This window comes from Castor canadensis, chromosome 16, assembly GCF_047511655.1.
Source record: "Castor canadensis chromosome 16, mCasCan1.hap1v2, whole genome shotgun sequence".
Taxonomy (NCBI): Eukaryota; Metazoa; Chordata; class Mammalia; order Rodentia; family Castoridae; genus Castor; species Castor canadensis.
Window position 1 is genome coordinate 11,058,200 of NC_133401.1, and position 144,179 is coordinate 11,202,378.

A 144,179-nucleotide genomic window follows, 5' to 3' on the forward strand; every position below is an offset into this window, starting at 1 on the left:
ACTCATTAGATGAGGTGTCTTTGGCTTATTCCAGTTACCATGACTTGTCTGAGATCCACCAGTCTCCCAACAGTCCAGCCTCCCCACCTGAGGAGCACATGGTGTGCTCTATTCTGGATATGTCTGGTGAGTACTCCCATTGCAAAGAGAGTAAGACCCCCAATGGTCTCCCAGGTAGCCTCCCTTTTCTTTCAGTCAGCTGTCTGTGTGGTAGAAAGCTCTCTCTGCTGCAGGTCCTGTAACTACATCTTGGTTTGAGTCAAACTCTAGAACCATTTTTAAGCACAGACAAGGAAGCTTCCACTTTTCCTAGTATCAGGGCACACCTGTCTCACGTGGTGAACATTGGCAAATGCAGACTTGGAACCAGGAATCAATGCAGGCCAGGGTGAAGAGAATGAGTGACTATCACAGTCTGTTTTTTAATGGGACATTTCATCACATTGTTAAATGTCATTTCTGAACAGTGTTCCTTGAGCATTTGTCATTGTCCAACGAGGATGGTAGTCTAACCTACACATTTGGAGATATTACCATGATTGCTCACCCGGTCCCTCTCCTCCTGGCTTCTCCTAAGTAAGCATTCCTCTGAGTGCCTGGTCAACTGCAACTCTCCGTGACTATGTGTGGGATTTTTACCTGAATGCAAGGCCTCACCTTGGCACCCCCACCCTCCATGAATAGCAAGGATCCTATGCCCTAGATAGCTCCAAATAGTCTTTCCCTTGTGGGAGTTTATATTTCACATAAATCTAATCTGCCTGGAAGGAAGCTAGAGAAGTGCCCCAGGATCTCTGGGAAGAAAATTCATGCTTAACTGTTTTCCAGTGTTCAGGTAGTGGACACATGTCAATCTACTCAGTGGTTCAGGAAAACAGACCCAGCAACAACTCACACACATTCCAAGACCCTCTGCATTTGCCTTGTAAGAATTCCCCAGTTCACCACAGAATATTTATATCTCTGTGTTTGCAATGGGCAAAGCAGTAACAATGTAAAATGATTCACCTAATATGATTGTATCTGCAGAAAACAAAAATGATTGCAAGTTTGGAGAAGGACAAGAGGCCAAGACCCCTAGGTAAGTGATATCAAGGATGGTTAATGGTAACTAAAGTCATATGGACATCTCACCTGCAGATCCCAGTGGAAAACAGATCTGCAATTAGTCAACCACAAAGCATGTACTTTAATACATTGTTTGTCATCCTTAATTTTCCTGGATTGAAAGCCACTTCCAATTCATTTTATAAATTAAAATTGAGTTCAGTTGAGCTATAAATGTTCCTGAATTTCAATAGTCATACATATAAGATCAGTTCCCCACTGAATGATCAGAATAAGTGAAGCATGGACCTGCTGTCTGCATTTTGGGCCTTAGCTCTGTGGCAGGTTTTTCATAGCAAGGAATGGAACTTGAATAGAAAAAAGTTCACCAAGACATTAGATCTAGATGTACAGTGGCTCAGGAATTCTCTTGCTTTTGCACATGACTACTAAAAAATATGCACAGGTCACAAAATGTGCCACCATTATTTCAGAAGGTCTTCTCTGGATGTATTCAGAGAACTGTTTCTCAAATACCTTTTCACTTATCATTACCCCATTTCTGCTCTGATGTTTCCTTTCTACCTGTCTTGGGAAATTCTGTACAGTAGTTCATGATCAGGCATGAGAGCTGACCCAATTATGCCAGCAATTACCGGAAGGGAGAGAGGCCTCCTTCTCTCTCAGCCAACATCTCAAGGACCTACTCATCCAGGAAGACCCTGATAGCCACCTGGGCCAGGGCCACCAAGAGCAGGGGCACAAGATGGCAGAGCACCTTGTCTGCAAACTCAGCACAGGTGAGGTGGCCATATATCCTGATTATACCAAGGTCTCCAGTTCACAGAATAGTCCACATCTCCACTAGTAATCTTTTTATGTAGCTTTTCCTTTAAAATCAGTCTTGGGGTTGTGTGCATATCAGGACTGTCTGAGTCAGATGGGAGAGAAAAAAGGCACTGGGGTGGTATTGTGTTATAGGACAGGAGGCATTATGTTGGAATGAAGGAAGCTCTGGAGGAAGAGTGAGTTTCTCAGAGGTACGTGATTGATTTTTCTTCCTAATGTTCTGCTTCTTCCTCTGTAAAGGAATGACAAGTGTTTGGCAAGGTAGCTGTAAATATGGGAGTATTTACTAAAGCATTTCAAACAGGCTAAAGTCCTTGTTTAGGAGATTGGGCAAGGAATGTGGTGATGTGAATGTTGTTCTGCAGTGAAATAGTTTCCACACAGAGAACTTTCCTGAATAACACAGCAGATGTTGACCTGGTAGTCCCCTGTGGTGTTGAAATATGTGAGAGGCTTAGGGTGGCTTGCTTGTGACTTTGTAGAGAAAGGAGTTGACTGTGTAAGAGCTGTGAAAAGACATAGAGTCTGTGCCAAGCACCAGCTTTTGTGGCAGGAGGTTGGATACAGATGGAAAAGTCTAGAGAGAAGATGGACAAGGATCTGGTGACCTAGGGGCAAAGGCATTTTAAACTTTTCCCCAGTTTTAGGCAGACATGCCATGATGGGGATTCACCAGGTCACAGATGCTTTTTCAGAAAAATCATAAAAGTAAGCTAGACAATTTCTTTAAAGGCAAAATATGGGACCACGCAGTGCAATTCTCTCAGTGTATCTTAAAATCATATGTAAATATTTATGACACCATGGCCAGATAGACCAGGGAGACACCAAACTACTTCATGTCTGACTTGGCATTTCTGAATTTGCAGAAAATCATGAAAAGGAGGGGGAAGAAGAAGAAAAAGAACCACTGTCAAAAATGCATGATCAGAACAGTTACAATATGGAGAATGTCCTTAAAGGAACAAAGAGTAATGTGACCTCATCCACCATGCCAGGATAATTGCTGATTTTACCAAGTTCATTCATCTTCTTCTGGTAGTTGAAGAATTGTTTGGATCACTGTCAGGGGATTTCTGGTCCTCTGTGTGTGTGTATGTGTGTGTAGGCATGATATTGATCAATCTATATATAAAACACTTTCATACATATATGCACACATACATATATACATACATACATTTAAAATGTATAGATATATAAATTATTATGTACATATATATACATATGCATGTTTATATACATACAGAAAAAATGTTCAAAGAAACCTATAAAGTATAAGAACTCATGAACTTTTAAAGTTCCAAGTAGCTATACCTGATAGTGTATATTACATTCAAAAACAGTTGCAAAAAATGTACTATAATTCTATTTTGAAGGATTTAAAGGGATATTCTCATAGAAATATTTGTTAGAATCCTAGTAGTCTGTTATCACTGGGTTCTAACTATTAATTTTCTCTTCTATTCCTATCTTAGGGAATTCAATTTCCTCATTGAAGTTCATGCACAAGAGTTGACCCAGTTAAGGCAGAAGTTGCAGAAAGGTAGAGAGGCCCCCTTCTTCCTCAGTCAACATCTCAATGACCTTTTCACTCAGGATGTATTTGACAGTCACCAGGGGCAGAGCCACCAAGAGCTGCTAGCTGAGAGGCGCAGGCTGGCAGAGTACCTTGCCCATAGGCTTGACCCAGGTGAGGAGGCCTCAGGCCCACTTTCAACTGAGCTGCTTCTCAGTGCCCAGCTCACATGACACTCTGCTAGACAAGTGCTCTTTGTTCTGGTTCTCATGCTCTCTACACTTCATTTGGCCTCGCACTGCCTCAGTGGGAGGGAAAAGAACTGCACTGGGTAGAGGCCAGGGAATTCCAACTCTGCCCACCTTCCTGATTGAACATGGCACTTGGACAGCAGGCTGCATCTATCAGCATCCCCACAGGAAGGAGGGTGTGACAGGCAGAAGCTTGTTAGATTGAAAAGAGCCTAAGTTAAGAATAGAGGCTCCCCAGGTATATTCACACTGACTTTTATTATGAACAAGAGGACAAATATATTTGGTTGGAGGTGCCATATTCACTGTCCTTCTTCACATATGGGAAGTGGCCTTTGGGGCATGAAGCACATCCATCCAGTGCTGAAGGACAGGAGGCAGATTCTTAGAGTGCAGAAAGCCTGGACTAAGAATGAAAGTTTTAAATCATTCTGAGCACTCATGAGTAAGACAGCTGGCAAGTGGCTGATTTATCCTTTCAGGATTTCAGCTTCCTCATCTGTAAAATGGATCAAATTTTGTTTTGCTTCCTAGCTATAAATATTGAATCAGGGATGTCCATGAATGCACTTTAAGAGAGAACAAAATCCCTCAATACCCCTAACACCTGGCAATCAACTTGGTAGAAGGAAGAAAGATAGAGCAAGAAAAATCCAGAAGAAATTGGACAAGTATCCAGTGAATGTGAGACCAAAAGACAGTTTAACTTTGATCAATTAAACTATATGATACCATAATAATGATCCACCAAGTCAAAGCATTCTACATGAAGGGCCAGTATACCATCAGAGACCATTTCTTTCTTTCTTTTTCTTTTGGTTATATGGGTGATTTTTTTCTTACTGTATATTACGTGTGCAAAATAATGAGATTTGTTATTATTTTTTTCACACTTGTCTATGAGGTACTTTCATTGTATTTACCTACCCCCCCATTATCACAGTCAACATATGAGATCATTGAGTGCATCCAAGTGCATCCTGAATTCATACATACATACATGATTTATAGCTGCATATTCAGATAGGCCACTCTTTTGAAATGGGTCAAGTGGAGCTATTTAATGACTGCTGGGATATTACTGACTTTGTTTGCAGAAAACCATAATGATCAGGATGATGATGAAGAAGAGTCACTGGATTCCAGGTAATGAGGAAAAATCAAAGACTAGAAAGCAAGGTTAACATATGGGAGAAGGGCTCTAAAAGTACAGACCATGAGGTAAAAATCAATACAGTTTTCCTCATTGAGGGTAAAAAAAAGACTGCTGAGTTCCATGATGTCACTCACTCAACCAATGATGACATAACCCATTTAGCAAGGTTAACTACTTGTAGAGTGAGTGACAAAGGGAAGTGAGGCAGTCTTGAAACTTCTTTCCCTTAAAGAAATCACTTACTGCCTTTCTAAGGCTAAAATTAGGATGAGATGCATATCTTTTTTCAGCACTGTTGGCCTGAATTGTTGGACAGATGTGCCATGAAAAGTAGATAGGTCAAAAAAAAATATCTCTCCTATAACTCTATTGATAGAAAAGGTGCTTAAAGGCACAAGTTCATTGGGAGTCTACATTGATGAAGCCAGTATTCATTACACAGCTTTATGTAAAATTCAGTGTCATTTTTAGAAAGGAGGGCAACCACCTCTATGGTTCTCTTTGATGCCCTCTCTGGTAACTGCACCTTACAGGTGGAGCTCAGTCTTCTTCCCCATCATCTTGTTAGGTGACCAGTGCACTGATCTAGGCCACACTCCATCTCTGTCTCTCTACCTCACTCTCACACCAATGACAATCAAGATGTGCTCAAGTCAGAGGAAAATGATTTAATTTGTCCTTTTTGAAAGGAGAGCTCCATGCTGTTGGACCCCACCTTAAAGCTTCTGAATAGGGCCAGATAGGATGGTGTGGTTTCTTCTTACCCACTTTGACTTCATTTTTTGTTCTCATGAAGTCTCAACAGTCAGCTGGATGTGGAGAAAGCAAATGAACTCTTCGCAGATTCATCAAGTGGACAGTATTTCCCTCCCCCTGCTCATCCTGATGCATCAGACTCACAAGAACTTCTCAGAGGCCCTGCCATCCCCTTGGATGGGCCTCAAGTCAGCCCTGCTCTGGACAGAGCCAGTGAGTACTCTTGTCACAATGCAATAACCCCCCAGTCCTGGGCTCCATTCCTGTCTGGGCAGAAGTGTGTCCCATTTTCTTTCAGCTCAGATTGAGAGGTCAGGTGGCTCTAGAGATTTGTTGTTCCTGGTTCCTGATTCCTGGGACTGGTTCCTGATACTCTGTTAGCCTGGGCCTCTCTGCAGATCATAGATCTGCAGACAGCCTGAGAAGAGCAGGGGTCATGAGCACTGTACAGCCACTGTAGCTTGTGAGTAGCAGGAATCTCTGGAATCTCTGTCTTCAGGGACCATCTCATCCCTCCCGCCATGTTCTGCTAATTGTGTTTCCTGATCACCTCTCTGAACATTCACAGGTTTACCCAATTATTTTGGAAGTCTGTTATAGTTCTTGGGTCCCAAATCACATTCTCTGCCTCCTCTTAGGGGACATTCTTAAAAATGAAGAAATCTAATTTTCAACCTTGCCTATGTGGCTCTGGCATTATAGTATCAGTTTTGTGACTGTTCTCAGAGGTACACTCTGGGGCCCCAAATAATTTATGAGACAAAAGAAAAGTTGGTGTCTGGTACAGAGAACTCCTAAGCCCCCTTGTGTAGATTCCCCAGCTATGAACAAATCTGTGCACTGGGTCCAGGAGCAGAGTCAGCTCATTCTTCAAGTTCTTTCTCTCCATGTGGAGCTACAGCTTCATCAGAACCCCCATGGAAAATCAATCCAGGGTGAAAGGTTCTTGATTCTCAACACCCCTACACCCAGAGTTTTTATGTTCATGCAGGGTCCCAGAGAGGTTAAAAGCAAGCAGTGGAGAATGTAATACAATCCTCTAATGTCATTTAAACTATCCATGGTGAGTACCTGGATGGGGAGACTTGACTCTGTAGCCACTCACAAAAGGGGCAAGGAGAGAGAGTCAACATTGAGTAGAGACACTTTGTGAGTCAAAGCTGCCTAAAATTCCCTCTGGCTGCTGCTGTAAAACATTAAATGGAATGTCCATGTAGGAGGACATGGTTTTGTTTGTCTCTAAACAAAACACTGAAGGGAGCAGGAGCTAGAGTTGAGGATCACATCTGCTGTCAAGTCCCAGGCTGGCCAGTTGCTGAGTTGACCTTGGCCAGGTTATTTGTTTTCTTAGTTATTTCCATCTCAATTTTCTTACATGAGGGACCTGAAAAATAATGTCTATGTCCAATGTTTGTGGCATCAGTAATAAAGATGATCTCCACAGTCCCTACTCAATTGCAGCTGAGCATGGCTTTGCATATGTAATACTGAACTCTTAGATCTTTCCATTGATTTACACAAGATGATTTCACAGAAAATTTTCCATTGAGGTAGAGCAATTTGTCAGCCCTGTGCCCACAACTGCATCTCATGGCATACCCAGCTTATTTTTCTTAGGTTGCCCTCTTTTGACTCCTTCATATGCAGAGGGCACAAGTCACTCTCCTTTTTCTTTCTTCTTTCAAACCATAAAGGAGCTTGATCTCAGTGCCTCCTGAGAGCTAGGCAAGTGCTCTACCACTTTGAGTTATGACCCCCAGCCCTTTTGGTTTTGTTTGTTTGTTTGTTTATTTATTTATTTATTTATTGGATAGGTCTCATGATTTTCCCTGGACCAGGCTTGGACCACAATTCCCATACCTACAACTCCCTCATTGCTTTAATGACAGGCACACTCCAATAAGCCCAGACTATTGTTGACATCAGGTCTCATTAACATTTTCCTTGAGCTGACCGTAGACCATGATCCTCCCAATCACTGCCTCCCAGGTAGCTTGGATTACAGGCATGGGCCACCAGGGCTGCAAACTCTAGATCTTCTTAAGACTGAAATTTCAACCCTTAAAGTCCACTTCATCTTGATCATGTTCTTCTTTACATTGTGTCATTCTCAATATTAACTTCTGGAGCCGCTGATGCTTCCAGGTGCTAATGTCATGAGGTGAAGGATATGTAGAACAAGGAGCCACAGTCTTCCACTTAGAGAGTTAGCATGAGATGTCACTGGCCTGTATGTTAACTTATAGTACTTAACCATCTCCTTGTCCATCTAGCTTCCCTTTCCTTCTCATTGCCTTCCCAGAACCCCAGCCAAGACTCACCACCCACCTGGGTTCAGTCACCCAGTCTCCTGCTTACTTTCCACAGATGCCAGAGCATTAAGCCAGCTCAGAAGAGGTTTGAGGAACAGCAGAATGTAAATCCTTTGTTTATTCCTCCTTGCTGTGATTTCTTCCTTGTCTAACAAGTCATCTGCTTTCACAGCATCTTTCTCTCCGTTTTCTTCTCATATTTCTAAATTGTTTCTAGTTTCAACTGACTGGAATAGTAATTTTAATATTATATGTAAGACATCTTTATTCCTAAGTATGTGCTCAATCTGATAAACATGCATGTATATTATGTACTCACCACATATGCATATTGAAACATGTACCTGGAACCTATACATTTTGTGTATGTGTCATATGATTTATATAAAGTGAGTATGCAAGTTTTGTAAATTTCCCAGGACTAGTCCACACAGTTCTTTCTTCAATTTTGAATTCATTTGATTTTTATACTCTCTTCTGTCCCAAAAGCACAGCCTATAGGCACTATAATTTCCATGTTTTGGCCTTAAATTTTTGAGCAATGTTTTACCAATTATGTTTTTCTTGCATATTTTCACATTGGAAGTATCTTTTTCTCCTGGAAATCTTATTAGGTAAGAATCAACAAAAATGACAATATCAGAGGGTCTATAAACTTCACTTCCTCCTTTAACATTCATGGCTGAGCCTACATTCTTTGCTGATGACCACTTTCTATACCAATAAATTAGTGATAACAATGGATCATTTGGCTGTGGTTTTATTTTAGAGGTGAATGTGAATGCTTCCTTTGAAATGAAGAACTCTACCAAGCAGGGTGGTGATGCTCCCAAAGGATCAGTTGACAACACAGATGGGTTTCAATATGGTCTCACTGATGCCACAAATGTCCTGAAAGAGAAGATTATCAAAAGAAAAGTACTGTTCAACCAGTATAGAATAGCATGCAAATTCCCCTACCCAGCATACATAGGTAATCACTCCCATGGCTCTGGATGCAGTTACTCCTTATCACTCTCTATGTAGGGTTGGAGTTCATTCTTGTTACTATGTTTCCACTTCAAGGTTTGTTCTATCCAACAGATGATGTAACCTCTCTTCTTACCTCAAATTTCCATGAGCTGTTATCCAGCCAGGCCTCCCCAACTTCATCTGCTGTTTGCACTCTGAATTCTTTTTCTCCTGACTGCTGCTGTCCTGATATTGTAAATGCCACAGAGAAGCCTGAACAGTTGTCATCCTATTGTATGAAGAGCATCTTTTAGGCTGTTAAGTACATGCAATTTCCGAGAAACCCCACACTGTCTTGACTTTTTGCCTTCTCTTTCCAGCTTTCTCAGCTCCACTGCCTCTTTACACTGGAAGCACATCCAGTTTAAATCACTTGTGCAGTTCTCCTGTACCATGGCAGCACACTGAGTCTAGTCTTTTGTAAACAGAGATGTTATCATGGTATGCTGGAGTTGTTTTGTGCAGGCTTCCAAGACTTCATTGTTAAATATTCAAGAATTTTGTGATCTAGATATGAAACCATTGATAAATTGAATTTGGCATGTGTGAATTTTTATTCCACAAAAAGAATAGGGAACCACCAAGGCAAACTCTAATTATTGTTAAATTGGACATGCAAATAAAAGGATTCAAATTAAAGTCACGGAGCCCCAATGACAAAAACTGAATTGCAAACTGAGCTTTATGTGGGAGACATGTAGTGGCCTGGCATCAGTGTTGTCTTCAGCACCATGTGTGCAGCCCTTTACTAACATACATGTGTTTTCCAGGACTCATTATTTGTATCTCATGGACTTGACACTACTTGGAGAATATTAAATGGCTCGGGAAAGGGGCATTCATACAAAAGTAGACGCCAAGGGCAGTACTTTAATGCTGCACAGATCATGAGCTGCTTGGGCACTCTGTTCTCTACTTATTATTTCATTTTCTACATTTAACACCATTAAATTTGGGTGTCTGAGAATATGAGAGCCTCATATTTAACTAATATTATGGAAAGTGAGTCCAGGGTCAGTAATAAGACCCAATATGATTGCTGAAAATATAGGAGGAGTTTGCATTAGGCCAGTGCAATTGACAAGAGTGTAATCTACCTAAAACTGTCAAAAGGAAGAGTAAAATCCATAAAGCCAGTTGGATAGGAACCAACCATGAAATGGGGATGTGAAATTAGAGTGATGGAATCCCTGGGTCCACTCCCTACCTCCAGATCATGTTGCCATGAAATGAGCACTTGGACAGGTGAATTTCTTGAACACACACCTGAGAGAGAGTGACCTCAGACCTGAGAGTCTCACTTAAATAGTCTGGGATGTGTTTGGGGCATTGGTGTTTTAAAAAGATCCCAGGTGATTCTGGCACATGGCATAAAATGAGGAGCATTGTTTATGATATTCTCAGGTGGTCAACATGGAATTGTCACAAATGTGTGGCTTGGTCCATAGAAAATCCTAGCATCCACTAGCCATTAATGGAACCTCTATTCCCCTCTCAAAAGACTGTTTGAACATCACAAAAAAACATGCAGATGGATACATGAGACCTGTAGCTTCACACTTGAAAATCATGTGCACCAACTGCTTTGAATACCAGATTAAATAAGAATAACCACACTGAAACTATGCATACAAAACAAACCCCACCTCCTCCAATTACTCATAATGAACTTTAGTATTTTATTTTCCATTAAAAATAAAAACTTCAGTTTACACTCCACCATATTAACTTCCCAGTCCTCTAATGAGAACATAAAACAAAATCTCTTTCCTTTGAAGGAAATAGAAAGTAAAACTAAGGAAACTGTTGTATATTTACACTTCTATGCCAGTCTTGACTGCCATAAAATACTAAAAAGGAATCTTTTCTAAAGGAGCACTTTAGGATAAGAAAAATACAAAGAAGTTAGAATATAGTAAAACACAGTGCAGTCAGTTTTGCTTTAGTGATATATGGGTCTAGCTATTGAGAATATTACTAGAAATGCTTTATGGTGTGACCTGTGTGGAATTGCCTTCAAGAAATTACAGAAAGAGTTGAGCTCTGCTTGAATTCACTGCTCTCTCTTCTGCCTTTCCATTTTGAGTGAACCCTTTCTCCTGTCTTTCCTGAAATGCTTTGGAAAAACACTTTGAAGTTCTGTAGAGTAGGATGCCCATCTAGCCAAGGCCATCCAAAATCCAAGGTGCCTGTTGTGCCCATCACTTGGTGCCTTCCTTGCTCTTCCTCAAAGTTCATGGAAAGGGTCTGCTCCAGGATTGTCAAGAAGTCATGTGGCTTCAGCTACAGATTGGCCCCCATGCATTACTGTCTACTCTTTAGTAAAAGATGGGACTGGACTTGGGTACTGCTTGAGACATGCTGGCTGTCTGACCTAGGGCTCTGACAATTGTCCACCCACTCTTACCTTTATGGATTCATAAGAAGTATGTTTCTCTCTCCCACAGCAGTCTGTTTCTGTGCATCATAAGTGCTCAAAACATACAGCACCTAAAAGTGGAAAAAGCCTGTCTTTTGATCAGGACAAAGAGGAAAGTGGCTGATAATCACTAGTTTCTGGGTAGGACAAGGAAGGGGCCCTGAATCCTACACCACAAACTGGACTGAAAGTTCAGGAGGATCTCCTATACCTCATTGTATACCTTCTCTTTCAGCCAGCCTGAGTCTCAACAATATGGCTGATTCTCATATAGGAACTCAGGTGGCCCCTGCCCTCTGTCACCACTGAGCAATAATACCTCCAATGGCAACTATACACATGCTGTGACCAAGACCCTCACTTGATTCCTTTCTCCCTCTCTCAGATACCAAGTGTTGCTGGAACTAAAAGATGTATTGTTGATTTGAACAAAACTGCATCACAGGAAGTACCATTTCCATTGAAGAACTATAAAAATCAATTGAAGTTAAAGATGAAACAGAATGCTGAAGAGAGACTTCATGGTCATTGGATTTCATAATCATGAAAGGCTCTTGACAATTTTCACTCCAGAAGGCCAGTTTTATTGGGGAAATAAGTAACTCAGTTTCTAATTGTGATTAGTACCTGACATCAAAAACTAGACATAGACACTACTGAAAGACCTTAAAATGCCACTCCTCACAGTTCCCACTCTGCAGAAAATCAAGAGCAGGAATAGCTGGAAGAAGACATCATATCAAACTGGACCCCATTTTGAGATGGAAAGTGCTAGAAAAAGGCAGTATTAACATTGTGGTGATTTTATTGAAGATGTTTAGCCTGAATTTTAGCACAGGAAATTATGAGACATGTGAAGAATACAGATCACTGAACAGGACAACTGACTTGTCTTCTTCACTCAAGGTCAACACAAATAAGATAACAAAAAGGAGAAGAGATATTTTGGTTGAAAAAGATTACAAAGATGAATTTTTTATTCTTCTTTGAATTAAAAACCTCTTTTCACCTTTTTGTTGTCAGAGGCTGTTGTGACCCTGGCCTGTCTGTAGAGGACAGGTCAGTTGTCTGGTGTCAGGGCCCACATTCTTCAGTCTGACAATTTCCTTAGGATTAAATTCAGCCTAAACTTTTAGCTTAGAACAATGTACATCTAATGCCATATGCTTCCTGTCACAGCCCATCTGCAGGCCAACACCTTCCGGTTTTTCCACCACTCTTGTGTCAGTGCTAGGACTGTCACTTGGGGATGAAGGCATCTACTTTTTCTATTCTGGAACTGACACAGTATTTTCTCTTAAACTATTAAACAATATGGGAAGTGATGCTTTGAAAATGTATAAATGTCCTATTCTCCAATGTTCTTTCTTTAAAATATTACTGTCCATTATTCTACCTTGTTCACACCCTGGTTTGTGTTTTACATAAAATTTTAACATTCATGTTTGCACCCTAGGAATGCGATAATTCAGTTCTTCACATATATTTGCTTTTGCTGGCATTTGTAAAAATTCCATTTTTTAATGAATTTTAGTTTTAATCCAAAGTTAATATTAACCAGAATAATTAAATCATTGACGTCAATCACTGTGGACTCATTTTTTTTAAGTTCAATGTTATAATTTTTATTACTATGATGGATTTGTGGGTAAGGATATAAATTAGCACAAATATTTTTATTTTCCTATTTATATTCTAAACTCTCCAATATCATTTAGATTATTTTTACCACACGTAGTAGATGGTATTTACTGTAGTTCTTCCTCCATGGTGTGTGAATGTGTGTTGTTTGGCATTTAGGAAGCATTATACAGTTTGTTTTAGCATTAGCCTAAGAAAATTTTTGATGTCTTCAGCATTCTTTGCTGGACAAACATCTAACATTTTGTGTATAAGTTTTACATGATAGCTTTCTACTTCAACTGGGGAACTGATGACATTATTTGCTTTTTTCATTTCTACCCACAGTGCCTGCCAATTATAGTTATTTCAACCCAAACTATTTCTCTCACCTTGTCAACAGTGTTTTGTTTTTGTTTTTGCTTTTTTTAGATCAAAATTAAAACTACTGCTGCTCACTAAAATGTAGTGTCTGCATCACCACTTGGGTGGAATTCATGCTTGGCAGAGCTCAGGGTGGAGTCAGGAGGCTCTGAGTTTTGCATGCTTAATACTCCTTTTCTACTGTTGTATTTGGGTAGCTTAGAGGACAGATGGTGCTTGAGTATTTAGAAAATATTGCAATGCTTATTGAGGTAAGCTTGTTACATATTCAGGTTCTGGTTTTCAGTTTTGTTCTACAGGGCCTTAAATTTTTACCAGCTGTTTCATTCTTTCTTTTCACCACAAGTCTCCAGTACATGCTTCCTCCGTTAAGGTTTTCCCCTTTCCTCAGCAATTCTGACTTTCCAAGGTTGAATGCTCTTCCTTAAAGAGCCCCTTCCTTCCAATTCCCCAGTGGCAAGTGTTCTAACCAAACACTTTTCTGATGTGTTCTGAGTGTCCACACTCACCCTCTGGGGACAAGTCTTTCTATGATCTGCCATGAGAACTTTCCTGCTGCCCTCTATTTGCATACTCTATGCTGCACCTTTTCTGTTAAGTGGCTCCCAGGCCTTGATAAAATCATTTGAGGTCCATGGTGTTGTCTGGTCCCTGGAAGTTTGGGGACAAAGTTAGAGGGGTATTTTAATCTGTACTAAATCCTACAAATTTAAAATACATGTTGAGAGATTCAGCTGCTATTATCCTATGGGGACCAGTACTCTCCCTGCATGCACTTCTTAAAATGCAGAGTTTCAATGGTACTCAAAAGTAGACAGAATCACATAATACAAACCCCTGTGTTCATTGGCCAGGTTCATCGTTTATCACCTCAGTTGAATTCTTTTAATATAATCTCTATATACTTTCCTTTGTAAAAATTATTTAAAGAAAAGTCCAGACATTGTATTGCATTTTTAATCACATGAGTATATTTTCCTAAATGAGTATGTTTTGGGAAGGATTATCACAATTGTATTACAGCAATTCTTTAAACAATTTTTTGACAGTACTGGGGTTTGAAATAGAGCCCTGCACTTGCTAAGCAGACACTTTAACCCTTGAGCCATGCCCCCAGCACTAAAATTTTTTTTATTTGTAAAAAGTTAGTGATTTCATTGTGAAATTTCCATGCATGTATACCATGTACTTTGATCATATTCACCCCCTTTATTCCCCTTTCACATCCCTTACCCTTTTTCCCCACCCACGTCCACAATAGTCCCTCTTCTATTTTCATGTCCCTTTTCTTCCCTAGACTCCAGAAATGCAAGAAAACATGGAAAAGTCATCTTTGTGTGACAGGTTCAAGTCATTTAACATGATGATCTCCTTTCCATCCACTGTCTTGCAAATGGCATAAAATCATTACTCATTATGGCTGAATAAAACCCCATTGTGAGCCAGGTGCTGGTGGCTCACACCCATAATCCTAGCTACTCAGGAGGCAGAGATCAGGAGGAACGCAGTTCACAGCAGACCCAGAAAATAGTTTGCGAGAACTTATCTCAAAAAAATAAACATTATAAAAAAGAGCTGGAGGAGTGGCTCAAGGCACAGGCCCTCATTTCAGATCCCAGCACAAAAAATAAAAACATTGTATAAATAAACCACATTTTCTTTTCTTCATTTTCTGGTGGTACTGGGGTTTGAACTTATGGCCCCAAGCTTGCTAGGCAGGGGCTTTACACCTTGAACCACATTTCCTGCCCTTTCTGCTTTAGGCTACTTTTCAGATAGGGTCTCTTGATTTTGCCCTGATGGGTCATGAACCACTAGCCTCCTATTTATCCTCCCACATAGCAGGGATTACACCTGGCTTGTTTTGCTGAGATATGGGGTGTCACTAACTTTTTGCCTGGGCTGGCCTCAAACTGGGATCCTCCTTATCTCTGACTCCTGAGTAGTTGGGATTACAGGTGCAAGCCAAATGTATTTTAATGCATTTGTTGATGGATAACTAGACTGATACCTTAACCTGGCTATTGTAAACACTTCAGTGATAAACATGTGAATGCAGGCATCTCTATTGTATTGTATGCTGACTTTGGTACCTTCAGGTATATACTCAGGAGTGGTATGGAAGTTATATATACATATATATATATAATTTTTTTTGGCAGTACTGGGGTTTGAACTGAGGACTTCATGGTTTCTAAGCAAGGAGTCTACTACTTGAGCCACTACACCAGTCCCTATTTTTACTTTTCATGAGGAGACTCTGTCCTGATTTCCATAGAGGCTGCACTAATTTGCATTTGTGCCAGCTCCGTGTAAGGGTCCCTTTTTCCCAACATACTCACGAATATTTGGTGGTTTTTATTTTCTTAGTGGTAGCCACCCTGACTGAAGTGAGATGCAATGTCAATGTAGTTTTCATTTGCGTTTCTCAGATGGCTAAATATTTTGAACATTTTTGTGTATTTTTTGGCCATTTGTATTACTTCATTTGAAAAGTGTATATTCAGTTCACTTGCCATTTATTTATTGGGTTGACATTTGAGTATTTGATTGACTTCTTTGCATATTCTGGGTGTTAATCCCCTGATGGATGAAAAACTGGCAAAGATTTTCTCCATTCTGTAACTTTCTCTTTCACTCCAGTAATTGTTCCCTTTGCTGTGAAGAAGCCTTTTAACTTGATGCAATCTCATTTGTGAAACCTTGCTAACTTTGATTTTCTCTTTTTTTCTTTGTCTTTCTTTCTTTTTCCATAGTACTGGACCTTGCACTTGCTAGACAGGTGCTTTTCCACTTGAGCCACACTGCCAACCTGTCAATAATTGCTATTATTTCTTAAGCTGTTGGAGACCTATTCAGAAAGTCATTGCTTGTACCTACATCCAGAAGTGTTTTCCCTATGTTTTATTGTAGGAAATACAAAGTTTCAGGTTATATATTAAAGTTTTTTATTCATTAACAGGTGGTTTATGTACAGGGTGAAGATGGACATCCACTTTTCGCAATACCACTTATTAAGCAAGCTTTTTTCCACTGTATATTTTTGGCATCTTTGTAGAGCATTAGAATGCTGTAGCTGTGTGGACTTACTTCTGGATCTTCTATTCTATTCCATTGATCTACATGTATGTTTTGTGCCAGTACCATGCAATTTTTTGTTATTATTGGTCTGTAGTAGAGTTTGAAGTCAATATTGTATAGAATAGCAGCAGGTTGTGCCTTTCTCTGAATGACAGCATTTTATAAAATAGCAATTTGTTCCATTTTGAGTGCAAATGTTGAGGCAGAATGATTTTGCAAGCAAATAATCATTAGCTATCCAGCACAAACCATAAACATAAAATATTACTACCTATGGATTTATCATATTAAATCAGGAACATATAGACACATTGGTGTATTAAAACCATATCAGAAAAACCAGGCCCATGAGTTATTGAGTCAACCTACCAACAAATGATGCAATCCCCTCACCTGGATTATATAAAAGAGGGCCACCTAACACTGGGGCACAGCAGCACCCACCAAACTCTCATCTGACCATCCAGTGCCATGCATCCTAGGATCCACTGGATTAATATGCACCAAACTCCTGAGTCTATCCCCTAGTCTTCAGATGAGTCTGAGCTCTCTGCTGAACATGTCCCACTTGAAATGTTATGGTCCCCAGTAAGAAAGGAACCATCTTTGGTCCTTGAACTAGCAATGTGGTTTGATAGCCAGAACAGTTCTGTGACTGGGATCTTTATGTTTATATCTTATGTAACTACCTGCAGCCTGTGCTTCTGTGTTACCTCTCTGTTCTTGCCTTCAGCTAAGGCCCCTTTGAATCCAACAGCCATTTTAACCCTTTTAACCCTTTCTTAGCTATTCACTTTATTGTATAAAGTGTAATATGTGATCTGAGAGTTAATATTAGTAATTAATATTGGAATAAAGGAACCTGTGACTGTCAAAGGCTATGACCACCAAGTGAAATCAGTAGTACTTGGTGAATTAGGCCAATTAAATTGATATAGTGTATGAATTGTTATTCCATAAATTCTGACATTGTGGAAAGATGCAAATGTGTCTGTCTGTGCTTCTGACATAGCTCACTCACTACTCTTCTAAAAGATGGAAAAGGAAAGGAAGAAGAGTTTGCCTGAGAGCCTCCTGAAGGGCAGGCAGCCCTACTGACACTTTGATTTTAGGCTGGTGAGACCCATGTTGTGGTCATAACCCACAGACCTGTAAAATAATGAATTGTGTTCTTTTAAACCATGAAGTTTATGAAAATTTGTTGCAGCAACAAAAGAAAATCCAAGTGCCTAGTTCATTCACTGTAGCAGTAATAAAATCTGAGCAATATGATAAACACTGGGTAAATTCTGAAGCTCCTAAGCTAGCAGGCAAAGAGATATTTTTATGTATTTTACATGTAAGTGATACATTCAGAATCTGTCCTTTCTTCCTTTCTAGCACTTCTATACAGTTCTCCTCACAGAACTCAACACAGATCTTATTTGAATTATAGCAAATTAGAATATGCTGGTTATCACACAGAGTTTTTTGCTTTGTTTTGTTTTAAGAATGAACTGTGTTTCTGTTACCTACAGGGAAAGAATATAATTTATAAAAAAGTTAAATAAAACAGAGAATTGCCTCTCAAAGATATTTTCCTATCCATTTTTATAAGGGACAGAACTGTTTTCAACATTCACAATGGGTCAAATGCAGTTACTTTAAAAACCTTTCTCCAAAAGTAACTTGTGACTATAACATATTGTTGTTGTCACGAACATTGCCAATGAGTAAAATAACCTACTTAGGATCCATATTTGAGTCATCCTTTGGCCACTGGATTATCTTACCAGGGCCAACCCACCCTGGTAGCACAGAGATGAAGGAGTATTTGCTGGCATACTGCAATAACCACAGGGCAAGTGGCTCTCCAGTTTGATTCTTCATCCTTTTTTATGTTTCTTTTTGAGACAGGGTCTCACTGTGTAGCCCAGCTGCCTTGGAACTTGCAATTTTCCCAAGTCATATTCCCAAGTACTGGTGAGGCAGGCTAGAAATAGGAAAAGTTTGGGGATCGTGTAGCTTGCCTGATGATGGGCCAAACCACCCTCACCTAGCTGGGAACTACCCATGCCCCTCCCCATTCAGTTCATTATTGGGTGGGAACATTCTGGGCCTGCCCTCCCAAGGGGTAAAGCAGATTTTAAAAGTAACTGAAAAAGAAAAGCACACTCTCTCTGTCAGTGGATTCTACCTGTGCCAACTGTGCCCTCTGCTTCTTTTTCCCTTTCCTCACCTGGCAGAACAAGTGACTCCTCTTTTCTAAATAAAGTAACCACGTGCTCTTCTTGGATTTTTCCATTTGGAGCACAAAAACCAGGATCTTCTGATCACACACTGAACCAGGGCCATTAACACTAGATTACATGTGTGTGACACCGTGCCTTGGCTTTTTGCTACTTTGCCTTTAAATGATAATATTCTGCTAATTTTTTCCTCCATTCAACTAATTCTGCCAGTGACTTTCTGTTTTAAAAGACAAAGGAACCCATGCAAACACTTATCCATGTGACCATAAAAGCACTAACTGTTTCAGTCATCTCCTATCTTTCCAAGGCAGGAGTCTCTTGAAGGTCCTTTGTTACTGCAGCAGTGTTGGTGGTGGTTGTGCTAGCAATTCAGTTTTTTGTTCTAGCTGTCATGGTTTCATTTTAACTATTTCTAGGAAATAATTTGGAGTGGTAGCTTAATTTTAATTCTAGAAAGGAATTTTCTCAAGGAATAGTTTAAGATTTTTATTTCAATATTTACGGAATGACTTATGCACTTTTTCGATGGAAGGTTCTAAAAAAAATCTTTTGTTTTGCTTCAGTGATATAGAGAATGTGCTTTAAACTGCTGTCTGTCACCTGCCACCTGGGGGACTTATATAAAAAGTGCAGCTTCTTGGACCCCATGCTGAATAACACTCTTGAGTCATAGCCCCAGAGCTAGTTCCTACAATCTTCATGGCCAGTTCCAAGGCATCCCATGTTTAGAAAACACTCCTTCATATTTTAGACATGAGATGTTTACAAAATGACAAAGAGGTGAACACGTAATCTTTCAAATTTAGACTTTAAGGATTAGCCTGTGAGTTTCTTAATGACAGTTCCTTTTTCCTGGTTCTGGGGACTGGTACAGAATGGGAAACAAAGGAGATAAGGAAAAATGATTTCTTTGTATACATTTTGTTTTAATTGCCACCAAACAGACTTTTGTTTCCTCTCACCCACCCTGTCCACAAGCTGGCCTTCAACATAAGGTTACAGCAACATATATAAATCTATATCATACATTTTGTACACAAATTCCCACATCCTATAAGCACTGTGAAGACACAGACCAAGCTGCAGTACAACCCTGGACCTTGCCACGTCACTGGAACATGAGCACAGAACTCCTGTATGCTACACTTTCAGTAAGCGTGGTCTGGCCATCAGTCTCCAGTTTCCCTGAGGGAAGTAAGGATGACAAAATGGCACAGTGTATTTGGGGAGGAGGGTCAGTACAATTTGGACATTGCATAAGAAAAGAAACAGAATCTGCTTGGCTAAGCATAAGAGGGCATCAGCAAGTCACCACATGCATCACATGGGTTGGCTTAGGTCAGGTGGAGATCCAGGAGTGCTGCTCGCTGAGCCCCTGACACTGTCCAGCAGGGAACTGCTGCTCAGTAGTGTGCTTCTACAAGTGCCCAAGGAGCTTCAGCATGGGGACCACATCCCCACTTATAGAAGGCAGAGCCCTATTTCCCCTGAGTTGACCATTTAAGGACAGCTGCTGAGTCAAAAAGTGGGCTTTGGCAGGTGCCAAGCCACAGAGGCTGTTTAAAGCAGTGTCACAAGGTTTTCTGTGCAATCCACATGTGTTTTTCTTAGTCCTAGGCCCAGAGAACTTTGGCTAATGGTATTCCATCACTGGAAGGAAGTCATCCTGCCTTTCTGCCTGACCCACCAAGACACATCTCTAATCCCTTCTTCTGGACCTCCAGCACATTGGAGTGGTGGGCCAGATGCACCTCAGCAGATAGGGAGCTGTGCAAGAGGTGGGCAGGCCCAGTCTTCCTGTTGTTTTAAGGACCTCTGGCTTCATTTCTTGTGTGGATCCTGGAAGGCAAGGGTCACAAGGCTGGAGTTCACAGCAGAGCCCTTAAGGATTTCACCTGCAGGCAAAAAGAAGACAAAGCTATTCAGAGTTGTCAGACCTGTTGCTGCAGCCTGAGGCCAGAGAGAAGCATGCTAGAAGCCAGGAATGTAGGAAAACTGGTTAGGAAAATGAGCTATGGATGTGCTGGGTCTAGAGTAGACAAAGAAGCCCCAACTGAGAGAAAAGCATCCCTGTGCACCAGGACTCCTGCTGCTCAGCTACAGCACACTCCCCATTCAGTGACCAATTCATGCTCCATGTCAGGTAGTCTAAAGCAGAAAAGAGAAGTCCTTTTCCATCTTCCAAGAGAAGTGCTGAGCAGTAAACATGCACATATGGAAACAGCTTGCTCTAGGAAGGAGAGGCCCTTTGTGTGAGTCCCCTGGTTAGGTTCTGGCCCAGTTATGGTAAGGGGTCTCATAGATCTTCTTAGTCTAATTTCACCTTTACATATTTGGGGGCAGCTAGCTCACAGAGACCAAGGACCAGCCAAAGCCACTCAAACTGCCAGCAACAGGCTGCAGTTAGAGCCAAGGTTAAGGGAAGTAGGAGGGAAGCTTGCACACTGGTACATTTGTGGGGACAGGAATAAGGCTGCACAGAGGCAATCTGGTGAGTGTTGTGCTAAAGAGGCTCGGGAAAGAAAGAGGCTCAGGAAAGAAAGGAGTCATCAGAGGAGAAACAAAGGGAATTAGAAAAAATGAGGATGAGGTCAATCACAGCCCAACCCATGTCCCTCAGGGCTCAACTTTCTCTCAGGTTACAATGGAGGGACCTTTCTAGAAAAAGGCTCAACTGCTCTGGCCAAGTTTAAAGTCTAATATTAAAGGTTTAGCCCACAATTTCTGATAGCACAAGGGGGTTTGGGCCAGCACATTAGTCTCTCTATTCCAATGTCCCTGAGCCTCTGTGGTCACTGTTCATCTGCCACACAAGTGAAGTGAAGTGTCTGGAAGACCCCTGTTCCTAAGGTTTCCCAGCACTATGGCACCTGTTCTGGCTGACAGTGAATTGCTGCATGCTCCTCTTCTGCTGGTTGGCAGTCTTCAGGTGCTCAGCTGTGCTCTGAAGGACCCTTTCCTGTTTGGATACTTGGGCTCACAGTTCCTAGAGTTCCCCTTCCATTGACTCTCCCTGGGGAAGAGGGGCAGACTTTCAGACAATGGTCAGAAGGCTGAATACACCATGCTTTGTGGCTCTTTGTAGACAAAACTCCACAATCTTCTCTCCACTCACTCTCTGGACTGTGTCCCCCCCATTAAAGCCTCCCAACCCACCAGCTGAGGATTAGGCCGCTAAGAACCTGAAAGTCTTCAAGCAGACCAGCACAGATTTTACTCCTGGTGTCAAAGAGACCTTGGCTGCAGACCAGTATGAAACTCCCACAGAAAACTAGAGCTTTATGTAGGCCTCTTGTTTCTTGGGTTTGTTGTTGTTATTGTTTGGTTGGTTTTTTGTTTGTTTATATGCTTGTTTTGTCCTCTAGTACTAGGGTTTGAACTCAGGGTCTCTCATACTTGCTAGACAGGTGCCATACCCGTTGAGAAACTCCACCAGCCCTTGATCTTGCATTATTTCTATCATTCTCCCATCACAGGTGAGGTTTGGGGCTTCAGGAATTTTATGTCTGGGGAGCCAAGGCAGGATGAAGGACAGGGTACAAATTGACAAATGTCTGTGCTTACATGAAGATGCTAAAGCACCTCCATGGAATTAGCATATTTGGGTCCCAAAAGATCTCAGCAATGTTCAGCTGAGGATGGAATCCCATCAAGGAAATCCTGAGATATGCTTACCCAAAAGTTTGCCAATCAGAGCCAGCCTGAGATCCAGTGGACACTGAGTGGAGACTGACTTTCCCCAGGTCTGGCCCAGAGATGCAAACTTAAAGATGTATTGGGTGGCTAAAGGAGGCTTGCTGGTTCATGGTGACATGTTGTAATCTTTGGCCTGGCTGGACTTGAAGGGTGGAGAAGAAGTGTCCAGCTCAGTCAGTCTTCAAGATTTTCAGGAACTGGGCATTTATGGGGTTAGCACTGATTTTGCCTCTGCTTCTCGGTTTCCTTTCCTTCTCCTCTTTGATTTCTTATCCTGGAGGCTGGGTGTCAAGGGAGAAGGGATACAATGAAAGCAACCAGCATGGATTAGAAGGTTTCCCTCAAATGCTCCCCTATGGTCCTATCCATCTCAAGTCACCATGTGGCTCCTGACCATTAGGAAAGCTGTAGGTTGAGGAGACAACCATCCTGGGACAACACTGCTGGGCTTGAACCAGTAGAAGACATGCTCTCTTACCGCTTTGCCCAGTAGTGCAGGACCTCGGGAGCTTGGCAAGGCTGCTTGCCAGAACATGGTGAGGAGGGATGCTGACTCCTCTAGGGTGTGGTTCAGGTCAGGGGCACTGCTCTGCAGCTCATGGACACCTGTGCTGCCCAGCACCTGTGGAAGGGGTTAGGTGGTCAAGGATATGACTAGAGATGAGACATCACAGCTTACTCTGAGCACCTTGAGAATACTTCATAAGTGAGGCACAGACCATTGCCCTGCATGAAACCCAGGCTTATTTCTTTGAAGACCAGGATGAAGGGCTTCTCTGTTACCTGAAATACCTCTACCACCTAGATACCCTACAAAGCTTTCAAAACTCATCCCTGTGTTATACTCTCTGTGGACTCTGTACTTTCCTTGCCTGTAATGAAAGCCCAGAGGATGACACAGTGCTTGGGTACCCTTATTGTACTTATTGACTTGGACCTGTGTCTTGCTCTCAGGTGGCTGGCTCCTTAGAGGCAGAACCATAAATCTCCAGTGGCTGAGATACTGCAGCCACTGATGCCTGCACCTGGCAACAGCGAAGAGCTCTGAGAAGTTTGCTGACTGCTTCCCTTGTCCAAGGCTGCCAGGCTTCTTACACTTGCCACACGAGGCCCATACAGTTGCTAAGCCTCAATGTCTGCCAACTGGATTGATTTTAATCTGCCCACAGTTTACTGAGTGCCCACATGGCTATAGCTGATAAAAAGCTACTGATGGGCACTCAGCAAGGTGCCACAGAGATGTTGACACTTAGCAGATATCTGTTGACTATGGTACCAATACCTCCCAGGCCCCCCTATGGTTCCGAGGGAAACTACTTTATCTGCAGCCTTATCTGTAGCAGAGTAGAACATACGGTGGAAATAGGAGAGAGAAGAAGGGGCCTGGATACAGCAAATGGAAGATTCTTCTTCAGCTGTTGAAAGATATAGAACATGAGAATCATATTGGGAGAACGAACTAAAGTCAGAGGAAGGCTGTGAGCATGGTTACCTCTGCGTATTGAGCTTCATGGCCTGGGAGGTTGCATGCTGTTATTATGAGAGACAGAATCTTTTGGACCAGCAGTTTGCGTTTTCCAATCTGCTGTCTTAGAGCACAGTAGTCATCAGCGTGGCCAATGACATGGCGGCCATGCTTGTTTGCAAAGGAGCCATCTGTAGCATCACCCTCCAGCGTGGGAGAGTTCTTTGTCAGCTCTGAAAAGGAAAGCATATCAAAATAGGACCCCTCTATTCATAATGACATCCCCAGTCCACTCAAATACAAAAGGACAGTGGAAGAGGCCAGGAACAAGAAAGACAGCCATCAAGAATGCAGTGTGGGTAAAGTCCAAAGAGATATTATGAGCACTTTATGTTTATAATCTTCCTTATATCACTTCATGATGATAAACTTGCAAAAAGAAGACAAATTCTATCCTTATCAACAAGTGAAATATTCAGGACAAGTGTTATTAATAAATGGTAAGTTTCTGGGTTAAAAAGACAGACAAGAAAATCCACTGGACACAGAGAATACATTAAAAACAGAGAGATGATAGAGCACCAAAACAAAAACAGAGCAGTAAGAAAAGTGTAGAAAGAAGAATGGTAAGAAAAACAGTCAAAGGAAAAATGAGTAGGGCTTTGATGCATACAGACTTAGAAAAATCTCTAAATTCAGATAATGCATTTATAGGGCATCAAAGTTGTTTGTATTCTTAATTTTCTATTCTTGTCTCTGAGTGCTTTGGTTGCCATACTTACCATTTGTCCTGGTGACAATGGCAGAGTCTGAGGCAGGAGCAGGACAAGAGGAGGTGGTGAGGACCAGAGCTGGGGCACTCATACCAACATCCCGAATGGGAAGGGAAACAGCTGGATCCAGGGATAAAGGACAATTACAAATTTCAGATCCCTTGGAGCACACTTCACACCAAGCTCAAGACACATGCATAGCCCAAGATCTAAGGCAGCTGACTCACCTAACATAATTGGCGTCCAGATGCCACAATGAAAATCAAGAGCCAACAAATCACTTAGTTAAAAGGTATTCCTTTAACTGAAGAGTACTCAAAGACAATGCAACTTCTAATTGAAAAAATTATTAGGTATAATTTTATAAATCCAATTTTGAGTGTAAATTTTGTATGTGGTATCTACTACAATGCCTTGTAATGAAATATAAGTGTGCATAAATGTATATAGAATATATGTTAAAATGTTGAGCAAGGGCTGGGGATGTAGGTCAGTGGTAGACTGACTGCTTACATGCTTGAGCTCTGGGTTTCATCCCCACTACCCTGGACACACACAAAAGTCACTGAAGAATGAATGGGTTCATGAGGGATTAAATGCAACATTCCAGTCAGCATTCTGCTGGTTAGTATTAGAAAAAAAATTCAACTGAGAATAGGAAGCAGAAGGCTTAGTGGCTTAAAGGTATCCTATTGGAGATCAGGAAGCAGTCCAACTGTGGAGAAATCAGAAGGTATTACAAAGACAGAAAGGTGCTGCTCAGACAACTGTGGTGCAGAGCTTGCTTTCTAGATCAGGTCTCTGGGTGTGAGAGCTGGAGGAGCAGGGTCTAAGCCATGGGGTGGCATCTTGGTTGGGGTATAGAGAGCCAGTGAGAGGGGAAAGCCTGGTTAGGGGGAAGAGGAGGCAGGACTCAACACCACCGCCCCAGAGAGGCAAGACAGCAATGTATGCTAAGCACTTCCTGTGTTCAAGCACTATGCTTTGCAATCCTAGATATTTCTTATTTAATGGCTACAACAACAAGGTCATGTGATTGTCACTTTCACTTGACAGATAGGTCATCTGATAAATGAGTTTCCAACACAACAAGAGAAAGTAATGATTAAAATAAAGTATTAGATATGACAATTTGAAATCTTAGTTGTTCCTGATTAGAATAAAATTAAGGACACAGCCTTGGAGGTGAGTGGAGAGGGTGAATTTAATGGTGCCTCAAAGGGAAAAACAGAAGAGGAAGATCTGGTTGAATGTATCCAGAGACTAGGAGATAGGGGTCCTATTACCCTTAAGATTAACATAGAGGAAGTGAGGTTGAGACTGGCCATTGAGGAGGGAGAGAGAGATCTGATTGATATGCTTATGTGAAGAGATAGACAAGTAAAGGAAATGCAAATCAAAACTACACTGAGACTGAGATTCCATCTCACCATAGTCAGTATGGCAATCAACAAGAAAAAAAATAACAAACACTGTGGAGGATCATTGGGGAAAGAACATACACCACTGGTAGGACTGTAAAGTAGTGAAACTGCTATGGAAATCAACACAGAGGCTCCTCAAAAAACTAAAAATAGACCCACCTTAGGATCCTGCTATACCATTCTTGGGCACATATCTAAAGGAATGTAAATCAACAAACAAGACGAATACTTGCACACCCATGTTTACCACAGCACTATTCACAATTACCAAGCTGTAGAATCAGCCCATGTGCCCAACAACCAATGAATGAAGGAAATGTGGTATATATATACACAGTAGAATATTATTCAGACATAAAGAAGAATGAAATTATGTCATTTACAGGAAAAGAGATGGAACTAGAGATCATCATGTTAAGCAAGATAAGCCATGCTCAAAAAGCCAAATATCTCATGTCTTCATTCACATGTGGAAACCAGACCTAAAATGATGGCAGTTATGATGATGGTGATGATGATGATATAGGGACATGACTATAAAAGGGGAACTGTCTGGGGGGATCAATGGGAGGGAGTGGGTGAAAGAGATACTGGGGATGAAGAGGATCCAAGTATGTTGTATATACACATATGAAGATAGCATAATGAAACTCACCAAACGTTGTTTAAAAAGGAGGGAGAATGTGGGGTTGTTGGGGATCTAATAGAGTGGTGAACTCATTCAAAGTGCACTTGTAGGCACGTATGGAATTACCACAAGACCCCCTTGTACTAGTAATGTATGTTAATAAAATATTATTGAGAGAGAGAGAGAGAGAGAGAGAGAGAAGAGGATAGGGGAAAAGTGGAGGTCTGTCACCAAAATTAACATGCCTCTGCCCAATACTTTCCCCAAATCCCTGGTTTCCTTAGGGACAGAAGCATTTTGCCACATGCTAAGCTCCCCCCATGTGAGGGAAAGGGAAGCCAGACTAGAAAGTCTGGAAAGGGCAGTGATACTGAGACAGATAATAGACTGCACATTGAAGCATCTATTCCTAACCTATTCCTGGTTCTATGTCTCATCCTGTAACCCTCACTTGTCTGTCTCAGTGCCTCAGTTTTCTTGTGTGAAATGCAGACATAGTGAAACCTTCCCCACTCAATGAAATTATATAAGGAAAACACTTGGTAAATGTTAAAGCACTATACAAATATAAGGGATAGATATTAAAATTCACAGCTATTAATGGTTGAACAATTCTTATTATTCTAGGTACTTGATACTTAATGTTCCAAAAAACCATACAAGGTTTTATATATATATATATATATATATATATATATATATATATATATATATTTATTATTCCCATGTTCAGGTTGAGAAAACTAAGGTTTACAAAGTTTAAGTACTTTGCCCAAAGCAAATAATCTGTAAATGTCAGACTCTGAATCTGGTGACAGATCTGGCCCTGCATCCCACATTCCCACTCAGGAAGCCATATTAAAGCTTCTCCAATTTCACCCTGACCCTATTGAGCATGGGAGAGGCAAGAATGCCTATCCATTGCAGAACCCTGGAGGCTCACACACACACACCTCAGCTGAGGGCTTCCTTAATTCCTTTTCCTTCCTACCTTGGAAGAATGATTGTGTGTTTCCAGGGTCAATGTTAGCTGGGAAGTTCTGGCTGATGGAGGAAGGATTGAGGCCAGCTTTGCTAACACTACCATCTAACTGGTGCTCCAGCTGCAGCCGTAGAGTTGTTCACCTGAATGCTCTGTTCCAGCTGCCCTCTCAGAGCTCAAATCTCTGTCACCAGGTGACTCAAGTCACTGCTCAAAGGGACTTGGTGACAGGCATCCAGGCTGAAAGCTGCAAGAAAAGAGAGGAGGAGTCTGGTAGCACCGATCCAAAAATTTTCAAGCACTTAAGAGGACACTGCTCTGTGACTTTCCTTCCTGCCAGGGATCATACTGTAGTCTTAGGTACCTGGGTAACATATCTGTGATAGAAATGGAAGCTTTCTTGTGTGGCATCGAGGCCCACTGAAGTGGTCCATATTCAGACTGGAATTTCCCTTAGATTCAAACTACCCATCAAATGCACTTAGATGGCATTTGATTGGCAGATAATAACAAGCCTATTATTTCATCCCCATATTGACCTTAGATTTGTAAGTGAAACAGCAGGGCCCTCCAAGGCAGAAGGTGAGCATTGAACTAGAGAAAGGTAAGGTCTGAGGGAGAAGGACATTTGAAGAACTCCAAAATCAGAAATCAGAAAGGAAAGGAGGAATGTGTCAAGACTTTTGGTAACATGTAAGAATGAGGGTCAGACACCTTAGACCAGGTGTCTAATTAAGTGAATTTTTCAACTTCCCCATGTTTTTATCTCCCCTTGCCACACATATTTTTATATACTAGGGTAAGGAGACCTGATAAATTTTATACAAGGATATATACCTAACCTGAAATCTTTAAAGTCCAATGCGTTTTGAAAGGAAAAATTAGTTTTTGTTTTTAGCAGGGCAATAGGGTGCAAATTCCACCTATACCTTACATTACTTGAGCCCTCATGCACCTGGTCCTCAGCCCTTAACTCAGTACATGATATATCTGCCACAAGCTATGTGAGTATTCTCACTAAGATAAATAAAGATATGAATATCCTTTTATCACTTCAGATAGGCTTTGTCACCAAGTGGGCATATGAAAAAAGTTTTAATTGTTGTATTTTGGAATTACAAATAAGGGATTGTGAAGCTCCTAGTGGCAGCAAATTTGAAATGAATCCTAAAAGACCTGTAAACAGGGAGAGCATTGGGGAAGCGGGAGTGATTCGAGGTGATGTGGCTTCAGAGACTAATCCCAAAGTTTCACACTGTTCCCTCTATTTCCTTACCTAAATTAGAATTCTTGCTAACTTTTATTTTTTATTGATTTAAAAAAAAATCTATTCATCATCCATTCTCCTTTACCTTCCTATCTGCACCTAGAAAATCATTATACCCACCTAATAGATTTCCCAGATTCTGATGTCTCTCAACTCTAGTATGTTCCACCAGACTTAACATCTTAAAATTCTGTTTTCAGTCACCTGGTACTTGCCATAGGCTGTGTTTTTACAGTGACTGTACAGAAAGAGGAGGCAAAATAAACCAAGCTGTATATACCTCAGCTCAGGTCTTATGCCTAGTCTTATTATGAATAGGGAGACATGGTTTTTGGAGGTGAAATTCTGGTTTCGTCATATACTTATTTTTCTTGACAATGGATTTTTTTGTCTTTTTGTTTTACTTTGTTCTTTTTGGTGTTGGGATCAAATCCAGGTCCTTGAGCAGGTAGGCAAGCACTCTACCACTGAGCTATATCCTGGCCCTTGAAAGTAGAGTTTAAGCCTGACTTGTAAAGGCTTTCTATGTACTGACAATTGTCCTTCCTACTAACACGACTTCTCACGGCTCCACTGCCAAGCTTCTCCTAGAAGCAGGCTGCTTTCTTCTCTGACCTGATACTCCCCATAGCTTTATATATTAGCCATTCTCACAGCTTGGTGAGACCCTATACTTTAAGTTCCAATTTAGTTTCTGTTTACTAAACACAGTTGGAAACTAGATCTAGTTTTAAGAAAATTCAGGTTTTTCCTCTGCCACTTGGACTTTGTTCAATATTTGGAGGGACAGAAAACACATCAGTTCTTTTTCTTCACCTGATAGTTCTTCAAAGAAGCCAATTCTCATCAACTCATGATTTTTCAAAGCCCAAGATGTTTTAGTTTCTTTAGTCATTAAAATTTCTGGTTAAACACCACTGTGGTCTCTGTCTTCTTGTGTCTCCTAGTATATCAAAGTCCATTTTCAAGATGGTGCCCACAATCTAACTGTATGTCAGACATTGTCTCACCATATGGAACACTACTGTGTTCTCAGGTTGAGATGGCTTTTCAGCAACACTTTGCCTGTAGGCTTCCTTGTATAAAAATGTTTCTACCAAACTCCCCTACCCTCAAACCCAGCCCTTCCCATTCTATATTTAAACCATTGGTATTCTGAATCAAGCTCATGATTTTATTTTTTTTTCTTAGCTAAATTTCATTACCTTGATGTCAGCCCTCTGTTACAACCTGCCGTGACTTATTAATATTATGTTTCAATACACTTCTCCATCTGAAGAATAGGAAAATATACCAAGATTCTCAAATACTAGATTATCATTTCATCAGGTAGCAAAAATCCTCAATAAAAGTACCTAATGTTTAAAACCAGTCTTGAAATCTAATTGCTATCAGTAGTATTTTAAAAGGCATTTTTTCTTTTGTTTGTTATATTTTGAGTCTCTTAAGTTTCCCACTGGGTAAAAGGTTAAGGTGGAAGTAAGCTGCCTGCTCTATGGATTACTTGGCAGTCATCATATATTATTTACAATATTTAGGAGGTTTTCAAATGATGATTGCACTAGGACAATTCTTGGCATTTAAACAAAAACATGGTTTAATCTAGCCATTGATTAATTTGTTTCTGTCCACTGAAGCAGGTAAAGTTCAATTGTTGAGGCCTGTTGTTAAGGCACCCAGGCTGGATCTCACCAATGCCTTTAGCACCTCACCCTTGAAGTTTATGCAGGAGAGGAGAGGGAATACATACCTTTCAGGCCCTGCTTAGGATTTCCATACAGTGCCTCATAGATCTGTAGTTCCGACTGCAGGGACTTGAAGAGCTGTTGTTTCTCTTCACACTGTTGCTGCAGGAGGGCTGGCTTCTGCTGCAGTTTGCCAGGGAGAGGCAGGGCCTACTGAGCTTGCAGGACCACGTGGCCACACCAGGGCAATAAGCTGTGAGCCAACCTTCATCTCACAGAGTCATAGCCTCAGATGCCAAAATGGGGCTCAGGAAGACCATAGCTTTTACTTTGCAGGTGAGAAAGCAAAGTTGGGGACAGGTGCAGTCACTCAGCACCAAGTCTTAGCATTGACTGTGTCAGCTAGGAGCAACACAGACACCTCAGCTTCCTCCTCACCCTGCCCCTAGTGCTCTCTCTAGGGCTTGTGGGAAGGGCAAGCACCACTCAAGCTATGCTGGGGAATCAGCTTCCAGTTTATGGTAGCAAGTAACTGGAAGCATGGGAAGGTTCTCTCTTCACTCTCTGATATGTGGAAGCCCTTCATAAGGGAGTTTCACTTCTCCACTATGGAGTGCAAAAAACATCCCCAGAGAATTTCTTCCTTTCCTCAATGTCACCCATGAAGCATGAACACCAGAGGAGACACTGAGGTTTCCACAAGAGGACACTCCTGTCTGGACAACATCCCTTCTTCTAAATCTGAAAATGGATTCTCTTCCCTCTCACCTGGAGTGATTCTCCTGGAGAGACAGGTGCTCCTCCCTGAAGTGTAAGACCTGCTGCTTCTCCTGAAAGTCTCCCAACAGCTGCTGCTGAGTCAGTTTTTGCTGCTCCAGCTCCTTCTCCAGCTCTTGAAGCCAAGATCAAGAGGAGAGCAGAGCCTCCCTCAGACATTCAGTTTTCTGGGAGTGTCCTTGTGGGCAGACATGGTATTTATGGTGTGAGGCCAAAACTCAGTAAGTAGAGAATCCATCATACCAGTCCTGACAAATGGAACCCAGAAAAGGGACAGGAAGGCTCCAGGTTTCCAGGCAAACAGTTTGGCTCACTGTGCTCACACATGCAGGGGAATGGTACCCCTCAGTCTTTGTAGTGCACCAAGCCTCTGATTTATAATGACTTTCTTCACTCTTATAGATATTCTAAATCTCACCATTTTCTTGCATTCACATACCATCTACAATAATCCTTTTTTTTTTTTGCCAAAGATCAATATCAAAGATTTCTTATGTGTGGTTTTAAGGATATATTGTTCTCATCATTTTGAAAATTGGGACATTTTTATTTCTAGGCTGTCGACATCTCTCTTAGTTACAAATTCTCAAAGAGGATCAACAGGGACATTGAGTATAAGGCTCCAGGTTCAGGCAGTCCTCTCTTGGCAGAATTCACCTGGGCCTGACAAACTGTACTCATTTAATGTCTTCCTAGCTTTTCTCATGTAAGGTCTGTTCAATTCTTTCCAAGCATGCAATGGTGGTTTCATCCCTCTGCCTTCTCTCTTACCTATTAGCTTTTGTTACCTTCCCCAGGCAGGGAATTTTGCTCTCAAATCTTCTTGCATTTAAGTAGCAAATTTAGAAATATCTCTTGATGTCTTTTGTCAACACAAGCATCCCTTCATTTTAGGTTTCATTCTTTCCAATACTATTCTTAGCCTTTAATTGCTATTCAGTAAATATTTGTAAATAAAAATAATTTGTTATGCTCATACATTATTTGATCAAGTCAGTTGAAACTAAAGTCAGCTGCCTCCAAGGCCACATGGGAAGTTATTCTCATCAAATAGGATTGGGAAAGTTCTGGAGGACATTTGACAGCACCTCTGGACATGGAGTCTAAAGAATACTGACAGGAGAGCAGCCCAAGTGAGAGGGTGTGGTGAGGAGGCAGAGGTATAGCAGGGTAGGACTAGGAGGGCCACATGGAGCTGCAGTACAGTATGAAATACTGTACATATGAGAGGGAATATAGGCACATCCTTTCCTTCCCTTCATGAGTGGGAGGAGGTAGAACAGATTCCATCCAGTCTGCCAGCAAGTGAGTTTGGATATATGCAGGTGAGCTTCACAAAAGCAATGCACTTCCTAGAGCCATTCAGCCCCAAATTCTAGAAATCCAAGGGCCACAGTTGGGACCTTTTAGGAAGGAGCTCTTGATAGACCAAGAATAGCTATGAAAATCTTGGGTTGGTGCATCTGGGGAGCTGTTAGATTAACCTTCTCTTTGCTACCCAATTGGTGATTGGTGTGACCAGGGAAGAAGTAAACCTAGAAGTAACCACAGTTTGTCATTTTTGATCACCCACCTCTGAAAATGTGATTCAGCTGAGCCTGAAGTGTCTGGTTTTCTTCCTTGAGGTCTATGTTCTCATTGTAGACCTGAGGCGTGGACTCCAGACCCTGACTGCAGAAGTGAGAGCTGGATCCTGGCCCAGAAAATACACATTTGGGTAACAGATGATTTTGTAAGGTTCCCATTCTTTATTTCCCCCAAATCTTCTGTCCCAATCCTGCAGAAAGTCCGGGACTCAAAGCCTGAGACCAACCAAAGCCCAGTGGGCTGGATGCCATGTTTTACCCATCTCCTCTCAGTGGATTATTTTCACGCAACTTTCTCGAGCCATAGCTGTAATTGTGGTAGTGGCATTTTCTCCCTAACTAGCTGTTGCTGCTGTGTGAAAAGGTGACCATGTGAATGTGGAAAGGATGGCCTCCAAATGATAACAGTTGGTGGGGGTCAGAGGGAGGAGAAAGCCCACCTCTGTGAAGTGGCTGGGGGAGGATCCTTGCAGACCTCGGTCTACCACTTGCTGATCACAGGACACAGAGAATCAGCAGGCATTGTGTAAGCAGATTAAGGATGAGGTGAAAAGTCAGGAGATTCTGGGGACTAGGCCTACTTCTGCCTTGAGGAAAGTTACTCTCTAAGCTCAGATAAGTTCATGAAGCAGAAATAACCTGGTCCACCTCCCTACTCTCTTCTGTAAGGAGCAAGTGAGGTAGAGCATACCACAATGCTTTGAAGAACATGAAACTCTCAGAATCTCCTCAAATATAGCCAGAAACCCAAGGAGCCAGGGCTTCCTTTACCACTTCCATGGGCAGTGGAGCTGAGACAGTGTTGCAGCTGCTCCCTTAACCAGTCATTGACACAGATGGACTCCTCCAGGCGCTGGTGCAGGTTTCGAATTTCACCAAGGTGCTCTTCCAGCAGATCAGCCCCTGAGGTCGTCCAAGGACACAGAGAGAAGTGGGAAAGAGAGTACTAGTTACTGAGGGTTGGGGAACAGGGAGGGAATCTGGGTCAGTGGCCTCTCAGCATGATCCCTAAACATCACCATTCTTCTGCTGAGTTTCTTCACATGGGCTTCCAGGGGACATACAGAACTTTGTAGGAGAGATGCTACTGACAGACTACATCAGCTCACCATCTTGCTTTAGGCTCAGTCTTTTTCTGAAAATCACAATTGTCTCACTGTTAGAAGTGAGCTGCATTCCAACATATGTCTGCTTATCTACACCCTTTACCTCGTGGAATTGGGTTTTGTGCACAAGATATTTGTGTGGGGTGATGGAGTTTTGTCCATTCTATAAAGAAAGTCCCTATGGATGTCTATGCTTGGACTTCTAGAAGGGTCTAAGAGAGTTGTCTGTGAGGAAGTCAGGGAGAGAGGGACATGAATATAAGAGAGCAGGAGATGGGTTCCCAAGTCTGCAATGTCCCCACAGAGCACTGAAGCCCTGCCCAGGGAGAATGAAGGCATGCCCTAAGGAAAGGATCAATCAGCATGACAACCCTTTGACCTTTTCCCACTCTGTGAGCCAGCGACTAGAGGATGAATAGAGGGATCCCTGCCAAGGTGGGAAAGAAGCAGGGTGACCCTCTCAGCTCTGTGCCTTACCTGTGGTATTGGAGGTAAGCTGGCATACTGACGAACCTAGGGACAGATCCCCAGACATGCTACCTTTCTGAGGCCTCATCATGTTCCATTGGCCACTGCTACCCAGGCCCCCAGGCTCCAGGATTCTTCCCAGGTCTATTGTGCCCAGCATAGGGACTGGGCTGGGTGGAGGTAGTGGGAAGAGTTGGCTTTTGAGTGACTGCTTGACAATGCAGCTGTGCAAGCAGGAGGAACAGTGCCAACACCTAGGCAGAAGAAACATGAGTTAGAAACAAACTGGGTGTCAGAAGGGAAGGATGGCAAAGCTGTGTATGATGGCTAAGAATGGAGACTACTGAGGACATGTGGGATGTCAGATATCCCAGGCCACTGTGGGATACAAGTTAGGTGAACACTCATAACCTCCAGCCCATAATTTTTAACCCTGGGTATTTCCTAGTGTGAGAAACCAAGAGGTAGAAAATGGATAAAGAATATGATTGTCAGATACGTACACAAAGAAAAAATTCAAGGGCCCCACTCCTGGCTCCTACTGTAATTTCCCATAAGAGAATCCAGGGAAGTTTAAGATATAGGACTCCCAAAGTGAGAGCTTAAGAGTATCCACTGGGATATAGGAGTGAACACAACCACAAACAGGAGTATTTATTTGCTTATGGGAATCAAAGCTAACCTAGAAGCTAACTAGTCACACTTTCCATTCTTCCTTTGGGGTTTCAGAGGAAAGAGGGATGTGAAATGAGCTGGATATGGTATCTTTCAGAATGAAGAGCTCTTTGCTGCTGCTGGGAAAGCCACATGTAAGGCAAGAGAGGAAGGAAGGAAGTAAGGAAGTAAGGAAGAAAGGAAGGAAGGAAGAAAGGAAAGAATAAAGGAAGGAAATAAATTCAGGAGGGTTTCTTTTCTTCCAAAGATTATCAACATGGGCAGCAGAATAGATAGGCAGCCCTCCCTTAAGGAAACAGGACTGAGTTTATCATTTCCTCCAATCAATCCAAACTCTTAAGAGGGGTTAATGCAATTCCTACTTGCAAATTTTTATCCACAATTCTAACTGGCTCTCAAATTTGGCTACATACTGGAATTACCTGAGAAAATGTAATCACACACACATATAAATATACATTCACACACATATGTACACAAACTTACACTCAAACACACATACAGACACATCACAAATATATACTCATACACACATATATACATATGCTCACACACATACACATACCCACACTCACATACACACACATACAGACACACAAAAACATGGACGTACATACACACAAACATAGACTCACACATACACATACACACATATATCTGAGCCCCAAAGATTTTGCCTTAATAGTTATGGAACATATCTTAAGCACTGGATGTTTTAGAAATCAGGTCAAGAGATTATACTAGGCAGTGAAATTTGAGAAGTATTATCATTAATCTTTCCTTTCCAATTTGTAAAATGCTACAAGTTCATTAGGATCATTGGAGTTTCAGAGAGATAGTAGAAATTTAAGCACCTAACTTGTTTTTAATAGGGATTCCATAAAGATATGATTTCCTTCCCCTTTCATACTCCCTACAATCTCACTCCAACAAAAGGGAAAGGGAGAAGTCAATGATTGTAATAGCTTCCTTTTTAATCAAAGTCATGTGTGATTCTAAGACTATCAGTGAAAATGATGAGTATTATCATGATCCAGTCTTCTCTGGTCACACAATACAAAATACATGCCTTAAACCTCACGATGACAACACACAATCTCTTGCAGAAAGAGTTCTTAGCCCTATACAGACCTGAGAAGATACCATGCACCTCTATCCTTGTGGAAAATTGATTCACAGCAATGAAAGGACTAGAAAAGAAAGGACTAGAGTCTTCCTCAGCAAGGCAGGGGCTATCTGAACTTGGGTCAAGGGCCTCAGTCTATATGTGACTCCAATTCAACCCACAAAAGACCCTTTTTTATGCATGGTATTCTCCTGCTGTCTACCTTTTGACAAGTCAACAAATGCATAAAGATACAAGAAAGGAAGGCATAGGAAAGAGACAGAAGCTAGAGAATACTCATGCCATTTGGTATGGGGCATATTTGTGATTTTGAGGGAGTACTGGTGTTTGAACTCAGGGGTAGGCAGGTGCTTTACCACTTCAGCCACTCCATCAGTCCAGTATGGGGCCCATTTATTACCCATCAATTATTGGCGCTGGAACTACTAAAAGAACAAGTTTTAGATCACTGGTCTCTAAGAGAGAGAAAGCAAGGGTCTCCAGAATTTTTTCAGCCGAGCTCAGCCCCACATCCTAAGGAGGATGGGAACAAACCATCCTAAGTTCAAAGGGTATAATCCAACCCTGGATGGAGCAGAGGCAGGGTCCCAGCCCATCTCCCCCCAGCATTATATTGAGCCCTGGTTTCCTGCTCCATGTATCACACAGGAGTCTGTGAGGCTTATCTTATGCTGTGAGGCAGACTAGATAATCCTGAAAGATGCTTTAGCAGGTTCTGTAAATCAAACTGAGGAAGATGAGACAAAATACCCATTTTCAGAGCTGACTAAAGTCATAAGTGGGTCCAAATGAAGTTGAGGGCTTAAATGATGCAAACTCCTGCACTAGTCACTGGATGTCCTTGGTATAATGGCCCTTGCCATCAATCTCTGGTTCACCCAAACTTCCTTAGAGACACAGGATGTAATTTTAAAGTAATTTCAAACTCTTTTCTAGTTATTTCTTAAAACATTACTAGAAAGCAAAGTTTTTTTCCCTTTTTTTTTCTAAGTCCAAAATGATCACACACACAAAATTTTATGATGAGGTATCCAGCCTAACATATAGCAAATTATCTCTTCTCTTTCTTTCTCTCTCCATCTCAAGCTTTTGCCTGGGCCAGCGTTGATAGTAATCCTCCTACCTCTGCCTCCCAAGTACTTGGGGTTACAGGTGTGTATCAACATGCCCAGCTTGTTCTGTGAGATAGGGTTTCACCAACTTTCTTGGGTTTGCTTCAAACCAATGATCCTCCTATCTCTGTCTCCCAAGCAAATCCTTTCCAATGATTGTATACAGTCTATGAATTAGGTGACTACATAAGATTGACTATCTTTGGATGTCAGAAGACAAAATTTACATCAAACATCATAGTCTATGCATGCTCTTGCTGCCCATATGTCTCCTGTCCTAGAGTAGGGATGAACCTGTGCAATGGGAAAAGGGGATCTGTCACCTCCATATTTTAATCTCTCTACCATCACCATTTTTGTCTCAAACTGGTGATGTCAGGAACTAAAGACTTCACAAAAGGAGAACATAGTGGCCCCACAAAGGAGCCCATGAATGTGGCCATATTTTTATGGCCATCTCATCCTGCATAGGCAAAGCACAAAATAGTTCTCCCACACTACCAAGAAGTACTTCTCCATGCTGTCAGGAACTCAACATACGTGGTGGGACCCAACCCTGCCCAAATGGAGGGAGGGGCCCAGGTCGAGAGCTTCCTAAACACATCTTGTCACTGATGAGACATAAGTGCCAGAAAGATAATAGCAAGCAAATTAAAAAAAAAAAAAGCAAGCAGAGCTTTCCCTCAATCTTCCATTTGCAGCATGTGCCCCTGTTTTCTTTCCAGTTCCATCAACAAGCCAAAGCCATGCAGAGCAACACAGTGTGGGCTGCCACTCGCAAGCACCCAAAGGCAGCAGGAGTGCTCACTTTCTTGCAACCGCTTCTGCAGCATCTGCAGTTCCTGGTGTGCCTCAGCCAAGGACACCTCAGCTGTCTCACAGCAGCCAAGGAAGGGAGGACCAGGGGATCTGAAAGGCAGGAAGCTGGATGGAGCTGAGGGCAACGGTGCCTGGGGGAGGCTAACCAGATTGGGTGTGGAGTTAAAATGAAAGCCTAGAAACAGAAAATTAGGGAGAAAGGAGACACATCTTTAGAGAGAAAGTGAGAGAAAAGACAGGTAAAGGATTGAGGGTGTGAACCCATTCCCTGACCAGACATGACCAGGTAGAGGCGCTAGCTCTTAATGTGGCCCAGGCTGCACCGGACAATGGTGGTCTTTACTCTAGAGAGGTGGGCCTGCCTGACCTCTCCTCCTCTTTCCCTGCCAGGGCTGTTCTGCACACATATGCTTTCCTCATCTTGAAACTCATTGGCTACAGAAGACCAGGTGGCATGCCTAAGCCCACCCCACATCAGGATGCTTGTGCCTGAAGGCTCTCAAGGGTCCCTGCAGAGTTGCTCTTAGCATGGACAGTCCTTGCCTTTAGGACAGACTCTCTTTCACCAGGCCCTCCTCTTTAGAAAGCATTAGGGTCTACTCTGAGAAGGGCAGGAGTGGAAATTTACATTAATAGTAGACGCAGATTGCAACTCTGCTGGAAATAAACTTCAGAAACTCAATTGTGGTCTTTCACCAGATGAAAAATAGATGTCCTGGATGTCTTGGCAGAGTGGCTGAGACACAGTGTCTGGCAAACCTGACTGGGCATTAAAATCACCTAGGAACAACTGATTTTTTGAGATACGTTCTCACCAGGTTGCCCTCAATCCTGCTGTGTAGCCTAGGTTGGCCTCAAAAACTCATGACCCTCTTGTCTCTGTCTCCAGAGTACTGGGATTACAGGCATGTGTCATCATGCCCATCTAGACAAACTCAACACATGCAGATTCCTTAGGTCTTAAGGCAATCTACGCAATTGTAAACTCTGGGTATAAGGCTTGGAAATATGAATTAAAAACATCTTCCCAGGTGATTTAGGTCTTTAGGCACCCTAAGAAGATCCAATGTTTGAACCTGTTTTCTCTGACCTAAAAATAGATGGCTGATAGCCAATGGAGCAAGTAGAAATCAATAGTGACCTGTGGGGAGTGTCTAATGTAGAAGACTGGTTGCATTCTTAAATGCATCCCTTGCCTCAGGATGCTCCGGTCAGACAGAGCAGTACTGCAGAGACACCTAAACCACAAAGTGACAAGCCAGGCATCTTTGGGGGAGGCATTCTGATTTTAAAGCCCCTGACCTTCAGCTCTGTTGGAACTGAAGGTATTTAAGCAGATCTACAGCTCTGGGTGAACAGCTTTTCTGTCCATGATCTTCAGCTGCTGTGCACTCTGGTCCAACCCAGGTTCTGGCAGACTAAAGACACTTCTTTAAGATGGTTGTTGAACTGTTTTGGGGAGAGGTGAGGACAGCAGAAGAAAGTACAATGATTTCTTGGAGCACCTCTACCCAAGACAGACCACACCACAAACCATACTGGAGGCAGCCACAGTGGAGACAGGAGGAGTCAAGACTGGCCCTTTCCCTTCTATCCTTGGAGCAGAACTGTGAGTAAAAATGTAGCCCAAGCAACTATGCTGGGGTATATGAGTGAAACATAACCCTCTCATTAACCCCATGTCAAGGACTACCAATGCACTCACAAACCCAGGAATGTTAATGTAAACCCAGGAATGTTAATGTAAATTGAACAGCACTTCACTACGAAGTGAGCCACACCACCCACTTCAGAGGGCTCTGTGCAGGTGAAATGGGCAATGGATCTGTAGCTGTGATTTCTTTTTGTTCTTTGACCATTGTCATCCTGAACAAAACATTTTGGCTCTGTTCACCAGTGCAAAAGAGAGAAAGAAATGAAAACATTTATTTAACAATGATTGGGCAACTATTGGCCAAAACTGGTATTCACATCAAAGCCTGTTGTAGATTTCTTATTTTCTATACTATTTTTCAAAAGCAGACACAAATTGTGAATGAGTAAGTGGTTTTTGTCTAGGATGAGGTACAGATAGGCCTCTAACTATCCACACCTTTGTTCCTGAAGGAAAGTCAAACAGGACACTAAGGAAGAGGGGATGAAGCTACTGTCCTACTGGCTATTGCATACTTGGAAGGGCTTGGCTGGCCTCCTTGGGGGGTTTCTGGGGAGCTGGTAGGCTGATGGTGTTGCTGCTGGATTTGGCCTTAGCCCCCTGAGATGCATTGGTGGCTGATGGTTTAGAAGACAATGCAGCCAAATGACTTGAATGATGGATGGAATCTATAAAACCCATGAATGAAAGAAAATGTTTGATGTTCCATAGAGAACTGGAATCATGGCCTTACACTTAACCAGAGGGACCCAGGGGCAACAAGCTTGCTGTATGGGAAAGGTCCAAACATAAGCACTACCTGCAGTGTTCATTTTATTGCTTAAAGATAGATCCTTTTGTGAGGCAAACTACCTTAGGGTGAAAGTGGAGCTCAGATCCCTGAAATCATGAAATGATTCCCAAAAACATCAAGCAAGACTGAATACATCTGTGGGTACCCACAGATACTCAGCACATATTGATCAGGAACAAGATCATTGAAGGAGAGATGAGATGCTTCATCTTAAAAGTGGAGGTCTGTCAGACAGATCCAGTGAGCGAGAAAGGTCTGATGCCATCTTCTCACTCCATACTACAGAACACCTCAGGTCCAGCAGCATTTTCATGCCAGTGGAGGCCAGGGTGACAAGGCAACATGTAGCATCAGTAGCAGTAGTAGAGTAAAGATCTAACCCATGGGACTGGGAGTCTGTGTTTGGTAATTGGTCCCAGAATCATATTCAGCCTCATGCACACCAAGGTGGAGATGTAAGGCCTGCTTTCCAAGTTCTCTTCTCAGTCTAGACAGAAATGGCACCACTCAGAAAATGGAGGCTACCTGAGTGACCAGATGAAGCTTTCTTTTCTTCATAGTGTGTGTCCTCGCTGGCTATGTCCATGTCTGAACAGTATCCAGCTCATCAGACAAAAAACAGGTACTGCTGGCAGAGCGATGAGACTCGGACAAGGCATGGCTACTGGGGGGCGAGAGAGACCAGGAGTCCAGCTTGGCTTGCAGTACTTCGATCACTTTCTTCTTTTCCTGAAGTTCTCTGCTGAGCCTGGTGGGGAGAAGGATGAACAACAGATAAAACCAAGGTAACCTAGACTAGCTAGTACTAAGGCCTATGAGAAAAGCCACATAGGCCAAGGGGACTGTTCTGCACCACATAGTCAAAATAACTCATCTCTAATTAGGAGTAGAGGGCAGATGGGGGGCAGATGGAGAAAGAACAATATCTACCAGGCTACATGGTGGGCTGAGGATAAGCTGAGAACAGCAATCCCCTAAGATGCTGCAGTGTAAAGCCCCTGAACAGTTGCAGTCTGAAAACTGTATCTACAAGACAAGCATAAAAAGTGAAAGGACACATTGAGAAACATAGAACAAAGCACTGTCCCAACATCCATGACTACAAGGAGTGGAGTCTTGTCATTAACTAGAGTATAGACTATGTATGTATCTGTGATGGATTAGAAATAAAAACAAATATAACACCAAAACACCATGTCCCTCACCACAGATATGTTGAGGAGCATTTATGTTGTCTAAAGCACAATCATGATGCCAAGAGCTCACACCAGTGTCTACAAGTGACCCTGAGACAATATCTTCTTCAGCCTGATAGGCAATGACTCTCTGACAACTGGTTCCTGAAGGATCTCTCAGGGATCTGCACTGTCGGGGTCTCTTTTGCTAGGTACTATTATATGATTGTGACTTCTCCATAGAAATTGGGTAACTATTAAGCTGTCAACCCAACTCAGAAGGCCAACCTTCCAAAAGCTCACCCTCACTATTGAACAAACAGGGGAAGAACAAAGAAGGACCCAGGGAGTTAGATAACTCTTGAAACCTACTTAGTTCACTTGTAGGTCAGAATGCTTCTAGGTTACCAGACCTGGAAAATTAACTTGCCAATAGTATTTTATTAAATGTGAAGAAAAAGTGGCTTAAAACAATAGTAAAGTATTTAATGAAAAAAAAATGATAGATCATATTCAGTTTTTTTCCTTCTCCCTGCCCACAATTTGTGAAGTTGTGTGCATCGTTGACCTCTTGGACCCTGTCTGATCCCTTTCCCAGATTTTCTTTTGATTACCTGATGGCCAGTGGCTGAAGTCTAGCCTGTTCTTTCTCATTCTTATGATCCTCTGTAAATCAAAATCAAAAACAAACAGTGAGAAATAAAACAGGTCCCACCTTTTTATACATTACAAACAAGGGGCCTCACAGAATAGTGAGTACGCTACATATGTGTCCAGGGTAGTTATTTTAAGGGCCTCAGGTTTTATCTTTTTCAAATTACTATATATTAATTATACAAAATAACAGGTTTCTTTCTTTTTTCCAGTACTGGGGTTGAACTCAGGACCTCACATTTTCTAGGCAACAGCTATACCACTTGAGTCACACCACCAGCCCAAATAATAGTTTTCTTATGACATTTTTATAGATGAATATAAGGTACTTTGATTTTATACTCCCCATGATCCACACTTGTCCCCTCTTCTTCTTGCTGATCCTTTTCCTATCCCCTAATAGCTCTCTTCTGTTTTCATGTCCCTCCTTCACTTCCCTCTCTCCTTCCTTTGTTCCCCTCCCTCCCTCCCTCCCTCCATTTCTTCCTTTCTTCCCTTCCTTCCTTTCTTTTTTAGATTCCACTCATGAGAGAAAACATGCAACACCTGTTCTTAGAGAAGTGAGCTGGCGGACTCAAGTGAGTTCATCAAGCAGAACTTCCCTGACTTGGTAGTCACCATCATGACTTCATATGTCCTGAATCAAGGCAAAAAGCTGAAATATTTTTTGTCTCATTAATCATGAGACACTTGACCAACTGTCCTGCACAGACTGCCTCCCAGATACATAGTTATGTGTCCCACCACCCCTTTCATGTAGACCCTGTTCTTGTCTCTGAGGAGATGAAAAATGCCTGTTCCACTTCTGCACTTACCACCAATACATACGTTTCCCTAAGTCTAAGCCTGCTGTACTCCCTCAGATGTTCTCAGGAAATTCTAAGTAACATGTTCAACTAATAACCAGTAATATAGCACTTGAAATATTATAGCCACTGTCTTAACCTATCCACAAGAGCACTGTGATTTATTAATATTTGAAGTACATGCAATAAGGTAAGAAACAGAGATGATAGAAGCAAGTTAAAGGCACCTTCCAGACTAGAGTCTGAATCTTTCAATTCTTAGTCTAGGGTCCTTTGAGCTGATCTCCCTTTCTCCCTTTTAGCACTCAATACTATCTCCTGTCACAAAGGTCACACCCTATGTGTGATGAAGTCTCTACAGTCTTTTTGTGTGTTTTTCCATTTGGTTTAGTTTTATGAGACAGAATCTCACTATGTAGTCCATGCTGGCCTCAAACTCGTGATCTTCCTACCTCAGACTCCTGAATGTGCACCACCAAGCCTGGCTTAAGTCTCTACAACTATAACCATGGCATCTCCAACCTTGTATGTTCCTCTTATAGCTCCTCACCAGCCAGTCCTAATCTTGTAATGGCTATGAGGAGATGAAGTGAAAACTAGACTCTGTAGTAGCCACCTGGGTGAGTCTGGGCCTAAAACTGTGGAAGTGACTGGAAGCACTCTGAAGCCCCACAGCTAACTTACTGTTGCTGAGTTTGCTGGTGAGCCTCTCAGTCGGCTGACTTCCTTGAGCAAGTTGTTCCTGGAAGCTCTGGCCCAGATAGTAGTCAATGTCATTGTTCCTGAGAAGGTCCTCAAAAGATTTTACTGTATCTTTTGCATGCTGGGTGAGAAGGCAACAAATACTTCTCCCTTCTCATACTTTGTACCATAGGAAGGATAGTTCTTGGGCCTGATCCTGAATCAGGGAATCATATTTCCTAATGCAAGAAAGAGAACAGTGAGTAAGAAAGAAAAAGGGTAGATGAGCAGTTGTGGGGACTTCCTCAGAGATTTATGTGAGGATAAATCTAAGGAACTCCCTCAAGATGAATTCACACAATACATGGGAAGTATATAAGAGAAAATTCTACTCTGAGATACCACTGTATCAAAGCATGAGAAAGCCACTGTTCTTCAATATATTTTAGTCACATGTCCAAAGCTAAATCATAAATTCTGTGAATGCAAAGGCAATGCCTATTTTATATCTCATATAGCACCAATATAGTGTAGACTCCCAATAGATACTTGATAAATACTCAGAATCACTTGATCCTAAGTCTAAATAGGACCTTCCTTGTCCTCTATTTCAAACACCATCAGATGCATGAATTCCTTCTATACTGTGGTACCATGCACATGGCATTTTGCAAAGATAGTCATTACATGATTTCCCATTCCACACACTCTTCTGCAATATGGCTTTGCCACTCCTCCATCAGTTGATAGAGGCTATTCTCCACTCTTCCTTAAATCTGAGAAGGCTATGTGCCTAGTTTGACCAAGGTCATATTGTGGAAGTAACACTGCGATAAGTACAGGAATAGCACTTGAGTGTCCTGGCAACTTTCACTTAGTGCCTTAGAAACCAACTTTCATATAGAAAAGAAACTACCCTGAGACCACTATACCATGAGAAGTCAGAACCACAGGAGAAGCCCTGGAAGACAAGAAGCCACATGGAGAAAGAGAGGAGCGAAGGAGCACCAAGTCACTAGACACAGACAACAAAGCCATGCCCAGTCCAGTGAGGCCTTTCAAACAACTCCAGTGATAGCTACTACCTGATGGTTTCACAAAAGAGACCCACCTGAATCCGGTCAACCTACCGAACCTTGAGAAATGGAAAAGCAGCCACATTTTGGACATGTTGTTACTTCGAAATAGATAACTAGGACAGATACTAGTTAGATGTGTACCCAGTATTTTTAAATATACACTATCAACAATAATTACAGCAAAAAGCATTGAGAACTTATTACATGTCAGATACCACTCTAAGCACTTGTATTAACTTATTTGAACTTAACAGGCATCCTTTCAGTTGGGTTCTTTTATTATTGTCATGCAATAGTAAACAAATAGGCTCAGGAGGTTTAGTATGCTGCACAACTAATAAGTGGCAGAGCTAGGATTTAAACCCAGGCAGAGTCTAGTCTGAGTCTAGTCTTATACTATCCTATGTCATATGTATTGTTTCTTTACTAATATAACCCTTAAAGGAAATCCCAGAAACTGGTATTTCCCAGACACTGGGACACCATCCAAAGCCCTGCAAGTTGCTGATATACTGTCTTTCCTCAGACCTAACTCTATTTCAATAAATGCTCTTCTGCCATGATCTGTTCTCCCTTCTGACTGCCTAGTCTTCCCTATTCCAGGCACAAACTTAGACATCATCAATCAAATAAGGACTGAAACAATGCCTTCCTTACCCAGGCCACGAGGCTGATCTCAATTCCTTAGCCAGCTTCCCTTCTAGTCCAGTTTTTGGGAGCTGGGAGTATCCAGCTGGGATATTCTCTGGATGAGACTCTCCAGATCCTTTTTAGCCTGAAACCCTGGGGGATAGAAAGCCTCAGTGCCATCTGACAGCCACCCCTCATTCTCATCAGTGGCACTGTGAGGTGAAGACCCCTCAAGGGTGTCAACAGCTCTCAGCTTCCGAGGTCTTTCCAGGCTCGATGAGTAATCACTTGTAGCTGAGAGGGACTGGACATGGCTCTTGAGGTTCTGAATAACCTTGTTGGCATTCTGCAACTGGGCTTTCAGATCCTTGATGTCCTTTCATAGAACAGAGATATTTTCCGACTTTCCATATGCCTGGGACTCTTCCTGCTTCCCTAGTTTGCTCTTCAAAGGCTTCTTCCCAGAAGGGCTGGCCAGGGCTGAGCCCAGGTGCCCCTGCTCAGAGCACATCTGTGCTGTGGCCCTGAGGCTGTCATGTTCATCACACTCTGAAAGAGACAAAGACATTTTCCTGGAGAAAAGTGGAACATCTGTTATGACCACTCCCTTTGAGGGGAACAGGTTGGTCAGAAAAACAAGTACTGGAGCAAGTGTTGAAGTAGTACTTTCTTCAGCCCTGACCCTACACTGGGCATTTGAATGCAGTATTCCTATTGTCCCAATAGCCCTGCACATTAGGTATGGTCAACCTTCCATTTTACTAACTGGGAAGACCAAGAGTCACAGAGAAATAACCTAGCTAGTTAGATCACTTAGACTAACACTTGGCAGAGCCAGAATTCAAATCCTCCAATGAACTGTGTGCTTTCCACATGAGTTGATGCCTCTTAAGTGTGACAGTAATACAGACCTTATATATATTTTAAGCGACAACAAGAACTGTAGAACAAGCTGCTCCTGCATGCTGAAAGTTTAATGCTATTAAATACTTCCGTGGTTTAAAAATATTGGGTTACAACCATGTGAAAAATAGGCCTAGGAAAATAAGACCTCACAGAACTATACCAGCATGTTAACAATAGCAGTTTTAGGGCAGTGGCCTGAATGAGAACTAAGCATTGAACTAGGTACCACATTCTGTTATAAAGTGTTGATAGGAATTTATTCACTTAATTGACATTAATATCTGGTGGCTTATTACCATTTTAGCAGATGAAGAAACTGAGGCACAGAGAGGTTTAAAACAAGGATTTGATCCAACCAATTTGGCCACAGGATTCCTGCTCTTAACTGTCACACCACACTGCCTCCAGGGTGAGATGGAGAGTCTCCTCCTTTCGGTTTCAATTCAGCAGGTCCCTGTGCTTATAGCACTTGGTTCATGCAATTTTTTTTTACCTCATGCTTTACATGTATTCCAAAGCTCATATGGTCTCTTCCCTAATAAGTACGCTTCAATATTTTTTCTATAATTATCAGTTTGGCTAGAACTGTAATTAATGGCAGTATGCTAAAAGGAAATTATAGAAGTTCAAGCTCACATTTGGACTCATTTGGGACAAGAGTTCTCCAAACTGTCTGTCCTTCTCTGGTGTTATGTCCCCTTCAGTCATCCCTCCTGATCCACTGCTCATCCATTGTGGGAGTAGCATACACAGCCCAAATGTGATGGCTGACTCCAGGGAGGGAGAGCAAGCCTCATATCCTGAGCTCTTACATACCAGGGCTGGTGGTCTCTTCACGCTCAGCTTCATTATCACTTTGGCCACAAGTCTCATAGCCCAGGTCCTGGAGGTCCGCCTGAACCTGCTTGCTGTCCTGCTTCACCAGGGATTCACCTGCTTAGGAGGAGATGGTGAGTGTTACAGTGTTTGATTTCCCATATGTCCTTCAACCTCAGAGGCACACATGCTGTCTTTTGGGTGCAGGAAGGTCAGAGTGATGCTTCTCTAGACTTTCTCCAGTCAGGAGGACTGACCCCCACCAGCATGAGCCTGTTTTCACCATGAGGATCTTAGTTCTGATAACCTAGGCTTAGCTGGGCACAGATACCTATACGTTGGGGATCATATACTATCATCTCTGGAAGCCCCAGTGAGATTAGCAAGGCCCTTACCCACAAGGGCTCAATAAGCATTTGAATAGAACTGAGCTGATTTAGAGTCCCAAGATACCTGGCCCAGTACTGTCCAGTCACTTACTAGCCACATGTGACTATTTATATTAAGTTAATTAAAATTAAATAACACTTAACATTTCAAGTTTCACTAGCCACATTTCATGTGATACAGACACAGAACATTTCTCATCACCAAAAAAGTTCCATTGGACAGTGCTGACTCTAGACCAATAATGAAATTATGTCTTTGAAGTTTCTTGTGGTGCAAAGAGGAGGAGAGAGATGGTTATGTTGTGAGAGGCTGGGCAGTTTGCTGAATGTACAAGACATTAGCAAATCCAAACATTCCCCCAATTCCTCTTTATAGTCTGGCTGCAAAACCTTGCTTTGTTCTTTACTCCTCTCTGTCCTCTGCAAATTCAAGTAAAATATTCACTTCCACAGTTCTAAGACTATGGTCAGACCTAATTGTTCTGAGGTTGGGGAACAAAAGTAAAACCTGCAGAACACATAATTTCTCAGGGAGAAGAAAGACACCTTGGTGTGGTAAACTTGTAATACTTACTAAATATGTCTGTGTATTTCTCCAGCTGGTTTGCCTGGGCAAAAGCAGTCTTTTCTAAGACCAGCAGTTTCTCCTGGAGATCTTGATAGTGCTGTCTGCATTGAGCCAGCTGGTAGTGCAGGTGCTTGGTAGATCCCAGAAGGCTCAATTCTGACTGAGGCCCAGGGTCCTGCGATTGGTTATCCAGCTGTGAATGGGGCCAATAAAGGGATCAGGACAGTCTAAGGTCACACCCCACATGAGTACAGCCACTTCCCCCTCTGAACTCCATGGATTGTATTCATGTGTTTGTCATAGCACTTAGCATGCCATTGGTAGCTCCTGGCCTTCCAGAGATAGCTGAGGTGATGTTTTATTCATCCCTGTACCACTGATCCTCAGCAAATGCTTGTCCAGTGGTTAAAGGGAAGATGTAGAACCCTCCACTTGGCTCTCCCTGCACTCCTGTCCCTCACAATTCTCTGTAATCTCAGTTCACTGAATGCTCAGCAAAGCTCCTTGCCTCAAGAGGACCCCAGGAACCCCTTCTGAGTCCCAGAAACAGACACCAACACCTGTGATGAGCTGTGATGACAAGAGCAGTGCTAAGGAAGAGACATCATTATACATCACTTGTCTAGGCTGCCTCAAGACCCAGTGCCTGTCAATACTGTGGCATTTACATCTTATTAAAATGATCTGGTATTGCACAATTTTCCCCCATCATATTGTTAAGGGCAGAAATGAGGTTGTAGTACCCACTGCCAATGCATAGTATATTATCTGAAAAATAGATGATCTTGTAAAAGCCTTTCTGAATCCATAATGATGCCTTTATTATAGCACTGCTTGCTGTGCAAAGGTGCCCTTCCCTCAGTATCCCCTGACCGACAAAGCAGAGCTGCCTGAGGTCAACACTAAAATCTCCAGCCCTTCACTAAGTGCTTCTTATGCCACCCACACCCTTACTTACTTTGTGTGTATCCACTGTGAGGGCCACCCCAAAGTCAAGGCTCTGGGGGCTGGGGCAAGGTCTCATGGTCACAACCTCCTCTTCTTGGTGTTGGTGTTTCCTAGGAGAACAACCCAGACCTGTGTTTATTCTGTCGATCTCCCTGGCCAGGTGCACAAGGAACTCTGGAGTAATTTTGCTATTCTTTTCTTTGCTGCTCACTACCAGCTGCTCCTTGAGGAGGGTGATGATGTGAGCACTCTTCAGTTTTCCCTGGAGCTTTCTGAACTCAGCTTGAAGGCCACTCTCATTCAGACCCCCTTTGGTGACCACAGTCTCCACCATAACCTTGCCCTTCTCCTTGTCTTCCTTAATCTCCCATCCATCAGAGAGTGCTTCTCCCATCTGCTCTTTCAGTTCTGCATTCTCAAGACAAAGGCTCAGCAAGGTGTTCCTGCAGGGAACATACAATTAGGAACCAAGTCTGGTCTGGACCACACCTCTGAACAATCCCTCTCACTTCATCTCAGTCCATGATAGAATCAGAGACATTCCAGAACACAAAGCAACCTGATTTTATATGTGGCCCTGAACACCTGGAGAATCAAGGCCAGCAGTCATGGTGAACATGCATCTCACCACACAGTCCAGTTGAATCCCTGAGTCTCCTTTAAAAGATGAACATTTTCTCTCAGAATGGGGAGAACAGAGGTTTGAGAGTTTGGCTCTTCCTGTGTTCCTATTTGATGAATAGCAAACCTTGTTTCCTTTTCCTCAAAACCCTGCTCTCATGATTTGTAAGTTGTGAATTGGCATTGAGACCAGGGAACCAGTTTTCTAGTAACACCCAGGATATCAGAAATTAGAAAGAGTTGGGAGAGCCCTTTAAGCTGGTTCTATCACCTTTGGCTTCTAGACGCCCCAACAAAAGACAAAAAATATCTCATTTGTTTGTTCTGTGCTTGTGTGTTGTATGTAACATGGCTTTAGATTCCATCTGAAAGCCATTTGGAAAATCACATGGTCATGGAATCAGCAGAAGGGAGTGGAGAAATGCTGCCACCATGGCAGGTTCTGCCATGCCTCCTCCAGTGGCCCAACCCCACAGTGGCCATCTCTGTCATCATGGCACTAGGGGTTCTGTGCTATCTTGTTACCACTTAGGGAAAATTATAATTAATCTGTAGCTAAAAGGTCTATCTGAGAATACTGTAAATCAATACACTGATTTATATGTGTTATTTTTGTAAATATGTAAAAGCTGCTGCCTCTTCCAAAAACAAGTAGTTATCTTATCTCAATCAGGTCTAACTAAAGTACATATTATTCAAAAATTAACTCTCAGACTGGAACTAAAAATAAATTGACAATTTTAAAACTCAAAGTGTTGTTTTGACAGCTTAATTGGGGGCTTATCCTTAAGGATTGATTATTTATTTTATCAAAAATTTTTCTAAGTTAAAAATTTTATAAAAATGATGTCAAAATACAAATTTTTTAAAAACTCTACAAATAGGTCTGTCAATTGCTAATCTGTTTTTCAATATTTTAACCATAGCTATTCTAGTCTTTTGTCATTACAGTTTTGATCCATCTGGAACATTTATAATCAAACCCACTAAAAATACTCTAGGAAGTGCTTATCTGTCAAATGAATTAGGTTTTTAATTACTTTTGTTGGGTTTTGTTTTGTATCTTATTCTGCAAAGTGTAGCTTCTACCAATAACAGCTTGAAAAACATTTTTTTGAGATACTAGGATGTAGTCTATAAAACAGATGAAATTAAACCTAATTGTCAACCCACAGCATAAAGTTTCACTTCTATACCTGATTTATAGCATGAGTTTCATACAAATTTTCACTTTGGAGGGGCCAAAAAAATAAATCCATGCCTTAAAATCTGGAATGCAGAAGTAAAAAAGGAGATGTTCCCACATGCTCAAAATTCAAACCATGATCCAAGGAAGAGGCAATAAATCAGTAAGGTTCACAAAAAAAGAGACAGCCAATCAATCGTTGGCCTAATCTGAGGTATAAAACCTATTCTTAACCCTGGCTCAGCCACTATGCTCATTTGTCCTGCCATTCTATCCACTTTTAATGGTGTCTTAATATATGTTTACTTTCCCCTACTCTCTGTCTAAGTAAATTCTTTTACCAACTTGTGACTCCCCAAATCTATTACACTCTGTACATTTTATGTAGGTTCTACAGGTGATTTTTAGCTGCACAGAACTAAGAATGCTGAGCTAAAAGAGGCAAAGAAAATAAGTAATTCATAGTCTGAGGGATTAGCAGTCAGCTATGCATGTAAGATGGATTTCTCAGAATCCTGAAGACTTGGAGCTTCCAGAATAACCTGTCTGGTGTGATTTAGAGACATTAGGCACAGAACTCAGATAGACTGTCTATCTCCCTTCTTAATGGAGAAAAAGGAGACAGGTATGTTACTAAAACTAGGATGTAGGAGGGAGAGAAAGAGGAAAAGTATATTTAATATTATATTACAACTTCATGTTTCAGGGTAAACCCTGATGTTTTCATAGTACAAACTAAGAAAGAAAAGCTCCACAAAATTTTCTTGGAAGGAGGGGCTGGATTCTGTATTATACAACATCAATACATCTTAAGGTTAGGTGGATTGTTAAGCAACTCAGAATTTCAGGTTAGAAAGAAAATAATTCATGAGGGTATCTACAAATGGTGTGTTGAACCAAAAGGGATTTACTGTTCATACTCATCATATCGAAATTTAATTTATACATACAGAAGTTTAAGTAAGGGAGCTGGTGGAGAAGCTTAATGGGTAGAGAGTACTTGCCTAGCAAGAGTGAGGCCCTGAGTTTAAGGTCCAGTATGGCCAAAAAAATAAATAGAAGTTTAAGTAAAACTTTAGGAAAGATTTATAAAGTTCAGCAAAAAAATAAAAACGGACATTTAGAATGATCACAAGAATTTTAAAAACTGTTCAACAAAATAGACAATATAGAAAGGCTTAGTGTTAAAAATCAGGAGCCAGGGATCTGTTATGCAACCTTGAGCAGGTCACTTGGAATTTTCTAGCCCCTAGTTTCTTCAACTATGAAACAAGGATAATAGGCTGATGCCACAGTCTAACATTATTTTGGGAAGTAAAAGTGGTATGTAACATGCAAGGAAATGATAGGTCATGAATTAGAAGTTGAACATAGCTGTACTGTACACAATAGGCCAAGCTGTTGATGGCCTTCAAGGATGAAGAGATACAGTAGACTTAGTAGCCATGGGTATATGGTTCCAAGGTGACCTCTGTTGAGACAGACTTCAGCACTATACTGTAGATTTTTGACTAATTTTTCTCAAAACACAGCCCACCTTCCACTAAAGACATGCCACTTTTCAACAAATCTTAACTTTTCACTTTATCACTTAAATAAGCACACACATCAACTTTTACCGGGCTTTTGGTGCATCATTTGCTTTTTGGGAAGCAGATTTTCACAAAATTAAGGACAGGAAAACACTTAGCAGATCACGCAATGATTTAAACACACCTGACAATAATGTGGAACTGATTGAGAGCTTCTCTGATACCACTGAGCTGCATAATGCAGAAATGCGTTACTACTTTTTGACCACGTTCAATCAAAATTTCGTGTAATAAATCCATGAGTAAGGCTGGCTTACTATGAATGGATTGGCTCTACAAGTTTAGTTTAGCTCTATTAGTGTCCACATTATCTTTTAACAAAAAGCCTATAAAAGCTGGAGTGGCCAATTTAGCCAATGAATCAGCCATTGTAAAGCTAATAAGGTTGCAGAGAATACGAAATTGCTATTCCATGATTCATGTACTTGTACTTCTGAGAGGAGATCCAGGAACCTCTGTATAAACCCTCCTCCCTCATAGACTGTCCTAATTCTGCACACAGCAATGAAGCTTCCTGGGTAGAAGATCCTTCATGTTCCAATCAATTCAACCACACAACTAAGGGTTTCCAACCATGGCTACCATATGTATGATGAGCATTTGGGCAGTAATGATGGGCATTTTATTGAATTAAGACCAGATTACTTGAATAACACAAGTGACTATGATGATCCAGTATTATTTACTTTTCTCTAAAGAATTTGTAGAAACATGCACAGCACATGAAATGTGTACTAAGTTGCCCTGGGGCAGCACAAATGCCTGGCTGTGGGGTCTCCTAGCCAACAGACTAGGTTCCCTCCATTTTCCCTTCATGGTGAAAATGTCCTACCTGATGTGTGACACAGAGGAGAATCCTGCTTCCTCAATTTGAGCCTTTAGCTCCTTGAGTTCCCCCTCAGCCTTTCTCTTCTCCTCTAAGTGCTGATGGATGTCAGCCCTCAGGTGGAGCATTTCCTCCTGAAGAAACCTATTGCTGTCCCCTCCTACCGGGGAAAGAGGAGGAAGGAATATGTTCTGGGTCTCTACAATTGCCAGGCTTTTCTCCAAAGCCACCTTGATGAGCTGAAAGAAAATCATGGGTTAAAGAAATTAGGTCATTAAATAGGATCCAAGCCAGGTGCCAATGGATCACACCTGTAATTCTAGCTACTTGGGAGGCTGATATCAGGAGGATCACACTTCAAGGCTAGCCTGGGAAAATAATTCGAAAGACCCTCATACCAAAAAAAAAAAGACAAGACCAAAAAAAACCCACAGCAAAAATGGACTGAAGGCATGCCCACATGGCATGAAGGCCTGAATTCAAAGATCAGTACCACCAAAAGAGAAAAAGAAAAAAAGAGGATCTAAGAAGAAAATGAGATCACAAGGACAACTTTTTTAATGGGGCAGCTTTTAATGGGAAAAACAATAAGGCAAAACTTTAGAACTCCCCTTCAAGGACTAAGGGCCTTGGAGACTGGTTTGGGTAGGGAAGACACATCTAGTGAGGTGGGGCAGTTTCTCCCAGGGGGAAAAAGAGGCAAATCCAGAGATGGGTGAGGAAAACACAGAAGCATACACACAAGCCCATTTAAAACAATTGCATACAAATTAGGTTTAAATAGGTCTGGCAGTTATAGATACTGGTATTCTTCTCTTCCTAAAGGGACAGAGTTCCCTGAGGCTTCTCACAAGTCAGGAAGGTTTACCAGCTCCACAACACTGGAGCCTTGAACACAAAGATCATGATTCAAGATGCCATGGCTCAATGCCTTAGACCCTGCCTGTAGATAAGGACTCAGAGAATATCTAGCAGCCAGTCACAGAATTACAATAATGGTGGAGCTACACTTAAGACAGAAGAACGACTCCTTACAACTACTGAGAAGTTGAAGTGAAGCTACCCTGCCTGGCAGTCAATTAGACTTTCTGGTTATTGCCCTCTATGCAGTGCTGTCAGTTAAATTATCTACAAATCTAGGGAAGTGAGAACAAAACAAGGCAGAAACAATTTCCCAATGCCTTTCTTCTCAAGGTTATTCTCAATGCTATTCCTCAAACCTTCAATTAAAGCAGATTGTATAGGTTTTCCTCAAATGGGAATTTGTGAATTTAGACTTTATCATTTATCTGTGGCTCTTTTCCAGTTGTTTTCCATACTTTTTAGGGTGTAGAAATCAAAATCAGAGTGTGATAATCTACTTAGTATGATTCATTATCCTAGTACAAGGATTTCTTGTCTATCTGTCCAACATTAATACATCCCAGTGTCCTATATTGGTTTCTTTTTTCCTTTCAGGCTAATTCTAACTCCCAATTTCCCACTCCTTTTCCACAACTATTTCTGGGGGATGTTTTCTTTTATCTCTATAAATACTGTGAGTTGTAATTATCATTTATAAATTTATTCCTGCTAAACAATCATTTTCTAATCATTAAAGTCATCAAACATTTGATGCACATCTCCATAAATCATATCACCACATGATTAGGATGATTTGTAGAATTAATTATATGTTTTATTCACTCATTGTTGTCAGCAATATATTAAGCAGAATGGGGCCCAGAGCAACTTGTATAGATCAATGATGTATAGAGATGCTTGGGTTGTCACATAGCTGGTGACTCTTGCTAGTCCTCATAATAAAGTATGGCAGTGTCTAAGCCACAGGTTTGTGGTTAGATTAATTCACAGCATGCATGTACATAGTATTTAGTAGCAAAGCAGTTTAGATTGTAAAGAGATGTGTACCCATGTCAACGAAGAAAGAGATTCACAGAGCTATGCAATCCTGAGGCAATCAGTCCCACCTTAGGTTTGTGAGCCTGACATTTGGTAGGATCCTGACAATGGCTGTCCCAGACTTAGGCTGGTAGCCAATGACACATGTGCCACTAAGCATTTGTGACAAAATAAAGAATGGAGTCCTGGATACAGCTACTTTTGAAAGTTTGTGACCATACCCTTGATTTAAATTATATGATGTTACTTTTTTATATTAACTCTGTTCAACTAAAATAAATTTAACAGCACTATCAGCCTTGCATATGGGCACAATATTTATTCTTTTCTCAATGTTAAGGGTTCCTTCTGCTTAAAAATAATGTCTAGCTTTAATGAAGTCTATCCATTTTAAAAGTGCCTTTCTAAATATGACTCAAGAAATGTTAATACTGGAAAGACTTCAAGGTCCACCTCTCCTGATTTTCTTCATTAAAATGAGAAAATGAATCACTGCCTAGGTATCTGATTTTTGTCTGAGCTAATTTGGGTTTTCAGAGTTCCATCTCAAAGGGGTTTACTTTGACTAATATTAAAAATTGAAATATAAATGTATTTTAATATAGATGCATGCAAAGTGACTAAGGACCTAGTCTTCTCATTAGTTTTCATCATCTATGAAAAACAAATATTACTGTTCTTTCCCTCAAATAAAACCCACTTTCAGCAGGTGTGGTGGTAGTATGTCTGTTTTCAGTTATATCTCTCTTGTAGCTTGTTTAATCAGATTACCTAATTGACTTGTACTATCGCTTCCATACAATTCGACTTTTGGATTTTAGTTTTACTGGGTTCTATTTGCCATATAGAGGTCTAGTGCAGATCTTACCTCTTGCTTAATTAAAAATTAGCTTTTCTCAAATGCTCAGCATCACTAATCATTAGGGAAATGCAAAATAAAATCACAATGAGATATGGTTTTTGTAAATAAAAAATAAAAAGGAAGGAAGGCAGAGAGAGATAGAAGGAGGGAAGGAGTCAGGAGGCAAGGAAGGAAATACATGTAAAAACTATTGGAGAGGATGACAAGAAAAAGGAACACTTATATAGTGTGAGTGGGAGTGTAAATAAAAATGTCTATTGTGGAAAATGGTATGAAGAATCTTCAAAAAAATAAAAACAGAACTACCATTCTCACTTCTTGGTATATTTCTAAAGGAACTGAAATCTATATGTCAAAGGGATGTCAGCACTTCCATCTTCATTGCAGCGATATTTATGATAGCTAAAATATGGTATCAACCTAGGTGTCCATCAATACATAAGTAAATAATGAAAATATGGTACTTTTACACAATACTATTTAACCTTTAAGTGGTGGGGGAGGAATCTTGTTACTTGGATAAATCTGAAGGACAATAAGCTAAATGAAATAAGCCAGGCACAGAAAGATAAACACTACAGGATCTCACTTAATATGACTTATATGTGGAATCTAATAAAGTTGAATTCATAAAAGAGAGTAGAATGATGGCTCCCAGAGTCTTCTGGGGAAAAAGGGAGACAGTGGGGAGTTGTTGATGAAAAAGTAGAAAAACTAAGTTGAGATCGATAGCATAGCATGGTAACTACAATAATGTATATTTCAAAATAACTAAGAGTAAATTTCAAATATCTCACCACAAAAATTGTAAGTAGATGAAGTGATGGATATATTGATTAGATTGATTTAACTCTTCCACATTGTATACACATATCAAAGCATCAAATTGTATATCTCTAAATGTGTATAATTATGATTTGACAAAAAAACATTAATACCTTAAAAACAGTTTTTCTCAAGTTCAAAACTTAGTCTACTGACCTCTCTCCTTTGTATTTAAAACTCAATCAACTTTTCTCTGTGGCAAGAGTTGAAATGAAGAAAAGCAATTATTACTGTAGTTTCTTTTTATGGAAATTTCCTAGGTGTTTATTAAAGATCTTATATCTGCTTAGAGTAGAATTTTGTGGGTGATATCTAGGGAAAATTACCATAATGGGCAGACCTAAGGCTTTCTAAGTTGAGTGAGTCCAACTTAGAGTTGGACTAAGTTGAATTGAGTGAGTCCAAAAAGCAAAAAAGGTGATTCTCAAGAACATGAATATGGATGTGTTTATTAAGGAAAGCGTGTGTGCACTTAAGGTAAAAAGTAAATTCAGTGTCAAGAAAAAAGTGTACCTTCCAAGAATACAATAAGGAGCTCAGAGCCTAATTTTAAGGAAATAAACAAACAAGTTTTTGAGAATCTAGACACAAAATAGTTATGGCAAAGCAAGCTTTATTTAATTGATAGCAGGAGAGTCACAACTTCAAAGCCCAGAAAAGATGAAGTAAACTTACAACAATTTCACACACCAAATTCTTCCTACTGCAACTGAAAACTGTTTTTCAAGGGAATAAGAAACACGCTTATGCAAGAGAGTGTTCATCCAACAGGCATATACTCTCTATCATGAGTCAAGTCTCTTGTCCAAAGGTTTGCTAACTTATAACGTCTTCTATACCAAGTACTATAGCAAGCATTGTCCCAATGTAAAAGTTTATTCCAGGTGAGACAGATCTTCTCAAAATAGGATTTGGTTACCATCTCAGTGCTAGACTACTGAAAGGCAGCTGAGTAAGAAATGACTTTACAAACCAGTTTGCTCACAGGACTTGCAATGCTTGTAATTCAAACTATGTCAGTCAGAATCTAACTCTCCTCATATCTACAACTTCTGAAGTTAATCCTGTCCAACAGTTGTTATAACCACCAGTGACTAGCTGACATCCAATCTAGCTGTTTTAGAGTGGACATTTGTTCATCCTGTAGTTTCCTGTTTCTCACCCAAGATCCTCAGTGAAATCAGGGAGAGAAAGGCAGAGGCATCTGTGCAGTGCACATAATTATGTTATGTGGAGCATGTAGGGAGCACTCAGAAGGAGCTGTACAAGCAAAAGAGGAGCAGTGTTGATGCCAAAAGTAAAGGGAGTGGGTTAGTTATGACTATAGCAACAAAAAGGTCATGATACTTGAAGATGTGAGGAATCTCAGACACCTACTCAGGTCCCCAAGAGCCAAAGACTGTGCCAAATTCATTAAGATTGAGGACTGCTCATTGGTATCTTCTTAGTGGTTTAATAGATATCCCCTTTTTCTTATGCCAAAGCTGAGCAAGCAGATCCAGGAAACCTCCTTTTTCCTGGTGTTTCTAATAGTCCTAAAGGAAGTGATCACTGGAAGAGCTCAGCTGCTTTGCAGAAGGGTGTCTATCAATGATCCACTTCCTCTATAATGACTTAAGAGTCATGGACAGAGTTCTGTGACAGGATATTCAACTGTTAAATGTCACGACCTGGTGTAGGTACTTAGGCATTCCAATGAATGCTATGGAATCACTATTGGTGACTTAATCTCTGAGGTCCAGGATGTTTACAACTGGGTTTGAGAACATGTGGATTACACCTTCTCTCATGGTGGTTGGAAATAGTTTTTCAGCCTTGGATACCAAATTCTGAGGCTCAGCAGCAGCTTGCTGTTGAAATCCCATTTGTTTGCCATTAACTTCTTCATGACCTAGGGAGTTTGTCAGGTTAGACAGCAAAGTTCTCTTCTGCATGATAAGATTTCACTGAGAAAGATCTCTGCTATGGAGACATTCCAGTCCTCTTGGAGTTTCTCACCTTTGGCCCCAAGTAGTTCTAAACCACTGCTACCTCCCTTAGCAGCCCTTTGATGTCACCCTGTCTTCTGTGGTGTGTTTCAGGTACAAAAGCCCAAGAAGAGAAGAATCCGTTGTCTTGTAAGCAAACTTTCTTCTTATGCTATAGCTACAGATAGTAAATAGAGACAGAAGTGGGTAGAAAGGAGCAGGTAGAAGAAAGAAATAGAGCAGAAAAAAGGAAGAGAAGTCATGAAAACAAAATGGTGACATGGACAGAGAAAGAAAGTGGGGATATGAGTTGGAGAGGGAACTGGCAAGCTCAGGAAAATAGGAAGCAGATTGGGAAGTGGTTTATATAAAATATGTCTTCTCACTCCAGGTGCACAAAGGCTGCAGGCAACGATCAAACCCCTGAAGGGCTGTGTACCTTCCCCCTGGGAGCCCTGGAGCCTGACACTGACTTACTTGTTGGTGGCTGTTTTGTGCAGCCTCTTCCTCAGTACTGTCAGTGAGCTCAGTGCTTGCATCTTTGGTGTCATCCCCTGCAGCTGCACCTGGAAGTTAAGTCCAGAAGAGAAAGGTGATTCCCTCCACAGATGGCTTCCAGACAGCAGGTAGAATTACATTCTCTGTCATCACCTCTGATTTCTTCCTTTCCCCACATGCATGGCACCCTTGTCATCAGGGAGGGCAGAACCAAGCCTTGTCCTTTCACTAGCAGAACTTTCTTACTGACACACAAAACAAACCAATTCTGAGTGCATACGTCTATACCTGAAAAGTCATCAGAGCAAATACTCCTCACCTATTTCAAGAAAGCCTGAATTATGCCTCATCCTGATCACGTAACAACTTTCTTTTCTTAATGAGGGCTAAACATAAGTAACCTTTTCCCCCACCACTGAATGCTGGGAGGGTCCCTTCTTTCCTGGGGATCAGGGCTGCTCTGGTCTTCTCTTGGTGTTCATTGGGGGATCAGCTGTTCATAGGGTAACAGTGTCTCTGAAGAACTCCTCTCTGGGGGTCCTGTGTCTCACAGAGGTTCAGGTCTAGTCAAGGTCTAAAGCATAGAATAGTTCAGGGGTTTCTAATTCTTGCCCCTCCTCCTCATCTCTGAAACTCTGTTCAGTGCCCAACATCCTTTGCCTGAGGGCTTCTTGAACTACTTCTTCCAGATGGGATTGAATCCATTCTCTTTCTCCAAATATGGACAAAGTCACAGTAGTGCGCTGACATTTACATCATGTTCCAAGGAAGAAGTAGCTGTAATTAGTGGTCTGGGCAGCGATAAAGGGCAGTGATGACCAATAGAATTTTTTTCTATCATTGCAATGCCCTCAGCCTCCACTGCCCACTAAATAGGTTTTAGTCACACATGGCTATTAAACCTTTGAAATGTGGCTAGTATGACTAAGGAACTGAATTATTTTATCTTATTTTAATTAATTTATATTTAAATAGTTACATGTGGCTAGTAGCTGCTTTATTGGACAGCAAAAATCTAAGACATTTCTTCCTTTTTACATTGGTTAAAATAAAAGAATGTCAGTACAATTCTGTATCAAGAACTATAACCTACATTTTTTTCTCCACACCCACTGTGGTACTTTCTACATCTTACATAATTCTGCCCAAGGTCTACATCTGTAGAACTTGCTAAAGCACCTCAGGATATACCTCTGACCTCAGCAACAAGCTGTTAAAATCCTCTTCTAACCAGTGAATAGCCTAGGCCTCAAAGAGATTAGATGGCTTGTCCAAGGTTACACAGTTGATCCTGACAAGAGCTATACCAATAAGTTGAGTGTCTTGACACTTAGGAATAATTCATTGTTCCTTCTAGTGACAAGTCAGATCTTTATCTTTATTTCCTCCTCCAAGACCCAAGAACCTATCCAAGGCTTTATATGAATAAGGAAAATTCCTTACCAGTGGTTACCCTTCACCTGTTCCAAGAAAGCCTGAATAATTTTTCATCCTGCAGATGAGCTGAGCAGGGGCAGTTAACATCTGCATTTAATTTCTTGACATCTGCCAAGTTCATGCCAGAATATTTGCAGTAGCTCACTGATGTCATGGAGTACTAAGAGGAAGAAGACATGCTGTCCATAGGAACAAGCTTATGTCCCTTGATCTTCACCATGAAAGCTGCCTTAACTTCAGACGAAGGCAGGATCACATCCGGTAAAGTCCTCCATAGGAGGCACCTCTGCCATTCAGCATCTTTAGATCCATGGCAGACAGTGTACATCAAGGGTTTCCAACACTCACTCTTTCAATCCAGCCCCACTTAAGGTACTGGGGAGTAGGGGTGAATGAACATGTTCCCTAACTTTGGGCTGTTTTGGAAACTGACTGAAGTCAGGATGATAATTCACCTGAGGACATCCATATCATACTATGCTTGTTTGGGCCAATCTTTCTGTGCCACAGTGGACATTACAAGCTTTACTTTCTTCCTGCAAAGAAAATGAGTTGTCCCACTCAGTGACAGACTAAGAAAACACACTTTTCACATTGTCCCCTTATGAGAACAGAGGTACAGAGCAGTCCTGTGGGATAAGAAAGCTCAGATCTCTGAAAAGCCTCATCTCTACACCATTCCTGGAGGGTTGTGTACCCATGCTAAGCCCACATCCCAAAATGATTCCACTACTAGGTTCCAAGAATAAGCTCCATAGAGATTAGGACAGGTGACCATTGCTGATCTTGAAAGCTTTTATCTGACACTTTCTGTCCTCCACTTACCTTTCTCGGCCTCTCAGATGCCACATTTGCATTTCTAGATAATTTATTTTTAATTCATTGGGATTAGACAGCATGCTTTGTCTCTGACTTAGATGGAAACAACAGAAAGATGCCTATCAAACCCCAACACTCTACTGTATAGGGACTTTGTTTCTTTCCTTTTTATCCCCTCCACCTAATTTACAATCTGTTGTACTTTTTTGATGTCAGCTTTAGTTGCTTAACCATTTACCAACTTGAAGAACAAGGCAAACTTTGTGTGTCTGAAGGGCATAATAAAGCTGAAAACATTTTGTATAAAAACATATGGTAGCAAAATGAGCTCACACAAGCTCCTACATAAGAGAATATTAACAATCTCTCCATTACCATTACCATTTTTAAATAAATGAAACTGAAATAACTCTTCTGTAGGAGAGCCTGTTTTCTAAGCTTTTATAAGGCAATAAAAGACTATGTTCAAAACCATCTTGGAATACTTTAAATTTCTAATTTAAATGAATGGACACAATAATATTTGAACTGATGAATCTTCTGCTTATTTATTTTATTCTATTTGTTGTGGTAGTGGGGTTTCAACTCTCAGCCTCATCCTTGCTAAGGAAGCACTCTACTACTTGAGTCAGGCACCCAGCCCTTCTGGCTTATTTTTTGATAAAGTACGAAGAAAAATGGTCTGTCAACTCAAGATTCTCTGAAAGCGAAGAATCTGCTCACTCACAATTAACTTTCTTCTCTAAGTTTTACATGCTAACAGGTAAACATGACTGAAATTTTATCAAACACTTTCATGTGAGCCTTCAATGGAAGTTCTCAAATTGTAGTTCTTAGAGGTTCTAGGCTCTGAGCTACACAAAATAGAGGTGATACCAAAATGCCCATTATTTAGATCTAGAAAATCATTTTTTACCAACTATCTAACTCTACAAAGTACATAGAAATAAGCCCCGAAAATATGATAGAATACTTGAATGATAATTTAAGCATTCTGTCAGCCTAAAATAGTCTTTTCACTGAGGCAAATATTTATACCTTTGTAGAACTTTTTAAGTTGAAGATGGCATAATGATTAAGAACATGGTTTCCAGAGCCAGAATATCTGTTTGAATTCTGCTTTTGTCACTGGTTATGTGATCTTTCTGCAACACAGTTTCCTCACTTACTAGTTAGAATTGTTATCCACTCCATGCACTTGTTGTGAACTTCAAAGTGTTTGTGGATTTGCAAGTGCTTATAACAGTGCTTGGCACAAGTACAAATCATACCCTTGAACAATAAGTATTAGTTTTCTATTATTGTTGATGAATTGAAGTAGTTCTTGGGCTGACAAAGCTGAAGGCCACAGAAACTACACATAGTCAGCAGTGGGAAATTTTATACCCAATGTTATTTCCTGGATGATCTTGACCTATTCTACCTGCACTTCTTCACTTCTGGACACCTGTTTCCCTCAGCAAGACACTTGAAATAAAACATTTTTGCTCTCCCTGTTTTACAGGAAAACTGAAAAAACATAGTACTGTCCAGTGAAATAGGATGGACTTTTCTGAAAAGGTGCCAAATAGGATTCATGACCATTAAATTACAAATGCCTTGAAACTCTACCATGTATGAAAAGACATTATAGAACAATTCATGGCATCATTTTAATTCTTGGTAATGAGTACAAACTGGGTGGACGTAAGGTCATTTCCCCCAAATTTTACTTTATACTCATTATTATTTCTCCTTTAAGCCACCTACATGGAAAAGAGCAAAGGGGCATTTTTTCCCATGTGGTTACTAAGAACCTAGCAGGGGTCATATGTTATTAATGTGACAGAGTATTTGAAGAACTAAAGCCTCACAGTATAAAATTTGCAGTGCCAGGTGTTTTCTCCTCAGTTCCAGGTCCTCGCTGGCCCATCTCACTTTCATTCCCAGACACTCTGCCATGTGCTCACTACCTTAACTCACATTTTCATGTCATGAGCCAACTTCTGCTGGCATGCTTGGTATTATGATGTTATGTGAGAATCAAAGAAAAAGGGTGTCTTATCAAACTGCAGTTTTACCTGCATCCACTCCTTTTAGGACCATGACAAAACTTTCAAGATTCTATATAGGCCTGCATAGCTTCTGGTGAGAAAATTATTTATCTGAACAGATGCTGGTCCTGGAACAGAAGTAGTAGAAAGCTGCTCTCTGCAGTCAAGTTCCTTTATGGTGTTCTTTTGTCTCAAATGGCAACATCTCTTAAGTAGCTTAGAGGACCATCCAGCATGAACACTAGAAAGCAACTTTCCTAAATTATGACTGAAATCACTTTTCAGGGTATGCAATCCCAACAGGATTTTTGGAAAGTTTCTACTTTTCTCAAAGGATGATTATTCAAAACACTAGTCACTTAAACTAACCAGGACATGTATAAATTAGGACTATCCTACACAGATCAGAAGATATGCCCATTATATCTATTCTGTAGTGTTATAATTCTGTAACATCAAGGAATTCTTCCTGCTTATGTGCTCTTTTCCTCAAGGATCACAAGAAGACCTTTATAAGAACATATAAAGTCATGGCACCACCCACCCACAATAGTAATAGGATCCTCAAATCTCTCCTGTTTTCTACTGCTCTCCTGCAGCAGGGACAGAAAGAAAGGACTTTAAAGGTAAAGTAGCCCATTTTACTTTTCTGGGGAAATGGCAAGTCTGTTTCTTTATTCTCATTTCTTTGGGAGGAAAAAAAATTCAAGCTTCTTCTTCTTCCTTACTTTAGTTAAATAAATACTCATTCCACAGAGCCTTACTTTGACTTGGAATTTTAGTACAATGATAAATAGAATAATTCTCCTACAAAGGAAAAGAAAAAAGGTATGATCTTCCTCTACTTCTTTTTTCATAAATCATTTAAGAATGAAACCAAATAGTTTCTGCTGGTCTTTTATACTTTTATTGGATTAGTAACAATTTTTGTCTCAATTAAAGTAGCTGAATTTCTAACACTTATATATAAAAAAGCACACTCCCTACTTCAGCATAAATATTAACAGCACCGTTCTATTAAGAAATGAACTTCCACAGAAAAACATACAGTTTAATTTGGTGGGGAAAGTCCTGAACATAATTTGACGCCATGTTTCTGACCATTTAACATACCACTTCTTTCTTCACCTGAAGTTATTATAAATCACCTTAGCTTTTCTCAACAGCTCACAAAATTTTAAGTGATGAAAGCAAGTAAACTTGCTTTGATAATAAAACTAATACTACTTTATGGGTGTAGATAGAAATTAATGATTTATAACATACGTGTATATGTACATGCCACTGAAGTTTACAGATTGAGAAGTCAAGATCAGAGCAATGACTTTGGTAAGTGCAAAACAGCAGCAATGCACACTCACATTCTACACTAAAAACAAGTCCACAAGCATTTGCTACACAATTAGGAGTCCTTTTGGGACAAGGAAGCCAACTTGCTTCATGCATTTAAAACTCCTACTCTTCATACTACTTTAGATCAAACATTTTTCTGATGTTGCTGAACTTTCTACTTTATCCTTCCAGCATCAGCAAGAGGAACACAGTATAATAAAATTTATTTTTGGAGTTTGACTTTAAACAACAAAAAAGGGAAAATAACACACAAACAATGAGTATATCACTTTATAAGCTTAAATATTCTTATTTAAAATCTGGTAAAATTAGCATTGTCAGTTCTACAGTTTTGTGTCTCACCTCCATTTCCCATGCTCTATTATAGAAAAAAGATAATACTATTTGGGAAACTCATCCTGGCTCATGTGAGTATACAGAAAAAAGTTGAGGACTTACCTTCTATGAATACTCGGACTAAATAAAAGCAATATGTTTGTTTTCTAATCATAATTAAATGTTTTAATGTGGTTATTGCTGAAAATGTTGAGGAAGAAGCTTAAATCAATACTACAAAATGCATTAAGACTCAGAAACTATGACCCTATAGAAATAACCCCAATGTATCACCTACTGATTCATTCTTTACTTTTCATTTTGTGTTGCCATATGTAAGCTCCATGTTTTCAGCAGTTTTTTCCTATACTACAAATTGTTCTACTACAAAAGGAGAAGAGTTTTCTTAGTTTTACCATAAGAGAAATAAAAAAATATGTGCTTGCATCTCACAGAATATTAGTTCTGAAAAAGGAAACTAATTTCACTTGTTCTACCACTCTTACAATGTCCTCAAGGCAAAATGGAAAATGTATTTTAAGTGTATAACTAATATTTTTCCCAATTTCATAGGAAGTTTGTCACCTTTCCCTGCAAGACACTGGCTGTAGGACTGCAAAGTACTACTGAGGACCCTTGTTGAAAAGACAACTTGAGTTTTTCAGCAATTTCACATGTGAAGATTCTGGGGCTCTTCATATAAAAAGACCAAGAAACTTGAAAACAGTGACTTTATCCAAACAATGGGAAATAGAGTTTTCTAATACTAGTTCAAGGAAAGCAAAAGTTCTGAAGTTGTTATAAGAGTGACAACCCAAAGAAAAGGAATTTTAGGTAGGTCAGTAGACTGTCACTTCTGAGAAAGGAACAATTTTTTGGTGTAATGTGATCTCCTACTCCTTTCCCTCATCAGAAGATTCCTGCTCCAGCTCAAAGATCAAAGTAGAAAGAACTGCAATCAATTTTCTTGAACTATTTTGAAGCTATATGTCCAACTTCTTATGATCTAGGTGCTGAATTAGGAGCATATAAGCCATAGGGCTTCCACAGAGGTCACCGTATAAGCAGTGTAAGCTGAATATACCAAAGAACCTTCAGGGGAAAATACTTCTTGTGGCTGGGAACCTATCCGGGTTAAAATTTCCTTCATCCATAATCTATCTCTTACCATATATAATGTAACTGAAAAATATTTAAGAAAATATGAGCAAGGAAAAACGTATTTTCCCTAAGACTAGAGGTACTAAAATTATTGCTGCTGTTCACAACTGAATGAAGAGACTTGTGGAGGTGGATGAGGTGGAGGTAGGGAGAAAGGGAGATGAAATTATACTCTATCAATATAAAAGGCTGACATACTAAAATAGCCCAATAGTGCCTTTTCAGAAAAGTTTTAACTTGGCTAAATTGCTAAAAAGAGGGCATAAATCAAATGTTGATCGATACTGATATTAAAATCATCAGATCTCAATAGTACATCATTTAAACCTGAAAAGGGGATTTGGCTCAGTGGTACAGTGCTTGCCTAGCATGTATAAAGCTCCACAAAAACAAAAAACCTGCAATAGAAAAAAGTTTAAGGGAAAATATGTCGTAAGGATTTCCATTTCACTCGTTAAATTCTTAGAAGTCCTTTTCAGTTCTACAGTTCTAAAAATTACAGACTTATCTACTCTGATCTTTTACAACTATTTCTGTAATATTTACTATTATTCAAAGGAAAAGTGAAACAAATGAAATCTATCAGTATGTGTTTTCTAAATTTAAGTTCTATGTTTCTAACTAAGCATGGCCTAAGTAAAAATTTACTTCATTATTTTTCTTTCAAGATATTTTTATCCAAGTCAGGTGCTAGTGGTTCACGTCTGTAATTTTAGCTACTTGGGTGGCTGAGATCAGGAGGATCAAGGCCAGTCCTAATAAATAGTTCATGAGACCCTCATTTTCAAAATAATCAGAGCAAAATGAATTTTAAAAAAAAGAGGAAAACTATTTTATATAAGCACAAGCTTCTATATGCACATAATACTTGATCTAAAGTTACTGTAATGTTGGAAAATGCCTGAAAAAGGTAAAAAATCCAGGAATCAAGCCAGTGCTTCTTCAGAGATGATGGAAGCATGTTAACTCATGGTAAATATGATCATATCAAGTATTTGTCTAATCACAGCACCATCAATCTGTGGGTTACAGAAAAAAAATCATAATTGTGTTCTTTAATCTGGTATCAAATTATTACATAAACTTGCTAGACCACCAAGCTCCCTTCTCCAGGTAGAACTATTTGCAAGACTAGTTACAGCAATCAAAACTAGAAAGTACCGATTTTAGTCCCACTTATGATATCAATATTGAACTCTTAATTTATCCTTTCATCAATCTATTCTTGATGCAGATGGACCAAAAGCAGTAATTTCTGTAAATTAATGGAATCACTATGAGTCATTGGAACCCAAGAATCACAAATTGTTGAAATTTAACAGAAAAGTTCAGAAAGTTTCCTTGGACTATTTGTAAAATAAAGGAAGATATTTCCTAAATACCCAGTTGCAATGATAAAACAGACTAGTCTTTGACAGGCTGACATTTCTACAGCTCAACTCTTTACCCTCTTCCTTACTTGGGAGAGTAAGTTACATAAAGTTTTGTACAGGAAAGTCTCTTAAAATGGGAAAACTAAGAAAAATAATTGGTTCTGCTTATACATAAGTGATTCCCTGTTCCCCTAAAGGCTATAAAAATTGAAATGCAGCTGAGTGTGGTGGTACACATCTATAATCCCAGCCAGTCAGGAGGTAGACATTGAAAGATCAAGAGTTTGAGGCCAGTCCAGGCAAAACTGTGAGATTCTATCTCAAAAACAAAAGTGCTGGGGACTTGGCTCAAAAGGTAGAGTGCTTGCTTAGATTCAGGTTCTGAATTCAGTCCTTAATTCAAAACAAAACAAATAAAAATCCTGGAATGGCATAATCCATTAAAAGAAAGGCTTATGTCCATCAATCTTTGCAAATTACTTAATCAGAAGATTCCAGGGTGTTTCTCCAGTACAACATTTTCTTCCTGTCCACTTTAATTTGACTTTAATTCTGATGGTTATAGAATCTTTAATAAAATTTAGAAAGTAATGAAAGGCAGGTCAACATATGAATGTGAAAGAAACAAAGTATAATGTAAAAAACAGAAGGGAAAAGAAAAGCCACTGTGCCTACCTGGCTTAGAAAGGGAATTATGTTACACTTAGGATGCTAGAAAGCCGTTAACGCCATGTTAAATGTAACTGAAATCTCAGCTTCTAATCTAGATCATTCATATCCCATAGAAATAAGAAACCTATGGTGCTAAACCCACAAGCCTCCAAAGTAATCTTGGTTACTCAACACTCAGGACATTTCAGATACCAGAATATACTCTCCAGTGCCCTTCCTTCCACTTGTCCCATAGCCACAGAAAAGCACTGAGACAATGACTAAAACCTACGAACACAGATCTATGACACTTCATTGTAAACTATCATGCACCTAAAAGCCTAAAGTTGATTACTTATTTTAATCTGGAGAAATGTATGCACACTAAATAGTGAAAAATAAAGAATTTCCCCTAGTTCCATCATCAAATGGACATATAGGAGCAATACTCTTCTCTGCTTATGATGAGATATTTGGTAAAATAAAGAAACCTAAAGGAATCAATAAAAAATTTTTAAATAGAATTTCATTTGCACCAATCTAATTCCTCCTGTGTCATTAAACAGTCAATTCTTAAACATTATAAGAGTTACCTTAATAGTCTCTGCCTCTGCCCTTTAATTTGGCCCAAGACTACTCTTCTGATTTTGATTACCTTCTGATAAGGGTTATAGCACTTTTAAAAAGTCACTCTTATTTTTTTTTAACTTTCTATGTATTATATATTTATGTTTATATGTGTTATTTGTAATTAAGGAACCAATTTCTAAAAAAGAATAAATCATTAAAGATGGGGAAAGAAATCAGTTTGAGTGATGTCTGTACATCTTACTCACTTTGTGACCTTCTATGAGCCAGTTGGCTTCTCTGAACCTCTGTTGCATTTTCTGTGAAAATGGAAACCACAAAGCCTATTTTTTTTTTTGCTTTAAAAAGAGATGTTTATTTGTAATTGACCTATAGTAATTGTGCATATTTATGGGGTACAATGTGGCATTTCAATACATGGCATGCAATGTGTAATGACCAGATCAGGGTAATTGGTCTCTGTCACCTCAGATATTTATGATGTCTCTGTGTTGGGAATCTTCACATTCTCTCTATTAGTTATTTTGGGATTTTCTTTTTTTTTTTCTTTTATTATTCATATGTGCATACAAGGCTTGGTTCATTTCTCCCCCCTGCCCCCACCCCCTCCCTTACCACCCACTCCACCCCCTCCCGCTCCCCCCCTCAATACCCAGCAGAAACTATTTTGCCCTTATCTCTAATTTTGTTGTAGAGAGAGTATAAGCAATAATAGGAAGGAACAAGGGGTTTTGCTGGTTGAGGTAAGGATAGCTATACAGGGCATTGACTCACATTGATTTCCTGTGCGTGGGTGTTACCTTCTAGGTTAATTCTTTTAATCTAACCTTTTCTCTAGTTCCTGGTCCCCTTTTCCTATTGGCCTCAGTTGCTTTAAGGTATCTGCTTTAGTTTCTCTGCATTAAGGGCAACAAATGCTAGCTAGTTTTTTAGGTGTCTTACCTATCCTCACCCCTCCCTTGTGTGTTCTAGCTTTTATCATGTGCTCATTGTCCAATCCCCTTGTTGAAAAGTCACTCTTATACACTCTCAATCTTTCTCTATCTCATCTTGAAATTTTTACTTCTTTTATTTCATTAAAAATTGCTCTCACTCAAAGAGCAGAAGTTGATTAAATGGCAAAAATAATACACACACACATGTATTTATGACATGATATGGAAAATATGAAATGGAATGTGAAAGGGGGAGGAATAAACTTTATTGGCCCATACAAGTGATGAAGGATTGAGAAGGAGAGGCTAGGGAAAAGAATGAGTATGTGCAGAAAAACTAAACTTGAATGATTTAAAATGTACAAATATACTTTGTTATCTCCACCATTTAACTGAGAGAGATATGTACAGTGAGATTCAGGTAGGCTAAAATGAGTTTCACTTTGTAGCTGATGCTACTTGTACAAGATCTATCGTTAGTAAGTCACCATTTAATTCTGCCAAGTCAGACAAGGCTCTGTCTGGTTAGTGTAAGCAAGGTTTTCCATCCTGGGCTGTAGTTTGACCCGCCAGTGCTCAGAAGGCATGCTTGTGATGAACTTGCACACTTTCCAATTCCCCACCTCCAATGGCAGCCAGGGTCTCCAGCCTACTTAGGCACTCCAGGCTTCTTCCAAGAACTTCTTCTAGTTGACTGCATAACACCTGGGGTCCTTCCAGTTCTACCTGCTGAGTTCAGTCTCTCTCAGAGCTGATTAAACATGCCACATGGAAGGAAAGTGGATTAGCCTTCAACTATAATAAGCCCACATGTGTTTCCAAAGAGCCAGCAATGCCACTCAGGGCCATGAGACTTTCTAAAGTAGTTGTTCTTTAGGACACAGTAAATGAAGGCAGTCTTAGTTGTGACACCTGTGTTCACTGCTGGGAAATTAGCAAGGCCTGCTCCTTTCTTAAGGCTTGCCCCTCAGGCTAGATTCTGGGTCAATCTCACTTAAATTTATTGTTCCTAAGATTGATCTCATACTCCTATAGCTAGCATAAGATAAATTTCATTAACTGACTTTATAGTATTAGTGTCTGAAAAACTAAAATCCAGAAAACAGTAATTGTAACTAAAACATGGCTGAGCCAAGCAGGGCTGCTGTTGAAGGTAGCAGTTTTCTCATTGTTCCCAAATTTGACAGTGCTCTGAAAAGGTATCCAGTTCACAAAGAATCAAGATACATAGGCTCTTTAAAATGTAACACAAACATGTGGTCCTATCATACCTTTATTCTGCCTTTATTTTCCTGAGGTAGAAAGAAAATATTTTTATAACTCAACAAGAAATTAAAAGAAACTGATTAATGAAAGAATAAAAACTGTGCAAGAAAAACAGGCTAGGAGGGAAAGTAAAATGAGAGAAAAAGTGAAGGGAATATACAATGAACCAAGAAGATACAATACACATAACCAAAAACTAAGAGCTAAAGAAAATATATTTATCATGATAATATTAATGATTTGGGGTGATATTAGCCATCCCAATGAATCTATTTTCTTCAATGATGATCAATGACAGTAAATGAGCATCAGTGACCTTCACAGCCCTCAACAGGACACAGAGCAGGAAAAAGACAGGAACAAACACTGTGTTTACTATATGCAAGGTGCTATTTTAGACGCCTAACCTGCATTCTCATTTAATCTTCACTATAGCTATGGGAAATGTACCATTCCTAACCTAAGATTTAGATTAACTAAAGTTTAGAGCAATCCACACAACAAATGACAAAGTGGGAGGCTTTCTTTTATTCTCTTCTTTGATATTATATGCATCTGCACCTAATAAAGAAGAATAGGAGAAAGAACAAAAAGAAAGGAATAATTATTTTTTAAAAAATAGTCACTCTCTTACTTCTCTGGATGGGCATGGCACTTCACTAGACTGCTGTAGAGCTGTCTCTTGGCTTGTAAGGCCTCATTAAGCTGACTCCGTTCATCCATAAGTCCTTCTAACATCAGCATCAACTGAGGAAAGAAGAGAGAAGGAGCGATATGCAAGTGGCAAAGTGAGACATAAAGCCATAGTTAATCCTGAGGAAGAGACAAAAGCAATGCATTAACATTCACTATGACTGAAACCCTCCCGGGTATCTTATGACTTAATTGAGCTTTCTACAGTATTTTACAGTTTTCAGTTAATGTTACATTCATCATCGTGTTACATTTTTTAAATCCCTCCTACCCAAAATCAAACATGGGAGCAAGAAAAAAGGAGAAATATAAGAAGCATAGGAAAGAGGCTAAGAAAATAAAGAGGAAAACAAGATGGGCAAGAGAGAAACATAAAATAGGACTTCCTAGTTTTCAGTGTCCATTCATTCAATAAATATTTATTGTGCACCTTCTATGTACAGGCTCTGTTCTAATTCTCGGGTAAAGGTTACTATTTCATGGGAGGAAAAGACATTTATCAGTCATAGCCATGTGTCATTGTGAGCTATATAATATGCTATAAAGATAATGATCTCTGCTAATGTATAACCAGCAAGGTCTGTTTAAGTTAAAATCCAGATTGAAGCTGAGCACCAGAGGGTCATATCTGTATCCTAGCTACTTGGGAGGCTGAAATAAGGCAGATCGAAGTTTCAGGCCAGCTGGGGCAAAAAGTTTACAAGATCCCTCTCAAGAGAAAAAGTGGGCTGGGATGTAGCTCAGTGGTACAGCGCTTGCCTAGCATGTGTGAGGTCCTGGGTTCGATCCCAGCACCAAAAAAGAAAAAATAAATAAAGAACCTCTCCTCAAGAGAAAAAGGTGTGTGTGGTGGTGGTGGTGTATTCCTTGTCATCCCAGCAATGTCAAGAAGCTTAAAATGGGAAGATCGAGGTCCAGACTGGCCTGGACAAAAAGCAAGACACTTTCTACAAAATAACCAGAGCAAAAAGGCCTATAGGCAAGCAGAAGAGCACTTGCCTAGCAAGCATGAAGCCCTGAGTTCAAACCCAGTACAAAGAAAAAAACAGCCGCATTGTAGTAAGAGGAATGGTTATGGAGAGAGATAGGAAGTATAGGCAAGTTTCAAAGTTTGGCATTGAAAAGGTTAGGCAAGAATTAGGGTCTATAAAGGAATTAAGGGCAGAAGCAAGGTTAGTTGTTTGTTTTTCCCTCTTAATTGGGAGAGACCTGATCACGAGGATTCAGTTGAGAGTGACTTATGTATAAGGGTGAGGGATAACTGACTGTGTCCAAAAAAGAACTGCTCCTTTCAGAACTTCAAATGTCAGGAAGTGGCACCTATGACTGCTGTGACCACAGCAGGAAACTGTAGCACAAGGACTCTCTATGAAATACTATTAACTGTCCTCTTTACAAGAGGCTGAGACTGACAGCCTTTTCACTACCTATTTCAAACAAAAACTAAAGTCGCACTACAATAACTTACTTGTTGTCTTCAGTTTCCAGAAATTTCTTGACCCTGGGATTCTACTGAAGCAACTTTTCCCCAGAGAATTAAAACTCCTTGGGTCAGGTGTTCAATAGCTGGTATGTCTTCAGGGTCAACCAGTTTCATTTGAAGTTCCTAGAAGTAAAAAAATAAGTATAGATGTAAAAACAGTGGTAAAAATACTATTCAGTATAGGAGTTAGGGAACACATGTCTTTGAAATAGTTTGTTCTCCTTTCACATAAGAAACTGAGTCCCCTGAACAAGGGACTCACTATATTAACACATTGTTTGAAGGTGCCCTACAGGTATTCTGAGCTCAAACATTTTCAATGATAGTTCAAAAACCTTTCCAAGACCTTTATAAGGTCTTCTTTTATCTGTCGATTTCTGGTCAGGGACTCTAGATCAGCAGCCTGTACCTGCAGCTCCTCTTCCTGCACAGCCATCATTGACTGTGGAGCAGAAAGTTCCATGTGCAGAGAGAGATACTGAAGTCAGTGGGCAAAGGAAACAGTATGTGTCCCAGTTTAACAATGAAGCAATGCTTTTTTCCATTTCACAGCACAATCAGCCAAAACTCAGAGAAAACCAGATCATGGATAGTGCTGTACTAGATTAAATCAGTAAACCATGCAGTGGGGTACCAAAGGATGTTTTACAGGAAGCTATAATAGTTGCCTTTAACAATGTGCACTTTAGTTAACACCATAAAACATATCAAATTTGCCTAATTAGTGAGATTAAAAAATGATCATTAGCAGAAGAGGAAGATTTTCTTTATGTAAGTACTTCAGCTAATAGGTGAAAATATGATAGAATTACAATACCTCCATTTTGCAACCTTAATTAATTAACAATGCATCAAGCAGCAACAGCTGCTAACACCATGGTGATCATCAAACATTACATGCCACCTGATGAAGAGCACGCTATTACCTAAAAGAAATCTTACCAACAGTTAGCACTGTAGGCCCTAAACTTTCAGTGTTTATCCTGCTCTCATTACCAGCAAATGATAAATATTGGTTATGACAAAGTTCCTTAAAAATTATGATAATAGTCATAGATGCTATCATTTATAGCTTTCTATGTTTCAGGCACAGAGTCAACACTTTGCATACATTTAGTTTTTTAACAACCTATAGTTTGGTCCTAACTCTTCCACTTGAATAACCTCTATCTCAATATCTGCCATTTTAGTTCTCATTAGTGACTTTAGCCACATTAGATTTTTCTTACTTTGTCTTGACTCAGGACTTTTAAACCAGTTACTCCCTCAGCCTGAATTATCTTTCTCAGAACTGCCTCCTTCTTCAGGTCCCAGCTTACATGTCATCTGCTCAGGGAACCTTCTTTGAATATTCTAAGGTGATCCCTGCCCATGTTTTCTCACATCATTTATTATAATAGGCAATTATAATATTTATATTCCTCATTTGTTGTTTGTTATCTTCCTAGTAAAAATTAGTTATGTAAGTCCAGGGAGAGAGCTTGCTGATTTTGCTCACTCTCAGCCCAGCACTACAAGATACCCACATTGCAGATGAGTGAATGAGCAAGTGAATCCTCTTGACAATCCTACAGAGTAACTACTCTTCAACTTATAGATAAGGGGACTTCTTATGCCTCGATTTATAGATGAAGTGATTGAGGCACAGGAAATGAAGGAGCTGGGTCAAAATTACAGAACTAGTAAGTGGATCTGGAGTGAACTCAGGGAACAGATTCAGGCCACTACGTACTATACATCCATATAATCATTATGGTAACAGTAAGTTATTTTAAATAAGCATTTTAAAGAACTATTTTAAGATAATCTTTAAAAAAATCAGATGGGATGAGTAATGCACACAAAAGCCAGTATAAGAAGTAATCAAACTTCCTAAAGAAAATAACACTTCTTTTCTTAGATATGCAGAATTTAAGTTATAAGCTATACAAATTTTACACATGTTCTATCTAATTCCATCAATGCTCTCATGATGATTTATAACTATACAAAATTATCTGATGATTTGGGATACTTCTACATTTCCTTCCAAGCTGAAGGAGCTCGGTGACTGTGACTCCTGACATTTCTCTGCCTCTTCAATCATCAGTCTAGCCAGGTAGAGGCTGCATCTTAACAACATAGTGGCAAATAAGTCAGGCATGCTTGACTCTGCCCCATTCTACCAATCCTTAGAAACAACTGCCTACAGGAGGCCTGTTTCCACCATAGCTTCCCTAAGATCAGACTGTCCCCCACAACATGGTGGTGTGCCAAGGCAAAATGCAACCTGTGGCTGGGCAGGTCAATCTACCTGGTTTGGGGGATTGGCTAGCAGGCTCACTTGGCTCTGGCATTAAGTTCTCAACCTAAGACTGTATCAATAATAAAGATGATAAAGTATCAGAACATCTGCCACTAATTTGTTTTATTTCTTACTTTTTCTGAGCATGGGTCTGTTTATTGGCCTGTTTCAAAGTCTGCTATCATTACATATCCCAGTATTTGCTCCACTGAGGAAAAATGAAAACATGAGGAAGAAGATATTTAAACACAGGTTTAAATTCTGGCATAAACTCCTCAACAAGGCATTTAAACTGAGACTCAGTTTCCTCAACTGTAAAATGGGAATACTATCTATTTTTAGGGCTAAGTAAGAATTAAAGAAAACGTTTTAAAAGTGCTTGGCACATATCAGGGAATCAGTGAGTGATAACTACTGCTACTTCTGCTACCACTGTAATCTCAAAACAGCAAGGGGAATGTTTTAAAATATAGGAAAATCTACATAGATTTTAGAAAATACCTATACTAGAGAGAATATGATAATGAGTTTACGTAGCATTGGACTTAGAAGTGGGTAACTGATTAGACATACATACAGTTAAGCAACAGCTAATTATCATTGACTCAAAACCCTTATTCATAGACATTACAATTCTATGATCCTGGAAGTAGGACAGAAGCAAAAAGTGACATTACTCCAGAGTTGGTGTAAATGACAAAATAAGAACAGCAGATGGGAAGGAGCTACAATGTCTGACATGAACAAACAAAAAAGGCAGGGAACAAGTGGATTTTTTAAATGCCAAGCACTCACTCTCATATCCTAAAACTGAGTCACATGAGTCTGCTTGTAAGGAAAAAATAGAGTAATAAAATCAAGAGGTACAATAAGATAACTACATTACAAATATGAATAGAGATTTAATATTACATATCAAATTACAGCAAAAAGGTGTACAAAACCTGAAGAACTGAGATAGTTAAACTTAATTTAGGAAGCTATGACACTGGCTGACCAAACCAGATGCCAGAGCAACATGTAAGTTTTCAGTTGTAGTCTGTACTCTGCAGTGGTCCTAAAATTTCTCCCACATCATAACTGGACATGCAGTTAGCTATACACGGAAGTCAGAGGCAAAGGGATTCTGTAAGGCTGAGAGACCCTTTCTGAGAAAACTGATGGAAAGTACTGACAGGAAGAGTAAAAGCATAAGGTGGAAAACGTATCTGCTGTGTCGTAAGACTTGAGTTTAAATATTAGCCTTGGTGTTTATTCATTATATGACTAATTCCACACACACACTTTAAAAAGAACTAGTGTTCCAGGCTTTTCATCCATAAAATAAGGCCAAGATCATCTATTTTTGTGTACAGTAAGAACCTAGCACGGCACATTGCAATAATGTTTAATGCTTCTAAGTTCCATTTTCATGTGTCTAAAGTCATAATTCTAAGTAGCAATTATAATATAGCACTTCCTTTTCCCCAAGGGCTTTACAACGATTTTATTTAGTTGACAATGAGTAGAGAAAACAGTTGTTTCAGTACTTCAAAAGTTAAATAGGCTCCATTATAAGAACAAGAGCACCTTATTGAGATAAGATTAATATGAAAAAAATTTCTATTTTTCTCCAAAAAGAAAAAGGCATACCTTGCCCTTGGACTCAGGTACTATATATAGAGAACTGCCAAAGAACCCACCTGACTTTCTCTTTCTTTTTTAGCCATGAGTTCAAGTTCCTTTTTGGCATGGCTCAGTTCTTTCTCCAGCCCTGAACACACAGTGCTAGTTTTAATCACTAGAAACATAATGAAATCTCTGCTGCCTCATTTCTGAGAAACTCACTCTGAGGACCATTCCAGCAATTAAACATTATATATATATATACATACATATATATATGTATGTATATATATATATATACACATACATATATATATGTATGTATATATATATATATACACATATGCTTAAATTGTAGCATTATTTGCAATAACAAAATTCAATAATCAGTCTACACGCTGTAGAGGAAAAATGGAATAGACAATAGTATATTCACACAATAGGATATTCTGTACAGCTATAAAAGAAGAATGAGGAAGGCATTTATGAGTTTATGAATGTCTGGAGAGTGATTTTTAAGGATATGTTAAGTAAAACAAGCTAAGTGCAAAAGAATAGGCCTATTAGGAAAAAGAGGAAATACACATGCACATCACATAAATACATACGATTCATCGGTTTACTTTTACAAAAAGACACACAGGAAGGATAACCCAGAAATGAAACTGATTTCCTTTGGGGGATGAGTAGAAGGCAAGGTAAATGACTGTGTTGAGAAATGTTGTCAATATATCAAGACATCAGCTGATAGATCACTTATAAATTACAAAGGGAAAAATTAACATTTACAATACAAAGATATAGCAGTCACAGTACAACTTTAAACAAACAACGAAACTTAAAATTACCAATGATGATAGAAACTGACTAACATGCTGTGATGCAATGCACAGAGAAAGATATTGGTCATTCATATAGTATCCTTTCCAAGAATATTTAACTTGAACCTAAACATGAGGAAATAATCAGAGCCAAATTGAGGAACATTACCCTAGATTCTTCAAAAATCCCAGTGACACAAAAGACAAAAGGATAGAAAAACTGCTCTACTTTAGAGACATGATATATAAGCAAATGCATGACCCCAGAGTTGGGAAAAACATAATTGAGACAAAAGGAACTCTGAATAGACTATATATTAGAAACAATGACTATATCAAAGTAAACTGTATGCATCTATGAGTAAGTTAACTCTCCCAGTCAACAGCCTTTCTTATCATAGTACTATTATCATACCACATCATTATCATGACTCCCTACTTCTGAAACTCCCTGGCAAATATCTTCCTTAAGGCCACCCTAAATATCTACCTTCTGCTTTGTGAAAATCAGAGCAACTTGAGTTTTGCTCCCACTAAGCATAGAGTTTGGTTGACTATGGGGAGTTCAAACCTTACAACTTTAAGACAAGACTGTACTTCAGAAAAACTCAATGGACAGTGCCTGCCCCTCCCAACACTTCAATGCAGATGATCAAGTCACAGTGAGCAGCTTGCATCTTGGAGGACGCCAGGGAGAATGTGTTAGCCCCATGGCCCTGCTGTGCAGAATTAAAAGCACTGTCTCCATCTCTGACCCTGCAAAGCTCTCTGGAGAAGAGAATTAGGATGAAGCTGTGAACCCAGAGCAACAGCCTCTAATCAACAGAGGGCAAAGGCAGCTCTTCTTAGAAGTGACATGTCTTTATTCTTGTGGGGATCCATTATTTTTTTCCCACTAAAAGAAAGAGTCCTGACCAAACCTATTGACACAGAGATACAGAAGGAAACATAAAATTTGACACCTACCTAGTGTGGACCTGGGTATGTTTGTATCCTCTTTAGAAGTTAATGAGGTGCTATTATCTCTGGAGGGTATTTGCATTGAATCCTAAAAATTAGAAGAGTTGGGGGAATTAGGAAGGTACAGGTACTGTGATCACAATGACAGGAAAATTCTCACATAATTTGATATTAAAGTCAGACCTATGCCTTACATGTAGAAAGGGAGTGCAGTCGATATGACTGTCTATATGAATCTATAGTTCTTACTTGATCAGTCTGCTCTACAATATGTGGGCTGTTGGAAGTAACTTCAGCTTGTTGGTTAGAGATGAGTGCTTGGGACATCAACTCTTTCCCTCTTAAATACTGGTGCAAAGCCTGTAATTCTGAATTTCTTTCCATTAGGGCTTGTGCCATCTTCTCTGTAGCAGCCTAGTAAAAAGAAATCACAAATTACATTAGAAAGATATAAGAATAAAGTAAAATTGTTTTCAAATGTTATTTCTTAAAAGCCAACCATTTATAAAAAGCCAGTGGTGCCCCAAAAGAATAATATCCTTGATTTCAGTTTACAAAGAAAAACATAGCAAGTGAGTAGAAAGAAAGTCTTTCATAGGCAGAATATTATAAAAATTAAACGTAATACATCTATCATAGATAAAAGACTATGGAACAGGTTCTGGTAGAAATCTATCAGGCTAAGTGTGAGTCTGATTTGAATTGGGATAACATGACTTTCTTTAACACAATGTTTCTTTGGCCTGAATTGTAATTCACCCAAACATCTGTATAGTTTTTTCTCTTCAGGTCTTTGCCAAATATCACCTTATCAAGTGGGCTTTCCATGTATATCCTATTTAAAACAGCAATCTGTGGTTCAAAGGTACAAACATTCTATTACAAGATGAGCAAGGATTGGAGACCATAGTACAGCATAGTGATTATTTAGTAACATTGTACTGTTTACGTGAAACTTGCAGAGAGTAGGTCTTAAGTATCCTCAATATATAAACACACAAAATGGTAACATGTAGTGACAGATGTGTTAATTGATTTGATTACAATAATGATTTTACAATGTGTACATATATCAAAGCAGCTCATAATTTCTAAGGGATAGGAAAAACTTCCATTTACAATAAGTAAAATTTGGACTATTTTGAGACTTGGACAGAACCATTTTAGAGGAATCAGTATATTATGGTCTCTGTGAAAATTAGGGGAAAATTCATAATAAACAACAAATAAGCTATCTACTTTGATTTACCTAGCATGGCACTCTTTTCTAGCAATGCTGCTTTTAACAGTGCTTACTCAATTAAGGTCCATGAGCCAGAAGTTAGAACTGTGATTCTCAAGTCCCACCTGTGCCTCCTAATGGCTACTTCTGGGGGTGAGCTCAGGAATCTATGTTTTTAAAAAAGCTTTCAGGTGAATCTTCTAGGTGTAAAATTTCAGAAGAAGATCTGGAAGAATGTAATTGTTACTCTTACTAAACTGAACACTTTTTGCAATTTCTATCACCAACTAGGTTTCATTATTTTACTATCAGCTGTATATAGTACTTCTTTCTGACATAGAATACTAATTCTTTCAAATCAGAGAGGGTAAAAAGAGAACTGAAAGACTTGTTAAGGCCTCTTGCCAAAGATTTAAATGGTTTGCAATGATTCTATTTGGTCTATTCTAGAAGTAATTTCTGAAGCACAAAGAAGGATGTTTCTAATAAAATGTGTGTTTACTTCAGTGGGCCACAGAATTAGGTAGAATATAACCATTGCATGATGTAAGGAAGCATTATAAAGTATTATGGTCGAATAACATAGGTAAGACTCTAGCTTCCTATAAAAACTAGCAAGGGAGATTCTCAGCTGCTGGTCCCTGAAATGACAACTAGTAATGTTTGGCCTTAAGGAAAAAGTACACAGAAATGAGGAAAAGATTTACTTCTGATATAGTTGGGTACATTATTTTTAAATCAATATAGTCCCTATACTATTGCAAGATTATTTGTTCTCATCCTGGCCTTTGAAAAACCACAATTATTTTTTTTTCTCTTAGGATAACTCAGATTTTATAAAAGTTAGGAGAAAACATGTAAAGGGTAAATTTTTCCATATTTTGGCTGGAAATATAAAAATATCATTCAACTCTTGTAAATGTAGAACCAAAATCAAAACATTCCAGAACTCCATATTACTTTCTCTCAAAATGATCAGAGGATTAAGAAAAAATGATACATGTATCATTTAGGCATCCTTGCAAACAGTAATGGTCCAAAAAGAATTCACATTTACTGGTGTAAAACTGTAGTTACTAAACTGAAGTAAAGAAGCAGAGTTGGCTATAAAATGAAATAACATTTAACAATAAACACACATAATTGCAATAAATTAAAAGTTTACAACACATGTTACAATGTTCAGAGGCTTCCTATATGCAGAATATAAATGCACTACGTGATATTTTTCTTAATTGTCTCTCCTGTTCCCTGGCTCTCATGGACTGAAGGAAGCCCTGAATTTCCATTTCATGTTCCATGGCTTGCTTGTTTTGATCACTTAGAAGGTCTTGCAGCTTTATTTCCTTCCACTGTAGACACTGGCACAGCTCTTCAGCTATTTCACTCTGCCCTGGTCGAGGTTGCAGAGCAATGTTGCACTAAGATCCTAAAGCAATATACAAAGTGTAAGTCTCTGGAGGAAAAAATTCTCTCTACTACACATCAAAAGACTTGTAAGAAACTATCATAGAAGAAAGAGCTATAAAATGATGGAGAACTACCATGTTTTACTCATTTTTGTTTCCCCAGATCTGTTACAGGCTTATGACATGGAAGGCTGGACATCCATGTTCAGTGAATACCACTAACAATAAAGAAGAAAACATACAATGGCAACTTACATATTATTTTCTGAATTAAGTTCTTTTCCTATTTGGTTGGGGCATGTAACAGTTAATACCAGGTGAGAGCAAAAACAATAAGCTCATTTATTTTCTCCCCAGTATAACTTTAGAGACAGCACAAAATTGTATGTTAAAAAGGAATAAGGAAAACTATATTTATAAGCAGTGAAGAATGGATTCCCTAATCCTGATGTGCTCAGGTTACCCATGTGCTCTTGCTCTGCCTGCCCCCCATTTCCTAGGCCACAAGTAACTGAGAAGTCTTACACACAAGACAGGGCACCTTCTTTCAGCCTCTTCTTGCTTGGGTAGCCGGGCTGCCATAGCAACAGACCAAGCAGGAGGTGTCTCAGGACTCTCCAAGTTCCAGGGGCTGTGAGCCCACTGTGACATCACAACCACGTCTTTCCTCATTGGTCAGACTGCATAGGCACTCCTTCTAAGGACCCTCCCCATCCACTCTCCAGCCACTTGTGTGACAGGGTCCTGGCAAGATCTTCAGATGTGAGCATGGCTTTTCTCCTCCATGTTCCCTCCTCAGCTTGTTCTAGGTGGAACTGGGATGACATTACTCTCCTATTCCAAAGAACTCCAAATCTGGCAACCACAGTTTGGATGACAGGAAGTGTTCTTTGTGGTGAGTACAAAAAATGCCTCAAGCTCTTTGCACTTCCATCAGCCAGGAAAACTCCCTTCACATTGGATGAGGCAAGTTCCCTCTCAGAACAACATTTCCCATCACCTGAGCTTATTCCCTTATGTGGACACAAAGTGTACCACACTGGGAACCAGAGGGCTGTTATTCCAGGCTTCTCTGTTCCTAACTTCATCAAAACATGCAAAAACACACAGTGGCTGGCAAGAGCCTGAAACTGATCACAGGAATTCACTTAATGTCGACAAATTAATTCACTTTCATCTGAGAAATGCACTGGATCACACAGGTGATAGTCAATGAATGCTTAGTATTTCCCAGTCAGTGAAATTGGTACCATATCTCCAGTGAACAGCATCTTTCAGGAATACCATAAACTATGGAGTACCATGAAACACTCGGGAAGGAAATTCATTTCTGCAAAGGTTCTCAGAAGGACAAAAAACTACACCTTTTATTCATGGAATTGAAGACTTAAAGTCAGAACAACTCAAGGCTTTTCCTCAATTCCCAAGTAATTTCTAATTTCTAAAAATCAGTGATGGCAAATTGAAGCACACACAAAGTGGCGATATTCTAATTGTTCTCAAGTAAATGAATTTCTTTGCTTGTATGTAGCAGCATTGAGCAAAATCAGAAGTCATTGAACACCAGGACAGCCTAGTGCATTCCATCAATTTGCACAGTGTAAAAGAAAGAGTTTGATTGAAGGAGTCTTATGCATCCCTAAACAGTGGGTCTACTCAATGAGTGTGAAATAGTTTGTAGTATGAGAATTTATTAGAATGAGCAAAGAAATCAATACACTTGCAAACTACAAATATTGCACACACACACACACAGAGAGAAAATACAAAACCTGTCCATATTCAAGGCATGAGGAATGTTACAGGCAATAGCTGAAAGTCCAGGTGTTATCCTACTGAGGGGAGACTTTTAGAATTTCAAAAAGGACCAAGATAAGAAAAATATGTGAAGTGACATCAATTTCACTAATGTTCTTGGAAGGAAGACACACTGCCACATTTATGCAAATGAACAAGTAAAGTGTAATCCACCAGAGTCTGTGCCTGAAGCAATCACTTGAATTGAAATCCTTTTTAGTAAGCAAATGATGCACATTGCCACCTGTATCATGATGCCTGGACATACACTGCACATATTCCATGAATGCTGAATATTTCCTCCTTACAGAATGTATTAAATTTGATCTACGGAAAATCAAGTTTGAGCAACCCGAAATTATTCACTGCCAAGAAACATTTCTGACCTGAATTTTTTGAAAAAGCTTATCTCACAGAAACTGACAGAAGAAATATTATATAACCAACCCTGCATGGGAGAGCTCGCATACACACAAACACACACACATGCACACAAACAAATGCACAGAAACACACACACCTTCAATGCTCCTCTAATAGCAAATATTCTGTAGTCATTGAATTTCTGGAACTTCATGTAAGAAAAGTACCTTTCAACAGTACCAATACTTAATGAATACCAGAAAACACTGGATAATTAGGTTAACTTCTTCCAACCTTCCTTGCCCATGGTTTAGGGTACCCTGCAGTAAAGAGAAGAATTGCTGTCAGATCAACAGTTGCATGGGCCTCCACGTAACTTCATCCTAAATTGCCAGTCTGCTAGTACCACACTCTGAGAACAGGTAGTCAGGGTGGGCCCATGAAATCCAGGCAGCCTGGGTACCACAATGAGATCCATGGCGGCCTGTTCTGCAGAGTGAGATCCAGACACAGGTGGCACAAAGGCATGTGGACATTCCAAACCATGGGGCATGGAAGCTTAGGCTAGCAGTGAAGAATGGATTCCCCCAATCCTGATGTGCTGAGGTCACCCATGTGCTCCTCATCTGCCTGCCCCTCATTTCCCTAGGCCACACATAACTGAGAAGTTTTCCACACAAGACAGGGGCACCTTCCTTCAGCTTCTTCCTGCATGGCTGGCTGGGCTGCCATAGCAACAGGCCAAGGAGGAGCTGCCTCAGGACACTCCATGTTCTAGGGGCTGTGAGCCCACTGTGACATCACAACCATGTCTTTCCTGATTGGTCGGACTGTGTGAGCACTCCCTCTAAGGACCCTCCCCTCCCAGTCTCCAGCCACTTGTGTGACAGGGTCCTGGCATGATCTTCGGATCTGAGCATGGCTTTTCTCTTTCATATTCCCTCCTCAGCTTGTTCTAGGTGGAACTGGGATGACATTTCTCTCCTGTTCCTAAAACCTCCTAATCTGGCACCCACAGTTTGTGCGACAGGAAGTGTTCTTTGTGGTGAGTATAAAAATGCCTCAAGCTCTTTGCATTTCCATCAGCCAGGAAAACTCCCTTCACATTGGAGGAAGCAACTTCCCTCTCAGAGCAACATCTCCCATCACCTGAGTTACTCCCTTATTTGGACGCAAAGTGTACCACACTGGGAACCAGGGATTTGTTATTCCAGGCTTCTCTGTTCCTAACTTCATCAAAACATGCAAAGGCACACACTGGCTGGCAAGAGCCTGAAACTGACCACAGGAATTCACTTAATGTGGACAAAGAAATTAAGTCACTTTCATCCCAGAAATGCACCGGATCCCACAGGGGATAGTCAATGAATGCTTAGTATTTCCTAGTCAGTGAAATTGGTACCCTTTCTCCAGTGAAAGTCACCTTTCAAGAACACCATAAACTATGGAATATCATGAAACACTCGGGAAGGACATTCATTTCTGCAAAAGTTCTCAGTGACAAAACACTACACCTTTCATTCATGGAATGAATTCATTCATGTGTAACTCTGATCTTCCCATTTCTTATTCTTCTCTATCCCATGCTTTAACATCTCATTCACTACTATTACATGAACACATGATGCTGGCATTCATTGATCACTAACTGTGGGTGGATTTATGGCATTCTTAGAACAAATCTTGAGAGATAGGAATTTGAGGTCAGGAGAAGTTATGCAAATTGCCCAAGTTTTCAGGCTGACAAGGGACAGAGTCACAATTCAAACCCATGCTAAGCTCTTAGCACTTCCCTCCTCAAATACAGCAGCTCCAAATACCTACCCAATTATCTTTTGTGCCTAGGCTTTAAAATCCTTAGCTTGGAGACTGATCTTTACTGTTCAATTAAGTGTCCAGAAAATAGCTGCTGAGTTTAATTGAATGGACTATTTGTCTCAGACCCCTTATAAATACAATCTGATGCATGTGTGTATGAGTCAAAAGAGGCTTAAGCACTGGGATCAAATATGCACCATGGCTCGTAACTATCATTCTTTGGAGTAGTAGCAATACAACTGGTTGGAGTCCTTGTCTGTATCCTCCCCCAGGCTTTTCCAGCAGCTCTACTTCTTTCCTACTACAGGAAGGGATAAACACCCTTCATATACTTCCTCTCACCCCAAACTGCAAGGAAAGTAGTAACACTAATTAGTTGTAACAGGGTGATCATGTCACACAGGTCTCAGCAGGATGCCTGCCATTCTTTGAAATAGTCAGGAAATGCCCTTGATTTAAACATCTGAAGATAATTGAACCAAAGTTGCACCCAAAAACTCTGAGTGGCCTTTAATTCTCTCCCTCACTAATAAGAAGTATTCACTGCCATTTCTTATCTACTCAACACCTTGACAGCCTCAGGCAATGAAGACTTGTACCTGAGGATCCTAAAAGAATAAGTTAAAGTAAGAATTGATAATAAATGGAAGAGCAAGGCAGCCTGAGAGATTGAACAAAAACCTGTGTCAGAAGACTAGACAATACAGGGGTTAATCTGATTAAAACACAATATATACTCATCTGAAATACCAAGGTGAACACCCGTGAAACAATCAACATACACTTAAAAGGTGAAGGTCAGGAAGGTAAAACAGGTCCTGTCTAGGGGTGAGTATCAGTGGGAGGGGGAAGGGTAAAGAGGGTGAAGGCGGGCAAATATGGTAGATGTACTTTGTATACATGTGTGAAAGTAGAACAATGAAACCTGTTGAAATTGTTCTAAGAAGGGGGACAAGAGGAGAATGATGGAGTGAATCTAAGATATACTGTAAATACATATGTAAATGTCACAGTGAATCTTCCCCTATACATCTATGATATGTTAATAATTTTTTTTAAAAAACCTGTGTCTGTTTAAAGGGAGGAAAGAACTGCCCTACGGATCTATAAGCTTAAGCTCCATACCTGGAAAAAATGGGAAAATTATAGGAAAACTGATTTTTTGAAAAAATCAAAGACAAGGATATTAATTAGTGAAAATGAGAACATTTTCTAACATGTTGCTGTCAAGCAAATAGATACACAGGCTGCTGTACACCACAGGTGGCAGTGTAAATTGAACACCACTTTTGGAGAGTAATCTGGAGTGAACATCAAAATATTAAATGCCATAACTTTAACTATACAACTCCAGTTCCAGAATTTATTCTATAAATATTATCACACAAATGTCCCAAATAATCATGGAGTTTTATTTAAAGAAGCTTATGACTAAAAACAACCTAAAGATTCATTAATATAAATTTGAAAAAGTTCTGGTAGATCCACAAAATATAATACTTCATGACTTTTAAAACATGGGAAAGGAAGGACCTGAAAGTGGCTATTTAACGATTCTCTACACAGCAGCTTGAGATCAGTTATATTTTTCTTTTTCTTTTAGTGTGCTATTCCTGCCTCAATGCTTTAGAAGATCATGTTGGTCTATAAGTTTCCATTCTATGAAAAATATAAGTGGATCTTGATGAAATCCAAAGGACTATATGTATCCTGCCACAATTTGTGTTCTCATTTTAAAGTTTGTATGCATACATGTGTGTATGTATATAATTATCATGTACTTCATTCATATAATAACTCATGTACATGTATCTGGAATAATGCTAAAGAAACTAGTGCCTATTTATCCTGGGATGATAAACTGAGAAACTTGTGATAGGAGATTACTTTTGTTTATGCTCTTCACTGAGTACACTTTTGGGCTGTTTGACTTTTTAAATATATGTACAATGTATGAGTTTTTAATTTATATGTAAAAACAAAGCCTAACAATAGCTATCACAACCTATCATAGAATGGAAACTTATAGACCAAGATGATCTTCTAAAGCATTGAGGCAAGAATAGCACATTAAAGGAAAAAGAAAAATATAACTGATCTTGTGATTTGAGACTTTGAATCAAACTGTTAGGAAAAACCTACAAATACACTTACCCCTCAGACAGCAGTTCAATAGGTGTGGAGGGAATCAGAGAAAGGCCCAGATACCTGATTATCACTGTCACCCAGCAGGGATTTAACAGAGCAAGTGCTTCTGGGCAGCAGCCAAGGAAAACACAGTGGTAAACATTCCAGGCTTAGAAATACTGGTTACTTGCAAAGAGTGAAGGAAGCCTTCTACCTCATCATCACATCTTAGGCCCAGCACAAGACATAGAATAAAACCCTCTGCACATTCATAGACCCTTGGGTTATAAATGGTATTCTTCCTTCTCCCAGCACATCCTTTAGCTTTCCATCACCATGGCCTAGGGTGAGGAAAGAAGGGCACACTGAGGCTGGGGGACTTAATGGAGAAGCCAGGTGCTTATTCTAGATCTCTGCTCATACCTGACTACTATCTTGGATGAGTTGTCTTCACCTGTTTTCCCATGTCTAAGATAAGAAAACTAATGACTTCATTCTTTTATGAATTTAAACATGACCGTTAATGCAATTTTCCCTCCTGGGTCACACAGGAATTTGAGAAAATAAACTGCTAAACAAATAGGAAATGGTAGCAGTGTTACACAAAATGATCATTCTGGTGGAAAGCCAACAATTTATCTAAATTTTCCAGTCAGTTGATTCAATCAAAACAGTCAATATCTCAACACAAACAAAACCTAAAAATATGATTGATTCATTTATTGCCACACAATGTATTGAACATTTATTACAAACCAAGGGTGATATGAGGACTACAGATATATATACAATATGTATGTAGCATGTACAAGGGAACAGACATAAACAAATACTCATGCTCCAGTATTGTCACTATAGTATCCCACTAGAGTTATAAGCAAAGTGCTGCAGGAAGAAAAAGGGTTGGCCTTGTCTATGGTTTCATCTACAGTTTCGATCTTCACTCACACACACACCCCAAACATCAAGACACATAAGGTAAGCACAAATGATCACCACATTGCACAATTATTTGTTGAGGAATCTGCAAGTTTTTAGTAGTAATTTTTTGAAACTGGATACTAATCAACATATTTTTCAGTTTTGTTTCAACTTGGTTAAGCATCTAATTGAATAATTCCTAAGCTGAAGGACCAAAACAACTCGGTAAGTGGTAGTTATTTCAGATTTCACAGTGGTAGAAACACTGTATAAGAATTATAGATGTGACCCAGAAGTAGTGGCAATTATTAGGCAATATTTCAATCAAGATTATTTTGATTAGTGTCTTCACCACCACTGAACCCGGGTTCTATCTCTGCTCGCTGTGTGCCGACCTACAGTGTTGTATTACTTCAAAATTACTGCATGTTTGCTTACTCTGTGAATCAAATCCATCAGTAAGAGTAGGAAAGAAATGAGGAGAAGCTAAAACTGTCAAAGCCATGTGACAACATAGTAAAAGTCATGAAGAGGAAGAAGTTAACCAAACATTTCACTTTAAACCTGTGTTTTCACATTTGGTGTTTCATTCAGGTCTAAATATCCCAAGAGTTGCAAGTATTGGACAGAGATCCCTGAGCTAACCTGTATAAAGTTAAATTTAATTCTAATTTAATTCACTTCCAGAATGGTACTCTTGCTGTCAATGCTAAAACCCTGAAGGAGTTTCATCTCCCATGACCTCTATAAAAAAACAAGTTGTATTTGCCACAACCAGAAAAATATCCTGAGCCTCCCTTGCCTAGGGAGCCTGTAATCAGAGACTACTTGCCCCCACACATTATTTCAATAGCCACAAGTCATTCCTATCAAAACAAAAAGTAATTTTCTGACCTTTCTAACAATAATGAATGTTCTTAGTTGTGACATTTGTTTGGGTGCTGGTAGAACTGTTACTGTAGCTTTCAAATATGATGCCAATGCACTCTGACCAAGTTTGCACTTTCCAGCCCCTTTTCTCCCAGGCATTCCTAAGAAAAAGACAGTGATATTCAGTATGTTTTTCAAACCCAGATGCCAAACAAAATCATCTCAGAATTTTTCTAATATAAGGACTGCAACCCTTCTTCCCCTTCCAGAGCTCGTGAAAGGAGTCGGTGTGGGAGGGATCTTCAAAACTGTACTAGTAACGTACCCTTTAGGTGCATTAAGTGATGAACCCAACATAGACCTTTACTGGATATATGTTGTCCTAAAAAGAACTATGTATGCAGCTCAGAAGAGAAGAGTTGGTGGCAAGGAGGGCTTGTGGAGTGGCTCAAGTGGTAGAGCACCTGCTTAGCAAGTGTTTAAATCCCAGAGCTGAAGAAAGAAAGGAAAGAAGAAGCGAAGGGAGAGAGGGAGAGAGGGAAGGAGGGAGGGAGGAAGAAGGAAGGAAGGAAGGAAGAAAGGAAGGAAGGAAAGATAGATTAATATTAATTGTATTATGTGTGGTATTGTGTTTCAGTCAAAATGGACTTTTTTTGAAGACTTCTCAAGTACTAAAGAAGTACTTAGTGGTGGAATGACATGATAATTGAGGCTTGCTTTAAAATGGCCCAATAAATAAGAAGAAAGATGGGGAATAAACACGGCAAAAATACGAGGGCATTGAGGTAGATGATGTGTTCATGAAATTTTGTGGCACTTTCTTGTTCATAAATTTTCATAACAAAATTTGTTTAATTATCTGAAAGAGAGCAATAATATCTACAGCCTATCTCCATGGTGTGAGGTTATTTATTTTCCACATCCTCAGATGAGAGTTTATCACTTAAATGAAAAAAATAAAGACTCAAAGAGGGCAAGTGTCTTACTTATGTTAATCAGAGACTTTCCCTTGGCCATAGCTTATGCAGTGTTTTAGAAGTTCATCTCTATAAAGCATTTTTTATTTTTTCTTTAGGAAATTCCTTGAAGCTGGACATTTTTATTTTCAAGCACCAATACACTGAATCTGAGAGCTTGACACAACAGAAGGTGAAATTCAAATCACATGTACAAAAGAGGTCAATTTTCATGCCTGAACTAAAATACACAACTCATTATAGGAAGATCCAACTTATTTTTAGTAAATTTGATATATGAAAGAAATGGCTTTACCAAATCTGTGGGCATTTGTCCTCACTATATTAATGAGACGGTTTCATCCTGTATAACCTTTCACTCTAGCACACCTGAAACAACAAGCATTCCTGTGCAGTGAAAACAAGTTGTCATCTAAAACATCTTTGTACACATCTGGGGAGAACTCAGATACTTCAAAGGTGAGGTATAGCAGGCACCTAACCATAAATCCCACTGGTGAAAATAAAATACAGATATATTTACAGAGACTACTCAGAATATCAGAAGAGTTGGTGTAGATACTATTTTGCACTCATGGTAAACAGGCTGCATTGCCAGTGTTGCTAGATGAAGAAGGAAAGACCCAGAAGCTCTCAGCACCAAAACTAGTTTGAGGAACTTGTGGTTTGGTTTGGGCTCACAAAACAGGATGTTGGTGCCGCTCTAGTCATCTAAAGGGATGCACACAATGCAGATGTTGGATTGTAGTCTATAGTAAGCACAGTCCCTGAGTCAGGTACAGAGGCTCCCGTTTGTCCTTTCCAGGTAAATATACCAGATCCCGAACTCTGAACTCTATCTTAAGTACCAGGTGCTTCAAGCATTTTTCAAATTATAAGTGCAAGTGAGATTAGGAAGTCAATTTTTTTTATTTTCCTAGGATAGAATGGCTCAAATGACATAGTAAATATATCATCTAGCATAGGCTTAAATTAGCAAGATCTGGATTAAAGAGAAGCCCTCTTGCAAGTCATGAAAGGCAACCAGCACAGCATCCAGAGAAACCCTGAGAATCTGCATTAAGTTCCTTAGTATCTTGCACAAATTACTCATACCCTGTACCTGATACAAACTCATACTTCAGGTTCATCCCATCTTCTCCCTTATTCAGTAGGGCCCAGATCTTTGCTGAAACAGAAAAGAGGGGAGGTAGCTCAATCTGTGTGATTATTATAGGGGCCCTATATAGTGGGGTTATTCTGTGGCTGTCAATCCTGCCCTTCTGGACCATGAGAGACCTGGAAAAAAGCCTATAATTTAGTTAAGAAAGAGGGTGTCACTGAGTGAACAGGAACTTTCAAATCTTTATGGACAACATATACTTTTCATAAAGTGTTTCAGCCTCTGAAGTGCTCCACTGTCCTTCAGAGACATGCAATGGAATACTTGTCTTTCATGTGCCACAGTTTGATCCCAAGAGTCATGTGCTCCCCTCCTAGGGTTGAGTTCCTGGGTAACATTCCCTTCGTAAAGAAGATCCAGAATAAGCACCATGTTGGAGTGGTGGACTCCTCCAAAACACTAAAGCATTCAACAATTCCAAGACTCTGTTGGCTGTCACTGACTGCATCTTGAAGTAGTCTCTCAATGCAGAACAGTCAAGTAGAGAGAGTCAGACTCAATAGTCCTGCTTGTTTATACATGAACTAGAGAGAAACTATTTTCCATGGTTGGAGTTCAAGGCATCCTATTCCCAATCCTCTCAGGCTCCTTGTGAAAGTTTCATTCTCAAGCACTCAAGGACAATCTTTACTCTGCAGTACTTAGAACATAAGAACAACTTGAAAAGCACCTGCTCCACTAAATCCACAGTGACACTGGGTTCACCCCAGTAATCCTACACCAATGTGAGCATAGTGGCTGAGAGCCCAAACAAAAAAGAGTTTGGACACCTTTTTCTTCTACAGCAGGTTCTAGCTACAGGTAGCTGTAAGGCTGGTCAGAACACATAAAGGTCAAAGGGAAATATCAAAGGAAGGCTGTTTTCTTCCTTGAGAGTCTAAGTCAGACCCAGAATTGTACCTGAAGTTTATATGAAATTTGACAGGGACTCAAAAGCATTTGGCACTCTGCATATCTCTATCCCTGACTCTTTATTACTGTGCTGCTGCTTCTGAAACATATTCTCACACAGCTACTTTATGTTCACTCCTCAGCCCTCTAGTTTTCTAAAAGGTTAGCTTTTGTCTCAGGGATGGAGTGGGTCCTTCTTTCTTCTCCTGACAACATGTCCTCTCTTCCATCATAGGGCTGAGCCCTGGACTGGAACTTCCTCTCAGTTATGCACATATTCCCCACTACTGATGGGAAGGATAAACCAAAAGAGTTTTGTTCTGCTTGAGCTTAACCCAACTCTACTTTCTCAAGCAAACATAAGCAATCTGTCATTCATTTAGAGATATTTTTTGCACTTCTGTTTAACAGTGATGATTTTCAAATTTCCTTTTATTCTATTTCTTTCCCTCCTTCGCTAGGCAGAAAACAGAGGTTGCTGTGGATATAAGGCCTGAAACAAATTGGGAAAAATAGAACAAAGATAATCACAGAAAGAGTGATTACACTCCTCAATGCTAATACCTTTTCTGGCAAAATCTCTAAAACAAACCCCATACAGACAGTATTCAGAAATTTCTATCTATAAAAATGCCATATTAACAGCAAACTAGATAATCTTTTTTCTTATTCAAATCTAGTTGTCTCATCCCCATTACAAATGAAGACTCTAGAGTCCAGAGAGATCAATGGATATATCTAGGAACATACCTACGGGCAACTGGCAGATACCTCATGCTGTGCCTCTAGTACCATCTTGAAGCCAACTCACCTTCAAAGTGGTTTTGTTGGTGACAAAAACTATCACAAAAGTTTGTCAACTACTAATTCACTTTCATGAATGTTTACATGTTACAAAGTACTCGCTAGCATTTTCCAGTCAAGATGGGACTTACAAAATAAGTATGTCTCCTCCAAAAAGTTACAATTCAAGGTCAGATTGTTAAGGGTCATGGTAAAATACAAAATAGTAAGTTGTATAGGTTTCTACTTCACCCCTTTTTTTATATACGATTCTAGAAAGTAGAAAAGATCAAGAACAAGCACTATGTGTGTATGTGTATGTACCAACAGGTGCACAAAGATGGCCACAGAACAAAGGGAGACCACCAAAACCAACACCTCCTTGGGTACAGGCATCAATTGCCCAAGAGTCTAAAAGTTAATGCCAATCTAAGAGGACAAAATGAATGTAATAGTTGTGTGTCCTAACAAGGAAGCAACAGGTTGGTTTGTAGTGTACAGTATGCAGGTATTTTATGAAGACAAAAGCAGGGTAAGAACATTGCTCACAAATTATCTATTCAGAGTACTTAGCAAGGACCTCAGTGTAATGGAAGCCACTGTGAACATACAATCATAGAAGTGGCCTGGCATCATTGAGAGAGAAAACCAAACAAATGTCTCTAAAAGAAGAGCTCCCTATAGCAAAGTCCCAGTGAAAAGGTATCTGGTGGCATCCAGGAACTTCTTCCACAATGGTAATACTTTAATACATGAGTTCTGCACAGACATATGTATTTCTCTGAAGTCATCACATGTTTGATTTGGGCATGATGTTGATTGATGTTTACATCAAATTGCCATGTCCCAAACTGGAGTACTCCTGTCATATTGGGTGATTAAAGTAGGGCTTGAAAGTAGGACAAGCTTTCCTTAGAAAGAATTTTAGGGAGCAGCAGGGAGAAACATGCTCCAGACAGAAGCAGCAGGAAGCACAATGGCATGAAAGAAAAGATAGCCTTCAAGGAGGATGAGCTATGAATATCAGGAGTGCCATAAGATGAGGAGGTTAGTAGGGTCCAATCCCATGCCCCACACTCTCCAAATGGTTTCTCATAAAAACACTGAAGAGTTTTCAAGTTTTCTCAGTTTATCAAAAGGAATAAAGTAAACAGATGATAGTATCAATTACTTTACACTTATCTTACTTAATTCACATAACAGCCCTGCAGCAATTACTACTTTATATGTACACAAGTGAGTGTACATGAAGTGACTAAGTCACTTACCCAAGGTCACGAAGCAAGAACTAGATGCTCAAGTCAGATCCCTCTGACCCTTAAATCCTGACTTCTCTGCTGTACAGGGTTATTTGACCTCTGTGTCAGTCAGCATCCTGTCACTGTGACAAAACAACTGAGAAAATCAACTATAAGGAGAAACATTTTATTTGGGCACAAAATTTCAGTCTTTGGTCCCTTGACTCTATTTTTCATGGGCTGTGGTGAGGCAAAGCATTGTGGTGGTATGGGCATCGCCGAGCAAAGTTGCTCACCTCATGACAGTCGGACAGGAAGCAGAGAGGGAGAAGGGCCAGGGCCTTCAAGGTCATGACCCCAATGACCTACTTACCTTACTAGGCCCCGCCTCCCAATAGCATCACAGGCTGGCAGCCAAACCTTTAGCACATGACTTCGAGGGACATTTCAGATCCAAGTCATAACAGCCCCTATCTTCTGACTCAGTTTCTCCACCAACCAGTGATTTCTGTTTCTGTAATTGAGGGGATTTCTGCTTTCTAGAACAATTCATATTCATCGCAAGTATGTTGTAGAAAATAAAACACAAAAAGAGGGAAGTTTCTATGTTAATTTCCTATGCTCCTAAATTAACATCACCAGATCGCATTGTTTCTCTAGTTTCTATAAACCACAGTTAACATCCTGATCTCTCCTACTTACTCTGTTTTACTTTCTACACGGAAAACTATGAAATTATTCTTTAGAATTAAAAGCAGCATTCTGTCCACCAAAATAAAGACGGTATTATTCAGAAAACTAAATACCTAATTTAGATTTTAAAAATGTCCATTGTCCGTGTGCTTGTAAATTGCATCTGAACAGTCTCATTTTGGTGTTTTCTCTTGAAATTTGTTAACAGTCATCAGTTGGTTTAAGAGTTAAATGAAAATGGTATCTAAAAGTTTCAAATCTGAGATTCTGTAGAATTTTCAAGTGATACCCAAAAATGACAAAATTTTTAGCTTCCCAAATTTTGTGTTCCAAATTGGGTAAAGTAGCTACACGAACTCAGGCACACACATACACACACAGAGCACTTTTTAGTACCTGAAATTTTATCTATATCCTATTCAGAATTTATGTTTTCTGTTTTGAAGCAGATTAGCATTCTTGAAGATGTGGCATTCACACGTATAAGTTTGTGTATAAACACATACACATTTGTGTATACTTTCCATATACTTATCAGTAAAGGACAAAACTAGAAACGGACTAATTCTTTTTTAGATATGGAATAAAAACAGTGATTGCAAGGCCTGTTTTCACTTCTCATATTAAAAACTCATCACTAGTTTGTAGTTAGCAAAACAACCTGTCTCCAAGTGAAGCCATTAATGGCACTGAATAATTGTTGACAAGACTTTACCAGTTGCTTAAATTCCCCCACCTATTCCCATTTCACAGCAGGTCTCCCCACCAAACCTCATTTTCCACTGCACACTCAGAGCAAGGGCTTCGCTTAAATTAACTAATGATTATTCTTCCCCAAAGAAGTGCAAATGGACCCTGGTTTATAAATTCGCTAATTGGTGTTCCCAGTGTTCACCTCTGAGTATCTCAACCATGTACACATAAAATTCTAGGCTTGCTTACAGGAAACCAGACAACAGCCAAGCAAAAATGAATCACATGAAAGAGAGAAGGAGAATAGAATTCTACCACCTCCTTATTTTTCCCATCTTTTGTGAAAAGTACCCCCAAAAGGTCCAAACTAAAGCCTCAGATGGGAAAATTGCTTAAATATCCTCTATCAAATGATTTAAACTTTCCAGAATAAGAAAGCATTTATACCAGTGAGACTTCCAGGATAATCATCAGGTAGATTTTTGCATTTCCAGAAAGAAGAAAAGAAAGTGACAAGCCAATCTGAAGTCTCTTCCTGTGGAATTTGCACTGGTGAGCCTTGCCTTTTTTTTTTAAACCACCCTGAGAAGGAACTCATTCATAGATTTAAGAAGCGACTGTTTCCCAACTATAAGAAACAAAGTTCTAGAGAGTCCAAAATCAACTTCCAAAAGAGTTCCCTCATCTTATTAATATTATTATTTTTGCCAAAAGATACACTCTGATGGATCTGTAATATTCTGCTCTTTATTTTTATAGCAATGAATGCCCTGTGTATGATGTTTAGGTCTTCTGAGTCAGACATATTGGTCTTTCTCTCCTTGTAGCTCTATATGTAGGATTAAGGATAAGGGACTTCCATTAGGTTCACATCCACACATGCATAGGGAATTATACATGTAAATGGGAACACAAATCACTAATACCCAATTATTTTAGTTTGGGCCCTCAAGCTAGGCATTTCATGGCATTCTGCACTTGCTCACATGCTGCATGCATGGATTAAAGATCTTTTAAACTAATTTTCTGTTATAATTAAAATTTTATACCATTTGAAGCAATCGATAGGAAGATAGGGAGTTTTGGTTAGGAAATGGGCAGGGAATCTATGTCAATATAATTCAGTGGAACGTCTCTATAAGAAATCTAATTCTTCCTTCCTCCCCACATAAACATCACCCGTGAACTTTTCTTTCTGAGAACTTCATCAATAAACACAAAATGGCAAGCTGGGAGCCCCAGTACAGTGTTAAATAAGAAATAGCCTTGGGTGGGGTGACTGGAATTCAGAATTGCAGCACTGTGAGGCTGTGCACTGATCTACCTAGATAATCTGATCACACATTAGATTTGTGCTTCTGGGAAGAGGGAGAGGTCTCCAAGATGCAGAGTAGGTCACAGAGGCTGGTGAGAGGCAGCAAAAGGACACACTGTGCCCTGCTCTGTTTGTTATCACTGAATCCATCACACTAGCTTCTAAAGTTTGAGGATGGAGGTGACTTTGGAAGGTGCACACTCACCTTCCTCCCCATTGTGGGCCAAATTCTGAACATCTATGTTTTCCTTATTCCCGTTCCTCCTGACTGTGGTCCTTTCTTTGAGATTGAGCACACTAGAATCACTTCCCTTTTCTTAGTGGCTTCTGTTGTAAGGTTGCTCCAGGGCCAGGGTTTCACACAGAAAGTCTCCATAAACTGCTCCCATTGCTAGGAGCCACTGAGGTGCTCTCTCTGCAGTCATCCCAGTGAACAATCATCCTCTCCAGGGGATAACAAATTCAGTCCTTACCTCCCCCTTCTTTCCCTTTCACACAAGGTCGTTTCCCAAAGGGGTGGCCTCGATGGAAGACTGTTTTGACTTGATTGGCCACAGCCTTACAAAAAAGTCCAACAGGCCCCAGAATTGGCTCATCTATGGGCAGAGGCCATGCACCCTGAAGGTCTGCATCTGTGCCAGAAGCCACTTAAGAAGTACCAAGGAACTAGGGTTCCTTGCCCTGACCTCTACCCCAGGAGACCCTTGTGGTCAGATCCCAGGCCTGTACCCTTGAGTGTTCTCTCCACTGGCTTCCAACTCATCACTTTTATCTGTTACTTAAAGAGCGACTTCCTCTCCTTCACTCTGTTTCCCTATTGGGAGTAGGATGGGTAAAGAGGTAACTTCAGGATTAAAACCTTAAGCATTTTACTGTGAGCAAACAGACTGGCAGATTAAATTCAGGGCCAATTCATCTCAGTAACTCGAAAGAAAATGCCCTGGCGTTTCTGTTTGGGCCTCTTCTGTCTTGTTTCACTAGAGTTTGTGCAGGTGGGTGCAAACAAGAAAGCGTGAGGCTGCGTGTGTGCGCATGTGATCAGAGTGCCCATCAGCTTGCCTATGCATACATGCCTGTGTGCATGGCCACCTCCCTGGCCTCTTGGGCACCAAGGTGACAAGGCTCAGGCCTGCAGGCTCTGAAGGGAGAAATCCCTCCTCAGAAAGTTTGAATTATTTTGCCCCAGGTTAGACCTAGGTCTCCACTGCACTGTAAGGAGGATGTGGCCCAGAAAGGCCCAAGCCAGAGTTGGGGAAGCCCGGTGCAGCCAGGGATGGGGTCCAAGCACAGATGGCGCACTGCAGCATGCCTGAAATACACTTCCAAGGATGCAGCCACAGCAGCTGTTCTGGCCCATCCTGGCTTGAAAGTTTCCTCTACTGCAGCTTAGAGAAAGGGAGGAGGAGCCAGACTCCTCTGAAATGGTCCTTGAGACCCTCTCCAACTAGTGGCATCTGAGCCTTAGTGGCTTCCCCAAAAGACAGAGGATGCTGGTGTAGGCACAGGCACTTCAGTGACAGTACCTCACAAGTGTCCTCCACAGCCCTGTGGGCTTCGGATTTTTTCCTGGCCACTAGGCAGGATGGAAATTTTTGAGATACATATGGTGTCCTCTGATGGGTGAGTTGCCTACAGTGCAGAGGTCAGGCTGGTTCCCGCTGCTGCATGTTGGCACTCCAGGCTGCAGCTGCTCAGGTGCCAACTTAAAGCCAGCTCTGTCCAGACTCGGAAAGAAAAGTTGTCTGTGAATAAGCAAAAGACTGCTCTTTGGATTAAGGCTTGAATTAAAGTTAAGAATTACATTTTGAGTTTTCTGAGAATCTTGATAATTTCAGGCTCAGAAAGGCAGGCTGACAGCAGCAGACCCAATCGGAGATTATGAGACTGAAAAATACAGTTGCTCTAGAAAAGGAGTGTAGTGTGTGGGTGTGTTGGGGGGGTGATGTTCTTTTTGATGGGTTTCCCTAGTGTTCCTCTCTTGAGACTGAGAGCCACACAGCAACCTCTTGGCTAGAACAGAGAGAAGGCAGATTGAACAGAACTGTAAGGCCCAGGCAGGCAGAGAAACTGCCCAGAACTGGAGGGTTGCCTGCACTACTTATCCATTCATATCTTTAAATGTGGCCATGTGTGTGTGTGTGTGTGTGTGTGTGTGTTAGGTCACTATAAAAGATAAGAAAAAGAAAGGCCTGAAAAGGCCTCAGTCCCCGGGTTGCCAATTTTGCTGCAGCCTGGGTCTAGAGCCAGCAGCTCTGCCTCCAGACTCTCTTCTGACAGCTTCATCTTCCAGCTGAGGTGCCCTTTCTCTGAAGGACATTTTCTAGTCCTAAGTCCAGATCACAAGAAAGCTTTAGCCATTTCCAGAGCTCTAACTTGGGGATCCCCTCTGCTCATGAGCAGAACAGGTCTCACTGGACCCATAGCCCTGCTCCACAGAAAGCCCCAGAGCATTCTGGGCTTTGACTTCTTCCTCCCCCTGGACTCTTGCCCTTAAATATATTTCATTTTCGCTAATCCAAACATCCATCTTTTTCTTTTTAGAAAGGTGACAAAGTAATGGGAGGGAGCAACTGTACTCTGTTACATAAAGCAAATTCTATATTTGGTCTTCCATTTTGCCCCGCCCCCATCCCTCAGGAGCTCAAGAACAGAATCCTGAACACCAGTTCCCCACATTCATGTCCCCCTTTGCCCAGAACACCTCACTTTTTCTCCTCACATCCCCCTAGAAGAGCCAGAAGAGCAAATGGTGAGCCGAAGTCACTAATTTGGATCCCACATGTTGGCCCTTTTGAACATAGGACCCTAGATGGCTCTGGGGCCTCCCAAGATAAAAGTTCCTAAGTAGCTTCTGCCTTTTCCACTGTCAGGAAAATAAAAGAACCTCCCAAACTGAGAGTTGCCATAAGGCCTGTGAGAATCTCCAGTAATTGTATGAAGACCCTAATGAGACTTTGAAAACAATTAAATTAGGTGAGGAAACCAGGGTCTAGCCAAAGAAGGCAAACACAGTAATACCACATGTTCCTTCCTGAATTGCCCAGCAAGGGTCCACGTGGACCTGCAGCAGTATCCAAATAGATAAAGGTTTGGACCCATGAAATCAATCTTTTAATTTTGTTTTCATCGACTAATAAAAATAATTCCCCAGCACTAAACTCAAATTCCATAATGGACCCAAAGAACACGGAGAATTCATAAAACCCTGTCTCTGCAGGTCACTCGCTAATCCCGTTATTATTAGTCTCAGGAGCATGGAAATTGAACTGTCAGTGCCTAAAGAGAAAATGTAAGCAACAGCTGACCCTCAGGTTTGGCCAGCTTTCATGCTGGGATCTCCAAGCTCCTGAACTCCTGGCTGCTCCCACTCCTATGCGGGCGCCCCAGGGTCTTGCAAGCACTTAACCTGGGTGTACTTCCCTGCCCTTGCCTGGTCTGCAAGAGCACCTCCAGCATGGTTTTAGAAGTCTGGGTTGGAAAATTTCTGAAGCTGCTAAACCAAGCTTGCGAGGGCTGTGTTTGTGTGCTTGCGCACAAGTTTCTTCTGACCACAGCTGTTCCCCCGGGCTGTTTTTGTACCCATGAAATCTTGGCACTTAATACAAAACGTTAAGTTGCCACCCCCAGAGTTCTGCTAAAATACAGACATCAACAACCACCCTGCGTTTTACGTGTTCTGTGCACATCGCGTACATAGAATGTCCATAGAACCTAGACACAAATTAATCGAACGCTTCCCCAAATTCAGAGATGTTGGCCCTGAAAAGTGACTCACGGTTCAGGGCAACGGGTCTAACATCCACTCCTGTTTCTAATGGGGCAGAATTATTATTACACTCCAACATGGAAGAGACATTTGAGAGAGGGACTAGCTCTGCGATCCGAGGCTAAATGAGACAAACTGGGCATTTCCCAAGAGGGAAAAATCGGATCTTGAGAAAGTAGCGCCAGTCTTCCGGAGCTCTAGGAACTAGAGCCCTGAAAGCTGCTCGCTGGCTGCATGAGCGCTGGAGTCCTGATTCCCACCCACCCGGGCAGGCGCTCACTGGCTGTGCTGACTGGACTTCATCTTTTTTTTTTTTAATTCATTTTCTCTTTCTCTCTCTCCTTCTCTCTCTCTCTCTCTCTCTCTCTCTCTCTCTCTCTCTCTCTCTCTCTCTCTCTCTCTCTCTCTCCCTCTCTCTCTCCTCTCCCTCCCTCCCTCTCCTTCTCTCCTCCTTCTTTCTTTCTCTCTCTCTCTCCTCCCTCTCTTCTCCTCCCTCCTCTCCCTTTTCCCCTCCTGGTCTTCCTGTCCTTCCTTCTGCTGATCCAAACTTCTGGGAAACTTTTCCCCCTAAATTCCTCCCTTCCCGAAGTGGGGCCGGCTGTGAGCTCTTGTCCAAAGGGTGAGGGAAAGGGAGGGGGGGAGGAAGAAAAAGATTGAGGGTGGGGGAGCCAGCCCCCAACCAATGGCAAGAAGAGAGCAGGAGAAACCCTGAGAGCGCCGACCAATGAAAGTAAGGGAGAGACAGAGGCTTGGGCCAAAGCTGCCCGCAGGGAGTCCACGGGATGCTTCAGAGTGGACTTTAATCCCTGGCTTCCCAGTCCCCTAGGGTTACTTGAATGGGGAGGGAAGGAAGCTGAAAGTCAAGATCAGACCTGCACCCTTACAGACTTCTGCAAATCCCAAATCCATACGTTTTCCTCCCAAATAGACTGGGTCTCACAGATACTGCAAAATCAGTCATTTTAGTTGCAAATTTGGAATTTAGGGGCTCTGACAAAATGTTAATCTGTTCGAGAAAAGCCAGAAAATGGTTCTGATTATCTTATTCCTGTCCCAAGGTGCTTTTCCATCTGTGGGTTCTACCCGATTTCTCCACACAGGTTCCTACTACTTTCCAGTTTGACCTTGTTTAAGCAACTCTGGTTAAAACAAAACGAAACAAACAAAAATGCCCGTTACTATCCAGAATCTGGCAACTGAAAAACGTTTATAGTCGGCTTCCTACATCCAGCTCTACCTGCTGGAGCAGGAGACATGGGCGCCCCAGAGCTGGAGGCCAGAGGTGAGGCCTTGTGCTTACGGCTGGCTCTGCTGGCCGACCTAGGCTGGGCCCCACAGGCAGCAAATACTAGGTTCAGCTGCGGTGCAGACATTGGGCTGTGCTTCGCCTATTCTGGGCTCTTATTCCAAAGAACCCACAGAGGGTTATCAGGCATGGGCAACTAGGAACTTTGATAATTGAGAAAGAACTTTTTCAAAATTCCCTTCAAATCCATCACCTCCAGAGCCTGGCTCTCCTTCCCTGCTAATCATCTCCCTTCTACCCTCTTTTTAAAAAAATCCTTCAGGGCAGTGCTTTTATCAGGGATAGCTAAGGAATTTAAAATGCAGCAGTCCTGGCTATCATTATTTCCCACACCCCCTCTAGGTTCTTCCACTAGATGCCAGTGGCAAAAAAACCAGACTGAAATCTTACGCAGTCCAAACTCAGACTGACTTTAGAATTTGGTCCTGCCCAGCTGGAAAAACTTCTCAAAGTTCCTGGGCAGTGGCCTAGACAACCTTGTTTTCTGTTCTAATGCCCAGGTCAAAAAACTTTTCCATCCCTGAACTAAAGAGCTGGAAAAAGCCGCAGGCATGCAGGCTACAGACCAGAGACCCACCAAAAAAGTCCTGCTCACAGACAGGCCCTGAGCAGGGTTTGAACCTGTAAGTTTAAGCTCGGGAATCTATGGCCTGTTGGAAGCCTCTGAGGACCAGATCTCCCCCACTTTGAGGCAAAAAGGGACAATATCACATTCCTGGCCTGTCCAGGGGCCCAAAAAAATCTGGTCCTTGACAATGCAGTTGAAAGCACTACTGTTCTGGAAGCAACAACTCAGTGTTGTGGATGGGCCTTGGCCTCTGGAGAAAAGCAAAAGGACCACTTTGGATTTCCCTCAAATCATGCCCAACCTGGACAAGAAGAAGCTGCTGGCACAGCAAATGCAGAACAAAGGATGGAAAAGCACTGGATGGGTGTGCACAGTCAGGCCTGACCCCCTCAACCTTCCTGGAACCTGTGGCTCAGATTTGGAGGTCCCCAGGGGTACTACAAGAACCCAGTGGATCTAGAAGCCAGGGACTCCTGCCACTGAGCCTCTGGGAACCCACATGCCAAGGCATGAGATCTCCTAGCATAGTCACCTAAATCACCATTCCCCATTGCTTGCAAGAGCTTTGGTTAAAAAGTGATCAGCAAAAATACTGGAGATAAAGCCAGCCACATGTGTGCAATTTCCTTCCTCTGTGTCTCAGGACTTGATCTAGGTTCCTGATCTGGTGTTCCTAGACCCCACAGCAAGGGCCAGATGCCAGTGGCTGAGGCCTCAGCCAGGTCTGGTGAGAAAGCTTTGGGCCAGCCTCAAGGCTATTCCAGGCCTTTCTTCCACTCCATTGCCTATGTTGCACATCTTGCCTTCTACCCTGTTACAGGCCTGGTTTGGACTGAGAAGTGGGTACACCACAGGCTACATACCCTACCTGAGGCCACACCAGTTTCCCAAGAAAGAAGATATTTTGGTCATCTACCAACCAAAATGTCCCACAGACATACCAAGAGCAAGGAGCAGTGCCTTCAAGGGCATGCATACATACCTCATCCCAAGGCAAAGTTCTCAGCAAGTTCCTGCATCCCTCCTTTAGGATGCACACAGGTTGCTCCCCCATACACACACACCTGCACACATATATATCCTGGAATTATAGATTAGGACACTTAAATGGTGGGACCCAAGTGAACATAAGTGGCTTGGAAACTGTCATGAAAACAAAAGAGGGACAATGAAGTTTTGTGAAGCTATACAGGTTAATCTAAGTTTTTCCCCCAGGGATATGTGCTGTTTAGTGTGTAACTCTATGCTGATGGGGGAGCAAGACCTGGAGAAAGATTAAGAAAGATGGTTTAATATTTGTAACTTAGGTGTGTAATATAGCATGCCATCCAGGGGAAATGGGAAAAGGAAGGTTGTGGGGATTAACTGTGAGAATGTGGACTTGTGGTATGCATTTGCCCTCAATTGACTCAAAAGGCTTTCAAAATAGCTTTTCATTGCCCTAGTTTCTTTCTCTTTTTAACCTTTAAGGATAAGAGTGGGGTTCCTAGTACATAGCTCATACTCTAAGCACTCCCCAGGTTTCCCAACTCCAGGTTGTATCTTCTACCCTTGGCAGATCCTACAGGTGATGGATCCACTTCATATCTTTTTCTTTTCAAGTCTCAAGATGACTGACAAGGAGCAAGCAAGCTGCTCCCAGCCCTGCCCCTGAAGGACCCCAGACAGGAAGAGAAGTTATTGAACCCTTAAAAAATCAGAGAAAATTCCCCAGATGTATAAAGTACAACTATATAAATAGGTGTACAGTGTGTATATGGTTGGGATACACATGCATATACATAGTAGGAATATGTACGCAGGGACAAATGGCTGGTGTGGGCCCAGGTCTACCCATGGCAGGAGGAAAACTAGAAAGAGAAGGGCAGTACAGAAAATGCTCAGCTAAAACTGGCCATCCCCACATACTCTGAATTTTTCAAAGGCAAAAGCGAGTTCTACAGCCTCAGAGTCATAACGCACAAAAGACACTCCCAGACCTTCCACATAGCTATCTGTCCCTCACATCCTCACACACCAAATACCATGTTAATTTCCACCACTGCTGGTGCCCCAATCTAAGCTGACCACCAGCCAGCTTTGATTTTGGAGTTTTGAGTAACTGAAAACCAAAGTTTAAACTAGCCAGCCAGCAGGACATGTCAGGCTGCCCCTAAACACGTGGGCAGGACACTGTATGGGGGCAAAGGAATGCTAATGAATTCAGCCATCATGGTAGATATAAAACATTATGAGGTGACTCTAGGGTAGGAAGAAACCATAGGGACTTTGAGGCAAGGTGGAGCCTAGTGACCAGGCCTGGTACAGCTCCAAACTGTGTGGCCTTAGGCAAGTCAAAGGAGGCAGAATCTCACTTTTCCCTGTCTTCAGAGTGAAGGGTCCAAATGATTTACAACTAAGTCAAACAATCAAGGTCTCTGTCAGAAGCAGGACAGACCTGAGGTTTTATTATGTCTGTGATTGAATCTTCTGGAACGTGAGGACAACAATACTACTTTTCACTTTGTTCCAATACCCAAAGCCACACACACACACACACACACACACACACACACACACACACACACACACACGACACAGGATGGAATGGGCAGCCTATGTGGCCTGGAACCCTCTGGTGCAAAGAGGGAGACTTGGGTGCTGGCGTACACCGCATCTCCAGTCGCCCTGGCTGGTTCAGGTCCCTAAGAAGTGCTATATTATCCTGAGTCACTGACTACTCAACCATCCCCTCACACTTTTAAAAATAAAACTCCAGTGGGGGCAAAAGGTCTTTAATGATTTTTTTTGTTTTCGTGAAATAAAATCTTCTATTTTTATTTTAAACCAGCAGAGTGCCCACCTCTTGGTCCTTCCAGATGTTTCTATAAAATAGCAGGTTTTGCTTTTGGGACTGGAAATAAAACTTAATGGCCTTCACCCTGTAATTATTCTCTTAGCTCGTCCTTCATAAATTTATCTGCTTTCTATCAGCGTTGGGGCAAGGGGAAAGCGAAAGGGGGGAAAGCCCTGATTTTATATTTGCGTCCATAAAAAAGCGCCATCAGGTTTCCCCGCCTTAGGCCGCCACAGTGTGACCTGGAAGGCTGGGCCGGGCGGCCAGCAACATTGCACTATTGTTTGCTGACTTAGGTCTGGAGCAGGGCCCCTCCACAAAGGGAGCCTTGTGTGGCCATGCCCCGAGTGGCCGCGCCCCAGAGGCCCGGAAATCCTGTTCCCCCAGGCCCAGCTCCTCTTTCCCTCCGCATTTGGAGCAACTGACATTCATCTTAAGTATGCGGGCGGGCTCCCGCTGAGGAACCACAGGCCTAGGACATGAGTTAAGGGGCTTCCTGAGAGACATTCTAGCCCTTCTCCTTTGCCTTGCTTGTGCAGGCATCCCTCACTTTGGGGTCCCCAGGATCCCTTAGCGTTTTGAGGCCACCAGTGTGCACGCCAAAATAAATGTGTGTACATCAAGCAACTAGCATATCCGTGTATAGGAAGGTTGTAAGTTCAAGATCCATCATGTATCTTGTATGACTACACAAAGCAATGTGTATATCTATCTTGCAACACAGGCATGCATGTATGGCCCTACATACTGGTACCCCCCATATGCCTTTCTAGAATCAAACATGGGCACAAGTTTACCTACACTGCATCACACACAGGCATATAGTGAAATATCCTGGCCTCACATTCTGGCCCCCAAAGTCTGCAGAAATCCAGCCTTCCGCAGCCTTTGACCCTAAACTCTGAAGACCTCCCCTTGGTCTCTTGAAGTTTAATTCTAGTGGCTGCCTTGTAACCTCCTTGCCCTCATCTGCACAGAGCTACCTTTATGGTCAAGGTCTAGAAGCCAGCCAACAAAAGGGGAAACTAGAAGCACCTTGCCTGGCCTCAAGCACTCAATCCTTGGGAGAGACACCCAGGGCCTGGGAGAAGACTAGGGCTCTTAGCAAAACCCCAGGGACTTGAAGACAGAGGCTGCCCCTGGTTGCTATGGTGAAGGTGGCTGAGGCTGACACCTGTTACCAAAATCTGGGTGGAGCCAAGAACCAGCAGCTAAACACAACTAATTTAAGATCTTGATGTAATGATGACTTTCTTTTTCTGCCAGAAGTGGTTGGATTTCATTTTGTCACCAATAAAACAGCCACTTTAGGAGCAAAATTGAAACTGTAGGCATCTACCCCAGGGGACATCACCCACAAAGGCTGCCTGGTGGATTTTTACAGAATTCTTATGATCCAGCTTCCTCTCTCCACCAGTGGAGATTGAGCTATTATTCAAAAGAGTGGACAACCCGCTCTCCATTCTGAGCAACCTTCAACTCCAAGGAGGAGCAGGATAATTACATCCTCCTAAGTGCCAAAGTCAGTGTAACTAAGATGGCTGCACTTGTGCTTGCTTTGCTCTTAGACTCAGGTGGGGATGGAGAAGTTGGTAGTGAGTTAGCACATGGGAAGCTTTTCTTTGGTTTTGGCCCATAATTCATGGGGTACCTGTTGGACCCAAAACCAATGGAAAGGGGTGGGAAGGAAGCCAGAATTCATGGGTGATATGCATTGCTTATGTACATAACATGGCCAGGGTAAGATTTCCTAACACCAGAAGCCTGCTTACTCCCCAGCACCAGAGGAACCCTCAAAATGGTTGAGATGTTCTTTTATAATCTGGCTGGCCTTTCAGAACAGAAACACAGATGTGGGTGTCTGTGGAGAAGCAGGTATTGTCAGAGACCCTGGGCCTGCTGCTAGGAAAGGTGGGGCAGAGGTTTCATACCACTTAATAATACCCCAAATGCCCCAAGAGGCTTTGCAATCTGGCTCAGCTAAGTGTCCCAGAAAGTGAGGACAGTTAACTATCAGAAAAAATTCACATTCTTTCAAGGACTTCATATGACAGACAACAAATCCAGGTGGTTGAAGGCATTCCCAGAATGGAAGAACCCATGAATCCATTCTAATTTTTTTCTTTTTCTTTTCTTTTTTTTGGTGAGACTGGGGTTGAACTCAGGGCTTTGTACTTGCAAAGCAGGAGCTCTCCTGCTTGAACACACCTCCATTCCATTTTGCTCTGGTTTTTTGGAGATGAGGTCTAGTAAGCTATTTGCCCTGGCTGACCTCAAACCTCAATACTCCAGATGTCAGCCTCCCAAAGAGCTAGGATTATAGGCATTAGCCACCAGTGAATGACTCATTGTAATTTTCAATGGTGTCTGCTCACCCACCTCCCAGCATTTAGGAGGTTCGAAGACTGAGGGGAGAGGGAGACAGGAGTAGTATCGCTAGGGTATGCTGGAACAACTTGGCTGCCTTCACTACTGAAAATAAGAACTTCTGACACAGCTTGGAAGAGAGCAGAAGGCAATGACACCACAGGCCACATCTTCCAGGAAAAGCAGAGAGAGAAAAGATAAGAAGTATTTATTTCCAGAGCCTTCCCCTCTTACCACCCGGTCTCATCCTGTATCTCCTCTTTCTGGTCTACATCACTTACAATGAGCTAATATTTATCAAGCCTTTTAGTCTGTTCTAGGCCTTGTGCTAAGTGCTTTACATGGGCTAATTTACTCCACCCACTTGAAGTTCTATGAGCCAAGAACTAGCATTACCAGTCACATTTTACACCCTGAAATGTTGTGAAGTACAAAAGATTTCTGTAACTTGGCAGGGATCTCACAGCTTTTAGTGCAGGTTATCTGACCAGAGCCAGAATTCTTAACCCTTCAGTCTCCAGCCTCCCTTCAACATTTGTACTTCTGCAACTTGCATACCTAGGTTCTCTGTGGCTGAATGAGGCCCAGAAAAAGTTGCAGGGGCCTGGAGGCACTGATAGAATTGTGACATACAGGCTGAAAAATTGCCTGCCTGGGTGTAAAACAGACATTGGAGGCCTTCCAGTTTGAGTGCAGCATCCTTGTGAAAAGGTGATAAAATGGCAGGAGCTCACATCATGTCTTCACCCAGTGCTAGGCACCAGCTGTTCTCTTGAATGGGTATCACCTCAGGAAGACTGTTACCTCAAGCTGGGCTCATTCAAGTAACCAGCTCACTTGGTTCTCTGGGCTCAGCAGCGCTGGCCTCAGATGGGTTCTTGGCCTTCTCTAGCAGTATGGGTGCTCGGTGGGTATGGGCTGCCTTACTTTAGAAACATCCCCTTTCCATGGCACCAACTCAGCCCTGAAGCCTCTATTCTCTGAAGAATTCCTGACTCCCAACCCCACTGGCTGGCAATCTCTAGGTGGTGGATCTCACACATTTGTGAGCTCAATGAGCCTTCATCTCAGTTTGACACACTTACCATCTAGGCAATAGTAGATGGTACTCAGTGCTCAGCAGACTAGCTGTGCCTAACACTAGGCAGTTCTTATAGACATGTGTGTTAATCCAGCTTGGGGATTATCTTTAAAACTCCATAGCTACTAGTGATATATGGCTAACTTTGGGGACCCTCAAGTGTTTTCAAGTTTTACATTTTAATGTAATCCCTTTGGCTCAGATCCACTTGAAATGCAAATAAAGAAGAGTTTGAGGCTCTGAGCACCCATTGCTATCAGTCATTTATTTCACATTTGTTGCAGTATATAGGACACAGAGAGAAAAACTCTAAGTCCTTGGGGCCAAGCATAAGAGAACAGAACCTTGGAGTTCTGAGAAAAACCTTATTTCAAGAGAGCTTTTGATTTAATGGTGGAAAAGGGGAGAAAAATGGAAGCCAGTCTCCCAAGACAGGCTCCCATGAAGCACAGATCAGCCCTGGAAACCTATCTGGGCAAGAGATAGTCTTGCCCTGTGTAGTTCCCACCCTGAATAAGTGCACCTCTGAGAGGATCAGCAAAGTCCCCTGGCCTAGGTCTTCTAGGCTGCTCTAATTGAGGGGCTGAATTTGGTCTTTTAGGGGTGCTGAGGGTGACTTCAGCCTCCTTTCCTTGCAGAGACTGCTAGTTTTCCTCCACCTCCATTCCCAGCAAAGGCTGGCCTGTTGAGTTGCTATAGGGGGGAAAGCTATAGGTAAAAGGAAGCCAGTTCCAGGACCCCCAGGGCCTGGGCCCCAACCAGCCACTGCCTGAGGGCTCCAGAAGGAGAAGGAAGAGGGTGAAATGCAAGAAGAGTTCCCCTCTTTCTTTTCCCCTTTTTTCCCATTTTGGGTTTCTTGGTGGAATGTTGGCAGCTTCCCTTTTTGGGCTATTTTTTTTTTCTCTCTCTCTCTCCTTGATGGCAAATCCAGTCTCACTGGCAGATTTGTTTTGTTCAAACACTGCTTTAAAATCCCATGGAGGTAATATATGTTGCTCGATATTCTTTGGTGTGGTTTTTGCCTCAGGGGTGAGCTCCATGCTTTTCCTTGATCTCCCCAGCATCCTCACTAATAAAGGCACTGGGTATCTGCCCAGCTGGGAGGTTCCCTTGATGCTACACATGCATTTATTTCTCCTCTGCTGACTGTGCCAGCTCTGAAATGCCTGCAACACCTATTTGCTGTCTTTTCATCAACTTTTCCTAAATTTTTATCTATTACTGGATGCTCAGCTCTGCATGAATCTTATGGGAAAAACTGTAGGGAGAAAGATAATAAGTGGGGTTAGAAGGGGAAAGGAGAGGAAAGGAGCCTATTGAGAGGACCCACCCAGCCCCTCACCTCTCACTAGGCAGTTTCTGTTTGAAGCTGGGTGTCCTGTTGTGCCTCCTGCGGGGTCTATCCAATAACTGTGCAGGATGTGGGTGGGCATGTCTACTTGTGTAACCTGAGGAATATAGATTGTGACCTGTTTGGATTTTTCAGCTCTAAAGTCTTTCTTAAGGCTCAAGAAAATAAAAGCTAGGGAAACATGATAGAGAACGAAAGAACTTAAAAGAGGAGAGCAAAATAGGAAAAGAAACATAACAAGAGGAAAGAAGGAAAGAAAGATTAAAAAAGACCAGGACTGCCTCTTAACTAGTGGAACCAAAGCCTGCATAAAATCGGCACCTCTGACCCTCACCTATTTTTCCTGTGCACTCTCAGGACTCTGGGTGAGTCAGCGCAGAGGGCTAGGAGTCCAGCATCTCAAGTCAGATATAGCAGAGAGGATAGGGGAGGTGGTGGGGATGGCCCAAGTCTGGGTCCAAAGCCCTCTCTAAAGGTTCTTAAGGCCTTGCAGTCTCCTGCTGAGACTCCACAGGTCTGGCAGCTCTCCAGTGCAGACCAAAGGACAGGTTTGGTGGACCTCCTGCACCCCTTCTTCCAGTGCCCTGTGCATCAGAGAGAGGACAGAGAAGCAGCTGTGGGGGAGAACCTGACAGTGCAGGGAATGGGAGACCAGGAAGCAGACCCCAGACCTCTGGAAGTTTGGCTAGGTTGGCCTAGACAAAGAGGGAGGAACCTTGAGGTAGGAGGGGTTGGTGGGAAGCTGGTGGTATTGGGGAGCTTTACTAAATATTTTTCCAAATCTTAATCCAATTTGAGGTTATTAGGCAAAGTGCCAAGAAAGATTGCAAGTCGGTATTATTTCAATAAATTCCCAAGCACGTGATGGCAAGGAGGGTAGATGAGAACTGGTTAATATTAATATTTTTTGGCCTTCCACCCCCTAGAGTAAGCTGCTGCCCAGCCCTCTTGTGTTGGTTTTGTTCTCTTCCAATTAACTCACCTCCCTGCACTGTGGAGCCATGGCTTTGGCTTTTCCTCCAGCACCCCTCCCCCACCTATGCACACCTTCTCTCCCAGCATTTCTTAGTCAAAGACAAAGACTCGCTTCCCGGGGTGGGGGGGGGGAGACGGGGGGGGGTGGGGGGAGAGGAAGAAAAAACCCTGGCAAAGAGGAATGCACTGCAAACCCGGGTGAACAGATGTGCCCGCCTCCGGGGCCCGCGCCTGCCCCATGTGGAGAAAGTGCTCCTTAGCTCTGCACCCGCGATATTACATTATCCCCCCTCTCAGGCCCAATCATCTTTTTTTCTTTTTAACAGAAAAAAATATATAAACTGCTGCTTTGTGAGATCAAAGTGCTGGTTTCTGGTGCATCTGGAAAAGTGGGGAGACTGGAAGAGAGACAGGGGAGAGTGACTCAGTCAAGCCCAGCTTCTAAGTGTTTTCTAGGAGGAGTTTTCACCTTTGTATTTAAATTCCCAAATCGCAAGATGCACTACTGAGAAGCGGTCGCTGAGTGTTTTTGGGCGCTCAAAACTTTGTCCCTAATCCACTCTGTGCTTCCCCACTGAGGCTCCAGCTTAGAAGAGGACTGGCCAATCGCTCAGGGGGCACAGTGAGGCAGAGGCCTGGGGGGAGGAGAAGCTGATCCTAAACCATCAAGGTGCTAAATCCCCTGATAAATCGCAGAAAAGCCACAAAGTGGCCCGGTCCCTGCTCAACTGGCTGATGGAATGTCTTTGTCATCTTCCCAGGTGCTAAGGCTGGATACTTTGTCCAAAGGTCTGGGGAGAAAGAGGTTAGGATTCCTGTAATTCGGGGGACCTGGTTCTGTCTCCAGCAGAAGTTAGTGAGGCTCTTGACTGCGTCTAAGGGACCCAGCGAGTAGGGACGCTATGCAGGCCTGCTAGATAAGCCCAGACTTGCCTTGCCTCTTGCATTTTCCATAAACCTAAACCTATAGATGCTGGCCACTGGGACATCTGGGAAGTGCCGGCAGGGCACCCACACCAAATGCTGCGGGAGGAACCCAGCGAGTTCCCAGGGCTTGGGAGTTTTCATGGAAGGCTGAAGAAACTGAACGCTGATTGGGCTGAGACCTGGAGAGGAGCTGGAAGTCTCTCGGCTTTTGCTGGGAAATGATCTGGGAGCCAAGTGGCAGAGAAGAGGGCTCATTGTCTTGTATTCTGTGGAACCTGTCTCCTGAGCATTGCACGCAGGGGGACCAACACACATCAATACCCAGCTCCCTGCCACCTTTTGGGTCGGAACAGAGGGCAAGCTGGAGGACTCGCTTTCTCCTAAAGCGCTGCAATCTCTGGGAAGGACCAAATGCGCATTGTCAGCCTCATTGCATTTGATCTGAATGGCTCCTGCGTAGCCATTTCTGATTTTTAAATATCAGGTTTTTCTATTAAAATAGGATGCATTAAAACAACCGAAAGCACGCCTTGCTCTTTCTTGCCCTAGGTTCTGCATCTCCCCAACCACCCAGCAGACAGCACTTCCAATCAGACAGTTGTCACCCCTGTGGGAAGGAGGGGGTGATATGTTGTTATAATTCTGGTTTCTGAATAAGGAAACCAAAGTTCCCACAACTTCGTTTAATGGTTCTGAGGCTCAAAGTTGGGACCTTTACCAAGATCACCTAAAAATTCTTGTTCTTCCCAGTCCTCCAGGGGTCATTCAACCCGCCTCGCACTCTCTTCTCCCTCCCTCCACTCGAGATCACCGACCTCTGGCAGCCCCAGAACTTAGGCACAGGCCTGTGCACACCGCCCTCTCTGTGCGCGCAGGTCATCTCACCTCAGCCAGAAAGATGCAGAGGTGGCAGGCGCTGCTGCCGCGTGCCCAGCTGAGGGGCACGAGTATGCTGGGCGACTCCTGCTGCCCAGTGGCTGAGGAGACAGCAGAGGGGGATCAAGCATGGCTGAGGACACCGCCATCAGGGAGTCCCAGCCCCGCCTCCTGATCACAAGGTCCTGGAAACCTGGAAAATTTCCACTGTCTGAGGAGCTTCCCTAAACAAATAGTCCTTGCAACTATATGGCAAAGAAGAGTGGGCCTGAGCCCTTTGCTCAAAACCTGCCTTCTGAGAAGGGTGACAGGAAGCCCTCAGCCATCAAGGCAGAGAGAGGAAGGAAGAATTCAGTGTTTCAGTGCCATCAGGCTCTGTGCTCAGGAAGTTGGGTTTCTGTCTTCGAGGACTCTGCAGGAAGGAGGTCCGGGTCTGAATCTATGGGTTCCAAATGGGGAAAGAACCCAAGTCATCCAGTGGCAGATGCCTACAGAGAGCTCTTCTGCTTGGGAAGATCCTTGCCAGGCTATCCATAGCAAGCACCACATTTGAAGGAAAATCAGTTGTCATGATCCCCACCTCTGTGGAGCTTTCTACTTCCTTGTGTGCACAGAGCACACACACAGACATACACAGATATTTGCCTACTATCTACAAATCTCGGCATCCCACTTTTCCTGGTAGGCACTTACTGCAGTGCACACTACCCTTAACCCCAGCCCAACCAGGACTCCCAGGACACAAAATCTATTCTCATCACCTTGGGTGAGGAAATGGCTGCCTTCCTTGGCGAGATGTCTGCTAGTGAATGCACTCTTCACTCACAGGGCCATGGAGTCACCAACTAACCCTTGCCCAAATCTCCTGATACCCATGTTTACATTCATTTATAAAATTAGGGCGATCAGTGCAGCCCATTGGTTTCTGGGACCCGTCATCTGAACACCTGAGAACCAGGTGTTCTCAGCAAGTATGACAAGTGTGCACTTCTACATTTGAATCCCATCATCCATGCATCGCTAACGCCAGTGCAGCCCTACACTGCTCCTTTCTTGTTTCCCTTTGCTGCTGGGTGATTAACAACCTCAGATAGTGTAAGGAATTCGACTTCTCAAACTCAGCATTTTCAATTCCTTAATTTGTCCCTAGGTGACCATTAGCAATCCCAGCTGTAGATCACATAGGGCGGGCCAGGTAGAATGAGCAGCTGATTCAACACTGTTGAGTTGGGGTTTGGCTTCCTTTTAAAAAGGTGACTCAGAAAGTAGCCCCAAGAGAACTTCAAGAAGGCAGCAGGCTGTGGAGGTCCCTATGCTGGATGCCTTTTAGTTATCACCATTCTCATTCTTTATAAACAGTAAAGCAGAAGCAAATCACAAAGTTCCTTTGGACTTTAGCCCCTGATGTGGGTGGGGCAAGTGGACAAGGAAAGGAGGCTGGCAGCTTTCCTAGCCCTAGTCCTGGGAGAACCATGCTCCAGGCTCAGCCTGTTTCCTGTGAAGATCCTTGAATACTGTGTCCTGGGCAGGGAGGACTAACTGGGCAAGTGCTTGAAGTAAGAAGGTGCTCACCTCAGGGCTGTCACAGTTTGCCATTTTGGTACCAGTTTGGATTAGAAAGGAGAAGGACATCCCTTCAATGCCCCACCTTTCCTCCTACCCCTCTGAGTCCTCACCAAGGTTCTAACCCATTTAAAAAAGAAGAATTATTTCTCCTGGGCATGGGGTATGGAGTCTGAAACATCCCAGGTTACCCCACAGCTAGCACTGTTTCCTTGGCAGTTCTGAATTTGAGTGGAGTTTTTAGAACACTCTTTTCCTGCCCTCCATCACTCCTGATCAAGCAGGGAGATGCTCTGGAGGCAAAGCCTTTAGAGAGGACTCCATGGGCTTTTAGGACTCCCAGATGCTGGGGGAGAGGATGTTAGGGGAGAGATGGGAGATTAGGAAAGGGAGGACACAGGGGAAAGGGGAGGGGGAAAGTCTTTATTCTTGTTTTTCTGAGCCTTTCACAGCTATCATAGATGAATTCTACTTTGGGGGAGCAAAAATTGGTTTTCTCCCTCTCCTGTGATGACAGTGACACTGTTGGCTGCCATCCCTGAGAACCAGTCTGGGGAAGGTGGGAAGAAGAAGGCATCAGGATCCCTAGGTGACAACAGGCCAGGCTGGGGTACAGAGGAGGATCCTCCACCTCTCTCAGAGGAATGAGAATTTGAGGTCCACTGAATGGCAAGAGCAAGACCCTCTGGGCTCTTTGGTCCTGGCTGGCATGCACTGGACTCCCTTCCCTGAGTTGCCCAGGTTATAATTTCAACCCAATTCTATTGATTAAATACACACATTTTTAAAGCAAACCTAGAGTATGAAACTAATCTCAGCTAAAAGTAGGAGTAAGGGGTCCCTGTTCCTAGCAATCCTTATTAAGAGCCTGGGCTTGCCAGAAATTTCAGTCACTCTGCAAAAAATGCTACTAAGGCTGGAGTTCCCTGGCAAACAGAAATAATCTGTCTTTCTGCAGGCCTGTGAAACCCACACAGTATACCTCCTAGAGAACATGTACAGGAATGTGGGAGTGAGCAGGATGGAATCAGATGAAACATGAATGTGAGGGAAGTAAGGACATTACCAAAGTAACTCATTTGCTTTTACTGACTGACCAGCTTTGATGGGGGTTTGGTATCTTTACCAACTGGTTGCAGAGATCTGAACTGCTGGCAGGAACATAGGCTAGGAAAGGCAAACAAAACAAAACAACCCCCAAAAAACCAGATATAAAAATTTTCCTATAGTCTGTGAACACAATTATTTGTCACACATATATTATATAGGCTTATTCAAGCTTAGTTTTTAAAAAATTTATGCCTTTGTCAGAGTAGATATGCACATAAATTCCTTTGCTCAATAAATACTTATTAAATGTCTACCACAAACAGGGTAGCAAACTCCAATCTGGCTTCATGGCAGATTTGTGAGGCTTTCAGATCCAAACTGTCATAGAGCTCAGACACACTTTGGGTCATTGCCAGAGGTGATAAAGAGTCTCCTGGAGCCCTAGGAGTTCACACTTTTCCTCCTATGCAATTGTGGAGGTGGAAAAGCGCAGCCTTGAACTCCAGCTTCCAATCCATCTACCTTTGAGGGGGTAATGAGGAAAAGCGGCATGCTAAATCATTTCAATGATGCTTTCAATTTCCCAAGCTTGTTCTGTTCTCCCAGAAGCATACTAAGGAGCTTGGGAATCATAAACCTTACAATCAATGAAATATTTTAAATGTATGTGGCAAAAAGAAGGACAAACCGGTTTAGCATCATTTCTAAAAGTGTATACAATTCAACGGCTTCCATGCTCACACAGGCACATGCACAAACAAATAAATATAAGACTGTACACGTACATGAAGTGTAATCACACCTAGAAAAAGAGCAAAATAGGAAGTTTCTCAAATTCAGGAACTCCAAAATTATGCTCAAAATAGAACTTAGTTTTTTTTAAAGTTATTTAACTGACACAAATTGCATGTTTATTATGTACATATTGTTTTGAAACACGTGTACATTATGGAATGGTTAAATTGAGCTTATTTCCACAGCTTTCCCTCACATCTTTATTTTTGTGGTGAAAGCACTTAAATTATACCCTCTTAGAAATTTTCAAGAATAAAGACATTTGTTAACATAGTCACTATGTTGTATTATACATAGATCTCTTAAACTTATTACTCCTTACCACTTAGGTGTTCTCTCTCTCTCTCTCTCTCTCTCTCTCTCTCTCTCTCTCTCTCTCTCCTTTTGGGACAGGGTCTCACTATGCATCTCACACTGACTTTGAATTCACTGTTCTCCTTCCTCCTATACATGCCACCACACTTCTTGTCACTTGTTTTTTTAGCAATCATTTTCATGTGCCCTTACCAACTTATTACATCAGTGCATAATCAGGTCAGAAATAGAGGAGCAAATGAACCAACTGCCTGTGGCTCCATGGGACAATGGGTAAACGCTAATGCACACTTCCTGGTGGGAATGCTCAGACTCTGCCTAGCAAAGCTTTGATGTAGGCATACTGCTGGACCTTGAATTCTACCATCCAGGCCAAACAAGAGAGGCATCCACTCATAAACTACAGTGGAAAATAATGCCACTGAAGCGAGTGGGGGTGAAGGTGAAAGGTGGAGGACAGCCCAACTGCTTCAGATACTGCTGGACCCAGTACACTGCCAACCAGCAGGAAAAAGATACAAGTCCAGTGCAGAGGCAGTGAGGAGAGGGCACTTTGAAGTGAAGACTTTCCTTTTAGAGGTTAAGAGAATAAATATCACAAACTGCATCTGACCTCCCTAATGGTCCATTCGCTTAGCTTTGTCTAGTGAAGTACATAACAGAAAATCACCCCGCTCTATCAAGCTGAAACATTTTCACTTTCTCCTTATTAGTGAAACAAATGGGTTTTCCTTTCTCTCAACACCCACCTAGTCTTTGGGGATGTAGCTTCAGATTTAAAGGCATAGGGTCAATATGGCTTGTACAGGTGAGACAGGATCAGATTATTGTGGTGTCCTATCTTTAAGTTACTTAACTGAGCAGCTAAGAATCAGGGGGACACCTGACCGCGAATCTTCTTCCCTGGCCAGAGTTCATCAGTAGAGCCACAGTACTGCTGGCCAGTGGTGGAGGCAGGGAGGCTGTGGGCAAGCTGGAGAGAGATCTGCAGGAAAAGGGAGTCTGCTGCCAGCAGCTGAGACTCTGTAAGCGGGATTGTCAACAGTGCACTTGTCAATAGTACACTGGGAAGCTCCCAGCTTTTTACCAGTCTTAAAGGAGAGCAGACACTACACTGAACTTGGTTGGCACCCAGCAAAATGAAATGCACACAGAGCAACTCCCTGCGCATCCTCCACTTGCACAAGCCAACCTAGTTGCTTTTGTCTCAGGCAGATAGCTGAGGTTCTGAGCTCTGGTGGGCTGGAGTGCAGGGGAATAAAGAGAAGAAGAAAAAACAAACAAACAAAAAGAACAAACAAACAAGGGTTGACCTACAGACCTGGCCCACCAGGAAGCCAGTTCCAGGTCCGCTGGCTACTCTGGCTGGTGGTGGTCGACCAGCTTGCATCAGCAAGCGCGGGGGCCTTCCACTATAGGTATGCATTTTGCCTGTGACCCCTCCCGAGGTTTCCATGCTAGAGGTCGTCCCCCACCCCCCCCCCAACCTCGCTGCACTACTCCCCCAGGTGAGCAGGCAGTAAGGCAGAGCACCACCTTTGGAGATAAAGATGACCTGGGTCTCCTGGTCCATCCTTACCAGGGTGTTGCCTCTTTGGTCTTCTAGAGGGGCGGGGAAATGCCACTTTGAGCTTCAGCTACTTTTTTCAGAGTTCAAAAAGCTATTGCCCTTTTCCTCTTCCTTAGAAGGGCCTACCCTGTATGTAAGGCAAGACTCCTGGAGAAATGGGCAGGTGGGTGAGAGTCTCCTGGGGCCCTGCATTTGCGGGGTCGCAGACATCTCCTGGGAGGGTGGGTCAGAGGAGGCTTCTAGGGCCCAGTCCTGGTTATGGCCAAGGCCAGGCCCCTCAAAGAGCAATGTGTTCTCTGCTTGACCTTTCTCCTGCCTTTTGCCTTTGGAGGGTGTTTCCTACTTTTAATGGTAGACCTAAGGAGAAAATGGGAACAGCTTCCATCACAAACCCAGAGCTGGACGGACTCTCCAACATTGTTTCTGGAAGCTATTTTGTCTTAGGGCTCTGGGGTTTTGCTTTACAAACTGGCTGCATCTCACTACCGGGTGATCACCGGGTGCTCCGTAGTTCTGAGTTGTTCCAACCCATGAGCCAACAAAGGGGCTACTACACTTGCTGCCCCAAAGCACCGCCCAGGGAGAGGCCACCTTTTGCTTCCTTTTTACAGATTTCGATCCTCTGACACAGGAAGGTCTTTAGGTTCTCTTAATGCAAAGACTTTATGACCTTTGCATCCAACACAATACGAAAGACTCTGATAGTCTCGCGGCTCTCACTGTGCTCCCTGGGTTGCTGGCTGTGAATGGGATCCAGCATTACAGGGTCCTGGAAAGAGGCGGGCGGCTTTAGCCTGCTCTGCATCCCTAGAGATGCTGGGAAACTACCTGGGAGGGAACCAAGGAGCATGTATGTAGGCAGTGAACAAGAGCTTCTTTGGGGGGTCAAAGCTACTACTAGACATTAGCTGCAGGCTTAAGTCCAGAGCCCAGGTTTCCTGGCTCGAGTTAGTGAGCAGACTTGGAGGGTACGCGCCCCACTCTTCCCTTCGCTGACAAGACTCTGCCGGGTCATGGGAGGGTGGGGGGCGGGGAGCCCGGGATCTACAGGCGCTTAAGTCCGCCTGGCTGGGTGGGGCAGGAAGACACGGACTAGTGAGAATGGTAGGGCGGAAGGGTCACCCTGGCTTTTCCATCTACCCATCCGCGTTAGTATCCCAGGACCTGTTAGTGCCTGACACCCCCAGCCTGCCACCTCCTCAGCCTCTAAGAGTTTTCTTTTCAGAAACCCTAAGGAAAGCTTTTGTGACTGTTCAGCACTCTCCAGTGCATTCGCCCAGGCCTAGTATCGCCTCCTGGCTGATTGAGGAGTCCATAAGGCTTAGTTCCTAAGCCTCCTTCCCTCTTGTTGGTTTTTTTCTCACTCCTCAACCTCAGGTAAAGAAAACGACCCGCAGGGAGGGGGGGGGGGGGGGAAGTAAAATCTACTGTAATGGAGAGGAAATTTAACAGTCACAAGACTGCCCCCAGGTGATAGTTTTCAGCAATAACATTTCTGGGCAGATTCATATTGCCTTATCCCTTTGGAACTAATATCATCTGTGGCAGAAAAGGTACTGAATCCAAACGTTTACGTTAATCTCCGAAGGAAAGGAGAAATGGTTCTGAGAAAGTCCCGGCCCACGAACTCTGAGAACGTATTCAATTTGTCTTTTTAGCCTTACTACCATTAACCTTTCATACCTGCACTTTTAAAATCAAACTCTCCCCTCCCAAAGAGGCTCCCACTCATCCACTTTTCTTCTTCTCCTGCCCTCCCCCCCCCTCAGTTTCCTCTTTCTGAAACAATAGCATGGGCTGCTGGAGTCAGTCTGATGATATAATCCTTAAGGCATCAAGGGGCAGACCAGGGGCCAATCTATCAAAGGGTTCAGCGTTTTCTTCTTTTTTTAAAGCTGTTTACTATTCAGGAAATTTGGTAATCATTTTTTTTCTCTCCATGTAGCGGTATTGCCCTCTTCCTTTTGATATTAGATCCTCTTTGGGCCCCTAGCTTCATGCTGTAGAGAGAGGAGAAAGGTGAAGGGACTGAATTCTACATCAGAATGTAATTTTCCTTTATGTCAGCATTGCTGCTAAAGACCAGCTGAGGGCTTCCAAAAGAACAGGAACCCCCAGAGCAGGCAGAGTCCTGATGTCTCTAGGACAGAAGAGAAGGAAAATTCCACTTATTCTTTTACACCTCAACCTGAGGGGTTTGTACCTTGCTCCACCAAATACTTTCATACTTTTATAATAGGATTGAAAACATGCATCAGGAAGGGAAAGGGAAGACAGTAACCAAGTTTTGGAAAATCCTTTGTTTAGAACACTCCACACTGAATCAAGTGGGTTTTTTGTTTTGTTTTGTTTTTTTGAGGGGAGGTAGTTATTGATTAGTCTTAATATTCTTGGTATGTTATCATGTTTACTATAGTTTTCACTGGGCCAGTAAAATGTCTTGCTCATAGCAGGCAGCACTGAATAAATATTTGTCAACTGAAGGTTTGAGAAGTGTAAAACAAAGGATTACAAAAAGATCGGGTATTGAATTCCATTCCATTAAAATTCCCTACATGATGCATTTCTTGAGCTAATGTGTCCTACAAAGCAAGATCATTTCTGTCAGATTGTGAGGGGCTGACTATATTTAATGAGTTTGTTTTGTGACCCCCACTAAAGATTAATGCACTGAGATTGGAGGCTCAATGTCAACGCTTGTGTTATAAACAGTGCCTTGCATGTTGCTAAGTGCATTGATTAATCACTTTGGAGAATGATGATGGAAAAGACAACTCAGTTTAAGATGGAACACATTAAATTAAATTTAATACACAAGTATTCCCTTAGAATGCCAGATATCCTTTACCCCTGTAGATTGCAATACTGGTCCAGGGTAGGGAAATTTCTGTTCAGACTCCTTTGATTGGGTTCTATCTCTTCCTGCCTCAATTCTCTCCAGAACTAACATGTTTTCCTCCCCACCTTCTCAGGTTAGGGTATAGAACCATAGAGAAAAGGATGAGCTGAGTTGAGGAGGATTTCCCTGATGACTTCTGCATAGCTCTTCCAGCTGCTACATTGTAAGCTGTGATACCTCATTGGTTCAGAGGGCTCAGTGAGGACTAATGAGATCATTCCCAAGGCTCCATCCACTGGACACTAGTGAGTTTGGACAAATTCACCCATAATAACCTTTCTTATAAATACATGCTATTTGGCTAAAGAGGCTGGTAGAAGATCCACTCCAAATGGATGCTTGCAGAAGGTTATAGTTTTGAAAAAGCTGTGCCAGTCAATGTATTTTCCCATAGGAGCCATGGCATTGCATAGGTTTATGTGTCTCTGTCAGAGTGAAATAAACATGGCATAGAATGTACCTTCAGGGAGCTTATAATCCCTCTCCCCTTCTTTATTTTTCAATGAATATTTCCCCATGGTAAGCATACACACTGGATATCAAGTTGTGACTTTTTAAAAAGACTTTTGCTTTCATGAATTGCTATCTCATTAACACCTTGCATATAAATGTACATAAAGCTCAATATTTGAACATTTAAAATGCTGACCTTTTTAGCAATAAAAAGGTCATTCTTTGATTTCTTATTACATGTCTAATGTAGCATGTAAACAAGCCTAAGTAATTGGAATTCATGTTGGCTGAATTAGAAAGCAAAGAGTGCTGAGTTTAATTTTAAGTCCAACAAACCAGAGGCATTTTCTACCTTGCCCCCCACCCACTGCTTATTACCTGTAATGATGAAGAGCAACTGCTAGCGACACAAGGTTCTTTCCTTTGATCAGATACGAATTTTAAAGAATTAAAGGACTGAAAGCTGAATAGAAAGTAATGAGGATAAATATATTTCTTAAATACTAGGAATTATTTATTCAAGTGAGAATCATCACTCATGGAAGTTACCCTTGGATTCTATGTCTTATTCAGATGATTGTTCAAAAACATTTTGAAATGCCTCTTTGCAAGTGACTTCATGGACCATTTACTATTCACATAAGAAGCTCTGAATCATCACTTACACCTCTTTTGCCTGCAAATATGGGTGCACTCCTGGAAATCAACATTGGACATGCTGAGAATGAACTCTAAAAGCTAGAAATGTCACCTGCAGACTAGCATCTTTGCCTAAAGAAAAGATGTCTTTTCAGTTGTGTCCCTGTGATAGAATGCATAGTGGGCAATGAGGCCCAAAGTAACTGTATGTTGGTCCCAAATACATTGAGGGCTGCAGGCCTTGGGAACAAAGCAAACCCAGGAAATCAGGGCAGATTCCCAGAGTGAGTGCGTCTACTCAGAAATGACTCTATTTTGGGTGAGGGAGACACTTTAGAAGCAGATCTCTAAAGGGCACTGGAAACAACAGGTTTCTCAGAAAAATAACAAATCTCTCACAATGCAGCTGCAAGATGTGAGCTACCAAGCCTGGTAATCCTGGAGCTGATCAGACCTTCCCAGAGTGTTCTGTTCATTAAGGAAGGGACAGGTAAGTGGCTGGGTTCAGCAAGATGTTGACTAGGTGCCAACCAATCATAAAAATAATTTCAAGGTAGAATAGTTGGACCTAAGCCAGGCAGAGCCCTATATCACTCCTTGATTCCAACTATACTACAGCTTAGCTCTTTTCACTAAGCCCCTCCCCTGCTTCAAGCTTTTGCTGTCCTTTCAATAAACTTTATGCTTTCTTTACTCTTTACTACTAGTCCGATGTCCTCAGTCATAGACTATGCCAGGACACTAACTCAGGATCAACAATCCAGTATCACTAGGACCTTTAGTCAAATGGTTTCACCATCTATCCACTGACTGCACACTCCTCACACCCCTCACTTTCACCCTTGCCCTGTTTAGAGGTCATAACTCATTGTTACACTCACAGTCTACACACTACTCAGGTCCTTGGCTCCTTGGCTCCTTGTTGCAATCACCTGGTGAAGTCCAACTCTAGGTTAAATCCCATATTGCCTGTACTCTGCCTACACCCAAGCAGTGGAATGTAGTAGAGCAAAACAGTCATCTGTGCTGATTGATTTCATTGTAAATTCATGTCCTTTAGCCTTAAAAGAGCACTTAAAGGTTGCCTGGCAGCTCTATGTTTCCCTGGCCCATTCCAGACGTTCCCTAGATGACTGTTCCACAGCTCCTTCTCCTCTCTCTTTAAACTGATCTGAATTCTCTGCTGAGGACTTCAATTCTTTTTTCATTGACTCAGTGAAGAGAACTTGTACTTGCTTTTCTACCACATGTAGAAATCTGTCTACCTCTGTGTCCATATATTCTTCCTTCACTCCTCTCTGGTCTGCCATCTAAATCTTACCCATTCACATGTGCTTTGGATCCTACTTAAGAAAATTGCTTTAGTAATTGTCCTATTCCTACATCATAAAAATTTTCTCTTTACTGGATTGTAACTATGTTATAATTAACTATGCAGTTATTTTTCCTATTCTAAAAAAATAAGAAAACCCCCTCTTGTCTGCATATCACTGTCATGCTTTCCCATTTTTTTTGTTTCCCTTTACAGCAACAACCCTAGAAAGGATTGTCAAAGGCACTATCTCCAATTTCCCTCTTAAATATATTCCATTGGACTTTTCATGCCACCATCCACTCACACTGCTTTGATCAATGTCACCAATGTCCCATATATTGCTGATTGCAGTGGTCTCTTTTCACTTACTTGACATGGACTAGTCTTTTTCCTGAAAATGGCTTTTCTACTGGCTACCAGCACACTTCTTCCTCCTCATCCTTCTTCTTCTTTCTTTCCCTTTCTGTATTTCTCTTTCTTTCTGTTTTTCTCTCTTTCCCTTTCTTCCACCCTCCTTCCCTCCCTCCCTCCCTCCCTCCCTTCCTTCCTTCCTTTCTCTCTTCCTTCCTTTCTTTCTTCTCCTCCTACTCCTTCTTTCACATTATCCTTACTCTCTCACTTCTCTCTACTTCTAAGTAGGACTAGTCCTTGGACTTCCTCTTTCTCTGTCCACACTCACTCATTTTAGAGATTTCATTTAGACTACTGACTTTAAATGCCATCTATATATTGATGACTCCCAAATCAATGTCTCCAGCTGGAACTTTTCCTTGACTTCTAATTTTAATATCCAACTGCCACTCAACATCTTCAAATACCCCAAACCAAATTCCTGATCTTTCTAAATTTGCTCCTCTTATAATCTTTCTCATCTCAGTAAATGGTAGCTCTATTCTTTTTCTTCTTAGGTTAAAACACTAGAAGTTATCCTTTTCTCCCTCCCTGCCTCCCTCCCTTTCAAATATAACTGGAAAACTATCAACAAATCCTGTAAACTCTACCTTCACAAAGCTTTGTGAATATGACCATGCCTTACCACCCATATCACAATTACTCTACTCTAAGCCTTCTCTCCTAACTGGCCCAACTCTGATTCCTCTAGTCGATTTCCTGACTTATTTCTCAGCATGAACCTTTCATAACTTAAGCCCATAATGACTTCCTAATCTTAATATCATCAACTGAAGGCCAGTATCCTTGCAATGTCCTATAAAGTCTTGAACCCAGTACTGTTCTGACCTCATCTCCTACTATTCCCTCTCTCATTTGCCCTCCTCTGGCCACACCAGTCTCCTCCCTACTCTTTAAATGAGTGAAGGATGCTCCAGCTTCAAGGCCTTTGTGTTTGATGTTCCCTCTGTCTCCCTCACCCTATTCTGTTTCCTGCTTAAATTAACTTCAATGAAACCATCCTTTGCAACTCCATTAAAATGAACATGCGGATTAGTTTGCTAGGGCTGCCATAAGAAAATATTACAGATTGAGTGACTGAGCCTCTCACAGTGTGGAGGCTGGAAGTCTGAGATTAAGGAATTGGCAGGTCTGGTTTCTTCAGGGACTTTTCTTCTTGGCTTGCAGATAGCTGCCTCCTTCTGTGACCTCACAGGCTCCTTCCTTTGTGTGCACACTCCTACTGTGCATCCTCTTCTTATAAAGACACCAATTGGATTGGGTTAGGATGCACTCCAAGAGCCTCATCTTAATTTCCTCTTTAAAGGGCCTATCTCTTCCAAATAGTCTCATTCTGAGATACAGGGGGTTAAGATTTCAATGTACACATTTTTGGAAGAACACAAATTGGCCTACCACAATCTGTCCGCATTTTCTTTGTATTTACTTCAACATAGCACTTACTAACTTTCTTATTGGTTTCTCATCTGCCTGTCTCCTTTACCAGGTCAATTCAAAGGGCAAGGATTTTTGTCTCTTTTGTTCAGTGCTGTGCACTCACTGCCTAGGACATTGGTACATAGTAAACCCTAAAAAAAATTTGTGAAATTATTTAATGGATTTACATACTTACCTACTCCTTGAAACCATTTGAGTGTGCAGTTTCTAACCTCTCTCCAATGGGGCTGTTTTCAATCAATAACCATGACTTTAGTACCTACTCTGTGTCCAATATTGGGCTCCATACTGGAATAATTAAAAACAAAATAATAATAAAAGACTCAATCTTTTCTTTTGCAATAATTCATGCTCAAAGGTACCTACATACAAATACATATAAAAGAAAAAAAAGGATAGCAATTTATGGCACCAACTTCAACTGCAATTAACAAACTAGCTGATAACAAATACTGACCGAAGACTTATCTGTATAATGGGGATTACAATTTCCAAATATTATATGTCTGTGGAGATGAAATGTAGTTATGTTTACTGAAAACTTCCTCATATTAGGAAAATATTTGCAAGCTATGAGAGGAAAGACAGAGATCTTTGGGAATCCTATAAACTCTCCTGTGGAAAGTTTCGTGAAGAATAAGGAGTTAAGCTTCTGTAGAGCCCAGGGTCCTGTTGAGCCTGCCAGCCAATAGAAGCAGATCAGAGGTGTAATTCTGGTAACATGAGTCCTTGCTGGGGTGCAACAGGGGCGCATGCTAGAACTGTACAGAGGAGCCCCTCTCTAGCCTGCCACACAGTTCAATTTGCTCCCCATAAAAGTGCAATAAAAATCTCACTTCCATCCAGACTGTTGAATACTCTCGATTCCAAATTATTTGGAATAGAAATCTTGGCTGACAGTATTTTAGGGAAGAACTTGGATAAAGTATCCTTAAAAAGAAAAAAAGAAGGGGGAAAAAGGAGGAAAAAGTAGATGAATTTTGCCAAACAGGGTGCCATTTTAAAGATACTGCAAGACTTTAAAAACATATGAACCAGGGCTAAAGTAATTTTTGAGCATTAATGGGAGACATGCAGAATAGCTTTTGAGTTTCTAACAGTAGGTGGGGAATTAAATGCTTTCTTCTAAAGATTCACATGGTTTGGGGAAATTAGTCAGTATTAACTACTACTTCTTCATTATCATGGTATAAATTCATTAATGTCCTAAGTTTGGCTAGGTTTTGGGTGCACTGAACCCTTCTACTATATGTTAACACTGTACAAAGTGCTTAGCTCCTATGCTGAAGATAATAAGATCAGCTTGCTGTGTGTAGTAATAACAATATTTTATTAAGTTTTGGATTCATGCTAGCTTTCTGTTACTTTAAGAAAATATGCAAGATAATCAACTTATAAACAAGAAAAATTTATTCTGGCTCACAGTTTTGGCAGTTTCAATTCATAGTCAGTTGGACTTACTGCATTTGGGTCTGTGGCAAGTCAGTACATTATGGTGGAGGTATGTAGCAAAACTATTCACCTTAAGGCTGGTACACAAAAAAGAGAAAAAGGAAGGATCTGGAGTTCCAACATTGCCCTCAAGGGCATGCCCCCAGTGACCAGAAATCCTCCTGTTAGGCTCCACCTCTTAAGGTTCTACCATAGAACCATGGCTGGGGACCAAACCTTCAACCCATAAGCCTTTGGGGGATACTTAACAAAAACATAGAAGGATTATCTGCAGATCTCAATTACATAAATTGTCTCTTGTTAGTAAGAGTAATGCCACAATGGCTTCAATCTCAAATCATAATGCTAATATGAACTACAGCCATTGTCATCCATTAAATCTGAAGTGTGCAGAGCTTTTATATGAAATATAAAAGACAAATATAAGGACACATCTTTATTTTTCTTAGTGTACGTGGATTGCACAAAGGGGTTTCATTGTGATATTTCCATGGATGAGTACAAAATACCTTAATCAAATTCAATGCCTCTGTTATACTTTCATAATAATCTCCCTCTTTCAAACATTATTTAGTAGGTTTCATTATGTTAAATACATATATATGTTGTATTATATAATAACACAAGAGTCTTTATTCTCATGCACTGTGTCCAGCACCAATACCACATTAGAGTAGCCAAGCCTAGCCCAGTGTTCTGAACAATGATGATTAGGATAATAAGGTGAGTGACAGAAAAGATGGCAGTTTCCTTCTATGATACTGACATCAGATACTTTCAGAAATAACATGAACATTCCTGACTTGTGCCTAATGCAATTTTATGACTTTCTCACTTGTAAATTTAATCCATGCTCAACTGTTTTTACTTCTTGGCCACATAACCCTTCACAGGGTAATAAGTACTGTAATTTTACTACCCACTGTGTAAAATAACCACCCCTTCTTATTTGCCTATTTTAGCTTCAGGAAATCTTCATTAATTCTAATATTGGTGCTCAAGTCTCTGTTCACTTATCTATAAATATAACCAATTATTTCCCTTTTATGATTTGCATAGACCCAAACCTAAAGTTTTAGGTTCTCTATAAAAAAAATCACATTTATGAAAACAATATAAGCTAAATTATATTGAGTTAGTCTGATGAACAAAATGGGGGAGCAATACAGGCCAACACAGTGGCTCACTCCTGTAATCCTAGCTACTCAGGATGGTGGATTGAGGCCAGGGTGGGCAAAAAGTTCACAATTCCCCATCTCAACCAATAAAAGCTGGGTGCATTGGTGCACATCTATCATTCCAGCTACTGTGGAAGCATAAATAGGAGGACTGTAGTTCAGGCTGGCCAGGACATAAAGTGAGACCCTATCTAGAAAACAAAGCAAAAAAGGACTGGGGGTGTAGGTTCATTGGTACAGCCCAGGCCCTGAGTTTAAAAACTCCAGTACCACCAAATAAAAAAAGGGGGAGGGGAGCAGATAGGAAAAACCAGTCAAGACAATAACATGATTTTAGAACTGATTATCTGTATCTCTCTGTCCAATGTAAACTTTGTGAGAAGAGAGGCTTATTTCTATTCATTTTCTATCCCTCACTCAAATACAGTGGTTTTCAAACATCTATACATCCAGATCTCCTGAAGGTTAAAACCAATTGCTAAGCCCCACTCCCAGTTTCTCATTTAGTAGCTGTGGGGTAGGGTCAGTGGATTTGCCTATCTACCAAGTACCTGGGTGCCCTGGTGCTGCTGATCTAGGGATAACAGGGGACCACTGTCTCATCACAAAAAGGCTCTCACAAAATGTTGATTGCACTGGATTGAAGCAAGCTTGTTGGAGGGGAAACATTAGATAAAGAGACTACTAAAGCTGGTATACTGGCTGAGGTTTTGTGTGAGGTATGATGTAGAGAGGCCAAGAGAAAGTGAGTTCAAAATGATAAAAGTTATTTATTATGTAACAGTGTAAAGACAGTGGGTAGTCCGGGGCATAAAAGCATACTGTTTGCTGAATGTAGGTACCCAAGTTGGGGGTGGATGGGTTAACTCTGTCCATCTTTCCCATATGGTTTCCATCAATGGGTTCAAACTTGCCTTTCCAGGATGCTCCTTAAAAAGACATGTGATGTAGAAATTGCACACATCACTTTGATCTTATCCCATTGGCTAGAACTAATTCACAGGACCATGCCTTGCTGCAGGCAGGGATATGTATTGTCTATCTGGGGCTATGTGCTCTGCTAAAATTCAGAGTGAGGGTTCCATTTCTAAAAAGAAGGAAGGAGAGACAGGCTGATGAGAGATAGTGGTAGTCTCTGTCACAAAAACTTTATGATAAGTCTATTGATAAAATAGTTAAGCTTTGAGGAATAACTATAACAAGGGTTTTCTGTATATTTGTACATGTTTTTCTTGGGAAGATGGAGATGAGTAAAGAATTATATCTAATGCTTAGGTTATTAATTTGGTATTAATATGGATCAAAAATCCAAAACCTTTCTGTTTACCTCGACATTCCAGTACATCCATTGGGCATCAGAACATGCTTCCTTGAGAGATGGATGTGGAGGAGCAAATGGTTTGATGAATATGCAGTTGTAGAAGATGGAAGAAATGGCATGGAAGTCACAACAGTGGCTGGCACAGAAAAGATCACTGGGTTGAGAGTGGGTACAAGAGAGGCTCAGAGTGACAGTTACTGCAGAATGAGGGGGGTGGGAATGGAAGGATGAACACACAGAAGCTCAGACATACTGTGACCATGCACAGACTGTGTGCTTTGGTTACAGTGGTGTCAGACATCCAAGGAGAAAAGATGTTAGGGAAGATCTTGACAGGAGAATTTGGTACAGTCACAAATGGCAACACTGTGGGTGGGAATTAGGAAGCATTGAGCTAGAAGAGCACCAAAGCTGAAAAGTTCTCAGGAAGAGGTTTGTTTTGCTTGTTTCTTTAGCAGATAAGTAGGAAAGCAATAGATGAGATAAGCACAGGAGTAGTAGAACGGACTTCTACTTAGTTAGACAAAGGGGAGGAAACTGAGTTCAAGATGCCTCAGAGACAACAGCACATGACCATTTTGCAGAAATGTGGGTGCACAATTATCATCAGCAAATTCTATGACTTTGTACTGAGCTTGCAGAAACTTTAAATTAAGCTGCTATAAACTAGCAAGTAGAAAAAACAGGTATAAAAAGAAGGAAAGAATAACAATTCACTGAAAAACAGCAACCTCAGAAGTCTTATTTGTTAATTTTTCTGTAAAGGCCCAGTTTCTTCAACCATTGTAAAGCAAAGTTGCCTTGCATTCTCCTGAGTGCTCACTTCCTCTTTTTTCTTCTAGAATACTGCTGAAGAACAAGATACTCCCTGCTCATTGGCTGTCTGGTTCACGGTGGGAACACTTCTTTCTCCAGGGCTTGCATGTCATGTTTGCATAAGTCACAGTTTTGTTTGGTTTTAAATCACCACATAACCTTATTTTTTGCAAACTTGGAGGGAACTCTCTATATAACCTATTTATCTGAACTGAAAGTTGCTCTTAGAGGGCTGTCCCATGAGATCCAGTAGCCATAGACAGGCACACAGCACTTCTTCATCACATACGTGAAATGGGGCATCTTTCTTTCCATAAGGAGCCTGAATTTTATTTATTTATTTATTTATTTTAATTTTTTTTAAAAATTTTTTATTCATATGTGCATACAATGTTTGGGTCATTTCTTCCCCCTTCCCCCACTCCCTCCCTTACCTCCCCACCCCCTCCCTCTCCCTCCTACCCCTTCACTACCCAGCAGAAACTATTTTGCCCTTATCTCTAATTTTGTTGAAGAGAGAGTATAAGCAATAGTAGGAAGGACCAAGGGGTTTTGCTAGTTGAAATAAGGATAGCATTGATTTCCTGTGCATGCGTGTTATCTTCTAGGTTAATTCTTCTTGATCTAACCTTTTCTCTAGTTCCTGGTCCCCTTCTCCTATTGGCCTCAGTTGCTTTAAAGTATCTCCTTTAGTTTCTCTGCGTTGAGGGCAACAAATGCTATACAGTTCTTTAGGTGTTTTACCTATCCTCATACTTCTCTTGTGTGTTCTCACTTTATCATGTGGTCAAAGTCCAATTTCCTCTTGCGTTTGCCCTTGATCTAATGTCCGCATATGAGGGAGAACATATGATTTTTGGTTTTTTGGGCCAGGAAAAGCCTGAATTTTAAATACCAGTCACAAAATGGAAATCCATAAAATTAGACCAAGACCACTTTATTCTAAAGACTCATAAATCACTGATCATCTACTTTTCAGAAATACTTTTTGAAAACATGTGTGTAGGCCTGATTTCCTAAATGCATATGTGGGTAGGGGTTGGGAGATTGTATAAAAATACATTTGTTTTCTATATAGCCAACACAGCCATTATCAGGTGTTAAATAGTTTATTTATCTGAGGATCATTGAGTGTGACATGTGCTATGGTTCAACTGTGGCTTGTTCATCCTGAAATTTCTGTTGGAGTTTAATCTCCATTGTGAGGTATTAAGAAGGTAGAAAGTTAATGGGACTACAGTGCTTATAGGTGGGGCTGTGGGAGATGAGTAGGATTATATAAGGTCACCAGGGTGGAGCCCCCATGATTTAATTGAAAACTGGTAGTTTCTTAAGGAGATGGAAAGAGTGAGAGAGAGTGAACACTATGTTCCCTGTCCTTTGCTATTTGATGCCCTGTGTGCCTTGAATGTCTGCCAGCAAGAAGACCATCACCAAATGCAGCCCCTCGACTTTGAACCTGTAGAACCATGAGTCACCCATTTAGGTTAGGCACATTTAGATGCTGTGCTTCAAACATTTAATAACTAAAGGCATAATTGATGTACCCAGGAAAGGGACAAAATCCAGAACACTTTTTCTCCCAATTTACCTCTTGCCATCTTTCTGTGTCCACCTCCACAAAGACAAGGATTCTGAGGATCGTGACTAGGTCTCATTTCTCATACTGGGTGCTTAGATGGTTCCTGCAAAACAGATGCTCCACAGGTGCTTGTTTCTTGAATATATTAGGTTGATCCACTTGGAACTTCCAGATTTATTGGTACAAAATAATGATCAAAATATTGACAGTTTCATGTGAGTCAACCTAATATTTCCACTTTCATTTTGCCTACATACTGTTTGGTCTTGTTCTCCCTTCCACAGGCTCATGTTTCTGTGTCTTAGTTCCTTATGGGAAGGCCCTTTTTACTATCCCATGTCTATGGCATTCCTTCCTTGAGCTTCCATGTTAACCACTCCTTCTCATGCTCACCCAGTATTTGCCACCTAGTCTCTCTGTGTCCTAAATTATAGGCATAAGGCTTTTCCTTTTCTTAGACATCTGTTTAATGTTTGATTACATATCTGAGAATAAGTCTCTAATGTGCTGAACATATTTCCTTCCTAGAGATAAAGATAACCCCTTTTTTTTGTGTTAAAGCTAACACAAAAGAATTATTGAGAGTTAACATGTCAGGGCTTAAAGTGAGTAGCAGTAAAATTTCCTGGTTGTTCTGCCCACTGGGGTGTCTGAAAATCTTAATTGCTAGTGATAGGCAATCTGTTTCAGGGAGGAATTGAATCTTCTCAGCCAAAAAATTTCAAAAGACCCATGCAGTTGACACAATGAAAAGAAAATGTTGATCACATAAGAACACACAGTCAATGAGAGCACAGATGAGTCCTCATGTTAAAGAGACAGAGATCAAGAACTGCCACATGGCACAACCATCCCTTTACAACTGGCAACAGAGGCACACAGCTCTTGATAATGAACTGGAAGAAAACAAGGGCTGCAGAAAACAACCTAAGGACCAAGCTGTGAACACAATCATAAACTAAAATGTCCCAAACTGTGAGCTAAAGTAAGTGTCTTCTCTTTGTAAGTTGATTACCTCAGGTATTTACCAAAGTGATAGAAAGCCAAGAAACACACACTATTATGAGACATTCAGTGCTGTGCCTGATTCATAGTGAAAACCCAACAGTGTTAGTTGTTTCATGAGAATCATCTTTATGGAGTGTGTCAGGAGTTTTCTGGGGGAAAAATCATACTTTATTAGCAATCACCAGCCCATTTCCTGACATTATTTAGATGCTTGTGAGGTGCCTACACAGAACAAGATGTACCCCCTGTGCTTTGAGTCACTTGTTAGAAGTAGGGTTTATCTGTAGGTGGAGATACATCAAGTTACCTGACCATTATCACTACCATCTGAAATATTTTTCACCATTTCAACTCTCCATAAAACACATGGGAAATAACAATTAGAATCACCTCTTCTGAAGTCAACTAAGTTATATTTCTTTCTGCTTCTTCATCTTTTTAAAAAAGACTTTGCTGGGCCCTATGATTAGTGAGCAGAAAGGATGTGAAAATAGATCCAGGTTCTAGCCTTTGCTCTTTTATCAACTTTCTGAGATTGTGGGTGTGAGGTTTAATTTTATGTGTCAACTTGGGTTACCCAGATATCTAGTAAGATGCTCTAGGAATACTGACATTCTATTCCAAGAAAAGATCCAAAAGGCAAAATGTCCCCCTTTCCCATGAGCCATGCTAGCTCCAAGATGATCTTTTAATTTGGATTCCTATTAGGCAGTATTTATAGCTGTTACTGCTACAAGGTAACTCTATATCCCTCTATTATGAAACATGAGTTAAGGGCCCAGTACCAGGTAGTCAGGAGGCAGATATTAGGAGGACCGTCATTTCAGGTCAACCTGGACAAAAAACACAAGACCCTAACTGAAAAACAACAAATCAGAAAAGGGCTGGATCAAACAGTAGAGTGCCTCCCCAGCAAGCCAAAAGCCCTGAGTTTAATCTTACTATAACCAATAAAAGAAACATGAGTCAGAATTCTTTGCCCAACATCCTAGTTGTGTAAGTATACATGGCACTGGTACTTACTGAAAGATCAACCTCAACGATAGGTCCTGGTGTGTAAGTCAGGTGCAGGAAATGGAAGTGCAGAGAAGCTGAGTTTTAGGGTGACATGTTATCACTTAGAGGGCCACAGGTAGAAATGAGATGAGAAAGTTCCTCTCACTGGGGATGCCTGGCATGTCGGTCCTCAGTGTTATTGGAGTCTGGAAGAATAGATTTGGTAGAAGTCTCTGCAATAACCAAAGAGAGGACTTGAGACCTGCCTTTGGGATTTGAGGGAAAATGTGACCAAGATTGGCTGAATCTGATTTTAAAATAGGAAGCAATTGGCTAAGTTGCTGATACAAACAAAATCAGTAGTTTCTTCTTCCACCTTCAAATTAGAATGTTTGAAGATCTAAAACACTGCCCCTCAGACAGATGAGAAAGCACGACTCTTAGGAATAAGGACTCAAGGTGTTACTCATGGGCTTGCTTCTTATATACAGAGTGACATTGTACAAGCTAACTGTATTCTCTGTGCTTTACTTTCTTCATGTGTAAAATGACAATTCCTCTCCTACATATTTCTCAGGGGTTTGTGAAACTAAACTGAGATGAAAGTAAAAAGGTGCTTATTAAGAACATAAGTCAGGACTGGAGGCATGGCTCCAGAGTGCCTGTTTTGCAAACTGAAAGCCCTAAGTTCAAATTCCAGTCTTACTGAAAAAAAAAAAAGAATGTAAGAAAAGGGACTTGGGCTCATATGTTGTAAATAAATGAAGTTGAAATGATACAAACTTTCAGAAAATGACACCCTACATCTCTGAATTAAAAACTACTAATATTTGCTTAACCATCATTGTGGTTTCCTGGGAAACAAGTAGCTTAAATACATGAAGGCAAACACCTCAGTGACTAATGAGCTCTGATAATCAACCTATTTTTATGAGAGTTGAATCAAATGGCATCCTAAGGATGGCAAGTCTAAGATTTCTATGAATAACTTTAAGAAAAAACATTTTTTGTGTGATAATGGGAATTGAACTCAGGGCCTGTGATCTATCTCTCAAGCCATGCCCTTAGTCTTTTTGCTTTTAGTTTGTTTTTCAGATAGGATCTCTCACTTTTGCCCAGCAAGTCTTGGACTATGATCCTCCTCCTTTTGCTTCCTGAGTAGCTGGTACCACAGGCATCTGCCACCACACCTGACTAATGAACAGCATTTTAAAAGGATTGAGAGAGAAGCCAATGCCTGTTACAGTAAGTGTTCCAGAAAGAAGCCACTATTCCATGTCCTGAGTTACTGCTTAGCTCAATCACATTTATGCAGATATGTTCAACCAAGGAGTAAGTTGAGTAAAACAGTTATGCCTTCTAAAATTGTTTTCTTCTGATTACAGCATTTTGTGGACAGAATTTGGAACACTCTTCTATTTAAAGACTATAAAGCATTATTCATCAAATGAAGCCAACACTCAGTTCTTTACCAAATTACAGATCCCACGCTGTAATTCTGGTTGGAAGAAAGCTGCCTTTAGCTGTGTGCACAGACTCCAAGATTAAAACAAAACAAAACAAAAAAACCCTTTCCAGTAGTAGATGAAACTTCCCACCAGTTTCTTCACCTCCTGGAGCACAGGATATGTTATTTCTTTGGCTTTGGCAGATCCAACTCTGCCTCTTTTGAATTTTTCAATTTCACTCCTAATTGGAACAAACTTCTCGATCACTGCATTGGCCACCTCCAGCTTATAGTGGGTGGTGTCCAGGCCACATCCTCCACAGGGACTCCAGTGACCACGCCATGGATGGCCACTAGATTGGAGACGCCAGCACAATGGCCTGGCTCATAGGTGACCTCCGAGGTGCAGTCTGTCACCGCCTTGAGGAACTTGTGCACTATGTCCTCAGGCCTGTCTGTCACCCGGATGGTGGCCAGCTTGTCTGGGTCTGACTTTGACATTTTGACAGAGGGGTCATGGAGGGATTTCACCTTCTTCATTGATGCTACCAATGCACACATGTCAAAAACAAACCAAAACAAACAAATCACCAAAAGTGTTACTGCATGAATCTCAAAATTACTACGAATACTAAGGAACTATTATTTTACAAACAACAAATGCTCATGGTGACAAATTCAAGCAATGTATATAAATAGGGAAGTGAAGATCATTTGAACTTATGTGATAACACTTCACATTTTTTGACACTTTCAGGAATTGTCAATGTGTACATCAACAAAAAAATGTATAATCTGACTCAAGTGAAATTATGTCAATCATACTGCTTTGGCTGCCACAACTGTCTAAAAAGTATTATTTCTTTCTTTCCTGTTTCTTTGTTCAAATCACCTCCCCTTAGCCCCCAACAAATATTAACAATCTGTGGTAATCTTTCTATTTCTTTCCCCAGGATTATGTGTTTACTTAAACACACACACACACACACACACACACATACAGAGAGAGAGAGAGAGAGAGAGAGAGAGAGAGAGAGAGAGAGAGAGAAAGTGGGTTTTTTAGTGGTCTGATGAAATCAGGATGTTAAACTGTGCTTCATAAACCACTGTTATTAATAATTGGCTATTTTGTGGCTATTACAGAAGCATGTGAAATTGAAGTAGGTAAAATAATAATTGGTTGAAACATCAAAATCTTTACTTATTGCTAAAGGAGGGATAATTTCAATATATGGAGTGCCATAAATTTATTTTTGTGAACCATTGGAATAACTTAGAAATTTATACCCAGTTTAAGTTTCTAAGTTTATGCTAGGCAGATACTATTCTTCACAATGCTGTCAGATTACCAAGGATGGACAGTGGAAATGATCTATGACCACTGTCCTTCTCACAGGTTTTCAGGCATCAGAAGAACTGACAGGACCCAGCTTTGCCAATTACCAGACATGAGACAAACAACATGAACCTGGCCAAAACTTAGTTTCCCAATCCATAAAACAGGGGGGATATTTGCTCTATCAAACAAAATATACTATTTTATACATGTATATATTAAATTATGTGATACTTTATAAATTAATCCTTTTAGCTTCTCCCATACTTTTCAAACATTTTTAGTTATCTTTCCCAATAATCCAATATGTTCCAGTCCATGAGAAAGCCAAGTTTAGTTCCAAGGAAGTTCTAAGCCTCTGTCTATTATCCAATCCTCTCTTCAAAATATTCCATGATTTAAAAATCATATGTTTGTTACATACTTAGAAAGAACTTGGGCCCTGGAAAGAATTCCCCATATTTCTTGTTGAAACCTTGTGCTATATCCTGAACTATTTCCATATGCTCTACTTGATCCTCTCCAACAGGAACGTCTGTGGACCTTTAATAAAAGACAGACAGAAAATTCAGCAAGGCTCCTTCTTAAATGGAAACTATATAGCAAGCAGCTGCATTTCCTGTGCCTATTTCACTGTTGGCGTTCCACAAATGTTTGCCAATACAGAGGGAATGCTGAAATCCAAGTCTTTATCTGTGTATCAGACAAATGCTAGAGAGGTATTTGTCTACTTTCGTTCTGTTTCTCCCATAGCAGAGGAATACAGGCATCAACATCAGCATGACACGACCTTGCAGGGAGGGAGGAAGGAGATCTTCAACAGCATATGCTCTGGGCATAATTGGGTCTTAAAACCACACCTTGTCCCTCACCCAGCCAGCAGATATTCTCTCAGCCTTAATCAGATGCTTTTTGCCTCAGATCTATCGCTTGTACTTGAAAGATGTGCCACCCCACTTTGCAATTCAGAGATGGCAAAAAGCTCTTCAGGCAAGACTTCTTCCTCTCCATCACAGGAAGAAATATCTTTCTGAAATATGCTTCGTTGTTTTCAAGTAATTTGCAATCTCAGGCTATATGCCACAGGAAACGTAAATGAAAAAAATCTCTAAGTGCAATGCAGATGATCTCAAAAACAATGTGAAATGAAGAAAGCAAATTGCAGAAAGTATGTAGAAAATACTGACATTTATGCAAACTGGAAAGTACAAATGCAAATACTACATATCGTTTATAGAGGCACAGATCTGCTGTCAAAAATATAAAAACAGACTGAAGGTTGAGGTGAAGCTCAGTGGTAGTGTACTTGTTTGGCATGCGTGAGGCTCTGTGTTGAATAACTAGCTCTACATAAAATAAAATTAAAAACAACTAAAGCATATGAGAAGCAGCTCCCTAAATTCATGATTGTAGCTTCTTGTAGAGAAAGAAGGAAGGAAATTGGTCTAAGGAAAGAAACAAAGGGGATCTGAATTTTATCTGTAATATTTTATTAAAAAATGAAAATATGAAACAAAACTACTCAAAACATAGGGCATCTATCTATTCATAATGGTTTTACTCCCACATTTGAGGTTTGCAGTGTTAGATCTTGATAAGGAACATCAAATAAAGGAAGGATTAACTACTCTACAGTGGGAACACCTTGTACTGAAGAGTGACTGTGAGTGGTCACAGTTGATTTCAAATATCAGTGCTTGGCTGTGGTGGTTAGGCTTGATAAAAGAAGTAATAAGGGTGCCCACTCTCCCCACTCCTATTCAAGATAGTCCTGTAATTCCTAGCCAGAGCAATAAGGCAAGAAGAAATAATAAAGGGAATACAGATAGGTAAAGAAGTAGTCAAAGTATCCATATTTGCAGATGACATGATCCTATACCTCGAAGACCCAAAAAACTCCAAGACACCATAAACAGCTTCAGCAGTGTAGCAGGATACAAAATCAACTTACAAAAATCAGTAGTCTTTCTATACACCAACAATGAATTCATTCATTGAGAATGAATATAGGAAAATAATTCCATTTACACCGATCATCGAGCAATGTGTTGTCAGCCTCCAACTATTTGAGTATTTTCTGCTGTTGTTTTTGTTGTTGAGTTCTAGTTTTATTGCACTATGATCAGATAGAATGCAGGGGGTTATTTCTATTTTCTTATATTTGTTGAGGCTTGCTTTGTGCCCTAAGATATGGTCTATTTTAGAGAAAGTTCCATGAGCTACTGAGCTACTGAGAAGAATGTATATTGTGCTATTGTTGGATGAAATATTCAGTAGACATCAGTTTAGTCCATTTGATCTATGGTGTGATTTAGTTCTAGGGTTTTTTTGTTGATTCTTTTGTTTGGAAGACCTATCTATTGGGACAGAAGGATACTAAAGTCTCCCACTACCACTGTGTTGGAATCTATATATGCTTTTAAGTCCTTTAGGGTATGTGATAAAATTGGGTGCATTGACATTGGGTGAATATAGGTTGATCATTGTTATTTCCTTTTGATGAACTGCCCCTTTTATTAGTAAGAAATGTTCTTCTTTGACCAATATAAGCATGAAGTCTACTTTGTCTGATATAAGTATTGCTATTACTACTCCTGCCTGTTTTGGGGGGCCATTGGCTTGGTGAATCTTCTTTCAGACTTTCACCCTAAGCCAGTGTTTTATTTCTGTCAATAAGATGGGTATCTTGTAAACAACAGATTGTTGCATCTTCCTTTTGTGATCTAGTTTGCCAAATGGTGTCTTTTGATGGGGGAGTTGAGTTTATTGACATTCAGCACAAATATTGATAGGTATGTTGCAATTCCTGCCATTTATTTTTGTTGTTTAAGGATTTGTGTGTGTGCAGCCAAATCAATGCTACTCTATGATTACTTGTTTTTTTTCTTCTCTTGTCATTTTCTACTTCCCATCCTCTCCTGGTTTTGCTTGCTTTCATCTTCTGTGTGCAAAATTCCTTGTAGAATCTTCTGTAGTGGTGACTTTGTGGTCATATATTATCTTAGTTTCTATTTATCATGGAAGATTTTTATTGCTCCATCAATTTTGAATGATAGTTTTACTGGGTAGAGTATCCTAGGGCTGAAATTATTTTCATTCAGTGCCTGAAATATGTCATTCCATGTCCTTTTCTGTTTTTAAGGTTTCCATTGAGAAATCTGTTGTTGTTTTCATGGGTTTACCTTTATATGTTGTTTGTTTTTTCTCTCTTATAGCCTTCAATATTCTTTCTCTGTTCTCTAGGCTTGTTGTTTTAATGATAATATGCCACAGGGAGGATCCCTTTTGGTCAAGTCTATTTGGTGTCCTGGAGGCTTCCTGTACCTGAATGAGCAATACTTTCTTGAGATTTGGAAAAATTTTTGTTATTATTTTATTGAATATGTTACCTATCCCTTTGGCTTACCCAAAGGGCTCCTCCTTCTTCAATGCCCATAATTCTCAGGTTTGGTCTTTTGATGGAGTCACTGAGTTCTTGCATATTCCTTTCACAGCTCTTGAGTTGTTTGACTAACATTTCTTCAGTTTATTTTTTAATTTCTATTTTATCTTTGAGTTCTGAGATTCTATCTTCCTCTTGTTCCATTCTGTTGGCATGGCCTTCCACTGTGCTTTTCTGTTTGACTAAAGGGACTTTGCCATGATGATTTTGAAGACTGCCAAGCATAATACTTGATAGTAAGAGCTCAATAAACACTAGATACTGGCATAATGTACTTACTAGCATATGACATGACGAGGGAGAAAATGGTAAAAGAAGGATTCTATAAAGGATCTTGATATGAGGTACACTGTAACTTTTTTCATGTAACATCATGTTCCTTCTTGATAGCTGAATCACTCTACAAAATAGAAATATCAATTCACAACACCATAGTTGCTCACAGACCTGTGCAGCCATCCTGATATGGGTACAAAACACATTTGGAACTCATATCTGATCAGTTGAATCCAAGTGTAAACTGTATGTTACAAGAATTCTGATAACTCTTAAAATATTACGATTTCCAAATAGCTCTTGACATTTTACAATGCATATATTGTTCTTTGATCATATTATCCCCCCCATTACCCTCATTGTACCCCATTCTCCTCCCACTGGTTCCCTTTCACTTTCCAAATATTCTCCCTTCTACTTTCATGTCTTTTTGCTTAAATGTGGGAAACATGCAATATTTGTTTTTCTGAACTGGTCTTATTTTGCTTAATATGGTGATCTCCAGTTCCATTCATTTATTGCAAATGAAATAATTTTGTTCTTTATGGCTGACTGATACTCCATTGTGTGTATACACCACATTTTCCTTATACATTCATCTGTTGATGGGCACCAATGCTAATTCATAGCTTGGCTACAGTAAATAGTGCTGCTATCAACATGAGTGTGTGGGGATTTAGTGTGCTGATTTTGATTCCTTCAGATCTCTAGGAGTGGAATAGCAGGATCATATGGCAGCTGCAAAGTCTTTAAATTTAAGGAAAACAGAGGTAGAGTGATGAATGGAACAGCAAAAAGCAGGGACAAAACCAGAGATGGGAAAGTGCTTTCTCTCCTATGGTCAGTAAATCAAAGGAGGAAACTCTAAGATGATTGTGAGGCCACTGCTCCACTTCCATTTTTCTTTTGCTTAGTTCCTTCTTGCATCCACTGCTGTCCTCCACACAGCTTGGAGCAGGCAGCTGGCTCAGTAAATGGCTTGCACCCCTCATAGTTTGCACATGGTCATTCTGCACCCTTCAGCACCCGGAATGAGCTCACAGTGCCCCTCTCCTAGGCCCCCATGCACATGCCCCACCTTTGTTGACTTCTCTTATTTGACTGGATTTTTTTTGGTGCAATATATTTATTTTCATAAACTATTCTATTTATGTTCACATGTAATGAATTAATTATTGTCACTTGAAAAATTAACAAATAAGGTAAAATTAATTTAATTAAAGGATATTATTTTATTTTCCTCCCTGGATCGGCATTTTTTTTTCATGCCTCTCTCCTAACTTCCAGTGACTCTAACAGTCTTTATTTTTTTTTCTTTTATTATTCATGTGTGCATACAAGGATTGGTTCATTTCTCCCACCTGCCCCCACCCCCTCCCTTACCACCCACTCCGCCCCCTCCCTCTCCCCCCCCTCAATACCCAGCAGAAACTATTTTTCCCTTCTTTCTAATTTTGTTGTAGAGAGAGTATAAGCAATAATAGGAAGGAACAAGGGGTTTTGCTGGTTGAGATAAGGATAGCTATACAGGGCATTGACTCACATTGATTTCCTGTGCGTGGGTGTTACCTTCTAGTTTAATTCTTTTTGATCTAACCTTTTCTCTAGTTCCTGTTCCCCTTCTCCTATTGGCCTCAGTTGCTTTTAAAGTATCTGCTTTAGGTTCTCTGCGTTAAGGGCAACAAATGCTAGCTAATTTTTTAGGTGTCTTACCTATCCTCACCCCTTCCTTGTGTGCTCTCGCTTTTATCATGTGCTCATAGTCCAATCCCATTGTTGTGTTTGCCCTTGATCTAATGTCCACATATGAGGGAGAACATACGATTTTTGGTCTTTTGGGCCAGGCTAACCTCACTCAGAATGATGTTCTCCAATTCCATCCATTTACCAGCGAATGATAACATTTCCTTCTTCTTCATGGCTGCATAAAATTCCATTGTGTATAGATACCATATTTTCTTAATCCATTCGTCAGTGGTGGGGCATCTTGGCTGTTTCCATAACTTGGCTATTGTGAATAGTGCTGCAATACACATGGGTGTGCAGGTGCCTCTGGAGTCACCTGTGTCACAGTCTTTTGGGTATATCCCCAAGAGTGGTATTGCTGGATCAAATGGTAGATCGATGTCTAGCTTTTTAAGTAGCCTCCAAATTTTTTTCCAGAGTGGTTGTACTAGTCTACATTCCCACCAACAGTGTAAGAGGGTTCCTTTTTCCCTGCATCCTCGCCAACACCTGTTGGTGGTGGTGTTGCTGATGATGGCTATTCTAACAGGGGTGAGATGGAATCTTAGCGTGGTTTTAATTTTCATTTCCTTTATTGCTAGAGATGGTGAGCATTTTTTCATGTGTTTTTTGGCCATTTGAATTTCTTCTTTTGAGAAAGTTCTGTTTAGTTCACTTGCCCATTTCTTTATTGGTTTATTAGTTTTGGGAGAATTCAGTTTTTTAAGTTCCCTATATATTCTGGTTATCAGTCCTTTGTCTGATGTATAGTTGGCAAATATTTTCTCCCACTCTGTGGGTGTTCTCTTCAGTTTAGAGACCATTTCTTTTGATGAACAAAAGCTTTTTAGCTTTATGAGGTCCCATTTATCTATGCTATCTCTTAGTTGCCGTGCTGCTGGGGTTTCATTGAGAAAGTTCTTACCTATACCTACTAATTCCAGAGTATTTCCTACTTTTTCCTGTATCAACTTTAGAGTTTGGGGTCTGATATTAAGATCCTTGATCCATTTTGAGTTAATCTTGGTATAGGGTGATGTACATGGATCTAGTTTCAGTTTTTTGCAGACTGCTAACCAGTTTTCCCAGCAGTTTTTGTTGAAGAGGCTGCTATTTCTCCATTGTATATTTTTAGCTCCTTTTAAGTTGGTTATAGTTGTGTGGCTTCATATCTGGGTCCTCTATTCTGTTCCACTGGTCTTCATGTCTGTTTTTGTGTCAGTACCATGCTGTTTTTATTATTATTGCTTTGTAATATAGTTTGAAATCAGGTATTGTGATACCTCCTGCATTGTTCTTTTGACTGAGTATTGCCTTGGCTATTCGTGGCCTCTTGTGTTTCCATATAAATTTAACAGTAGATTTTTCAATGTCTTTAATGAATGTCATTGGAATTTTGATGGGAATTGCATTAAACATGTAGATTACTTTAGGGAGTACA

The 144,179-nt window shown here is 41.0% G+C and overlaps 1 protein-coding gene and 1 non-coding gene across 2 annotated transcripts; one reads left to right on the forward strand and one right to left on the reverse strand.

Moving 5' to 3' along the window:
- Positions 1–8,727: 8,727 nt before the first annotated feature.
- LOC109674570 (myomegalin-like) lies at positions 8,728–102,798 on the reverse strand. The gene is given in 39 exon segments (XM_074058633.1): positions 8,728–8,781; positions 8,996–9,130; positions 21,521–21,649; positions 22,811–22,954; positions 23,825–24,063; positions 24,580–24,690; positions 27,614–27,738; positions 27,740–27,851; positions 30,622–30,746; positions 31,325–31,511; positions 32,907–33,026; positions 33,691–33,822; positions 34,503–34,658; positions 34,661–34,747; positions 38,215–38,400; positions 40,395–40,547; positions 41,198–41,269; positions 41,272–41,420; positions 42,462–42,513; positions 43,992–44,227; positions 45,725–45,792; positions 45,795–46,246; positions 47,420–47,536; positions 48,383–48,569; positions 49,335–49,767; positions 53,556–53,788; positions 59,583–59,671; positions 70,892–71,019; positions 72,169–72,281; positions 73,696–73,833; positions 74,057–74,188; positions 77,677–77,761; positions 79,383–79,468; positions 79,630–79,796; positions 81,840–82,001; positions 82,004–82,031; positions 84,578–84,660; positions 91,987–92,052; positions 102,663–102,798. Coding segments are annotated over 39 exon segments (5,607 nt in total).
- LOC141418365 (small nucleolar RNA SNORA51) lies at positions 29,070–29,199 on the forward strand. The gene has a single exon (XR_012443020.1). It is a non-coding gene; the product is annotated as a small nucleolar RNA SNORA51 (small nucleolar RNA).
- Positions 102,799–144,179: the final 41,381 nt, after the last annotated feature.